The sequence below is a fragment of the Anastrepha ludens genome, chromosome 6, assembly GCF_028408465.1.
Source record: "Anastrepha ludens isolate Willacy chromosome 6, idAnaLude1.1, whole genome shotgun sequence".
Classification (NCBI taxonomy): domain Eukaryota; kingdom Metazoa; phylum Arthropoda; class Insecta; order Diptera; family Tephritidae; genus Anastrepha; species Anastrepha ludens.
The window spans coordinates 33,351,164-33,493,715 of NC_071502.1; the positions used below are offsets into that span (position 1 = coordinate 33,351,164).

The 142,552-nt window shown below is 37.4% G+C and overlaps 3 protein-coding genes across 13 annotated transcripts; 2 read left to right on the plus strand and 1 right to left on the minus strand.

The window, feature by feature from the left end:
* Positions 1–24,255: 24,255 nt before the first annotated feature.
* On the plus strand, positions 24,256–25,452 carry LOC128868702 (uncharacterized). The gene is made up of 2 exons (XM_054111112.1): positions 24,256–24,563; positions 24,624–25,452. The coding sequence occupies exons 1-2, from the start codon at positions 24,445–24,447 to the stop codon at positions 24,904–24,906; spliced, it is 402 nt and encodes a 133-aa protein (XP_053967087.1). The 5' UTR covers positions 24,256–24,444; the 3' UTR covers positions 24,907–25,452.
* Positions 25,453–36,226: 10,774 nt separating this feature from the next.
* Positions 36,227–87,006, minus strand: LOC128868700 (ikaros family zinc finger protein). Of its 7 annotated transcripts, XM_054111111.1 has the most exons (7): positions 86,853–87,006; positions 41,201–41,872; positions 40,915–41,133; positions 40,535–40,835; positions 40,193–40,456; positions 39,914–40,060; positions 36,227–36,894 (listed from the first exon to the last, which is right to left on the minus strand). In XM_054111111.1, the coding sequence occupies exons 2-7, from the start codon at positions 41,866–41,868 to the stop codon at positions 36,493–36,495; spliced, it is 2,001 nt and encodes a 666-aa protein (XP_053967086.1). In that variant the 5' UTR covers positions 41,869–41,872; positions 86,853–87,006; the 3' UTR covers positions 36,227–36,492. The 7 variants fall into 7 exon arrangements, with proteins under 7 accessions (XP_053967086.1, XP_053967085.1, XP_053967080.1 ...); XM_054111110.1 differs by having other exon boundaries at positions 40,199–40,835; XM_054111105.1 differs by having other exon boundaries at positions 40,193–40,835.
* A 3,294-nt stretch (positions 87,007–90,300) lies between these two features.
* LOC128868937 (zinc finger protein 835) lies at positions 90,301–115,084 on the plus strand. Of its 5 annotated transcripts, none has more exons than XM_054111569.1 (13): positions 90,301–91,142; positions 96,034–96,167; positions 96,285–96,367; positions 96,450–96,677; positions 100,651–100,811; positions 100,885–100,987; positions 101,053–101,377; positions 101,455–101,619; positions 101,676–101,802; positions 103,973–104,139; positions 104,232–104,374; positions 104,453–105,144; positions 114,203–115,084. In XM_054111569.1, the coding sequence occupies exons 1-12, from the start codon at positions 91,017–91,019 to the stop codon at positions 104,893–104,895; spliced, it is 2,205 nt and encodes a 734-aa protein (XP_053967544.1). In that variant the 5' UTR covers positions 90,301–91,016; the 3' UTR covers positions 104,896–105,144; positions 114,203–115,084. The 5 variants fall into 5 exon arrangements, with proteins under 5 accessions (XP_053967544.1, XP_053967543.1, XP_053967542.1 ...); XM_054111568.1 differs by having other exon boundaries at positions 90,302–90,520; positions 90,796–91,142; positions 104,232–105,144; XM_054111567.1 differs by having other exon boundaries at positions 90,302–91,142; positions 104,232–105,144; positions 114,183–115,084.
* The last annotated feature ends 27,468 nt before the right edge of the window (positions 115,085–142,552 follow it).

Consider the following 142,552-nt stretch of genomic DNA (forward strand, 5'->3'; position numbering starts at 1 on the left):
GTAGTTAACGACATTTCAACAAAAGTCCAATTCGCAATTGCCCGGTAATTGCTGTGTGTCACTTAGAGTCCTGTTTATGTTTGTAGCTACACCCTTGGCATTGATTACTTTCGGCTTCTGCTTAAAAATGTATTGATGGATTTATACAAACACATTTGCACGTTTGTGTATTTTTATATACAATTTTCACCAAATCCATATGGTTCGCAGTTGCCTACCTGTGGCCAGTTGGGTGTGCGACATATGCGACAGTTGATCCTCAGCCGCTTCGAATGGGCACAGACGCTGTTTACGTGTATTTAGGCTATTTTGGTGTATTGGTGTGGATTCCATTTCATTGTTGCATTCACCGTTTTATTTGTTTGTGGTGTGATTGCGATTTAAGGTATAATGCGCCATAAAGCCAATACGATTGACTGAACAAAGTTGTGTTAAGTCGAATAATAGGAACTATCAACATAGTGGTTAGATAAAATACTATACATACATACATACATACAAACACGGGCGTATGGAGTATACATATTTAGATATGCACACATTTCATACAGTGAAGGACTTAAGTCTACATACAGCGGCATATTTTCTAAATTCCCAGAAGGTGCACAATAATTGAAAAACTGTTGATGTAGTTTTTTCGAAACTCATATTTATTCACAAATTTACAGAAATTTAATTTTTCACTTGCGTTATAACAAAAAAATTAACCAAACAACAAAAAAGCGGTGTGACAAAAGTCTGCATACATCCAACTGCTTATTGGTTCACTGGAGGAAAGCTAACATTGAGAAAGTAGCTGTAAAGCTACTGCTATTACATACATACATATACATACATATGATAATTCGTATGAAAATGAAAAGCGAAGCGGCCACCCAAAGAAGCTGTACAGAAGAGATGTAAGCTCAATTTTAAAGGAAATCGACCAAAACCCGAGAACTAGTGCCTCGAAATCGGACCAACATATCGTCGAGGCATCCGGAAAAAGTGTTCATCCAAGCACTATTAAGAGACATCTTAATAATAGCGCATATTTCAGCAGGACACCACGTAAACCGCCTCTGGTTTCAGAAAAAACCGCCGCCTTCGGGTTGAGTTTGCACAAACAAAATTGGCAAGGGTATGGATTTCTGGTCTACAGATTTATTTCCTGACGAATCAAAGTGCAATATATTATATTATATGAATTTGGAAGGGATGGCCAGGCTAAAATATGGGGGATAATGATAAATGGGAATGAGACATTTTTTATCTACTGTCAGGCACGGCGATGGTAGCGTAGAGGTTTGGGCAGCTATAGCTGCATTTAGCGTTGGAAGATAACCTTAATTGAAGGTACTATGGACCGATATAAATATAAAAACATGTTGGAATAATATGTGAAGCCATCAGTAGAATACTCGGGTCTTGAACAAGGTAGGGTTTTCCAACAATCCAATGCCCCTAAACATACTGCACAAATTGTCAAAGAAGGCTCTTATATTACGCACCCAGACAACTAAATACACCGCCGCAGATTCCGGATTTAAGGGGTCTAGACCTCGATAATTTAGAGTATTTTCCGGAATTGTTTTTTACAATAAAAGAAATGAAAAACGATATTAAAACTTTTTAGGCTTTTTATTTAACTTCTTTTACATACAAAAATGAAAAAACATTTTTTTTTCAATTTTAATAATTTTAAAAACGGCGCCAAAGTTGACCCTCCCGAAAAATTGGACTTGGATGGTGTTGTCCATTTTATCCCTTCTCTTTATTTGAAACACAAAAACCAAAAAAATGATTAATCAGTATGACTGTAGCTCTGTCCTGCACTAGAATAAAAACAAACAAATTTGACAAAATGGCGCGGTTTTGAATTTGACACTCTACAAAACGGGGTTTTTTTTACAGTTTTTTTAATCAAAAATTACGAAATAATTCAAATAAGAATATAACTGAAATACTTTGAACAACAAAAACAACTGATTTGTGTAAGTTAAAATTTATTAATTATAATTTTTTTGAATACAATATCAATCAAGTGGCCCACAAAAAGAAATCAGGCGAGTTAACACGTTCCCTGTCCCAATACAAAAATGCAAAATTGACCGACAAGTCCAATATTTCACAACGTAAACATGTCATATAATCGGTACTCGTCAATATTACGATGCTGGCACTTCGTTGATAATGAAGCTCCGAGAGATCAAAACGAACGTCTATACAAAATAAAACCACTTTTGGGCCTTGTTATCAATAACTGGAAGAGCTTACTAACACCTGGTGAATGTATCGTCATTGACGAGTCGATGATGCCGTTTCGAGGTAGGATATCTTTCCGTCAAAACAACCCATCAAAAGCTGATATATATGGCTTGAAAATCTATAAACTGTGCACAGAAGAGGGGTTTGTCTGGAATTATGATATTTACATAGGACGTAACCCCGAGATTGCTGATTTGGATAAGCCTGGGAGTGTCGTAATAAGAAATAATTAAAAATAATTTGTGATTTCTGCGTAAAATAAAAATATTTTTTCGTATGACCCGGCGTTTTTCTTTACTTTATTACCGTACCAGCACGTCCAGTGCAGAAACTGAACAGCTCCGTTACGTCCAGTCGAATAATTTGCTTTAGAAGTTTCATATACCCCCTGACGAACATATGGCTCAGGAACGTATCAGTGGTTATCAGGCGCACGTTTCCTGAACCATATGTGGCTCAGCGGACAGGGAACGTGTTAAGTCAGGTGATCTGGGGGCCAGTCGATGTCGCCTCTTTTTGACACTAGACGTCACGGGAATTTTCGTTGCAGTCTAAACCTTTCGCATTGGAACGTCTTGGTCGTTGATAAACGGCATGTTGACGATCTCCTACTGTCCCGTGCTCAAAAAAATTCCACACCTGACGACGAATCGTATTGTGAGACGGTGCCTGTTTGCCGCAATACTTTTTGCGATATGCGCGTTGAGTTAGAACAATAGAACGACTATTTTCGATGTATAGTGGCACTATTTCAGCGGATTGTATCGGTGCAAAGCGATCCATGGTTGAAATTATACTGAATTGTCGTATCGAAAACATGAAATTTCAGCCGATTCGGTTGAATAGGTAAATGTTTAAACTCATTTCATTTCATTTGTTGAGGCACAGGAGCGCGCGGACCGCTCTCTACCTAGTTAATGGGCTGCAGAACCTATAATGTTGGGCAATTCCGCATGAAAATTTCACAGTATATTCTTAAAATACTATACTTTCGAAATATCGAAAAAATAAATAATCAATTTTTTGAAGTTTCTAGACCACCGAGTCCCTTTAAGTCCGATAGAGTATGCATTTTGAGAAAAAGATTCGACGAAGTATAGTAACTCACGCAAAATTGATAAAGAATCAACTCTTCAGGTATATGGAACCCAATATTGGAGGAAGAGCTTACCCAACTAGTTGGGTCAATGCCACGACGCCTTCAAGCTGTGATTCACGGTGGTGGACCTATTGAGTGCTGAAAGTATTCAAAAAGGTCGTTTTAAAATGAATAAATTTGTTTTTTTAAGCTAATTGAACTGTATGTAGACTTTATAGAGCAAGTAAATAAATGAATTTCTATAAATTTGTGAATAAATATGAATTCCGAAAAAAACTATCATACATCTACGGTTTTTTCAATTATTGTATACCTTCTGGGAAATCAGAAAATATGCTGCTGTATGTAGACTTAAGTCCTTCACTGTACACATATAATTACATTACATACATACACATATTACACATATACACGCATACATATATACCGTTTGGATGAGACCAGATTATGTTTGAATCCTCTATCTATAGTCGTCAATCGGCTTAGCACGCTTTAGGGCATTAAATTCTTCCAAATATTTACAAAATTTTACTAATGCATAGAAACAATAATGAAAATGTTACTCGTTACCACTACTCAAAAGGAATTATACCTTTTTGGTGAAGTCATTAACACCTTTCAGATACAGGGCATGGCTTGTATGTATGTATGTGTGTGTGGGACGTGTGTACGAGAGTATAATGTGCATGCATGCTGGATATGGGCATCGAAGAAAATAGTCTTTCTTCCATCCTGGTGGAGTGAGTGTCATCAATCTTGCGATCCGTTAGCCATCTCCTAAGCATTTCTATTTCTTACTGTACACCTTGGATTGATATTGCTTCGCTACTTCCTAATCTTCATTTTTGCTCTCGCTACTACTCTGAATTTAACTACTCAGATGACTAGTGGAACAGGTAGCGCAAAACTCCGCTCCAAGCTACGTTTCGTTACTGCTCGTAGCTCAGAGTACCAGTCAAAAAAATGTTCAGTGCTCTCTGTAGTTGGAGTACAGGGTTTGATTGAAAAGTAATGAGCCTTATTTTTTTAAGCAGTTTTATTAAACCTTTTGGCTTATACAACTAATATTCTTCGAAATAGGACCCTTGAGCGTCAATACACCGCTGGTAGCGGTCCTTCCACTGAAGGAAACATTTTTTAAACTCATCCGCCGGAGTCGCGTTCAATGCGGCTGTCAAAGTTTTTTTGGATGGCCTCGATGGAGTCGGCAACGCCTCCCCTTTAGCTTTCTTTTCAGGCGCGGGAACAAGAAGAAGTCTGAAGGGGACAGGTCTGGGCTGTAGGGAGGGTGGGGAAGCACCGGAACCCCCATCTTGGCCAATGCAGAGGTGCAGAGGAAGGCGGTGTGCGCCGGCGCATTGTCGTGATGAAGGGTTCAATTGCTGACGAGGTCGGGCCGAACCCGGGCGACGCGGTTTTTCAGCCGAAGGAGCACTTCTTTGTAAAATGTCGCGTTTACAGTGCTTTCTGGAGGTACAAACTCCTTGTGGACGATGCCTCGAGAGTCGAAAAAGATGATCAGCTGCATTTTCGCCACTGCAAAATCCTAACACACTTTTAAAACAGCTTTTACGCGCGGAGCGATGTTGACTGCACCGCTGTTGCCAGCGAACTGGAACCGGTTTTTAGTGGAAGGGGAAGGTCCAACGATAATTTTCCCCCACCAGCCGAATCGGTTGATCGCTTGGCAGACGCTTCGCGCGGGAAGGCTCATTACTTTTCAATCAAACCCTGTAGTAGCAGAAAACTTGTAAACGGTCGGAGCGCTACTTGCGAAACTATTCTTGTGTACTCCAGCTACTGCTACAACTCTCACTTCTGTTGCTTTGCTACTACTCCCATAGCTGCTAGTTGAGCAGTGTTCGGTTTTGTTTTGTTAGATGCATTTTTATACCTTTTTTGAGGGGAATATTGAAAATATAACCGACAAATTAGGTATGCCCTTATACTGCGGCTTGTACAACGTGAAATCCAAAATAAACAAGACTGAGCCACAATAGAAACGACAAGAGCTTTGTTCGTTCGTTTCTCGTTCAAATTTGTTTTATTTTATGCAACAAACGATTCAAAACGCCAAGATAGAAAATTGCATTGGCGGTTTGGCTCGTTGGCACGAACTCCTTGTGGACAATCGTAAAAAGAAATGAGCACCGACTTGATTTTTGACTTCCAAACGCGATTTTTTGGGTGGTGGCTCGTTTGGGGCCTTCCATTCGGCACTTTGACGTTTAGTTTCAGGTTCATGTTGAAGACACCACGTTTCGTCACCAGTTACAATGTTTTAAAGGAAGTTCTCGTCTTTTCTCGCCTCTTTAATGAAGTCTTTCGAATGTTAAATTCTGAGCCATTTTTAGGTCTCAGTTAACTTGTGCGGAATGAAACGTGCACAGACCTTTCGTAAGCCCAAATGATCAGTTAAAATGCGATAAATCGATGATTTGGAAATATTCAACTCCGATTCCGTGAATTTCAATTATGATTTCGATTCATTTCTGATACATTTACGAACAATTTCGATGGAGTTTTCGGTGATTACTGATTTTGGGCGGCCCGTAATTTCATTATCATTTATGTCCTCACAACCTTCTCTGGAACGTGTAAATCACTCATGAACTCTGGCACGAGATAGACAATCATCGCCATAAACTTTTTTCATCAAATCAAATGTTTCGTTAAACGGTTAAGCGATTTTAAAACAAAATTTAATATTAGTTCTTTGTTCGAAACTCATTTTTGTACCGATGACACAAACATACTGACACTTTAGATGCAATAACTTCGCTTCCACTAAACCGAATGTCTCCAAGCTTTCACTCGAAGTCAGCTAGGGATGTAACTTCGTTCATTAAAAAGATGGCGCCACAAAAACATTTTTATGACGCCAGTCTTGTTTATTTGGGACTTCACCTTCTACTCAGATAACCAACCGACCCTAATATTACCTCGAAGACAGAACTAACAAAATACTTTACAATAATTCTGCTCTGGGTACCGAATCACAGCGACATAGAGGGTAACTGCAAAGCAGATGAACTAACGAGATTGGGTATCAACCGGATACCTATACCTCTAGCAACTTGTAAGCTACTAATATTTAAATAGAAACACCATCAAATCTGCCCACGAGTAGGATGACGTGGCCAGAATGGAAAATAGGTCGCACAAACCGACTGTTGAAACTTAGAGAAATCTTTTTGGGGTTCTAGCAGGACATTGTCTTATAGACAGGCATGTCAGCAAGCTAAGAGCACCCTATAACGACTACTGCAGAAGCTGTGGAAGTGTGAAAACCCATGTTGGGTCTTATTCAGTCTTGAAAATAATGTTTTGCGATATCAACGCGACCCATTTTTTGCATGAATTTCAATTTCCTTTGAGACCAAATTTGTAGCAACACGGCGCAAACCCAAATCATTAACTACAATGTTCTGAACGGATCAACTTCAGACCGCTCGCGCAGCTGATGCACGTGCTGGAAAATCACAACCAGCGATATTTCGTGAACTCGAGCATCCTGAGGTTAGGTTAGGTTGGTATGGTTGCCCAGGGAATGGGCACACTTGGACGAAGAAAGATTCATCTTTTATGATACCATTATGAAGGGGGTGAGGTGAGAGAGAAAGACCGATGGGATGCAGGGAGAGAGCGGGGAGAAGTGGTGCTGGGATGGTTAGGAGCGTGCGGATTACGAACGATGACTATGTTTGCGTCAACCGCTTTATGCTGCTGATGAAATTCATCAGATTTTTAATGTCAGGGCCAGCTATATCAGCAGGCGTGGCAAAGAAGTAGTAGCCAAGATGCCTGGATCTTAGCCCCACCAGAGCAGGGCAGCTAAGGAGAAGGTGCTGAGATAATTCCACCTCATCCTCCATACATCCAGTGCAAAAAAGGCTCAAGGTGATTTCAAGTCTCACAGCATGCATTCATCGCGCATTGTGTCCTGTGAGAAAACCCACGAGATTAGAGAGCGCCTCCGGTCCACACGTGGCCAGAAGGATTTCGCGAAATTACAGGTTTGTGTACTTGCCCAGCGCTCGCTGAGTTGGTGCGATGCCCATCTTTCCAGGAGCAGACCGCAGGTAGTCAGGGGAATCCCAATCCTTTCCCTTCATGGGGAAGGGAAATGTCCCTTATCTGGCCTGCTCATCCGCCTCACAGTTTCCCGCAATGTCGCTGTGACCAGGAACCTAGATAAGGCTTATGTCAATGAATTCGGACGCAGTCAAAAGTGAGGTCAAGCATTCCTTGACCAATTCCGAATGCACCGTAATAGATCCGAGGGCCCTTATTGCCGCTTGGCTGTCGGAGTAAATATTTACTTTCTTGACTGTTAGTACACATTTGAGCAACCAATCAGCTGCCTCCTTGATTGCGGCTACCTCTGCCTGGAACACACTGCAGTGGTCCGGTAACCTGAATTTGAGTCTGATGGGGAGCTCCTCCGCCAACCTTTCCTTCCAACTTCGATCCATCCGTGAAGAAGTTCACCAGGCCCTGCCCCAAGTGTAGCCCTCCGTCCACTCTTCCCTTGACGGAATATAAGTGGAGAAGGTTCCGCTTGGACTAAACGAGGGTATACACTGATTCGTTGACAGAGGGATGAACTCGAAGTTTCTAAGGATGCTTGAGTGACCATAAGTGAGGTTGAGCTTATAGCTCCAGCCCCTCAGTATAATTGCGGTACGTGTAGCGGCAATTCTGCCTGTGATGTCGACGGGTACCACATTTAACATTGCGTTGAGCGCCAGAGTAGGAGTCGTTCGAAGCGCCCCACTGATTCCAATGAGTGCCGACCTCTGAACTCTCCCCAGCTTCTTCACCAATGTCGTCTTCTCTAGTGAGTTCCACCTGACTCTGACTCCATATAACAAGATAGGCTTTACAATAGTGTTATATAGCCAGAAAACAACTCTAGGCGAGAGGCCCCATCTTTTACCAATTGCGCCCGTGCACCCAAACAAGGCGATTGTTACCTTCCTCACTCTTTCCTTAGTATTGGGCTTCCATGTAAGCTTGCGGTCAAGGATAATACCTAGGTAATTCTCCTTGTCAGAAAGCATCAGAGGAGCGTCCCCTAGTGGGGATAGTTGAGCTCTGGGTATTATATGTTTCCTCGTAAATAGGACGAGCACCGTCTTAAGAAAATTCACCGACAGGCCGCAATCCGCTGCCCATCTAACAACTACGTTCAGATATCCCTGCGTCAAGTTGTACAAAGTATCCACAAAATTTCCTCTAACGATTAATGCGACGTCATCCGCGTAGGCAACCACTCTGCAGCACCCTGAAGTAAATAAAGTTTTTGTTTATCGCACCATTACTCGTTACAACGATACTGGTAGCATCGCGAAACATCATGGAGGTGGTCATCAAAAAACTGTAACGTCACGTGAAATGGTGCAAAAAGTGAAGAAGCGACTTGAGCGAAATCCCCGACGAAGTGCCAATCAAATGGCGAAAAAACTGAAAATATTTGATCCGCCGCATACTTGGAAATGATCTCAAAGTCAAGCCTTACCAAATCCATGATCCGCATGATCTCATACCAAAGCAGCAACAAGTCAGACTTGAGAGAGAGAATGAGTTCGCTTGGCCGAAAGCGGTCAATTTCCGAACATTGCGTGTCCTGACGAGAAAAATTTTTCAAATTGAGCAATTCGTGAACTCCCAAAACGATAGGGTTTATTTGACCGGCCGTTCATACGAGAATTTGAGTCATCGATTGACCACCAGGAGGCAGCACCCGCCACTGGTAATCATTTGCGCCGCTGTAACCGCAAATGGGCCCTCTCCAATCGTTTTCATCGAGCCAGGCGCCAAGGTAAATGCGAAATATTATCGGGAAAGTATTCTGGAGGTTGCTTTGAAGCCGTGGGCAGACAAACATTTCGGTGGCAGACCATGGACGTTTAAACCGAACTCGGCACCGTCTCACAAAGCTCGAATGAACCAAGAAGGGCTAAAATGCAACTTCATAACGTCCAAACAATGGCTCTCAAATTCACCAGACGCGAACCCGATGAATTGATTATTCTCTTTGGGCCATTTTATTTGTAAACAAGAGAATATAAAATAAATATCTAAAATGGCGTCAGCTCACTAACTGATTCTGTCAATTTCACTAAAACTTAGTAGAAACATCTTATGCACTCTGAGAAATAGTACCTATAAAAAAATTTATAGAAAAAGTGTTCACTAGCGGCTGTGACGCCGGAACAATGTACCAATAGATTTCATACTTATGGTAGTTACTTCGAACCGTTAATATAGACAGCTAAGTACGCCAGCTTTTTCAGAACAAAAGCCCAAACTAACTTATCAAGATGCTCCTTCTCAGTTCTTTTTAAATTTAATTTGTTATTTTGATATTATTTTAACTCTTCAGATAGCAGCCCGGCTATAATTCTAAAGTAGAAGGCAACATTTATCTGGAGGCCTTGCCATCAATTTGCAATTGAGAGAATTGAACGTGTACAGAAGGTAACAAAATGAACAAAATATGCTCCCAGATCGATAAAATTATATTCCTTCCTATAATTCCCGCTTGATTTTAATTAACTTCAAGTCTCTAGAGAGTAGAAGGTCTATACTCTCAGTGCCTTTTGTTTTTAGTGTAACTAAAGGAGAAATTAATTGTTCATCCCCATGATGGAAAGAATAATGAGATGGCGCCTATTGTGGTCCTGTTACTTTGCTCTCAGCGAATTTGACAACGAGATTTTAGCTCCAGTATGGTCAGATTACCATTTTCGTAACGTGATTTAGCATTTTTTTTTTGTTATTTAGTCCCGGAGTTTTAGTTCTTTCTTCATGACATTTTTCTAGCCTGTTCTAATTAAAATGTAATGTTTATAATTTTGTAAAATATACATTTTTTTAATAATTAGTTAAATAATTTACTCAGTTTTATTTAGCTTTACTTTTTTTTAACACCTAGTGGCATTGCCCGCGATTGCAGGTGTTGTTGGTGTTCTTCTGCTTTCGACAGTCAAATCTCTCTCTCGCTACTGCAGTGTTGCCTAGCTTTGGATATAAAAACGCACTAAAATGCCCATTTAAAGGAAATAAAACACCAAATTTTTATTGAATCACTTAAAGAACTTTGTATGCGTGACAAATTGTCTTTAGAATGTGCGTTTTTTTTTAAATAAATGTGTTATGGATATGTACAATTTAATTTATGAGTTTTTTTGTTAAAAGAAACTCTGTTGTTAAAGGAATGACTTTTTTTCTATATTTGACGTTATGTATGTATCTAGATAAGGTACTCTTTTTGAAAAAATGCCGTTGCGGTTTCTTCAGTATTTGCTGGTATTTTGTTGCTTATTTTGCCCTATGTCCCACTAAGGAGTGATGGCCGGAAGAAACGATTACACCTCTATGGTTTTAATCCGCATTCAGTGAATTCAAAAGCCTTTTAAAATGTGTAAAAATGTTTCCAATCTTAAGAAGAGTTAAGAGAGGGGCATTTAACCATCGCGAAAGGGTCATAGGCCATATGGCAACAGTAAACTTTAAAAGGCCGTCAACACTCTCTTGTAAAAAATATTAACTTTTTTGTTACCTATTTTCAAAAATTGAAGTTTAATGGTTAAACAGAAATAAAATAAATAATAATCGCCCATTATATATCGGTAAAACAACATTTTTAAAGAAAGCCTTCTGGCATATAGCACTTCACTCTGAAATTTGTATTTTGCATTTTTCGATTTTTGAGGCATTTTGGGCAAATGTTTTCAACAATTTTTGAATAAAGTATATAGAAAAATGTTCAATCTGTCATTTGGCATATACATATTTTTTCGCTTGCAGCCTTAAAAGCTGTGCTAATTTTTAAAACTAAGCTTGTTGCCATATGGCAACACATTTCTCGTAAGGTGTTAACTTGCATTAGATTGAAGAAGGAGTTTATTTGCGATTGAAACCAATACAAAACATTTGTTGCCATATGGCAACATTAAAAAAAAAACACTTAACAAAAAAAATAAAAATAAAAATTGATTTGTATTGTTATTGGTCCTAAAATAAATGCTCAGACAAAAATTTGGATTTTTTGGATGGCGGAATAAAAAGATGTAGCGAAAGGGTTAATATTCTTGCATAACGTTAAAAGAAGCAAAAAATTAAGTTCACACTTTCAAAATATCACATTTTATAAGAACCAACCAGTTTTCATTAGCACTAAAATCTTCTCAGAGTGGCCTTGTATAATAATACAGTTTTTTTTTTACTTAAAGTTTCGGTAGCTTTAAATTATAAAAAAAGAAATAAACACGAAACTTCAAAATTTTCGCATTTCCGGTATAAAAAAACACTAAATTTATTGCGAAGAGCAATTGGTTGGCAATACTGCACAACTCGGAAAAACGTGACGTCACACACTCTCTGATGGGCGCAATCTTCTTTCTATCATTCTTGGTTCATCCCTATTCTCTCTCTACGCAATACTTAACCATTTCATCTTAAATTTCTTAGTACGAAGTATGCGCATACTGCTCCTATAGCCCGTGCTCTAAGAGAATGCAATGAGATCTCAAGTTCTATTCCGCTTGTCTTTTCGGTTCGAAAGAATGAATTTTATAAAAATTTAATTTTTTTAAATTTATTTATTTAACTATCTGCAGGAACTTAAGCTCATATTTTAGAAATAAGCGAAAAAAAGGGATGTTTTAAAATAAAAAAAAAAAATTGCTCTCTCAGATATTTACACATAAAAGTCGACTGTTATCTTTATGCGGGTGTTATCTGTGCACTTAGATCAACGAGTGTGAATTTCTCACTAATCTATCGAATAGAGATCTCGCGATTAAAGCTTGAAAAAGTTAAAAAACTTACGAGTAGATATCACTAATAAAAAATAACGCTATTTCTCCATTTCGCATACAAATACGACAAACACAAATTATTGTCTTCTCTGCTGCGAGTGTAATACCTACATACACTCGTACGAGTATATGAGAGCTATAGCAGTGCTTTCGACTAGCGCAGTGAAAAGAAGCGAAACTAAATTCTGCACCAACAGTGAATAAAAAACACACCAACAAAAACAAAACACTGTAGGAAAGGCGTGTCAAATACACAAAAGCTTGAATATGGCAACGATGCCACCAGTTATTAACTCTGCCTAAGTATAGGTGTATGTAAGTTATAAATGCGAGTACGTGTGTTTATATGTTTGTGTAAATTTGCTTTATCCAAAAAATATGGTGCTGGTTATAGAACGTGCCATAAAAGCTATCGAAACTCAGAGAATGGAGGCATAAGAGGGCAGGTGGCAAACGTGAAGCTCTTATGCTCTGTTACATTACGAAATCTTTTATCTATACACTTGCGCATACACACGTACGTATGTATGTGTGCATCATTTCATTCATATTCACAGTTTTTTGGAAGTTATTGGAATATTTGTGTATATACCTTAGTATGTAAATAAACTGTATATTGATATGTGTGTATGTGTGTAATGAGATATACATATATTACAACGGATGGGCATTTTAGGACCTAATTATTATTTTTTATTAATTGAAATCTATCCAACACTCTAGAAGTCAGTGATTTTTCATAAGTAGTATATCGGTATATGCATATGTATGCATGTAGCAATATGCGTACATATATATGTACATAAATGCCTGCCAGTATGAGCGTCATTTATATCTCAGAGTATTTACTCTTTTTCTACATGCAGGCATATGTATATACACTGGTGAGCCACGTACACAGTGCGAGTGAAAGAGACAACTCTGTTGTGTGGTAGGTTGCATAACGCAAATGTTGCTTTGTGTCGCTGCCATTGATTTGTCTGCCTAGATATATGGGTGGGTGGATGAATAACTAAATGGTTGTCTGGAATATTGTCGGGTCTTTGTTCGTTGGTTGGTTGATTTCGGGCGAAACGCAGCTTAGCTATCAGCTCATCATTTCGCATTTACCGATTTATTTAACACTTTTTCGTTTGGGAACATTTAAATTTATACGCTGCGATTTATAAATTCAAGGAATAGCATTAACTGATGTTGGTGCTTTAGTACACACACTTACATACGTATGTACGTATATATGTATATGGAAAAATACATTTCAAGTCGGGTAAGCCGATTTCGTCGAAAATTGGGTTTTGCAAAAATACCTATAGTAATTGCTTTTTGGACTGTTTTTTTGAAAGAAACGTATCCTTGAAATTGGTGTTTTCAAAGTTCTAACGGATTTTTATTTTCCCTATGCAACTTTTTATTCGAACGGTAATAACTTCAGCAAAAAATTAAGGGGTTAGGGTTAGTCAGAGGCCCGGAAAAGAAGTGATTTTCAATAATTTTGTTTTGCTAGTCAACTGCTTTATTTTTCAAAAATAAAATCTTAGCATTAATACATAATACTTCGACTTAACTTTAGCAAAATTTCAAAAAAAAAAAATAATAATTGTAAAAGTTATCGCTGTTTGTGTGAAGTCCGTTTCTCCTGAAGTCCCTTGTGGTGATCATCACAAGTCCTGGCAGATTCATTTAAAATCAATCGGACAAGAGAAATTAGTTGTATTAATAGATAATCTTGTGCCTGATAGAACCTTTTTTTTTCAAAATTAAAAATATGGTGGCCCAAGGAAATATTTTTTAGATTGTCGAGGAAAAAACCACAATTAATTGTTTACAAAAATCGAAATTTTTGAAGAAAAAAATCCTTCGATCAGGCACGAGTTTTTTATGTTTTCCAAAAACAGTATACATTTTATAGAAAGCTACCGAGCGGTCAAAAACATAGTTTTGAGAAAAACACTTTTAAAGTTTTGCTATCTGCTCCGGAGCGCCCGAGCGCCCTTTGTTAATTCTTGAATAATTGGAAAAGTATTTGTCGGATTCACTTCAATATTCACACAATATTTTTAAGATATTATACTTTAAGAAAATGCAAAAACAAAATCCAGTTTTTTGAAAATTCTGCCTACCCCCTTAAAGAAATCGGATTTTTTATTGATGACAACCAGTGGCGGATTTACACTAAGTGCCAACGGTGCCAGCGCACAGGGCGGCAGATTCTACAAGGGCGGCAAAATTTGGAGAAGAAAATTAAAAAAACAAAAAAAAAAAATTATACTCGAGGAGCGGCGGGTATTAGGGCCCACCTCAGGGAAAACGTTTATGGAGAAAATAAGAAGCTGATCTCGGATTAGTTTCTAACTGTTCATATCACAACATATGATAAAATTATCTCCGCTGAACGAGATGTTGTAAAATGTGAACGAGGTTTAATATTGAACCGCAGCTAACTTATGTTATCTAAAATAAACTGATTCATTTTTAAACATAGTTACGCTCAGTTTTAAATTAGGCCCGGCGCTAAAGTTTCAATTCAATTCAAATGCAGTTTGCAACCCCCTCTCATTCTATAGCAAGCTATTGTCAGCTGTGACCAGCTGTGCTGTTTATTCGCTATTAAGTCAACATACCATCTTGATATATTTAACGTTTTTCCAATTAATCTGGATTGTTTTTGATTCTTCCGGAGATAATAATTCTATATGTACGGAAAATATGAGTGACGGGCGCCAAAGGCTGAGTGGGCACGCATATAAAAAGCGTGCTCTCGAGAAAAATAATAAGGAGAAGGAAGTTTTGAACAAGACTCCAAAATTACATAATTATTTCACGAAAAAACATGGTACAGAAGAGAAAGCTGGTCCGGAAAAAGATTGTTTAGTCTTAGAGAACAAAGGTACGTCTCATAAGGATTAATATTATGTCCATGTCCAGAATAAAATACATATGTATGCATTTTCACAACTCGCGTACAGCGAGTACAGCTGTTGAATGATTGCTTTAATTCTTCGTTTGCAGATGACAACGATGTGACTGTTAAATTTTTAAGTAACATTTAACAACATAATGATTGCTTTTATGAGATCAAGTTTTACACATCACCTTTCTGAATCAACGTTGCCTAGTATGATATTGAAGGTATTTACTCGAAAATTGTCGCTTCCTGTCAACTGAACTTTCCCATCTCTTGATTCGACAGCTTGTAACTTTCTTCTTCTTTTTCTCGAAACAGTCGCCTGGTATTCTTGACTCTCTGATATGTTCAACGCTTCTTTTTCAGAAACTTCAAATTGCATTCGTGTATCTGCTACTACTTTTATCAACCCACGATAGTCATTAATTACATCAGTAATGTTGATTTGAACTTTCTGTAATCTTTTACTAACAGTGTGGAATCGTGAAAGTAAAAAATGCCAAAGAATGTGCATGAATGTTATCTCAAATCTATCTAGTTTTGCTCATCTAATAAAGATTGATAATATGTTTAAGTAAGTATGCTGTTCTATAGGTTCAATTGGATTCTATTTTTTAAGATGTGCTACTATATTTTATGCTATTTATTACATTTTCTTAGCACTTAATTTATAATTAAACAATACAAATTTTGCTCAACAATAAATTTGTTTGTTACACCTGTTTATTGTGTAGTCGACGATTTTCTGTACTACAATACAAACACGCACACACAAATTGAAAAAATTAGGGCGGCATTTTGCATGGTGCACAGGGCGGCATTTTGTGTAAATCCGGCACTGATGACAACAGTAAAGTTCAGATTACAAAACTCTTTGCAAGCATTTTTTATAAAATATTTCGGGTAATTAATTTTGCGCCACCTTGTACGGAACCAGTGAATATTTTTCAACATTTTAGTTAGTTAGTAGTAATAAGTAGAAATGATAAATTCCACTCAGACCTGAACTTTTTATACTCGCGCACATTTTAGTAAAAACTTAATTTGAGCTTTTTTTTTGGAATCAAACAAACTCAGAGACAAAGAGAGTTAAAGCTAGTAATGTCAGCTGTACTGACGGAAATTAAGTCCTAACATACAAAAAGTGGGCATGGTTTTTGTTCAAACTCAATAATATTTATGTCGGATATATGCCAAGCTTGGGCAAATATTATTAATTTGTTATCGCGGTTACGCATTCACCCAAAAATTGGTGCCGGATTTCCCAAAGTGTATCTTTCATTGTATTCTTTTTTCTGGGCTTATCACTCATCATGCCCGTCCTAACATTTGGCGCAGATGCTTGGACGTTGACAATATCCAATGAGACATCCCTTAGAAGTGTTTGAGAGAAAGATTCTGCGGAAGATTGTTGGACCTTTGCACGCTGGTGGTAGAAGAGGAAAAGAAAGGCCTCCTCTGCTATGGAAAGGCCAGGTGAAGAAGGACTTGGCTTCACTTGGTGGCCGGTTAGCAGTAGAAAGAAACGACTGGTGCGCTTTGTTAAACTCGGCCAAAATCGCGTAATCACGCCAATTAAGAAGAAGAAGTTAATCACAGTGATCGAATTTCAATAATTTTGCTTAATTTACAATAGAGGTATTAATTTTTTTGCTTTTTTGAAAATAACCGCCCGTTTTCCAAAATTTTCAAAATTTCCAATCTTTTTTAATTGTTTTCTTTTTTTTTTTAAGTTAATCATTTGTCCCGAATTTGCATTATTTTACCTACATCATTTATAACAGAGTTTTTGCTTTTTTTGAAAATTGCCGTTTTAAACGAGGTGGACGTGGTTATTGACCCATTTCGGCCAATTGCAATACCAACCTACCTTAAATGTAGGGAAATGTTTTATCAAGTTTCATTGGAATATACAATAAAAGACGGACAGACATAAATGGCTAATTCTCAGAATTTCAAACATTTTGATATACATACATACATGCAAACATGTGTATAGTGTATATATATATAGAAATGTGTGTATATCTATTTCCATATATTTATTTCGATTCCTTTATTTATTTTTTCCGAGAAAATTTGTACCGCGTAGACCAATGACCATGGAGATTTTCAAATAATTGCAATTCTGAATAAAATTGAAATGATTTTCCTAAAATATTTCCCTGCTAGCTTCTGTTTTAAATTAAGGACGATTTTTTTTATTAGTATCTACGTTTATCAAGTCTAGGTGAAGTAATCAAAAAATGCAAAAACTAACCTAAAAAAAAAAAATTTTTTTTCTACAAGATAGAAGATTCGTTTATTTGTCCCAAAAAATCTTACACAACTACGGTATATACTTATGAAATGAAACTTTCAGCTATTAGTCCATAGATATCGCTACGAGTATTTTTAAGCCTTCCCAAATGTCTTGTTTTTTTCGTCTGTCATCTGTCAACAATATTCAGTTCATTGTTTGTTTCGTTTCATACAACAATGCATTTTTGTCGCTCTTAAAAATGTCGCATTTCGTGCCTTCAAACTACGATTTGCGGTCGTCGTTGATTTTCTGTTTTCAATTGAAGAGAAACGCTTCTCAAGCTCATCAAATGCTTATAGAAGCTTATGGTGGGCATGCTCTAAGTAGAGCACAGTGCTTCAGGTGGTTTGAAAAATTCCGAAGTGGTGATTTTAGCGTGGAGAACGAGGACCGTGGCCGGCCACCGAAAAAGTAACCATTTTTTGAATTGAATTAGAAATTAAAAAAAAAGTCTCATTTCATTTTCTTACTTCCTTTAATTGAACATACGGCAATGACGTTAAAGATCGTCTGCCAGAAAAATTAGACAGATACGAGTATTTATTTACAAATCTATTCATCTATAATACATTGTCTGCTCTTTAAAGCACCAGTAACAAAATTGATTAATTTTTTCCATTGAAAATCATTCACACCATTTAGAACTTGAACTATTTCGGTGTTGCTAAGGAGAGTCGGCGCAAAAAAAGTACAGCGGCATTGCTTTCATATTGAGCATCGTCCAAGAAAATGTTGGATTGTTTCCTTCTCATTTAAGTTACATAAAGAGCAGTTTTTATTGCAAAGGCCATTAAAGGCTTCAAAATTCATGAAATTTCAAATTTTTTCGATGCCATCTTTAAAATAACTTTGGCCTACACTATGGTTCAGTTCTTCATATATTTTGTCCGTATTGTTTAGTGCTCTATTCCAACTTCTTTGCCTCTTATTAGTGTTAAAAAAAAAGTTAGTGTTAAATAGAAATATTTCGTTTTCTTCTGCTCATTTGCTTTTGTCTAACTCCGTTTCGTCCCATTGCGAATTGTAAGCCAATCCAAAACCCTGGAACAGAAAACATTTCTTTTTTACAATTATTTTTGCTAAGAGGCGTGGAAGCTTCAAGGCTATAATGGGAATGTAATGCGCCTGTAAATGTGACGACACTCGATACCTGTTTCAAATAAGTAGCATAAGTGGGCGAACAGCTTGGGAGCTTAAACATTTTCTTTATGAATTGCGGTTGTAATTTGTCCACATTCTCAAACTTTTGTTACCCATATGCCACATAACTTTGGACAGCTCGACAGACTGATTGAAACATTTTCCATTTCACACCTAATTTCGACTTCCTTATTTCCTAAAAAGTTTTCCTTGTGAAGTTTAAACTGACATTGCGACGCTATCTCTTTTTTTAGATGTTTTCGGAAAACCATTTCGGGTGTAAGAACCACCCCCAGTTAGCAGTACGCGTTTGTTATAATGTTGTTGTTGTTGTTGTTGTAGCAGCATAAACATTCCCGGTGCATATACTAGGAATGCTGCTGAAGTGACAGTCCTTGGCCGGATATAAATCCGGGTCGTTCCGGTTCCGTAGAACCGACTGTCGTGGGAACGTGTTATAATTGTTATAATAATAATACTCCTTGGTTTATATTGCCATTTTTCTGTTTTCGATAGTTTGCCCGCACAACGAAATCCCATTATAGCCGCTTTGGCTAAGTTAACCTCCATGTTCTATTTTCCACAGTAAGCCTCTAGATTATTTATCATTTTTGAATTGTATTTTTTTCATCCGTCAAAATGTCTATATCATCGGCATAGAGAAGCAGCCTTATATTTAGATCGTCAACCTCCAAACCACCACCCAAATCTTCACGCAAGTATATAGCGCAAAAAGTAAAGGACAGGCACCCTTGCTTTTCCTCGGAGAGCTTTTCAAAATCATGTGAATATTCTTCACCTGTCCATATCATACATCTTCACATACATCCATATCTACATCACAAACATATGTTTGTACATAAATTATATAAATAAATCAATATATAAATAAATAAAAATATTTAAATAAAAAAAACATGACAATGGAAAAAATGCTGATCTTTAAATTATTCAACAAAAAAAATTACGAGCATACGAGCTTAGTTAACTGAACTATAGTCTAGAAAAAGAAAAAAAAATCAACCAAATCTATAAAAATTTAAATATGAATTGAAAATAATTAATAATAATAAAAATGATGAATAATAAATAATAAAATAAATAAAAAAGAATAACAAAAAAAAATTAATTACAGAAGAATAATTAAAATATCATTTCGCCAAGCTCTTTTTCTTTAAAATAAAAAAAAATAATATTAATCAATAATAAAATATCCGCATACACGTTTTTGTTTTCATGCTTAATTTTCTTTTCTTTTTTGTTTTAAATTTAGGAAGTGTTTGGCGGTTTTGCATCCACTAAACGTTGAGTATTAAAATCTTGTCTTAAAGAGTTGTTTATCGAATTTTTTTGGTTTGGCTATTTTATTTCACCCCTACCATCCATTACTGAAAAACATTTCCTATCCGCCACCTAGGGACGCACCCTCTAGAGGTTACAAGCTCCCCCGACGGCTTCCTTTTCTTAATGTTGCGCCAAATCATGTTTGCTTCGATTTCCACATTCCTTGCCAATTGGCTTACCATTTCGCTCACTGTTCCACATTTAATTGATTTATGCTTACAGAACCCCTTCTTCTCCGACCAATCGAGAAACTTGGATCGAATCGATGTGTAGTCATAATAATCAAAAATTTTGTTGATTTCCTCTAGCAATGGACTCCAGATATTCAGCTGATATTTGTTTACCAGTTTCTTTCCATTCCATTTTCTACTATCTTCCTCGCTTACATTAGCTTAGCCTAACTTTTCATGCCGTTTTACTGACGCTGACTATTTCGTCACTCTCTTCTCAGTTCACTCACACACCTCACCTCATCTACATTTACGTCGCGGTAAAGTTACGCTCATTTTATCACCACAATCGGCGCCATCTTTTATTTTATCAATTTTGCATTAGGTGATTGTGTGATTGCTTGAAACGGTTAACTGCTATGTATCTACGACCTTAGGACCACTAAATAGCCCACTCATTTCTTAGTTACCTGAAATTTAGGCGATAATATTAGTAGAGAACAGCCTTAAAACAAATTTAATCGTGTTTTCTATCTCTTTAGAATCAGTTTTGCACATAATTAAAAAAATGTATAAAAGAGTACTGTTTTTTTTCTTTTTGTAGTCATTGCAAATATTGTAACACCTGACCTTCATAAAAACTGGTTCATAAATACTGTTTGTATAACTTGCGTATTTTAGGTTGCGCAAACCTACTTGTAAAGCGCAGACAGTACTAAGTTTGTGCAAACTTCTAAGCTAAAAACCAAACCTTTTCATGTTCCCAACCATTTTATCCGGGCGCCATCTGTTGGTTGCTAGTAAACCAAATTTTTTTAACCGCTTAAATTGAAACAAATTTTCCCTAATTAAACATTTGCAATTCAAAATCATAAAAGAGTTTTTTTAGTGAACCTTTAACATTCAATAGCATTTAATATATCAAAATTTTAAAGTGTATATTTTTATTTTGTATTTAATAAACCCGCATTGCCTCTCTTGCGCCTTTAAAGGCGATTGAGAATGGTAACTCCTAACTCTAGCCCATTGTATTCAAAGTTCTAGAAAGTAAAACGATTGATAAGTAAGGAGAAAAGTGACAGAGAGGAAGAGATAGAATGAAATAGAGACAGGGATAGCTAGTCTTGTAGGAATTTTACAGATTCCAGTTTGAGAGAACGAATAAGGCACATTCTCATGACATCGAAAGCCAAAATTCGTAGCTTTGCTCTAGCAAAAACAGGACAACCACAGAGAAAATACTCAGTGCTATCCGCCTCCTCTAAGCAAGACAGGCCAATCGGGTCCTCAAGAATTCCAATGATGGTCATTATGAATTGCTCCACGGTCACATTATGAACGGTCCCATGAATTGTGTCCTGTAATATTACCGACCATCAACCGAACGTCTTTTCTACCAAGTATTAGAAGAAAGTTCAACAGTTTTCTCTTCGGCTTTATCACAAAACACAGCGTTCCAGACGGGACCATCGCACTTTATGTAAATTGCATACATAATCGCTGATCCACTTCATGATTCCTGCTGAACTGATTCGAATTATTGGCTCTAGTCCCCGTGTGGCAACCGCTGATTCACAGCTGGCCAATTCATCGGCAATTTCATTCCCTTGAACACCGCAGCGTTCTGAAACTCATATAAGTAAAACCTTATTCTGGCTTGCAACAGAATTAAACTTCGTCTTACATTCTTGAACAATCTTTGAGGTTTGCTGTGCGTTCTCCAGTGCCTTCAGTGTTGCCTGACTGTCAATAAAGACTCAAATCTGTTTCCCGATCCATATCCTCTCAATTATCCATTTTGCTACTTTCACATTGACAAAAGTTTCCGTTAACAAAACAGTTGCCATTCTTCCCACAGCGTAATGATACTTATTATTATTGTTTAAGTGCCATCCGTCTCCAAAACCTATTTCAATCTTGGACCCATCGGTAAAAAAAATATCCGTCAAACCTCTTTGAATGCACTCTGAAGTACTTTGGATTTGACATCAAATTTTTTTACGTCATTTAAATTTTATTTCATCAAAATCGGTTCTATATCTATGTCCCATATCCATGTGAAGACCATTTAACTTCTTCTTTTATATAGCAAAGTGTGCAAATTTTCTGAGCATTTCCTACATTTCATTCATGCGGTATAGCTGGGCAATGTGGAGCTCCTTGTTGACCGGGGATTTTTTTCGAGCATTTCCCAGTGCACCATGCCCTCCCGGTCCCACCAAACACATATGATCTTCTTTGGATGAAGATCCGACTTGACTCTCGGCTTTGGCATATCTCCTGGATTCACCCACTCCTGTCTTTAATGTATAGGCACCATTTCTCATCTCCCGTGACGATTTGGTACAAAAAGCGCTGTTTATGACCTCGTGTTGCCCAATGGCCGGTGAGATGCTGAGAAGCAATTTGAAGGCGACTTTGTTTTTTTCGTTGAGCTCGTGAGCAAATCGCGGTAAATCTCATTGAATCATCGTTTTATGATCGCAGTTCATTTTTTTCGCCAATTCACGACTGGTTTGGCGACAGTTCACCTTCAAAAGTAATTTGAGAAGTTCTTCTTCGAATTCAGAAGGCCTGACGCTGCGGGACGTGTTATCGACGTCATAGTCGCCATTTCTGAATTTTACAAACTGTTTCCATGCTGTAGACTCGCCTATGACACCTTCTCCATACACGTTGCAAATGCCCCGGGCTTCTTCGACAGCTTTTTGACCTCGATGAAAAGCAAAGAAGAGCAACAATAAAGGATAAAGTAGATTTTGTGCGTCGATTTATCACTATGGATGAGACTTGGTTCTGTCACCATTTTTCTAAATCAAAACAAGAAGCTAAAGAGTGGTGCGAACCTAATTCTTCGGCTCCGAAACGAGTTCGTGTACCCAAATCGGCCAAGAAGGTGTTAACATCAGTTTTTTGGGATGCGAAGGGAATTGTGTTTGTGGATTAGTTTAATATTATTAAAACCTTTTAGACCAACTGAAGGAAAAAAATCGTGCAAAAGGACCCAGGACAACCGGAGAAAAAGGAAACAATCTTCCATTTCCTCTGTGAATGCCCTGCCCTATGGAAGGACAGAATGTTAACCCTGGGCAAACCGTTGTTCGAGGAGCTCGAACAACTGTCTGGCTTAGATGTCAACAACCTAATAAGGTTCCTGAACCGCACAGACTGGGTATAGTCATGCCGTAAATAACAAGTTGGTAAAGAGGATGTGGCAACAAAATGGTGCGGAAGCGCTAGTTGGATTCAGGATGAATCACCACTCTAACCAACCAACCAACCCAGTGTGCAAAAGAAAAAAATTATTTTCCATCAGGTCAATTAACCGTATCACAAGCTCATCTTGACAATGACTAAAATCAACGAATTAAAGTTCGAATTGCTTTTTTCTTATCGAACCGCAAAACTTATTGAACAACCTAGTATCTTTTTCAGTTTTTTGTTTTTTTTTTTTAAGTGAATCTTCTTAGGCGTCGATGGACGAGCGAGAATGGAGAGTAAAATTTCAAGGCCATGCAACGTTTTGGGCATTTTCGTTCCGCGAGAGAGAAAAAAGATATAACGTAGAGGAAAAGGAGAGAGAGAGCTATTTTTCCTGAGTTTTTCCTTGTAGTTGCTAATTTCTAGTGGGAAATAACACTGCCTACTTTTTGGCGTTTATTTCCGTTTCCTGGCTAGTGCTTGTGCGTATTATAAAGTACTATCCATTCCGGCGTCGAATTTGTTGGTATTGCCTTGCGGTAATTTGTGCCGTTGCTGCGATCCTGAAATCGCTGCGTTTGTGCAAGTGGTAAACGCTCGGAGTAGTGCGCGTTGTTGCCACGGTTTGTGTCCGGCGTTTACCTACACCGGTCGACCCTTCTTCGTTTCTTGTAAATTTTGTCTATTTGTATTCTCTGCAAATGTTGTGAATTTATTTAGTTATATATTCTCTCTCTTTCTCTCTCTCTCTCTCTTTCATTCTCTCTCGGGTCTCTCCCTTTTCTTTGTCTGCCTTGAAAGTTTTACCTCTGTTATGTGTACTATGCTACACGCACTTTTTTTTTTGTTTTTAAAATTGACTTTTGAACAATTTTGTGAGAAACTTCTTAGGATTAAGATCGATTCTCGGCGCATTGTATTATTTCGATGGACTTCACCGGTTTCGCATTGAAATCCATGGCCCCTATTATGAGCAACATTCGATCTTCGACTGTAGTCGAAAGTGCTGACCGAACGAATTTTCATTTGGTATTATGGTGCTCATTCGTTGAAGAATAGGACTATTGTGAATTTCGATCGCTCGACGCATTTACAATAGATAATTTTTCTCAGCTGATACAGCAAATCAAAATAAAAGAAAAACCGATTGTGTTGAAATTCTTTGCTAACATTATTTTTAAAAGGTAAAAAAAGTATTTTTTGTGAAAATGAGTACAACGGAGTTGTGGTTCGACGATTCATCGGACGATGAAAGATTAGTGGAACTAGCTAGAAGTAGGAAACAGTTGAGGGACGCATCCTACCACCTAGAAATGGCTTCCACTGAGTAAATTTAGAGCTTTCAAAATGTGTTGACGTACTTAATATTACAGAAATTTCCTTACAGATTTTTAAAGAACTTTAGATTATCTAAAGAGCCGTTTGTGAACCTACTGTCCAGTACAGAAAACCAGTTGCAGCAGTGCACCCGAGCCAAATTGATTCCAAATATTTTAAGGCTAGCCACAGTTCTGCGAGTTTGTGCTCAGGGATCGTACCAATTGAGTGTTGGTAATGAAGGTATGCTAGGACTTGCTCAACCCAATGTGTACGATGATGCCGAAGATATTGAAGTGGAGTCAAATAACGGAGAATTAGAAAACATAAGAAATGAAATTTTGAGATTATAGAAAAATCTAAAAAGTATTAAATAGAAACCTTTACACCACACTTTCTGTTTTATTTTTGTTATAAATTTTCTTTATTCAATTATTCGTCATTCGAAAAAAATATGAAAATGTATTTCTATAAACATCACAAAAAAAAACCATTATTAAGCTTAATCCATTTTGCTGCCGTTCTCACTGGTGGTCCCAAGCAATTCAGCTCCGTTGTAAATTCCTCCCATTTTTTTGCTGCTTGAAGTTTGGTGCAAATCCCTTTTGCGAATTGTGGATTCGCCTTTCTAATTGTTGTTTGGTACTCACGACTTTCGCCCTGCATAATATTAACAAAATTAGTATATATTTATTATTTGGTTACTATAAAACCATAAATAATCGCAAACAACTTACACTTTAACAAGTTTTCCCACTATACGCTACACGATCGAAAGCAAAATTGCATTCGACTCTAAATTCGGTAAACAACGAAAATTTCGATAGGGTTGCACCGCTCATAATACCAAATTGGCATTCGATTTTCGATCTTCGACAACCAGCGAATATCGAAGATCGAATACAACTCATAATAGGGGCCCATATTCTTTAATGCTACTTGGGTGCAACTTCCCTTCTCATTAATCTGCTTACCTATAAGCAAATAAATTTCGACAGCTGGTAATGCAAAACGTTCTTGGTTTTTCTTTTTCTAATTTTATTGCTAAAAAAACTAACAAGTCCCATTACTTTTTATAATTATGTCATTATTATTGTATTTAAAATTCAACAACTGTATTAATTTTTCAAACAATGTAACGAAATGTGCAACAATGACTTACACTTTCTTACAAAATATTCTTACTATTGCTATTAATTTTTTCATGTATCTATGTGTGTATGTATGTATGCATGTCGAACATTTCATTATTACGCGCTTACACTCGTTTTTTATTTGCTCTTTTTTCGTACTTTGTTATTGCTATACGCTCGCCGTTACGCCACCGTATGTATGTATATATGCATGTACATATGTATGTTTATGGTAAGTATTTATTGAATATAATATAAAGTAATTAAAGAATAATTGAACACAACAATTTATTTTACAATTCGCTAAATAATGCTTGTAAAAAATATGAAAAATATTAATTTCTGAGTTACATGGTTTGACTATGTACTTACATATGTATGTATGCGTGTATGCATGTGCATGCATAGTTTGCTTATGTGCAGGTTAATTTAACTCTATGTAAATGTGTGTGTGTGTGTGTATTGTGTAGCGAAAAAATGTAAACAAAAAGGTTCTTAATATGCAATTCTTTGTTCGTCGTATATTAATTCCACAGACAGAATATTTATTACTATAACATTTATGCTAGGCGCCTCAACAAACACAACAATACAATTTAATTAACAACAAAGAAATATAATATTAACTAAATAAAACGCACATAAGGTACATATGAATGTATGTATGTATGTACATATGTATGCATATAAGTGTGCACATGTGTGTGTGTGGGTGTGTAAGCAATTTAATGAGAAAAGCAAGCTCGCATTTTTGGGGTTCGACGGGTAGTTGGTCCCGCTTAACGGTTCCGGTTCTACCGGTTGCGTCGACGTCGTGGACTATGGGTCCATAGCGCAAAGCAAAGAACCCTTGGACGGATGTAATGCCGAACTTGACTCGTGTTAATTACATTATCACGATCTCATATTGCTCAATGTTTTCTATGCTCGTATTTATTTCTTTCTTCTATTTCTCTTTCATTTTAATCATTTTAACCACTTGCTGAGCATCCGCTTTCTACATTTTCTCTTTTATATCATTGATTTTCTTTTATTTTATTTTGCTTTTATCTTGGTTTTTTTTCTGTTAAGTTTTGCATTGGTTTTAGTTTTGATTTGCTTTAATATTTTTAAGCTAAATATTTTTTTGCTTTAACGTTGCGCTGTAACACGTTCAAATAGTACATAATATTTTGGATCGTTTGCAGTTATTTAGCATTTTATAATTAAATGTACATTTTTGTTTTTTGTTTTTGTTTTTTTTTTTTGTTCTACTACATTTCACCTATTTTTATTGTAAGTATACTATGCATATTTTTAATAATAATATATAATCTGTTATAATATATAATCTACTTCATACATTTTTCTTTGTTTTGTTAAACTCTGAAAACATAACAATTTAAAGCCTTTCTCTAAGGCCATTCAATGGTGCAATGTTGCTAATAAAATACCTAAGATTACCCGCTCACAATTTACGAATTTGCCTATACGATTTAATAATATTGTAATAATTAGTGTAAGTTTCTTTTCCTTTTTACTTTCTTACTTTTTTTAGTTCACATTTTCCATGTAATTTTTAAGTGTTTTCTGGGGTAAATATACGGGCTTTCTTGCACACTACTACATAGAGTAACACTACACTCTCATATAACTGCATATACGTATGTATGCATGTACGTGCATACATCTTTCTATATTTTTTTAAGTAGAGAATTTACTTTAAAACGCATTTTCTTTCACTCATTTTACTCATATCGGTAATTGGTGTTGTTACTATTATGCCTGAGCGGCAAGTTGAGACAATTTTTTCGCATGCATAGATAGAATATAAAAAAACAAAAAAAGTGCAGTTTTTGGTGCCGTTCCGCTAAAAAAACGCGGCTTGGACATTGCCCACGTTGTCATTTTCATTAAGTTCCAATTGGTTTTTGGGTGATGAAAAGAATTCAGAAGAATACTTTGTTGCCGTGTAAACAACGACTGATTGGAAGAGCGCATGGCGTGCAGCATACATTCATTATTGGGAAGAGCGTAAGAATACGTGAGAAATGAGCGGGCAGAATTCTGCTGCCGCAGCCCCTATGACGTGGCCATTATACAGAAATACAAGTAAAAACAACTATTTTTGGACAGACATCCAAGTGTGGAATGGTGTGAGCGCTTGGTGTTTTTGCTTAAGCGTATTGGCGGGGTTGCTATAGTAAAATTGAATTTTTAGAATATCGACAAAAAACTATTATATTATATTACAATAGCAAATATTTTTAATATATTTTTTAGCTACAATAATGAGTTTATCGAGAACTATCTGAATTTCTACGTAATTTTTAAGACTTTTTGGTACGATTCTGTATGAAATTTAATACTTTGTTATTCAAACATTGTTTTATGTAAAAAAGAGCCTTTTGGAATCAGGTGATCTCAGCTTTGCGCATATTTTGGCAACCAGCTGAGAGTGCTTTTAATTATGAATCTGTACAATGAATGCTGCAGCCGAGTTACTCTCACAATTTTGCTTCGGATGGCCAAACTTTCTAAACAAGCAACCTTGAGTGGATTTTAGTTAGGGAATTTTTAGCCGAATTTTGTTAGCGGAACGGGCTGGCAGCTGCATCTTCCTCTCTTATGTCGTTTTATTTCATGTTGTTAAGAAACCGTATACAAGGGAAAACTATCGAAAACATTTAATTCAATCAAGTTTATAGGTTATATTGCAATGGATCCGCTTCTAATTACATAAAAAAGCGCTGGCAAAAAAAATAAAAGCAATTAATTTTAAAAATAATAAGATGAGTCAAGTATTGCACGGAGTTAATTTAGTAGTAATAATTGTAACTTTCAGCTTCCAGTATAAAATTGAGGGGAGAACATTGAATTTTTTTAACAACGAAATTTTACATTAAAAAAAATTATTTTATTGGCAAAATACATACTTATTTTTATTTTTCACTCAACCCTTTCATTTTATGAAATTTTTTCCTGCCAAACCAAGGCGAATTCATTAAAAGTGGTGGCACTAGGCCAATAACAACATTTTTTACATTATAATACCACGTCAAAGTAGCAAACGAAGATGTAATTTATTTGTGTAGGCAGAATAGAGAAAAGACTCAATGTATGTGCCGCGTTGAAATTATTTTCAAATGTTCATAATTACTTTTGAATTTAAATTCAATAAAAAATCTCATTTTTCAAATTATAAATTTAAATGTCAGTAATACGTATGGGGAAAAGATTGTTAGAGGTGTGCTGGATAACAGACCGTTATTCGGCTCTGAGCGAATTCGACATCATCATCTAACGAATTGACGTCATTTGGGATATGTTTAACAAAAATTTGCTTGCGTTAGTGATCTACGAGAAATATCAACACAGCCAAGCAACGATTTGTTTACGAATATGGTGAATAGAAATACTCAAAAGTGCGTAATTTTATTGTGCGTTATTTAAAATGAGTTTTTGTTTAATGAAAATTGATATTTTTATCTGAATGAAGTGCGCGGTTTTAAATCGTGATAGCGTAAAACCGTAGGCAACCGATTTTTAAGTTAAGGCAATCTTGATTCTGGCAATCTAAGGGCCTGTGGTAACACACTCACATTTAGCTTTTGCGTCTAACTCAAATATAGCTACAAAATAGAGCGCGAGCGCTGCTGAAAACTTTGCGCGAATTATGCTGTTACTTTTTTTCGAATTCCTAAATTTAATTTAATTCAAATTTAAAATAATTTAATTTAATTCAAAACACAAAACTTTTCACAATTTCACAATTTGCTAACCACGTTTTTTTTTGTATTCAGCTAACGACACCTTACACTTTTTGCTACGCATTTTGTTGTCATTTCATTCGCCTCTCTCAAGTGCCGTGGCAGCCAAAGTTCTCCTCACATTTTTTTGTTTTTTTCACCATGGCTATCAAGCGAAAGAGAAAAAAAAACAAATCAGCCGGCCTACTGCTACTACTTTTAGTAGATTCGCCTTGTTGCGAGCTTTACGTTTCAAATTTGATAGCAAATTAAACTTCAAAAAATATTGTTGGTTGCTTCCAAAGCGAATCTATTAGAGGTGGTGTTGTTAAAATCAGCTGATTTCTTTTTTTCTTTCGCTGTGTCCATGTAGCTGTCAGCACACAATAAAACAAGGCGAATTCATTTTTTGTTTTCTACTTCGCCAATACTTTGCCGTGACAATCAAACGTACAAAACATTGTTATTGGTCTAGTGCCACCAGCTTCAATAAATGCGCTTTGGTTGCTTCAAATAATTTTTTCTTTCGCTATCGGAGCATAATTTCGTGTTGCACTGAGTTTTTGATTTTTACTCACATTTCTTTATATACTTGAACTTCTTTTTAAAATTTCAACTGCCGAGAAAAATGGAACAAAAATTACAAATATTAATTAAAGTTGTGTTGCAAAAATACATTAAATAAGAAACGCACGCTAACAAAGTCAAAAAATTGTACTTGGATTTCTGCTACTTTGCCAAAACTTTTCAGTTTAGTGTTGTTATTATTATTATTATTATTTTTTTTTTGTTTTTATCTCGTGAGCTTAAGAGTGTTTAGCTGCTTTTTTAATAAGTTTAGACACATTTGCTCGTATGTGCTTACGTGTGTACTTAATCAAAGAGGAAGGTAGGTATCTACGTAGCTTCGAATATAAAAATATTGCTTACATATTTTTTGGATTTACACTTTGAAATCGAATTCACTAATTATAGATAACAGTTGCAATTTCTTGCATAGTCAAAATGTTTAATATGTATGTATGTATCTATGCACATTAGGGCGGAGTGATTTGTTCTTTTTACAATTTTTATTTTATTTTTAGTATTTTAGTGCAGTAAAAAACATTAAATTTAAAATGTTTGGTACTTAACGTTTATTAAGGGGTTACATACGTCCAGAATTAAAAAAAAATCGATTTTCTTTACAGATTATTGTTATTTAGAGTTTCAGGCGTGTTTCTGTGGAAGTCGTTTGTAAAAATTCCCCATAGATACAAAGTTATGGTAGAAAATGTAGCTGCCCGACGAGAGTTTGATACGCTTCGTTCGAGCGAAATGCACTTGAAAGTATAAACTCGTTTTTCTCGAAGCTATCATACTTTTTCTGGCACGGTCTGCATGATAACTCACACAATTTTTAATATTTCTGAATGCGGTTCTTTTTTTTAATATTCGAAAGTTTTTTCTTGATAGTCTGTCGAGCTGGATTTTTGATATTTTTAGAAACATAATTAAAGTGTGACATTTATGACGTAAAACGCATAATTTTTTTTTTAAATGCCGTAAATTGGAAAATTTTCGAAAATTCGAAAATCCGGCTCGGCAGACTATAACTACAAATTTATTTTACAAGATTTTTTTTACTTTTAACAGAGCCATCAACATTTGAAGGAGAAATGTGGCAGACCGTGGAGCAACTTTTTTTCATTGTACTTTGGGTCACGTGATTTTTCATATACTAATTTTTGTAAAGAAAAATTAAAATAAATTTTTTTATGAAGTTTAAGTACTAATAAAAAATTGGTCAAGAGAAATGATGCAGACCGTGGAGCAACTTTTTTTCATTGTACTTTGGGTCACGTGATTTTTTATATTGATACTATTTTTTGTAAAGAAAAATTAAAATAAATTTTTTTATATTGTATTCATTTCTCCTGTTATCCCTTCTAAAAACAGTATTTCTTTCAGCCTATTTTTGGCGCTGTTGGACGTATGTAACCTCTTAAGAGCTGTGTAAAGTTTTCATTATACTGGGGGCACCTCAAATGTAATTCTAGGAAGGTAAAATTTTATGATTTTCGTAAACTCTTATAAAAGCAATTTTTGATTGTTATGCCAATTAAAAAAAACAAAATTCCATACACTTTCGCTCCACCTTAATGTACATATACGTGTTTGTATGTATGTATGCATATGTAATTGCGTTTCCACATTGATGGTGTCGTAGAAAAAAAATTTCCGCGCAAAGCATTAACCAATTCTATGCTTACGAAAAATGTAAGGAATCCACCAAAAGCATTGATATTTAAAAAGTAAAAGTAGTTTTTTTTGTATTAGTTTTTAAGTTTAAGTTTTTAAGGAAGCAAATAAAAAAAACAAACATTTATTTTTAAGTGATAAATCTAATGTCTTTGACATGGCGCTGCTTTCAGAACTAAAGTTGGAATACGTAAGTTAAGGCATTTCAAGGTCCTGCGTAATTTGCTTATAGCAGCTAAACAAAGCACAGCCGGTCGACTCCACCCATAGGGCAATTGGTTAATTCTATCCGTGCTATGACAGCAAAAATAGGCCGCTGTTTGTGGATTGACTTGAATGTGGCCTGTTTATGAAGCAAATAACTTGAAACAAACCTTCAAGTTCAAGGTGTTCATGTATATAAAACAATTGCAAAGTAGGGGAAAGTGAGAGAGCAAAATGGCATTTCATTTTGAGGGGAACTTGCAGGTTTTTTACTGGATGAATTTTTACTTGTAAGCATTCGCAAGTGGGAAAAACAGCTGATCGCAAAGTAAAATTAAACAAGAATTCAAATTTGCGAATTGATTCAAAGTTCTAAATTTAAATAAAAGTGGTGAATAATGCGGAGAATGTAAGTAAATATATTTTAGATAAAATTTATAAAGTTTATGTGAAGTCAAATATTAAATAGAAATCGGCCAATGATATAAAGGTAAGCACTTCGGAACCACAGCCCCCAGTCACCGTTGCTGCAGTTTGCGAAATACAAATCGAATGCATTGAGGTATCTTTTGTGTTTCATGCTTATACTTCTTGGTTATTAATTGATCTGCAGAGGCGGAAGCGAGGAAAATATGAAGAAAGCTGTGATATTGCCACAAAAATACCAACAAAAATGCTAATGGAATCTATCTTCATCTGACTGCGGTGATAAAATGGAACAAATTATTGTGCACAAAATTAAAATTATGCATTATTATTGTTATTTTTTCAATTTAGCATAAGGTAGCTCAACTGAATAAGTATTTAAATTTTGTGATTTTTCCCGCCAACAATTTAATCAGCTGTTCGTAAAATTTGCAAATTGTTACTGGGTTTGCGTTCTAGTAGTTATTTTTTTTTTTTTTAATTTTCCGCTTTCAGTGAGAAGTCTCAGAAATTAAGTTAATGACAAGTTACTGTATAATTTTTGGCATGAACAGAAATATTATGTGATGGATATTATGCAATGCACAGCAGTAAATGAATCAATTTAGGAATTTAGTTAGGTTAGGTTGAAGCGGTTGTCCACTGTGGAGCACACTCAGGCTCATAGCCCATTGTGATGCCGCATGAGGAACTTGTCCTTATCGCTCCTAAAGCCAGTGCGTATTTTTCAAAAATTTCAGAAGATCCCTGATGTCCACAGAACTCAGATATTCCAATTCATGCAAGAATTGTATCGTAAATCTACATCTGCATAGTGAAGCACAATGGCACAAAATATGCGCAATCATTGTTTTTGTTGTGGTATCAGTAACTTTGCCCTGTCAGTGTAGTGTAAATCAGCAGTCGTCTTCGCCTAGCTCATTTAACGGTAGGCCCAGGTAACTTGCTGTTTCGACAGGTTGGGTCCAGAGGGAGAGGGGTGTTAGATGAGTGGGTTTGATGGGACATGTGAAAAGGTAGTGAGTGTCGTGCGGGGTGCGCAATCGTCTCTTGCTTTGCCTCATCTAGGCAGCATCTGCAGAAGTCAAATGTGCGCATGGGCGTGCACATCCTGTGGGCGTGTCTGTCGTGTATTTGATAATGCACCATTATAACTGAGATCAGTGCGCTAAGATTGTGCTGCTTATTTCAGCTTAGCAGAGATTCGGTGCGTTTAGTATTGAGAGTCGGCCACAATCGTCGGGCGATTCTGCAGGTGGTTTCATTACGCCATGTTTCATTCGCTACGCTTCCTCAAAGGTAAGCGACTTACATGTTTTAAGGGTATGCCTATGTCATTGTCTTTGTGCTCATCGGTCATTTTGGTGCCGAGACTCGCTAGTTCATCGGCTCTGCAGTTCACCTCAATGTCGCAGTGGCCAGGGACTTAGGGACTTAGTTAGAGGAGTTTAATATTGCAAAGCGTGCCAATATGCAGCTTTCTTAGGCTGCTTTCGCATTATAGTCCTTATAGTCCCTAATATAGAACTTGGGGCACTCTTGAGCGCTCTAATTTAATTTCATTTGCAGTTCGTGGCCTGCAACTGCGATGCGCCGAAGATATCAATTGAAGCACATTTAAAAACTTTAGAGCAAAACAGAACTAAATGTTTACATGGTGGAAATTTTCGCCTTATACGATTTACTAAAATTTAAAATACAAACAGTATTTTTTAACAATAAATGCGGCAACTTGCGGCACAAAATTTGTGCTGCTTAAATAACAGTTAAGTATGTGTAGGAAAAACTATAAATGCAATTACAATTCTACATAAAGTGGCAATGCTAATGCAAGAAAAATCAAAGTCTACCACCTTCAATGTGCGCACTTTTTTTCTCTGCTGCATTTCTGGTACTTCGCAGTGAGCAGCCCTACATGCACACATTTTTACTTACATACCTGCACATTAAACATTTTGTTTCCACATTCAACATATTTCATTTTTTTCTCTTTAAATATACAAGGAAAATAATTTCGGTCATTTGCCTTAATGAATTCTCTTAAAGTGGTTTGCAATTTTTGGTCGAAAATATATTTTCTAATTATATATATTTTTAAATCAACTTTAGCTGATTTTTATATTTAATTATACGAGTATATAATATCTATTCATAGTATGTGTATAATTTTCGATTCCTTATGATATACGTTTTATAACAGTTTTTGTTTAAAATTACATAAATAGGTTGAAGGTACATTGCAAAATTTGACCAGCACTAATAGTTAAATTATTCAGTGACTCCACACAAGCAGACAAAAATCAATTGTAGCACATGGCGCGTACATGCAAGGTGGCGCAAAATTAATCATCCAATTTGGCGGCACAAAATTAATCATCCAATTCAATTTTTGCATAATTTTTCAATAAATAAAAGAAAATGATGTTGGGTGATGAAAATCATTATTTTCACTATTTTTATCTTGTCCCTTTGTATGCTGCAGTTGACAAGTGTCAAAGATGTTTGACGAATGACGCCATTTGCAAAAATGTTAAATCTTCTGATAGGGTGATTCATATTGCGCCACCTTGTACAGATATTGCACATAATTATATGATTGGGGAAAAAGAAATCCATTATTTGCTCGGTAGATGGATGTAGTGAGCGATGTTTCTTAAAGTAACGATCAAACAGTTTAAAGTTTAGGCTCGTTGTGAAGGTGACATTTCACACTAAAAAATTCGTTTGCTGTTTTTTATTTTTATTCCATTTAATTGTGAATTACAGGCTGTTAAGTATAGAAGTCAACAAAGAGGAAATTCGGCACATTTTACATTTTTTCTTTGATAAAGACGAAAATGTAGCCAGGCCGCTGAAATTGTGAATTGAGTTTATGGCGTCGATTCTATATATATATATATATATATATATGTATATATATATAATTGTACGCGCCCTTTTTTTGGGTGTTTGGCCGAGCCCCTCCTCCTATTTGTGGTGTGCGTCTTGATGTTGTTCCACAAATGGAGGGACCTACAGTTTCAAGCCGACTCCGAATGGCAGATATTTTTTATGAGGAACTTTTTCATGGCAGAAATACACTCGGAGGTTTTGCCATTGCCTGTCGAGGGGCGACCGCTATTAGAAAAATGTTTTTCTTAATTTTAGTGTTTCACAGAGATTCGAACCTACGTTCTCTCTGTGAATTTCGAATTCCAGCCAGCTAATTGCGTGCAATTTTGGTTTCCTCGCTTCCGTTGAGGCATTTCTAATGCTAAAGAAAATGCCGTTAAAGACGATTATGTGGATTAATGGATTTCTTTTTCCCCGAAACTAATTTTGTATTCTGCTGCAACTTTTGCAATTTTGTTGCAATTTGAGCAACTTGCTTGTGGCCAAGTGCTACAAAAAATTGCTGTCTGTTTATCAAATGCTACCATTGGCTCTACTCAATGCTTTCCTTTAATATTTTGTTGGTTTCCCGTTTTCTATAGCTTAATATTGTATTATTTTCTTGATTTGGGGCGGATAAAGCTCTAAATGCATTTCTAAAAAAGTGTCTTATTTATTGATAATTTTCTGTTGCCTTTTGGTCTTTTTCAAATTTCGCTTTCGCATTTCGCATTTCCTATTACCGATTTGCTTATTTTTCTGCATTTCACAGCATTTTATTGTATTCGCTCCTTCTACGCGTGCGCAAGGGATTAACGGCTTGCTTTAACGAGTACTCGTCGTATCTAAGTTACTTATTTTTATGAATTAAGAAAGTTGTACGTTATATACGATAATTTGCGTAAGTATTTTACTAAATATACTATTTTTTGCTTGATTTGTTCTTGCTTTCGGTTACAATCAACTATCACACACTTTTACTTTTCGATCTTTCACCTTCCATTTCTCTTTCCGTTTCCGACTTCGTTTCTTGGTTGTTACAACCACTGTTACACAGCGGCTTCACTTGATTTTCATTTAAAAAATAAAACAAAACGATCTCACTTCACACATACATATGCATGTGCGCATGTGTGTGTATATACATTTGTACATATGCCCGAAGTTCTGCTCCTTCCAATAATTGCTTTAAAATGTAGGTTATTTGTATCGCTTTAAAATGCATGTCGCACATGCTTTAGCCTGCCCTTCGTGCGTACACAAACATCCCTGAAACGTTTGCCGTTATCTATTTTTGATTGTTGATATTGCTCGTGGTTCTAAGGCTCATTGGTTGCTATTGATGGCTTTTGCTCAATAGATGCGAATTAAATTCATAGACGTTGTTGCACTGTTCGCCACAAATATTGCACTTCCACGGATTGCTTTCGCAGTGACAGCCCTTGTGCAGGAAGTATAGCGTTTCGTCCGGGAACTCGATGCCGCAGAATAAACAAGTGAGTATTTGCTTTCGATTAAGCAGATTCGATTCGGTTTCTTGGCCGGTAGAGGTGATCGTGCCGTTGCAAATGGGAGTGGAATTGCAGGATGAGTTGCTGTTTGCTGTGGCGCCAACGCCACTAACTTGCACAACATTGTTGTTGTCCAACACAGCCGCATTGCGGGTGATGCGATTGTTGGCCTTGGCGCAAATTCGTCGTTTGAGGTCCTCCCTTAGCAAGGATTTCAGTGGCGAGACCTGCAATTGGATATAGGTTTAGATTTATTGCAGGTTTGCACTTAGACCTGATGGTTTTTTGTGGTCATGTATTTATATGCACTTGTGTTCAAAATAATAGCAGCGCAACATGTTGTATATTACTCTTTTATAAAAATGTAGTTGATATTATAAAAGCAAAAAAAAAAACATCTAACTCAAACTTTCTATCTTTGTACGAAATTTAAACAACACAACAAAATTGTATCAAAATTTCGAATTTTTAAACTGAATTTTTTGCAGAGTTCTGGGTATGCAGTGTTGTAGCCCAATCAATTTTGTGCCAGTTTAAAGTTACTTAAGGGGTTACATGTGTTTCGTGGGTTCAAAAAATCGATTTTTTTTTGCTTATTACTTTCTACAACATCTCAAGAATATTATCCTAAATTTTCAAGTCGGTCCGAATAATAGTTTCGGAGATACAGCCTTTGGAATGTGTGCGCTCCAAGCCACTTTAATTGTTGAAATTGAAATTTGAAAAGGTCGAGCCAAGGAGCACCAGGAGATTTGGTGGCTCCTAAAACACTCAGGCTAAAAAGTCCATTGCATGTAAAGCTCTGGAAAGGGGGTAGATAGTCAAGGAGGGAAGGAGAAAAGTATCAGAGAAAGAGATAGGAAAGAATAGAGACAGAGATAGAGATAGTTAGTCGCTTAGCGCTCCAAGCCACTTTTATTGTTACTCAAAACTTTAAACGCGTTTTTCTCGGAACCATGTTTTCAAAGTCGGTTGTCAAATGTTCTCGAAAACTACTCACCCGATCTTGTTGAAATTTTACACAGGTGTTCGAGATACAATTTACTCGTGCTTGAAAGAAAAATTTTGTTTTTTTTCAATTACAACTATTAAAAAAAAACAAAGTGTCAAGCAAATTTGACCAAAACTTTCATTTTTTTGGAAAAATGTCTCAATTTTTACTTTTGTTTTCTTTCCTTCTTTCAAGCACGAGTTTATGGTCTTAACTAAAAAACTAATTTTTGTTTTTTTTTTTTAATTTTTGATGATCCTGTCAGGAGTTATGCTGACAACGCGGACGCACCTTTTTTTCGAGGGGCCACCGGAAATTACGTCACAATGGAGGAGTTTTAATTTTTTATTTTTTTTTGAAAATTTCAGAAATTATTCTTTAAATATGTATCTATAAGACAGAAAAAAGCTTGAATGAAATAAATAATTTTTTACATAGAAAAAAAAAATGTTGAAAATAGACCTTTTTTTACCGGACGAAACCCATGTAACCCCTAAAATCTATACATTGGTTTTAGGAGGGATAAGGGCAAGTTCCCCACGCGGCATCACAATGGGCCAAGAGCCTGAGTGAGTCTCACAGTGGACAACCTAACCTAACCTAAAGTAACTTAAGTGGCGCTATAACCGCTTACGCGATTTTGGCCGAGTTTAGCAAAGCGCGCCAGTCGTTTCTTTCTCGTGCTAACCGGCGCCAGTTGGACACACCAAGTGAAGCCAAGTCCTTCTCCACCTGATCTTTCCAACGCAGAGGAGGCCGCCCTCTTCCTCTGCTACCACCAGCTGGTACCACAACGAATACCTTCAGAGCCGGAGCGTTTGTATCCATTCGGACGACATGACCCAGCCAACGTAGCCGCTGGATCTTTATTCGCTGCGCTATGTCTATGTCGTCGTAAAGCTCATAGAGCTCATCGTTCCATCGTCTGCGATATTCGCCATTGCCAACGTGCAAAGGTCCAAAAATCTTACGCACAATCTTTCCCTCTGGCCTGCGCTTTTCTGAAAAATACGTTGTGCAATTTTCCTTCTCCAACAGTCAAGGGGATACCGATGCCTGGTTAGGAAATCTCTGAGCTCCCCTTCCTGGCAAGTTCATCAGCAATTTAATTTCCTTCTATGTTCCTATGTCCTGGAACCCACATCAAAGAAATCTTTTACCTTCACACCTAAGAGATGTGATCTCCTCCTTACAAGAGTTGACTAGTTTGGATCTGCACCATGGCGTTGTCAGTGCCTTGATCTCATCCGAGAAAATTTTAATATCTACATTGCTCCCACGTTCCCATGCCTGCAGGCTCACAAATCTTCTACCTGAAAGACGCCAGCGGTACTCGGCAATTTTGAGGTAATAGATAAATTGATTGATTTAGAGAAAACCCCTGCTCCGACTCCCGATTTCATCTTGGAATCAGTCAGTGAAGACAGAGGTACCAGCTTCAAGACAGATTTGCCCCTCGTTCCAATCCTGCCTACTTAGAAATATTATCTTGGCTCGACCCTCAAACTCCAGTTTACGCATAGAGAGATCTGTCCCAAGTTTAGAGAAAGCAAAACCGTGAATGAAAAAAAATTGTCAAAAATCAAAGTGATTTCTGAGCTACTTCAAACCTGCATTTTATTGCGCCAAAATTCTATGTGCTATAAAATCCATGTATGTATGTATGTATAATTGGCGCGTACACCATTTTTGGGTGTTTGGCCGAGCTCCTCCTCCTATTTGTGGTGTGCGTCTTGATATTGTTCCATAAATGGAGGGACCTACAATTTTAAGCCGATTCCGAACGGCAGATATTTTTTAAGAGGAGCTTTTTCATGGCAGAAATACACTCGGAGATTTGCCATTACCTGCCGAGGGGGACCGCTATTAGTTAGAAAAATGTTTTTCTTAATTCTGGTGTTTCACCAAAGTCAATGTAGCGGCAGACTGATCACCTACCCTACCAGAAATCAAATAGATTAACGAAACCAACGCAAGACAAGTCTTGCCGAGGCCGTATGCTCCCGAGAAGAGTGAACAAGGGGGGAAAAAATTAAAGTCCATACTTGAAATTTTCCTAAAAATTCCGACTAAAAAATTTTAAATTTCGATGAAATTTTTTTTAATTCTATTCAAATTCTCTTTCATCTCCTCATCTCATAGACTTTTTTTTGTAATTAGTTGAACAAATATTTTCCCTTTTGGCATCACATGAGACACATTTTATATAAAACTTTTTTTTTTAACCCAGATTGCAATTATGTCATAAAACAAACCTTAATTAGTGAAGTTAATCTGCTATTCGGCGATGAGAATTCCGATTCACTGTTGTCGCCGCCATTCATTTGCTCGGTATGTGTTGATGGACCGATTTTGTGGCCACTCTTATTTGCATCGGTTGACAAATCCTCACCTAGTGGTTCCTATTGTGGAGCAACATTAACCAAAAAGCGAAAAAAACGAACAAACACAAAAATGGGAAGAAATGTACAAATGTTTGTTTATGTGAATACAATGGGAGTCGTATGAATGTCATTATTGAGTTTTTGCATTACACTCGCCTGCTTGATTGGTATCAAACTGATGGATGGCGTGATGTGATTCTCGTGATGATGGGTTTTTGGTGAAGCGCAAGCATTCAACTGCACACCGACATGACTGGTGCTCGAAGGCAACGATTTGGTATTACAATCGATCGGATGTTCCTGAGGTGGTTGTAGCGCTGGTGACTTGCTTCCGGTGATTGTGTCCCGCTCTCCCCCTCGACCGCTACTCTTCGTCTCCATCGGTTCCACTCCGGTTGACGCATTGGCATTCCCCTGCAAATCAAATGCACACAAAAACGCCGCATCAGTTGATTTCCCAAATTTGCAATTTAGCAACGCATTCCATGTTACATTGAACAAATCGGTGCCGTTTTCTGAAAGGGTTGAAATTTCCACATGCGGCGTCAAAAAATGCATTGGCGGTGTGGTATTCTCCAGCGAACGCATCGATTCACCGCTATCACTTTGATGGGTCGTCATGCTCGAGTTGGCATTCTGGCTGGCCGCAGCAGCAGCAGCAGCTACCGCATTCAAGCCCGGCACGAAACTGGCAGCGGCTGCTGCAGCTGCTACTTGTGATGCCTGCGATTCCAAAGCAAGCAGCAATGATGAGGAGCCACCCGGTCCGGGGTTGTCAAGATCTATGCCATGTCTACAAATACAGCGCAAAAAGTGTAATCGACAATTTTATACAAAAAAAAAACCAATATGCAGAAGAGCGTCAAGCGCACCTGTTAAAGAAATGAATTCTCAAAGATTTCATCGATCCTGCTCTATAGCTGCACAATGGACAGGTTTTAACGAGGTCGTGTTGGCCCACATGTTCGTTCTGGAAATGAGCGCGCATAGCGATTTGTCGCTGGAAGCCACGATTACATATGGGACAGTGGTATGGAAGTGTTTTCGTGTGCGTCGTAAAGTGCTCCGCCAAATGGTCTTTGCGGAAAAATCTATAAGTACAAAATAAAATACGTCACCTTACAATTCCAACCCAACCCGCAATTAGCAGATACAAACCTCTTTTGGCAAACACGGCATTCGTATGGTTTGACGCCAGTGTGACGCATCTTGTGTCGTCGCATATTGGCGCCATTTGAAAATTTCATATTGCAAACGTCACATTCGAAGACTTTGCGAGATGACGACGACGAGGACGACGACGCCGTTGGACTGCTAGCATTGCCGTTGGTAGCGATCACCGACATATTTGTAGGCACATTGTTTGGTGTTGCCGTATCTGGAACCAATTTGGATGCGTCGCTGCTGTTGCCCGAATTGTGGTCTGCGTGGGACACCGCACCGCCGACGCACAGATTCTCCAATTCCGGCTCTTCGGTTTTGAGGCGCGTATGATTGGACAAACATTGAACGACATGCAGTAGCAGTGATGCCCTTGAAGTTGTTTCAAAATTATCACAACGATCGCAGCGAAACGTCGCCATGGCGGGCGGAGTCGGAGTAGGTGTGGATGTGGAGTAATTAGTTGGCGGAGTACTATTTGCGCGCGCTGTAGAATCTAATGCGACTGGCTGCTCATCGGGGCTGCATTCTTTTAAGCTACGCAGTGCATGCGAGTGCTTGACCAACGCATTGTGCTGCAACAAACTAGCGGGAGTCATATCGATGATCCCGCTATCCTTTAATGTCATCTCCATAGCGCCGGCGGCACTTATAGTTTCAGCCATTTACCTGCAAGTAAACAAAAGTTTTATAATGTTAAAAATTTCCATAATGCGCATTAGGGTGACATTTCACTAGAGAACAAATTTGACGAAACAACCAACCAAACAACCTGTGCAAAATTAATCAAACAATTCGGTTTTTGAATAACTTTTTGACTAAATAAGAAAATGATTTTGAGTGATGGAAAACCTTATTTTGATCTCTATTACTTGTTGTTGTTATTGTAGCAGCATAAACATTCCCCATACACATACGGGGAATGCTGCTGAAGAGACAGTCCTCGGCCGGATATAAATCCGGTTGGTTCCGGTTATGTAGAACCGACTGTCGTGGGAACGCTCCATTGCTTGTTTGTTTGCATGCTGCAGTTGACAAGCGTCAAATATGATTGATGTACACCGCCATTTGGAAAATTATTAAAATCTTCCTAAAGGGTGATTAATTTTGCGCCATATATGTATACATATTTTTCAAGTAGCGAAGCTTCATTTCGGCTTGAACTTAATGAAAATTAAAAAGAAAACAAAAATCAGCTTGTAAAGAAGGAAGAAGCTTAAAAAGAGAGAACGATAGGGTGGGGTTATTGTAGGTTAGGTAAGATGAGGTTGCTCGTCTAAGACAAGACACTCGGTGGCTCTAAGGCCCATTGTGATACCTGCATTTGATTTATGTCCCCCAACTAAGTTGCTTCAAAACTTAGACCCTTTTAAGAAGGCCCCTCCATAGTCCCTCCACTGAGGCATTTTGCAAATTTCCCAGGTCTTCAAAGAAATAATCACCAAGATGTTTGGCACGGCCATTCACCGAGGAGGTGTTGTACCGACTCAATTTCTTTTTCATCTCCACAACTCCTGCAGAAGTCATTTTGAGGTGCATCCATTCTACTGGCTAGGGTACCAATAGTACAGTAACCGGTCATAACACCTGTGAGGACGCCGGTAATGGATCTGTTGAATCCAAGCAGACATTTTGTCCATTTGTGATTCAATTTTGGCCCAAACGCCTTGGAGATCCTGCAGTTAGTAGTCAGAGACCAGCTTCTGTTGGTCTCCGCGATTACGCTGAAGTCAATCGCAGTCTAGAGTTCATTTAGAGCAATGCTTATGTCCTCCGCCACTCGCTGAAGGTCAAGCTCAGAGCCTTTCCTGCACACTCATCCGCTCTTTTATTTCGCTTCACTCCAGAGTGGCCGGGGACCCAACAAATTGTAGTGTTGTGTTGTTGGATAAGCGCGAGCGACTTTCTGCATTCTTTAAACATCCTAAATTGATGCGCGCTGAGGCAAGTGCCTTGATGGTAAAATTTGCCGGTAAAGTTTACGGTAAATGGTAAAGTTTGCCGGAGGTAAACCCGTTAGTCTTATCGTTTTTGTTTCGTGTATAGCATAGATCTCAGCTTGGAAGACACTACACCGGTTTGGGAGTCTAAAGGAGCAATTTAAGGATGATTGTTCCGAGTACATTCCCGATCCAGTGCCATTGTCGATCTTTTAGCCGTCAGCATAAATATGGTGACCACTACATCTGACTTGACTCTGATCTGCCAATCCTTCCTGTCCTTCCTTCGTATTTTATACTTTCTGTTCATATCTATCCTGGAAACCAGATAGTCTGTTTTCGATGCGTCTTGCAAGTGTTCCGCAGATAGCAGAACTGATGCATGAGAGCTGAAACTATTAGCATGCCTGCTGCTTTAGTCCTGGAAGCAGATTTCGTCGCTATCCCTTTAACATATTCATCAAAGAGTGGATCATGTAGGATCCCTTCAAGCGTCGCCTTAGGCGTCGATCGGAGCGCACCTCTTATTTCCACACAAACTATTCGTTGGACTTTTATGGAATTCTTTTGGTAGGATTGTACCTACACCGCCTCCAATTACACGAAAGCTCCATAAGTCAAAATGGGTCTGATGATCGTTTGTACTCCCAGTGGTTTATTAACGGTTTCAGACCCCATTTTTGGCCAAATGTCCTCTTACAGATAAAGAAGGCATTACAAGCTTTCCTCCTACTTTCCTCGGCGTTATACTTCCAAGGAAGGGGGTTATTGTAAGTTTAATTTCTAGGGCACTTCCGAATGGTACTCACGTACAAACCCATTCGGCTACGGCGACCCGAAAAAGAACTATTACACAAACAAAAATAGTTAAGCCCGTTATTACATAAATGAAAGGACGATCCTAAGAAAATAGCAAAAAAAAATCAAATATTTTATATCGTTCATCATCATCATTGTTGGCTGGACAACCCGGGTCGGGTCTTCGCCTGCTGTAGCATATGGCTCCAACTGTCTCGATTTCGGGCCTGTGTCCTCCATGCCCGAAATCCCAAAAAGCCTGCGTCTTCTTCTACACCGTCAATCCATCTAAGCGGCCGGCGGCCCTTCTTCTCTGTCTTTGGCATTTACCGAAAATTATTTGTTGAGGTTGTTAGCCCGCAATATTTGACCTACCCATCTCAATCTATTGATCATGATTGTGGTTATCACAGATGGATGCGCATATAATTTTTCGAGGTCATGATTGTAGCGTTTCCGCCACTCGCCTTTATCACATAACGCGCCAAATATTTTTCGCAGAACTCTCCTCTCGAAAATCAGCAGTTTCAGGTTATCTGCATCTCTGAGTGTCCACGTTTCACTACCGTATAGCAAGATAGAAATAATAATTGAGCGATAGAGTGAAATTTTATATCTTGTTCAACACCAATATTGGTTTTGGTGCATAAACATGATTTTACGCCAGCGAAAAACATTGTACGAAAATAATAAAAAAATCGTTTAGTGCCATGAGGGGCGTGTGCGGGAGCAGGATCCATTAACTCAATACTTTAGCGGTTGCTCGATTCGATGTGTGGAAAAAGACTTAGCCCTTGTTGGCGCTAGCCGTTCTAAGCTGTCAGAAACAGACAAACCTTTGCCTCACACTGGTTCTTGCGCGAGAAACTTTTGCGATGTTTCTTGGTTCGAATTAAACAAATCATACGCAATTTTTCAGTTTTGTGTCAGGCACAAACCTATGCAGATATTATTCACTGCCTTGATTTTAGTTTTCTGCAATCTGCTTGAACGCGATCCATCTCTTTAGCATTAGACAAGCAGCAAGGAATCAAATTGGAGCAACTCTGCCAGCTAATTTTGTGTGTAGTATTTTTTGTATACTCTTCATGGTAATACCCAAGGATGTTCCAATCATTAACTATAATTGGACACACCAAATTAAGTCAAGTCTTTCTCCACCTGATCTTTCCAAAGCAGAAGAGACCCTTCTACTTCTTCTGGTACCACCAGCTAGTACCACTTCGAGTACTTTCAGAGCCGGGGCGTTTGTATCCATTCGGGCGACATGACCCAGCCAGCGAAGCTGCTGGATCTTTATACACTAGTCTATGTCATCGTAAAGCTCATAAAACTCATTGTTCCATCGTGTAAGATACTCGTCATCTCTAACATGCAAAGGACCAAAAATCGGAAGAATCGAAGAAGGACAATGTTCCGTGTGTAGAAGTCCACACAAGCGGCGAAAGACCCTGATTGTCATTCACTTGGAAATGAACAAAACGATTTTTCTGCATACGGTCCAAGCAGCTCACAACTTCCGAGCTTCACCTATCCTCTGGCTACCTCACGAACATCCGTTTAAGAGCCAGCTAATGTGAGAAGTTGAAGCAACCCAGGATATCTGGTTGTGCGCTGGTTTTGGAACCCACCACATAAAAAACCTCCCCCAATGAAAATCAAAAATAAAAACTACTTAATGAAATACTGAAAATTAGCCTTTCGTTTCAGCAATCACCTCCTCGTTCGAATAAAGTCGTTTTCCACCAACCATTTTGGAGAACAAATAGTACTACGAGGGATCCGAGGGAGTCAAATCTGGAGAATAGGGGGGACGTAAAACGAGTTGAAACACTATTTCCAATAATTTTACCGCTACACTGCTGAGGTGTCAACTGGTGTGTTGTCGTGATGAAAAAGGAAAATCACTCGACTTCCTTGATTCAAGTGAATGCCAAACACAAAGAAATGGACCTATCTGGCTGAAACTTGGCGTGTGTTCTTCCAAGTAATGCTACTAACTAAACACTTTTCAATAGGGTTTTATATTATTGGATGATACTCGACCGATTAGACACCGTACAGCCCGAAGTGAAAAGAATTTTGCAGTTGTAAATGAGAGTTTGGCCTAAGGCTCGGAAGAATTAGTTCGACGCCGATCTCAACAACTTGGCCTATCTTATGGCACAACTTGAGCGATTCCAGGCAAAGATCTTGGTTCAAAAGCGTATAAAATACAGCTAGTCCAAGATTTGAAGCCGGCTGATCTTCCAAAGCGTCATAATTTCAGTCGTTGGACTCTTAAAAAACTCGCGAAGATCCGCATTTTCTTCAATGATATGCCCATTTTTGTCTTATTATTATTATTATTATTAAATTTGTATAATAACAAGTTATACAAATATAAGAAGGCAGCAGCACTAGCAGCATGGGCCATCGGCTGTCAGATAACAAAAAATGTAAATGTACTTTAAATAAGGTCTAACGTTAAGTAATTATCATATTTACATGCTTATAACTAAATAAAATCAACAAAGGTACATGTTAGATCCGTCTTAACAAGTCGTTGGCTTTTAGAAATTTGTAGACAGTCAGTATATTGCTTGCAGATGGCTCTTTAAGAAAATCCAGTGCAGGAGAGGATCCAAAGAATTGTTGTCTGGAGGTGTGTAGATTTCGACAAGATTGTAGAATATGATCTAAGGTTGCGGTTTCGTCACAAAAGGGGCAATCGGCTGGCAGCGTACGTTGGAGGAGGTGTGCATGTGTGAGAATAGTGTGGCCCAGGCGTAGGCGCGAGTACGGTTTGAGAACTTTTAATGGCAGATCGGAAGGAAGTGATATCTTTGATCTAGATGGATTTAAGAAAGCGTAGTGGTGTTGGTAGTTTTTCCAGTTATCTAACAGATAAATGCGCCGTTGTTTTGTAATCTCTAGGAGGATGTCACTTTTAGAGTAGTATTTATGAAGCATTGACGGTAGATTAGAAACGCTTCTAGCTGCGGCATCAGCGTTTTCATTGCCGGTAATCCCCGAATGTCCTGGAACCCACATTAGCTTAATTTTGTTTGGATAGCTTATGAGAATATTTCTAATTGTATTTATATGAGTTTGATCGTGTGTTGGACAACCGATGGCATTGATGCATGATTGGCTGTCTGTGCATATAATTATTTTGCCTTTAATTTGTTTGGCATAAATGGAGGCTTCTAACAATGCCGCTGTTTCTGCTGTAAAAGCAGAGCATATTGGGTGCAAAAAACCATGTTTGATCGTGTCCCCGTTTTCCTTTGTGACGGCAAAAGATGTTGAGGTTTGAGTTTTTGATCCATCTGTGAATATAAAATTCCATCCCTGTTTGGAGTACTTTTCTTTTTCGGATGTAAACAGTGCTTTGTAAATTTCCTTCGCTGTATGTTCTTTTGGTCGCTGCAGCGTGTTAATAGCAAATGGAATATTGCGTATCGTCCATGGAGGTTGCGTTTCAGCTGTGCGGTAGCGAAGGGTACCCGGCAGTTCAAGTCTTCTTTGCAAGCTCAAACATTTGGCTACAACCGACGTAATTTTAGGACTCCTCTTTCTTAAAGATGCGTTTCTGAAATCTTTAATAAGATTGACATTGTAGGTGAAAAGTAGTTTTGGTAAAAGTTTATGAGTACTGTCTTCGATCCGATCTGGAATCCTTGGCAAACCTGTTTCCGCAAACAAGTTTCGAAGTGGTGTAGTTGGGAACGCTCTAATGCTCCTGCGTATCGCAGAGTGATAAGGCGATGATATTTGGCTAATTGAACGTTTATCTGCGTTTCCGTATATAGGAAGGCCGTAATCGATTTTTGATAGGATGAGTGCTCTGCATGCATGAACAAGTGAAGACGGATGTACAAAAGATTTCTTAGAAGATAGGTATTTAATTATATTTAACGATTAGACCCATTTTTGACTTAATGGCTACGTCAATAAGCAAAATTGCAGTATTTAGACTGAAGAACAAACCGAAGCCAAACCGTTTGGTGCAGCTGGAGGAAGAGATGGGCCGGAGGAATCATCGGTCATTATTTCTTCAAAGACGAGGCTGGTGGGAATGTAACAGTGAATAGCGAACTCTATCGACTTTTTGATTGCGGACATGGAAGCCCATGATCTCCACAACATCTGATTCCATTCGTTCCAACAAGATGGCGCTACTTGCCACAATACTTCGCGCAAAACAATGGATTTGATACGTCGTCATTTTAGCAATTTATCTCTCGTCTCGGACCCGTGGATTGGCCACCAAGATAGTGTAATATCACACCTTTGGATTTTTATTTGTGGGGATATGTAAAGACTAAATGCTTTGTGGATAAACGAACTTCGATTGAGGGTTTGAAAGCCAATGTTACTAAAGTTATTCACGACATACCGACCGAAGCCCTCCCGCGAGTTGCCAGTCATTCAAAATGGGTGTTTACGTATGGTCGAATTACGGCGCAGTGGATGCCAACATTTGAAAGGGATTATCTGTAAAAAATAAATGTAATTAATGGACCTACACAAAAATTACAAAGATTGCCCAATCAATTTGAATTTTCGTTGTTTTATTTCAATTTAAAATCCGATACCTCTAAATTGATCACCCTTTATATCTACTACTGCTACTTTGTTAAAATAATTAAAAGATTTTTATAACAGATTTGACATAGTTGGACGACTAAGGGCTCGTAGAATGTAGTTGCAGACAAGCGGTGCTAAAATTAAAAATTTTCCGATTGTAATCAAAATAAAACTTCCAGAGAAGTGACCTTCCCGCATACTAATGTGGCTTCATTTTTCAGCTGGCTTAATTTTTCATTTTGATTTAAAAATTTAAATTTATGCATGTGTGCATATTTACACATACATACATGCATAGATATAAAATATGAATGAATTAGTTTGGCTGGAAACCCACCTTAAGCATTTTTAGATGCTCAACAGCCCCATCATTCAATAAGAGTTAATATATCTGTATGTGTGTATGTATAGGTGTGCAAGCCTACTTATGCATACAGGTTTGTGTATATAGAACAAGCGATCTTCAGCTTTGAATTCAAGGTTGAAAACAGCTCATCTTCAAATACATAATTACGCTTATGCGTTCGCCTGCACATACTATACACACATACACTCGTACGTTCACTCTGTGGCTAGTTAAAGGTTTAATGTTTGAAAAGTCTGCATTTAGCAAAAACTGGTTTGTTAAAAAACAATGAAAAGATGTAAATATGTAGGTGTGTATGTAAGCAAAGACTAGCAAAAGACTAATAAATGTAATATTTTCCTTCCCTTTGGTAAGTTGAAGGCCATTCAGTTAATCCAAAACTAATCTATGCACATATTTTATGTAGGCCGCATAAATAAATGTCATCTGGCGGGGCTAAATGCGTTTGTAATAACTTATTTTAGTATCCACAATCATTTGCAAATCTCTGGGAAAATGTAGTCCACCATTAAGGGTATTTCAGTAACTACAACACAGCAGGTGCCTTTTTTTAATTGAAAACCCTATTAAAACGCTCGTTTTATATCAAATGAATGTTTAAAGAGAGTTCGTAATACTTCTTTAAAAAAAATGTAAAAATGAAAAACAGTTCAATTCGCTTGCTTTTTAAACACTATTTATTCGTGAAAAACCTTCTCGCAAATCAAACAAAAACTTGAAAAGTGTTGTGAAGATTCTTCGCCGCCAATTGGAACCTTGCCCGGTATATAGTTGGGCTGAGGTGTATATACCCAACATCTGAGGATCTCCTTCAGTTTTTGGCTCATCGACTACTGTAGTGTATTTCAGGCTGAACTGATGGCAGCAATGAAAGCTGCGACCTTGGTACAGTGATGCGATTCTGGAGATGTTAGCTACATTTTCCCTGATAGCCACGAAGCGATAAAATCCCTCACAAAGCAGTCGACAACCTCCAAGGTAGCAATGAAATGTCCCACATATCTTTTGACGAGATGGCTGAGTCATTTCACCTAAAGGTAACGCGGGTTCCTAGCCATTGCGACATTGAGAGTAACTGCAGAGCCTATTACCTAGCGAAATTCAGCACTAAATTGACCGATGAGTACATAGAAAATGACAGAGGCACACCCTTGCAGCCATATAAATCGCTTATCTTTGAGGAAATCGAATGAAAGATAGCGTAATGAAACCACCTGTAGAATCGCCCGACAATTGTGTCCGACTCTCATTGCTAAACGCACAGAGTCTCTGCTAAGCCGAAATAAGCACAGTTTGATTTCCGTTATAACGGGGTATTGACTAAACGGCAGGCGGGCTCAGAGGATGGGTATACAAACACTTGACTTCTGCAGAAGTTGTCTAATTGAGGAAGAGACGATCCCGCACCTTTTGTGCCATCGTCCTGCGCTATCCAGACCATTTTAGGTAGACAATTCTTTAATGAATTGGAAGGTCTCAGTTCTGCAGAAATCAGGGATATTCTAAGATTTGGGAAAAGATTTCCCGTCAGGACAACCGCTTCAACCTAACCTAGTTTAATCAATTTCGATGCGGTCTTACTAGCAAAAAGGGGGGTAAACATCCTGAAACCCGTAGCAGCAATAAAAAAACAAACAGAAATAAATAAGTAAGATGGGAGGACTTGAAGAGACTAAGACTTCTCACATGGATAAGTAATTTCAGCTTTTCTTAAATTAATATGAAAAGGTTGGAAACTTTTAAGCGAGTTTCTGCTTTGTCTCGTAACCGCGACAACTAAACGTGGGTTCATGACAATACAAATCAGAGACCAATATACAGTCACCTGAAGAATCGAAACCCAAGAAGTCCAAGATGGATCTATCGGTCAAGAAGGTCGTGGCGAAAGTTTTTTGTGATGTGCGCGGAGTTGGGTAGGTGAAATGGTTGAAGTACCAGACTGGAACTAGCCAAGTAGCACTAAAGTGCTGTTTTGATACCATTATGAGACCTACAAGAGGCAGCTATTTACAGCCAGCTAGAGCTGTTGATGTAATGGAGAAGATTGGTGGGTTTTAGGTTGGTGCACTCCCTCAGGTTTGCGAAGAAAGGAGCACCCAGTGACCTTAATCCTCTAGCTGCCAAACCGGGACATTTACAGAGAAAGTGTTCAACAGTCTCCTTCTCTGGCAAGCCCCCACAGCTTCTGCAATGCGGACTGAATGGTAAACCTAGTTTTTCCGCTTGTGTGCCGATCGTCCGATGACCGGCAAATAAGGCAACGAGTTTGGAAATTGAATGACGTGGAGTCCCCGGGACTTTCTGAGTCCCCCGTTTATTGTATTGGGGCTAAAAGTTTATCAAAAGAGCACATAACAAAATTGTCTATCGGTCCTGCGCTTTTCGGAAAAATAAGTTGTGCAATTCCCTTTTAACAACAGTCGGGAGGGGTGCTAATAATCGGGTAGGACATTTCTGAGACCAATTCAGTTGGTCCCTTTTTGACAAGCTCATTCGCAATTTACTTTCCCTCTATGTTCCTGTGTTCTGGAACAGAGATCAGAGAATTATTAGCCGCACACCCAAGAGATTTGATCTCATCCTTACAAGAGTTTACTGGTTTGGTTCTGCACCATGGCGTCGTCAGAGCCTTGATCGCGGCTTGACTATCGGAAAAATAGTAATATCTCCCACGCTCCTACGTTCCCTAACCATTCTGCGCGCCTACAAGATCTCAAAGACTTCTGCTTTATTCGGTTCCGACTCCCGATCCCGATTCCATCTCGAAGCCGTCAGTGAAGACAGAGGTATGCGCGGAGTTCTTCTTATCGATTACCTGCGAGTATTGTGCAGGACTGAGGGATTGGTTCAACGCCGATTTGAAGCAAAAACGAAAAAAAAACTCATTCACCAGTGGGTAGGTTCTCGCGACCAGAACAATGCACCTTCATATGTATACGCACAAGTCCGCCATAGCAATGTAAAAATTGCAATAATACAAGTAAGGTTACGAATTACTCTCTCATAGAAACCAGTCTGCAAATTTAGCCATTCCCAGTAATTCCTCTTTTCAACTATGAAGAAATTTTATTATTTTCTCAACTTCAAGAAATCGTATGAGTGGCAACAAAATGTTGTGGCGACCTAAAAAGAGATTTTGAAAATTAAAAATGATTTTCGTGGAAAAGAGTATTTCTTATTGCAGCTTTCAGGAATTTATCGAGCCACCCAATTCTATAAGGAAGGATCTCGGAAGTAGCAGAAAGAATAAATTGATATTTTCATTGGTAATTCAGCTTTAATTCAGGGTAAGCGACAGATAGCTGCCTTAATCGGGATTGCCAGCGCAGTTAAATATGATAAAAATTGTTTTGTGACAGATGTTTGTTACGCGGATAGGTGAACAACTGACTTGTTTATTGGATTTTTGTCAGTAAAAGTTGGATCACAGGCAACAAATATGGGTTAGATTAGATTTGTAGAGGGTTGGACAAGTCCAAGCACTCAGTCAGTAGACCATTATACTACACCCGGATAGATATCAGTAGAAAGAATAGAGATAGGAAAGATAAAAAGTGAATGGTAAAACGGATAAATTAGTTTGAGGTCACTCTTTCACAAATCTCTTGGATTCATTGATAAATTTTAAGAGATCCGGAAGAGGAAGAGCATGAACTTCATCCATGCTCAGTATATCGCAACCCAATATCCTAAGTCTGATTCTGGAAAATGCAAGACAGCTACAGAGAAACTGATCTGCAGTGTCGTCATCCTCTAGACAGGATAGGCATATGGGGCTGTCTACGACTCCCATGGTAGCCATATGCTGACCACAGGTGTTGTGCCCACCAGTACTCTCTGGTCCTTTCTGCTGAATTTTAGGAGAAAGGTCGCTGTTTTCCGGTTTTGTTCTTTCACAAAGCACTTGGCTACTCTGCACGAGTTCAACTCAGACCAACGACCTCTGTGGGTAGACCCCATGAAGTCGTCAATCCATAGTTGAATCGTTGCGGAATTGACACCTAGAAAGGGTTCAGGACCTCGAGGCATACTTGCAGAGCCTTTGTTTGCCAATTTATCAGCTAACTCATTCCCTGTAATACCACAATGTCCAAGCACCCAAATAAGACTAACTTCGTTGTGTTTTGCAACACTATTCAGTTTTGTCTTACATTCACCGACTAACTTCGAAGAGCAGCGTGGGTTAGCAAGGGCTTTCAGCGCAGCTTGACTGTCACTACAAATTTCAATACTGCTACCCAGGCACTTTTTCTCAATTAGCCAGTACGCCACATTCAAGATGGCATAGACTTCCGTAAGGAATACCGTGGCCATCTGTCCTGTGGCATAGGAGTACTTTGTGTCTTCGTCTAAGTACAAATATGGGTATTAACTGCCCTGATACTAAGAAATAATTATTTATTTCCAAATTTTCCATTTTTTTTTTTTTTTTTTTTTTTGCTTTAAAAATTCATTTACAATCTAAAGAATATCTTTTCAAGTTTTATGTTTAATAGAAAGTCTTTTAGTCAGTTCCTATAAAGTCAGTGAAGTGATGAGCGTCGAACGAACGATGAGTCGGAACGAAAACTTTAATCGTCCTTTGGATTTTGTATGATGCCCATGTGTTTTTTGTTGTAATACATGTAGTTATTTGCTTCCATCTTCTTTCGACTAAAGCATGATAGTGTGAAGCAATGGATGCTTTTAATGTGTTCAGTGTGGTGGAGACTGCCACCGCCTCTGCTAAGTCTAGTGTCGATCCTTTTCTTGCTAGCTCATACGTTATCTCATTACCTCGTATGTTCCTATGACCGGGAACCCATATCAGAGTAATTTCAAGCCAATGGCTGAGCAATTCCAGCTCTTCTCTACACTGTAAGACCAGTTTGGATGAAATGGAGTTGGAGTCTAAGGCCATTATAGCTGCTTGACTGTCTGAGAACGTAGCTACTCTTGCACCAACTTCCTTATAGAACTTTAGTGACTTGCATGCTTCTCTGATCGCTAAAAGCTCTGCCTGGAACACGCTGGCATAGTCAGGAAGACGAATTGACTGAGATAGGTTGAGTGGATCCGAATGGAAGCCAGCCCCCAGACCATAGTTCATCTTAGAACCATCGGTATAGATTTCGATATCGCATCTTCCAATCACCTTCCTTTTGCTTCATTCGGCTCTCGGTGGAGAACGTACCGCAAAGCCTTTCTTGAAGTTAAGGTCGGGGACTGTGTAGTTTGATCGCAAACCAGCATTACATTCAGTCTTCTTGTTCTTCTCTTTAAAAGTTTCATCATTTTTCATTCCCTTCCATTCATTAATTGTTATTTTTCGGCAATGTTGCCATAGAAAATTCCCCTAATCCGCTTAAACTATGAGAATTCAGTCTCCGCATTAGTTGCACTTAATTCCCGAGATAATTCCGAATTAAGTCATTAATCCCGATTAAAGCCAAAGTCTGTATAATGATTTTAAATGTAAAGACACCTCTTTTAGATAGCCAAATTAGAGCAACAACAAATATCACGCGCGTGTGAAACAGCCAATGGCCCCTAACTTGAAAATTATTATTTTCATTTCAAAATAAATAAAGAAGTTATTAAATATTCGCAGTACTATAAAAATGATTAAAATATAAATTCAAGCAACTTATCATACAATTTTAAGCGGCATTCACACGTACATACTTACACTAAAAATACACTTTTTTTTTAAACCCTTAATCGTTTTTCTATTTGGCCTATATTCATTTTGGCTTACTGCAAACAGTCGCACGCATATGCATGGATAAACATAAGTGTGTGTGTGTGTGTGACTACCTACACATACATTTGTGTACTCCTTAGCTGCATTACAACCAAGCCATTAGGTCAAGTTTTGAAACCGAACTAGCTCACATCCCAAATTCATAAATATCTCGTTGAAAAGGTATAAGCGCACACATAATACATACATACATACATACATATGTATGCAGTTACTTCCAACAGTCTAACTGATAGCCCACATTCACGGCGTGTTAGTATACGAATAGGCATGAGCGAGCGCATTTTGTTTTCTTTTTTCTTCTCTGCTTTACCTCTTTGAAGTTATTCATGTCAGTATGTCAGTGACATATCTGCTTTACATTTTTCATGTTGGCTTATGTCGCAGCACAAAAGTCGGGCGACTAAAAAGTTAACCTACCAGGAAAACATTTGTTCATATGCAGATGATGTACCGAAAGCAGATGACCTACACATAGCCACACATAACTACTACGTATAATATTTTGCTTGGTATATAATTTACTTTAAACTAATAGTATATGAAAATATGAAATATGAAGGCGTCTCATAAAATCAAGTAAAATTATCCATTAACCCTTTAACTGTTTACTTTTGTTTCGCAAAACTTTTTCTGCCTGCTTTATTAGTTTCCAGCGAGGACGAGTATACTCGACATAAGCGGAGTAAAATGTTTCTGCCTGCAAAAGTGGGCAGGTTAGATTAGGTTAATCTGGCTGGGCGACGCCACGCAGAGACCATTTAGGTCCATAGCGATACCAAATCAGAGTTTTATTTAGCGCAAATATGTATCACTCATGATGTGCGTACGGTTCGCGAATTTTAGGAGTCGCTAGAGCTCCAGTTCATGGATAGATTCTAGCCTTTCAAAGCTGTAAGCACCCAGGTAGCACAGTCTAGTTTTCAAGAGAGCCGGAGAGTAGCATAGAAGAGGCAATTATGACTGAAAATCAAACGTTGCGTGCAGGTTCTTTAGAAAATATTACGTGTTCAACTAAGTTCTCGCTGTTTTTTTGATGAAAATACAACTTTATTCTCAAAAAATTGTTACAAGTGAATCTTTAAAAGTATTGCCCATCGCTGGCTACCAATTTTTCCCATCTTTCTGGGAGACTATTCACGTATCAAGCCATTTTTTGGTGTCTTCATATGAATGGAACTGCTGGTCAGCTAGACGACCATGTGCCATCGATCGGAACAGGTGATAATCGGACGCCGCAATACTCGTATCTGGAGAATATGGCGGGTGGGGTAGGATTTCCCATTTCAGTGTTCCCACGTAGGTTTTAACGGGTTTGGCAACATGAGGCCGAGCGTTGTCGTGCTGTAAAATCACTTTTTCATGCCTCTCCGCGTATTGCGGCCGCTTCTCGGCTCAATCGCATCAATTGAAGTCGATACCGATCCCAAGTGATGGTTCCGCTTGGTTTTAACAGTTCATAATAAATAACACCAACCTTTACAGCGGTAATATTCGGTCGAGGCGACGACGTAGTAGCATGACCGGGCAGTCCCCATGACTTTATTTTCTTTGGATTGCTGTAATGAATCCATTTTTCATCACCCGTCACGATGCGATGAAGAAAACCCTTCCTTTTTTGCCGCTGGAGCAGATGTTCACAGGCGAAAAAACGACGTTCAATATCCCTTGGTTTTAACTCATAGGGAACCCAAGTCCCCTGTTTCTGAATCATTCCCAAAGCATGCAATCGCTTGGAAATGGATTGGCTAATACTGAAGCAAGCTCTTCTTGCGTTTGAAACAATGCCTCCAATTCAGCGTCTTCGAACGTTTTTGGCCTTCCTTCACGCGGACGTTGACGATCGGCAAGTTGTTTCACTTAAAGCAGCATCTCCATAAACTTTTTGTAGCTCTCGATGCGCTTCAGCCGCTGTTTTTTTTTCGAATGAAAGAGGAAAATCAATCTAATTTACTGAACTAAAAATTTAAGTTGAGGGCTCCCTGCTGCTTCACCATAGCTCTCATCAGCAAACGACAAAATTATCACTAAGATATTTTGTGTTTCTTTTTGTTTAAACATATAACACATGGACTGAGAAGTACCTGGCCTAACACTGGTACTAGTTTTATTGTATTCACCCCTTACCTTAAAAGGTCAGCTGTTAAAAATTTTGATATTCTATTCATTGGTTCGTGAGTTATTGTGCTAAGAGCGACGCTGTTTTTTTATTTTCAATATAATGAATAAAAAAGAGTTTCGTGTTTTAATTTTACACTGCTTCTTGATGGGGAAAAATGCCGTTCGAGCAAAGAAATGGGCGGAAAAGTAACATGTGAACTCCGCTCCATCAGAAACAAGAATAAAACGATGGTTTGCTGAGTTCAAACTGACTGACGTGGTCGTAGAGACACCGAAGATGCAGTGGACGTCTAAATGAGGCGGTAACACCAGCAAACTTCAAAAATATCCACAAAATCGTTTTGATGATCGAAAAGTGAAGTTTCGTGAGTTAGCTGCCATCGTAAAGATATCAAAAGAACGTGTTGGCTTTATACTGCATGAGCGCTTGACTATGGGAAAGCTCTGTTCAAAGTTGGATCCGCGTTTGCTCACTGTTGACCAAAAACAAAATAACGCACCGTGTCACAAGTCGATCAAAACAAAATCCTTTGTCAGGCCCGAGCCTTTGCAGCCCATGTGTTATTTCACAATTTTATTCCTCAAAGGAATAAAAGTACCTACTATTACTTGTCCTATCAATAAAATCCAAGAGACTCTTATAACTTCCGTTCTCTCAACTATGGCATCGCGCAATCAACTGAAAAATGCACACGAAATGTTTTTTTTATTTGAAGGAATCGTTTTGTAACGGTACGAAATAATTATTTCCGTCTGGCCAGACTATCTTAAATGATCCTCGAACAGGACGAAAAACAGTTCAAACCCAGCTGACCAAACAAAGTTTTTAAAAAAAAGTATCCAACTTAGGGTTAAAATAAATAAGGTTGCCAGACTAATGAATATTCTAAAATGTACATATTTAATATACAAGTCCTTTATATACCCTTTTTCAGAGGAAAAATATTTACAGTTGATTCGTTGAATAATAATACGTATGCAATTTTTATTATCTTCACGACGAGTATACTCAACATAAACAGTTAAAGCGTTAAAATGTGTCAGTATACGCAGCATTCAACTTTTTAGTAAAATAACATAAACAAGAAGAATAACGAGAATAAAATCCCAAAGCAAAACATTACTTTATTGATTGTTTGATTAAAATTGAATATTAAAGAAATAATGAAATGAAATAATGGGGAAAAAGATTTATTAAATAAACGAAATTCTGAACCTTTTCTGGACTATCCAAAAACTCTACTTGATTGGAAAAAAGTAACTTTATTAATTCTACGGATACATTTAGATATTTCTTTTATTGCGCCTAATTTTGCTAGCAATTGTTAGGTTGTGTTACAGCTTAGACAGACGGTGGCGTTCATCGGTATAAACGACTTAATTCAAAATTATCTTAGGAGTTCAGTGCAACTAATGCGGATTGACAGCTAAACTGCATTCTCATAATTTAAGTGGATTAGGGGAATTTTCGATGGCAGAATTGCCGAAAAATCATTGCAATCAGTATCTATTGTGAATGAAGAATAATGAAACTTTTGAAGAGAAGAACAAGAAAGTCTGAAAACTGGTTTTGCATTATTAGATCGGGGTTCTGATCACCTGCCTTGTCAGAAATCATAATAGATTAACAAAACCAGCGCAAGACAGAGTCTTATCGAGGCCCTATACTCCCGAGAGGAGTGAACAAGGAAAACAAAAAAATATATATTCTGAAACAATATAATGAGCACAACAGATTAAGTATTTTGTAGCATTTTCGTTTTATTTTTAGTTTTATTTATTATTATAATAAATTGGCTGTTTGTGCACTGCGACCCGAATAGATCTATTGTGATGCCACTACTCGAACAGTTATGGGCTATTAATAAATCCTAAATGTTCTGCTGTTTCTTGTGCCTCTTTGCAGTGTGTACAAGAATCGTTTTCTATCTCACCTATCTTTTTCATGTGATAATTAAGTTTACAGTATTCTGTTAGTAGTTCAGTGTAAGGTATTATATCCTTTCTGCTTAGGTTAAGGATTACTTCCGCCTTTATCCGTTCCGGATCTATGAGTCTTTTCGATTGCCGCATGCCCGATTAGGATCTCCAGTAATCGATTAGACCTCGTATTAGGCCATACATATATACCAAAATGCCCAGAATAATGAGAGGAGTTGATTTAACCATATCGGAGGGGGACCTCGGTCTAGCGCCAATTATATATAAATATGTATATACATTTGATTCCAAAAAATAACAGCGGGGTATATGAGGTTCTGTCCGGCAACCGGTTTGGTTTAAAGCAAACTTTAGAAATATACTCAAATCCATGTTCCTTTATTCGCAACACCTTTCTCGATTAGGTGCACATTTTGCTCATGCAGTAGATCGCGAATACCCCAATAACGAATGGATTTCTATCGAACATTGTCCAGTTAAGTCAGGTGTTACACAGCCAAACAGAAACAGACAGCAAAAGGCCGTGAACAAAAAAAAAATATGTAATTGATCAAAGTTCATTCTTTGTATGTTTTTGTATGTTTACAACAACAAATTAAGTTTTATTTCACATTGCAAACTCGAAGCTACTTTCTTGCCAATCCAACGCGCATATGCCGACATACATACATACACATTTACATATGTGTGTATGTATGTATATGTGTTCTTACTTTACAAAGCTATTTATCATATGCGAGATTTTTCCAAATAATTCATTGATATTTAAGGCGTGAGACAAACAAAAAAATCACAGTTACTCTGTATTACAGTTCGAATCTAGAGACAATCGTTTTGGTGGGCAACGCTATGAACTATGAAAAACGTAAATTGAGTATATTTTGTAACCTTGTAAAATAAGTACCATTATTTTTTCTTTCCAATTCTTATTTGGCCCTGAGCTAAGAATAACTAAAAAAATGTGAAAATTTATTTGGAATAATTCTTCTCCCGAGACAGAGAACTTTTATTTTTTTTTATTAATTATGATATAATAATTATAAATAAATAATAATCACAAAATAAAAATAATAATTATTATTATAATAATAATAACAAGCATTGGGGTTATACTTGTATATCTAGGGCTTTAAAATGTGATTACATACGCGAAAGCAGGTGGGTCGTATACTAGACTGCTCAATAAGTTTTGCGGTTCGTTAAAAAAACACAATTTTATGGTTTGAAATACCCTTCATTATTCAGTATAGTCTCCCTGAATATCACAACAACACTTACACCAACGAGATTCCAATTTATGAATTCCATCCCTGAAGTGAGAATCTGGCTGCAAAGGGCTGCAAAATACGCTTCCACAGCTGTTATGACCCCCTCATTTGAAGAAAAACGCTTTCCAGACATGCCTTTCTTTAGGTATGGAAACAGATGGAAATCGCTAGTGGCCAAATCTGCTGAATACGGTGGATGCTCCAACAATTCAAATTTTCATTCATTCATTGATTTTAGCCAGTGTCAAAATGAACTTGTGACTCGATGCATTGTCCAGATGAAAAATAATTTGTTTTCTTTTGCACGAAATTTTTCCTTCAGCTGGTCTAAAATAATATTTAGAATTTATTGTTTTACCAGTTTGCAAGTAATCCACAAACAAAATTCCTTTCGCATCCCAAAAAACTGATGTTAACACTTTCTTGGCCGATTTGTGCATGCGAACCGAAGAATCAGGTTCACACCATTCTTTGGCCTCTTCTTTTGATTTAGGATCATGGTGTTAGACCCAAGTCTCATCGATAGTGATGAATCGATGCACAAAGTCGATTTCATCCTCTCGAAAACGCTCTAAATGTTGCTGAGAAAGTCGCATTGGAATGTTTTTTTGTTCCATTGTTAGCGAATGCGGCACCTATTGTGCACACAGCTTTCCGAAACCCACCCTTCGGTCAAAATATTGCTTATACTGCCCAATGAGATGCCCAGGGCTTCTACTATCTCTTTCTTCTAAATCTCTTTTAGTCACTTGACGATTTTCCAATACGATTTTCTGTATTTCTTCTACGATGTCTGGTGTTTTTACGGTTTTTGGGACGTCCTTGACGTGGTTCGTCAGTAACCCATTTTTCTGCTGTACTAATTGATGGTGAAAAGCGAAAAGTCCTTATACACTTTCAACATTCGTTCATAAATTTCCTTTGCTGTTAAACCTTCCAAAAATAAAAATTCTGCCGTTACTACATTTTTTTCCATTGTAGAAAATACTCTGACACGTCGATACCAAATGGCTTGTAAACAAAGAGTGAACTGACAGATTGCAATGTGACTTCACGTACGTTCACATGTGAACCAACATAACAAAAAAAATGTTGGCTAGTAGCGACGCCCTCTCTTATCGAACCGCAAAACTTATTGAACAACCTAATAAATTCAAGGAAATTAATAAATATAAAATTCCAAAGTTGAAGTGGGTGGGTTGAGTTGGTTGGGTGGGTAGTTGAGTTATTTGATTAAACAAAATGATAGAAAATAAAAATTAAGTAGAAATAGCTGATGGATATAAATACGTATGTGCATAATTTGTTTCATTAATTTTCCACAATACTCGTAATGTGATAGTTCCCTTCTGACATGTAAGGCAGAAGTTCCGACTAGAAATAATTTTACTCACTATTGGAACTTGGAATGAAATGCCAGACTAATAGCTTAAGATTTTATGGAAGCTATAAATTGAACAACAAACATCTCCACATTAAAAACTAAACACTGTTGAAGAATTACCAGCACCAACGCATTATAACGTATGTATGTATGTACCCTATGATCAAAAAGTACCGGGAATGTTCAATTGACTGTTTTCATCGATTGTCAAGGCGTAGTGCACCATGAGTACCTTCCATCGGGCCAGACAGTCAATAAAGAAGTGTTTGAGAAATGTTGTACGTCGCAAACGGCCGGAAATGTGGGCAAACAATTCTTGGATTTCGTATGATGATAACGCGCCATCGCACCGGGCACAAATTGTGCTGGATTATTTGACCAAGTAAATACCATCGTGCAAGACCATATTTACCTGATATGGCCCCGTGCTACTTCTTTTTGTTTCCCAAGTTGAAGTTACCGCTTCGTGGAAGGAGATTTCAGTCGATAGAGGAGATTAAAGAGAATGCGACGAAGGAGCTGAAGGCCATCCCTTCCTCGGCCTGCCAGGGATGCATGGAGGACTGGGTGTTGCTTCAGACGGGTCATATTTTGAAGGAGATAAAATTAATTTGCCTGAAATTTAACTCTGTTTTGTTTTATTTAAACATTCCCGGTACTTTGTGATCATAGGGTATGTATGTATGTTTGTATAATACTCTGACGAGGAGACGATTTAAGAAAATATTTCTTTCAATGAACCAATATTTTTAGATTTTATTACCGATTTTTTATTACCATCTTGATGACGGGCCTCTATAAGTTGATGCTCTTTTTCAAGAATTTGGTAAAGACTTTACGGGCGCATAAAGGCTGAATATGTAAGCATAGTTCTCGATTTAAATTTCAGAGATGGTTGTTTTTGAATAAAAACAAAAACTGGGATCGAAATTCCGAATTCCCCAAATAAAATTTTCCAATTATTACTTCCCTTTCAATAGCAACCTCTCAATTAATAAATGAGTACAAATATTTCGGTTACATCATGAATATCATTTCTATATTTTTCGTCTCTAACGATTATTTTATGTTGTATGGTGTAGTGTTAAATCTAGCAATAGGTAGTCCGGTAGAGTTTTATTAACCAATCGTTCTTTAGAAGATCTTTAGACCGTTCCCCGATATCGGTTCTGCGTTATCGGAACGACCCGGACCGTCACTGGTTTATCCGGCCAAGGACTGTCACTTCAGCAGCATTCCCCTTACATGTAAGGAGAATGTTTATGCTGCTACAACAACAACAACCGGGCTTCTCTTGTGATTTGTGAAGCACAACTCGCAACAAACGATAGCACATCAAGGAAAACAGTTATACAAAGGCAACGGAGTTTTTTAGCAACTTTAAACTTAAATTTTATTGAACTAAAATTTACTAAACTAAGTTTTAATAAGCTTTAAAACTGCATATCTGCAAAGTTTTTCTAAAAATTCGAATTAAAAACCGTAGAGTTGGGTTGTAAGGTTTGTGTAGTTTTTAAAACTTTCATTTAAAATTTCAAATTGGATTTACATGGTTTTTCTTATACAATTATCTTTATACAAAAATAATGAATATTCAAAAAAAAAGGTCAAAACTGGTCTAAATGTTGATATGCTTGCGTTTTGTCGCGGGGTATACTCGTACATTTTCAACGCCACTCCCGAACGGCAGATAGTTCTTCTGAGAAGTTTGTTTTATCACAAAAATTCGGTGGGTCTTTTTCGGTTTTTGCGGCGAAACAATTTCATGAATCCACATAGATTTTTAGCCATGGGCACAACGTTCAAAAAGTCAATCGGGAAAGTTCTGTAAAGCACTTGTGAGTGAACTTGAATAGAATTTCCTGACAATTGCATTGAAATTCACTCAGAAGTGAATTACAGCATCTGTCCGAATGCTTAAGAAACTGTAGGGTATCAACGAGTACATAATGTAGATTGAGTGAGATACAACTCATTTTGAATTCTATTGTAATATAAAAATGTATCAATTAAAGAATCGAAGACTGGAAATTGTTTATTTGTGCTTCATTCTCTGAGACCAAGAATACGGTCTTAGTAAGCTGGATACCAGATGATGAGGGTCTTGCGAACTCTAAATAATTTTACCAATAATAACTCAAACTGTGCTCTTTTAAAATACTTAGCGCAATAGTTTTAATTTGGCTGCATTTGCAAACAGAGAAAACTAGAATTTTAAATGCTCTTATTTATGTACTTAAACAGCTTTACAAGAGAAAACAAATTAATTACATCGGGCACGTGCAAGAGCTACAAGCGATTGTGCATACAAAATTACTGTATATATTGTATATATGTATATGCATACATACATTTGTATGTATGAACATGTGACGTTATCGGAACTTGACATAAATTTTGTCGCCTCAGATTTTTGAAAGTGGGTGACATTGTTCCTGTTACTCATCGTCAGCAAGCAATGTAATCCCATTCGTATGTAACAAACACAACTCGACAATGAGAATTAGTTGCTCAGCGAGTAAGAACAACAACAACAATGTGCATAAATACAAATGAAAGGTGAATGAGAATCAGTTTTAACTGTAATACACTATAGTTTCGCGCTTTTCGCGCCATACTCCCAAGTTAGAAAGTGGAACAGGAATTTGCCTCATTAAGGTAAGGCAGCGTAAAACGGAGCAGCGCAGAGAGAAATTAATGCTATTGTCAGCACGGTAGTTCGTTCGGCAGTTTCGCGCTCCACTCTGCTATATGTATGTATGTATAGCGTGGCGTTGCTCCGAATGCGACGCAATGATTTCATTTATGTAGGCACTGCAGCAGCGCATTGCGAAACACTTGCCATGGCCAACAGCAAGAGCAAGTGGAGCAAAAATAGTTCACCATAGCACACATGTGGGACACTAGCACAACAATAACAACAACGGCATTGACAACAACAACAACATCAATGACGACAGTCAGCAGCCGCAATAGCAGCACAAACATCAATCGGCAGTCGTAAGTCGGGGGTCCACAAAAGCCAAACAACCAGTCAGTGCGCCAATGAGCCAACCAGCCAGCCAGCCAGTTAGACTTTTAGTCAGACTATCAACCAACGAAATGTCCAACTAGCCAAAAAGCGTTTGTGTTTGTGTGAGCGTTTGTGAGTAAATATGCGCGGCTTCACTGTGTCACTAAATTCGTTATTGTCGTTGTTGTAACTTCTATCATTACAACTTCCACTATCATTCGCAACTCTTCGCTTCGGAACATTTTATTGCCGCTCTCCTCATTCCGCGGTTCGAAGCACCCGTAAAAGCCTATTCACAGTGTGTTGTAGTTGTATGCTTCACTTTTTATAGTTGGACGTTGCTCAAGCTGCACGGTCGTTTCAACCTAATGAGGGTAAACATTGTAGTTATTGTTGTCGTTTTTTTAATGTTTGGTCGTTTTGTTTCTCAGCTAGTTTTACTATGAGTTTATTCACAGTGTTGTTATTTATTTTTGTACAATATAACTTTTGGCCGAGAGCGCGAAGGAAGGAGAGAAAGCAACTGAGCACAACCTCATTTCGAGTTCCCATTGGAAAAGTAGGAGAACCGAGGCAGTGGTTTAACAAATATTATATTAAACCAGATTTCTCTGAAAACATCCTCTCCACATATTTCATGGTTAAAAAAATGGTGATTTTTATATTACAAATATTATTTCCACACATTAAACACATTTATTTTTTTAGAGGCTACAATGCTTGCAGAATTTAAAATGAATTTCCACTGGCTCATTTGTGCGGTGGTTCTCTTCAGCGCCATGCAAACGTTTGCTAGTGGCACAACGTGCTTTGTTAGCTATCATACATATTCGGTCTCTCTGACGACTCTCGTTATGAGCGCTAACGTGGTGGCACTGGTTGGTGCTTGAGCTCGAAAGCAGAGCATGTTGTTTTGTTGACCTAATTTTCCTCTCGCTTGTTACAGTCGTGTGCCCACTTTGACTTATTATTATCTTTTTATTTTGCATTTTCCTCATTTTTACTCATTTCGTTACGTTTTCTTTGCAATGTTCTTCTCACGCAATGGCAGCTAGTGTGCGACTGTCTAGCTGACCAAACGATTGTTTGGCGATCTGGCCATCTGGCCAACAGTCCAACAGCGTAGTCGCTGGCCGTTGTGCTCATATTTCGTCAGCATTCAACTGTGGCGAAGTAGTGGAGCGACTATTCAGTCTTGGTTTGCGGCCGTGATGCTTTGTAGATATGAACTAGAAAACCAGCTGCAGCAGCACCAAAAACAACGACAACACGATACACGGTACAGTACGAATGTGTGTAGGTACATATGTACGTATGTACATAATTACATATGTGCATAGGCATTCATAAGTACATTGAAGCCCACAAATAAGTAGGTGAATACCTTAGCAAAACATATTTTCAAGCGAGAAGACCAGCAAGAACTCAAATCGAAATTCAACCAGGAGTTATTCTATTATTGACTTACTTGCAGTTCACACAAACACATAATAGTGTCAAGTATAAATATAATAATAATTTCTTCAACTAAGTATATTTACGTTGACGCACTGCAACAATATATTGGCATAGAGCATATGGCTGCCATCGTTGCATCGTCATCGTTTCCGTGGCGGCGACCGGATTCTTGCGATTTCACCTAATGGTGAGAATAGACTTTCCGCCCCCGCACCCCCAAATGTTGTTAGCTATTGTATGCCACAAAAATGTGCATATATATGTCCCACGTACAAATTTATGTGAGTGTATCTCTATATGTATATGTGTATAATAGGCACACATCAATAAGTCTATGTTGTTCGTGCTCCCAACCTACTTTCCATTTTTATTTCATTAGATTTTGTTCTTCTTTGCAATGCAACTTGACGCCAATCACCTTACGAAATACTGATGTCAGGCCTGCAGAAGCTTGTAATTTTGCATTGCTCGGTAGTTACTGGTGTCTTCAGCAATTCTTTTCATAACTTTATTGCACAATCCACAAAATAATCCATGCACTCATCTACTTGTAATTATATACATAGATATGTATGTGGTAGTGTATATGCGTTTGTTTCTTCACGACCGTTCTTCACAGATGCGCTTGATGCGTGCGACACACAACCGAATCAACGATGGGACGAATGCGTTCGATGAGTGACTACATGTGACGAGGATTTTGGTGAGCGTTGGCACGCGCGTTCCGCGTCTTTAATTCTAATGTTTTGCTTTTCGGCACAACACAACAACATAGACTGAATCCAAAATATCGCACAATGCAATCACAGGCGGTAGTGTGTCAGGGAATACCACTTTGGTAGAAACTGAAACAAACGACGGCAGCGTAAACGTCAGTGTCAGCCGCGCTATAGCTAAAGCCGCTGGCAGTATGCCGCTGTGGAAGCAAAAGAGCCCCCATACATACATATGCGTGCTCAGCTCGAATTTCACCACTGCTCACCACGACACTTGCTCAGTCGAATCGTTCGAATGGTGTTATAGCGATAGAGAGCGATGGCGACGATGTGCTAATCGTAAACTCATTGGAAGCGGCGACGCGCAAATGTTTGACGCGAGACGACGCACGATTGAAAATTAGGTCAACAGGTTTGGAGTGGGCCTTCTCGTGTGTTGGTTGATTGTACCACAATGCGCCGCCACACCGCAGCGCTACACAATGCAGTGCAAAGCTCGGCACTTGATATTCGTTCTGTGATTGTATATCGCTCATCGCGAACAACGAGCAACGAGCGCACCTTCATACTCGACTTCTGCTCCCATTGCTTCATCGCTCACCGCTCACCGTTGGCCGCTTCCGTTTCTTCCCTTCCTTCCTATTCGTTCCGCACTCATTAGCTTGCGCGGGCAGCAACAGTAAGTCGGCCACACCACCGACGCAATGCGTTTCTTGCACCACTACCACTGCTACAGCTAGTTCAGTTGACTAGCAGACTGGTTGTTGTTATTATTTTAATGTACACTTACGTTGACTATTGCATGCAGTCGGCTAGAGCAGCGGAGCACCTTTAATAACACTTTCAATGTTGGTGGTGTTTTTAATTTTTTTTTTGCTTGTCAGAACAGCAGCACAACGGCAAATTCTGAAAATTTTTAAATCCAAGTATACTCTGTCTTTTGGCAGCTTGTTGGCGCGTATTGGTCAGAAGTTTGCCGTAACAGGTTAGCGAGAATGATGGAGCTAATCTGGTCGGAGCGCCTGCCACTGCCATCATTGCAACAGCCTCAGTCGCCGCAGTCGCTGCTCCAGCACAGCTCCCTACAATGCAAAACATTTTAACTTGTCGCATTCGATACTCTTGCTTGGCAGCGCTGCCTTAAAACCAGTATAGTCATGAGCCTATGAGTAGCAAACTGCCAAATGTACTATAGTTGGTACTTAGAAGGCGTTAGTATGCTAGTTATTTGCTGGCTGTATGCGTGTGTGTGTGTCCCAAATGTGCAGACAAGCGTTTGTGGTGCTGGATGGAATGGCATGTGCAATGTTGGATTGCAAACCATAAAATGTGCTTGTACAATTGTTTGTACTTCTGTATTTACATACATACATATTCGTTAGTGGGTTGAAAATCTCGCTGGTAGGTTAATGACTACAGGTTCTATAATCAACTTCAAAAATTAATCTTCCTTTGCGGCTTGTTTTTATGCATACTTAGGCAGTAGTTCCTGTGCTCGATCTCCTCTTTGGATATTACTTTTTCTTGCAGGGCTTAACTTTCAGCGGCCATAGCAAACTTCCGTGTGTTTTTCTGTCATGAAAAGCTTCTCGTAAAAACCCATCAGCCGTTCGGAGGCTGCATAAAACTGTAGGGCTCTTCATATGGGTTAAACTTGGAATCTGTGGAGTCTTGATCTAAATACCTTTCACACACATTTTCGTCACATTCGCGCGTACAATCCGCTAGCAATATTCTACATAAATATTATATACACCTACACATGCACGTAGATGAACGCATTTGTATGAAGTAAGTCTATACAAATGTAACGGGTGGCTGATGAAAGCCGCTACCAAAAAAAAATTGAATAACTTTTTTTCTTTTTAAGTTATCTGTTCCATTTTTGTTTTAATTTGCAGATTGATCTTTAAAATTTATTAAAATGGATAACTGGGACACGCAAACAAGAATTTGGATAGTCCGCCGCTATCACGCACAGGAGTCCGTAGTTTTGGTACAGAGAGAGTACAGGCGGATGTTTGGCGGCGATCCCCGGAGCAGATGGATCATAATGAGACTGGTGAATAATTTTGCTGAGCAAGGAACAGTCGCCAGAAGGCCTTATCATCGAAACCCACCAGTTCGGACGGAGGAAACGATCGATGCTGTAGCTGCAGCTATACAAAGCAATCCAAGGGTTTCAACAAGAAGCTTATCTGCTCAACTTGGTGTCAGCCGACAGTCTTTGCAAACAATAATGCACAAAGATTTAGACTTATTTCCCTACAAAATTCAAATGGTTAACAAACTGAATGCAGCAGACTTGTCGATTCGCTTGGAATTTTGCCAGAAGATCCTGCAAATGGTGGAAGAAGACCAAAACATGTTAAACTGCCTTTTCATGTCTGATGAGGCCCATTTCGATTTAAACGGCAATGTGAACAAACAAAATTGTCGAATATGGAGTACTTCTAACCCACAGATACTCCACGAGACGGAATTGCATTCTCTTCGCGTGACAGTGTGGTATGCGGTTTTTTCACGCTGTATTGTCGGGACTTATTTTTTTGAAGAAAATGGTCACACCGTTACGGTTACTGGAGACCGTTATTTGAAAATGCTGAAAGAATTTTTCTATCCAGAACTACGCCGAAAGAGAATTCCTTTCAACTCTGTGTGGTTTCAACAAGATGGGGCAACGTCTCACATAGCCCAGACTGTTATGACAGAGTTGCGACGAAAATTTCCCAATAAACTGATTTCAAGAAACTCCGAATTTCGTTGGCCCCCCAGGTCGCCTGACCTTACTGCACCTGACTTTTTCTTGTGGGGTTTATGTAAACAAGAAGTTTATAAAACAAAGCCAACAAATTTGGATGAACTAAAACAATCCATTCGGGCAACAATTGCGGCTATTCCTGTCGCAACTCTCAAGGCAGCAATGAACAACTTTTTACTAAGATGCCGCACTTGTGTCAACGAGCATGGGGGGCATTTAAATTCAATTATTTTTAAAACTAGTTAAGCTACATTTAATAAAATTTAATGACCTTCAACTTGAAAAAAAAATAAATGAATTCCATACACTAAAAAAAAAGTTATTTGAGTTTCTTAATGTAGCAAAATTCATCAGCCACCCTGTACTATGCGTAACAAATTCATGGCATACGTAACCCCTGGGGGGCAACTTTTACGCATACGAAACTTATGTACACCAAGGAAAAATACGCACAGATTACCGCGTGAATTTCAATGCAGTTGCCATAAAATTTCAGTGAAATTCACTTGCGAATGAATTATAAAACCTTGCCCATAATCTGAGTTAGCAAATAAAAAGGAGATACTCAGCCAAATACTAAATTATCCTAATCCATTTTCAACACATATTTAAATACTATCGACAAAATAACTAACGGTAATTGGTCACAGTGAAATCACTACATAATGCACATCTACTACAAGGGAGGCAACCAAGCTTGTGCCCATTTGGTAATACTCCAGTCAGTTTACTGCACTTAGTAGCCTTTTGCCGTGGACTAGATTGGTAAGGACATTGGCATTTTAACGGTAACTAAGCCTTCCGATTCTAACATTTCCAAAATCTATAGATTTCTGAAGTATTCCGATCTTCTACGACGTAAATAAACCAGCAATTCTTCACCAGCCAGCTGAAAGCCCTCGTTGCTAGAGTTGCGTTTCTTTTTGTTTATTTGACAATTTTATTGATATTTAAGTTTTTAAAAAATAAAAATAAAATAAAACTATCTATAACATTTATTACGTTTCCGGTGCTTACCAGTTTTAAGAGTTAATTTAGAAAAAACTTAATTCAGAGGAATTTCAAAATCCATTAAAAAATAAAGACGTAAAAATTGTTACCTTATAGCCTAGACAGATGGCGGCGGTAATCGAGATTGCCGGCCTGATTAAAATTGTAGTGTGACAGACGGTTGTTAAGCGGATTAGTGAACAGGTGATTTGCTTATTGGCTAGTTTTCCAAGTTAAAAATGGACCGCAGGCAATAAATACAGATATAAGTTGCCCTGATACTAAGAAATTATAATTTATTTAAGAACATCTTAAATTGCAGTTGCGAAATTCAAAACAATTAATATAATTTCGAACGGCTTGGTGAAAACTAGCATTGCTTACAGTCTTTCTTGTTTTTCTCTTTAAAAGTTTCATTATTTTTCATTCACAAGAAATATTAACTGCCGTGTAGCCATCGAAAATTCTCCTAATGCGCTTAAATTATGAGATAAGTCTAATTGTCAACCCGCATTAGTTGCACTGAATTCCGAAGATAATTCCGAATTAAGCCGTTAATCCCTATAAACGCGTCAATCTGTCTAAGCTATAAATATTGAAAACCCCTAAATAACATTTTTGTTGCTTTACAACAAAAGGAAAAAATCTGAATGCAAAATCAGCCAGCAGACAGTTAAGTATAATTAAGGCCCAAAAATTGTTAGTTTCTAAAGTCATGCAATAATTTTTTTAGTGAAGATGTTTTTAGAGGTTATATGAGTACAAGAAGGTCCGCAAAAGACATTTGTTAAAAATATGAATTAGAACATTTCCTTTCAGTAAGGATAAAAATCTATTTTATATTGACTCTTGTGAAACAATTGCTTATATTTACTTATTGAAAAAATGCAAACAAATTCAAGTGCATTGCCTAAGTATTTTGTTTTGCTAAACTTAAAGCTTTGCTTATTGATTAACTTAGAATATTTGCAGAACAGGAGAATAATTTTAACTTTGCCTTTCATTATTGATTTAATCCGTAGTGCTGTTGACTGCCCGGTGATCCCTGGAAGAATTTTCTTTAATATTCCGACCAGAGCTGCTCGTAGTCCGGCGTTTTTCTATGTTGGCCTCTCAAAATCTTTTTATGCTCTAAATGCTCCCATTATCAGAGCCTTCATTCAGTTTAATAAAGTCTCTAAATTTGTTGAATTAGAGTTTTCATTTTCATAAGATCACCTATTGAAATTTGTAAATATTTGTTATAAATAGTTGAATTGTACTTTCTTTTTTCATGCCTATTAACCTTAAAACTGTAGATGACATTGCCAAGAGCGCAGTTTGCATGCCATTTGAACAAGAAAACGACATATTAACCCTTTGGGGACGGAGCCGCTCCACGGACGAGCGTCGCTGAGGACGAGAGGTATTGGAGTGCGCAGTAAAGAAAATAAATACGTTGAACTTAATAAAAAATAAGATTTTATTTACAACAAGAAAAAATGTTCATAAAATCAAAAAATAATTATAAACAAACTGCTATCACTGCTAGTGTTGAAATGCCTGAGTGGATTCCTTAATGCACGGATTTCACTTCCACTTGACGAAGTAATGCCGTCATCTTCCGTCTTATCAGATTCAAAGTAATATTCGTCAGAACTGTCACTATCTAACGGATCAACTCTAGATCGCTTAGCCTTCGTGCGTAGGATAAAATATATAAAAAGCCTGCTGGTTCCTCTGGCAATGACACTGAGAGACTGAATCGAAGAACTGAAATTCGTTCTGACTCTACCGTCACCTCACATCGTAAGTTTACATTATAAGGAAGATAAGACTTCATCGCTAATGGTCCCTAATGTCTTTGAATGAAAACGTGACTCTTTCACTATACCTGAGTGTATCTTATCGCTCTTAACGGCAGAAGTCGCGAGCCTTGCAGCAATGAACTAATTTGGGCGACTATATGCCGACACCCATCCGGAACGGTAAAACGGCTTGGGTGGATATATGCCGACACTCGTCCCCAAACAGTTAAGACCCTTAAAAACGATCTATGTACAATAATATAGTTGCGAGAATAAAAGGACGATAGACAGGAGGTGGAAAAATCTAGTCTCTAGTAGATGGATTTCAGCCAGCCAGGTCAACCTAACCTAACCTAACCTTAAAATATGTCTGCTTAGCCTACCGAAACTTGTTGCCAGAATCGCTCTAATCCGATGCCGGTATACCTTTTTCTTTGAGAAAAGTTGCCATACTTGCAAATTCTATTTCGTCTTGAAAATATGTTCCAGCTAAGGTAATAATTCTTTTGCTCCTCAATTTTAGTAAAACATATTTTTTAAATTGCAATTTGTAATAAATAAATCAACTTTCTAACATACCACCCGAAATTCTTTAGTCGAATGCCTGTCTCAAAATATTTGCTTGACAGTACTTGATTTTTTAGCGTTAGAATCGCCTAAAATTAACGAATAAATAATTCGATAACTTCTCAGAAAATCAGTCTTATTTTTAAAGAGTAAATTCGACCGGCGTAGCCGAATGTGGTTGAGGTGTAACTACCATTGGGGAGTGCATAGGTTCGCATCTCAGTGCATGAAACAGCAAAAATATAGAAAAACCTTTTTCCAATAGCGGTTGCCCCTCGGCAGGCTATGGCAAACCTCTGAGTGTATTTCTGCCGTGAAAAAGCTAATCATAAAAAAACATTTGCCGTTCGGGGTCAGCTTGAAACTGTAGTTCCCTGTGTACATCAAGGCGCTCGCCACAAATAGGAGGAGGAGCTCGGCCAAACACCTAACATTTCACGCCAAATATTTATTTTATTTATAAAATATATTTTCATCCTCCTGCCAAACAATTAGCAAAAATTAATAAATTTAATTAAATAGATTTTGTATATCACTGTTTCAGAAAACTTAAGCACATAACACGTTGTTGTTCTACATAGCATACATAGACATAGCATCGAAATGTTTTTAATTATTGAGTTTGTGAAGTAAAACCCATATTTTTCGAAATTTTCCCAAATATTGCTTCGCCACCACCGCAATGAGCTCCGTTAATGTTGGTGTTTGTTTGATTGTTTGGCGCAGCTAATTCCACTTGGTCTTGGTCTTTTCGCGTATCTGTTTTGTTTTTTTTTCTGTTTTTTTGTGGTCCCAATCTCATGCAACATGACATGAAAACACCGAAAACTATTCGTATCGAAAGCACACGTTCTGTTATTATTACCATCTGATTACGATGTGTCCACGAGTGTGTAACGAAACATACACAAATGAAGTTAAGTTTGTGTAGGTAAGTGCCTTATAGGAAAATTCACTGGTGACGAACTGATATCCCTGTAGTGAAGTCTGTGTTATTTATTTTGTACATAGCGTAAGAGGTGAGGTTTAGTGGGGAAGCGTCAGTTGTTCCTACACGCATTTCTTGGTTTTATACTAGTTTCAGATTTTGATTTTGTACACGGCTTGTTGCGGAAATCATAAAATCTTCATGCGAATTAACAGAAAACGAAAACATTCAGCAGGTTATATTTTATATAGGTTAAAACTACAGAAAGTAGTACCTGGCAAAAAATATAGATTTACCACAACATCAAAAGTTTCAAATTTAAGCAATAAAAAACGGAAAAGCAAGAGATGCTCGCATTGCATAGTTACATAGGTAAAAACACTCTCAGCTGGTCGTCAATAAATGCCCACAGCTGAGATCATCTGATTCCAAAACGCGCTTTTATATAACGTAACATGATTGCATAAAAAATTATTAAACTTCATGGAAAATTATATCAAAAAGTCTAAAAATTTATGTTTAAATTTAGATGTTTTTCAATAAAAAAATATTATTATAACTAAGAAATGTATTAAAAATATTTGTTATTGTAAATTTTCCAATTAAAAAAAATTATTTTCAAATTTTTCTTTGACAATATTCTAATGTTTTTAATGTTGCCAATGTTAATGAGTTTTTAATTCTAATTTGCCATAGCAACCCCGCCAATATGCTCAAGCAGAAATACCACTCCTAGCACTCCTAGGTGCCTATCAAACTCACGCCTAGGGTGCCTGTCAAAAAAAATTTAAAGAAGAAAAGTGTTTTTATTTGTATTTCTGTACAATGGATGCCTGTATATCTATGGAGAACAAATCAAAATGCATGGAAAAATAAATACAGAATAAAAAGATATATTCTACTGTTGTTGTCAAATTGACACAGGGGACTGATACGTGTTAAACGTAATTACATAAAGGTATTGCGAGAAACATAATCAACGTTTGCTGCTTAGTAAAATTTGGGGTGTTTGGCCGAGCTCCTCCTCCTATTTGTGGTGTGCGTCTTGATATTGTTCCACAAATGGAGGGACCTACAGTTTCAAGCCGACTCTGAAGGGCAGGTATTGTTTTTTTTTATGAGGAGCTTTTTCATGGTAGAAATACACTCGGAGGTTTGCCATTGCCTGCCGAGGGGCGACCGCTATTAGAAGAAAACTTTTTCTTAATTTTAAAGTATTATTTGGAGGAAAAAATAAATCCATTGTTTTTGCCTGTTGTTTTGCGAAAATAGTTTAAAATTGTTTAATGGTCGATCTTTAGCTACGACTGTTAGCATGACGGTCAACTTCGATTATTTCTGTGATATTATCGACATTTTGGACTTTATCGACATTTTCTTTAACATCAAAAATGCCTGAACGGAATCGACAAACCAAAATTGTACGCAATTACCTTCTAGAGGATCGGCACCATAAACAGCACTAACAATTTCCGCGTCTGGCTTACATTTTCGCCTTTACCAAAGAAAAAATGTAAAAGGTACCCAATTTTCTCTTTGTTGGCTTCTATTGATAACACCCTGTAACTCTCAATTGAATGGCTTAAAAATAAAAAACAGCAAAAGAATTTTTTAGTGTACAATGTCACCTTCACCACGAGCATAAACTTGAAATTGCTAGATCGATACTTTACGAGATAACGATCACTACAGCCATCTATCGAGAAAATAATGGATTTATTTCAGCCCCATACTAACGCTGGAATTTAAGTGTATAGTTAGTTATTCCCGTGCAATAGCAATCATTCAGGAATGAAGGAAGTCACTTATTTTTATATCATCTATAATTATTTGTTTCTACGTTTCTACTCAGCAAGAAAACTTAATTTATGATCCTATTCAAGTTCTTGGTTATTGGTTAAGATATTTGATTGGTTAAGATCTTTTAAATTGGTTTAATTAATTAAAAATGCGGGTGAGATAGTAATTTTTGCTAAGTGCAGCATTAGACTAGGCGAAATTCCACACACAAATGCTTTCGAAATATCAACAGAAAAACAGCAAAATGACAAAGTGTTTGCAAAGATAACTCCCTTGACTTAAATAGGATTTGGGATACTTTGAGTAACAAAAACTTAAATTATGTAAGAGTTGGTTACTATTTGTTATTACAAATTAGGAAAAGTGGCGTAGGGTTTGCACACCGCTTTCATGGCTATACACCAAATTCTCTTTTTACACGATAGATGCGTTCCCAAAAAATTCGTACAAAAAGAAAATTAGGTGAAAACAATATTAAAAAATTATTTTTAGAGTTCACTTAAGAATTTATTTCGTGTTTATAATTCATTAAATATATTACGAGCAAGGCGAATCTATTAAGGGGGTATTCTGGTCTAGAAATTTGAAAATATCGATTTTTTTCATATTTTCAAAGTTTAGACCTTCAAAAATATGCCCTTCAACGGATTTTTCAAAATTCGAATTATTTTCGGAGATACAGCGGATTTTGTGACGTGGGGTCTAAGCCGGCCGAATGAAGCGAATCGCACGATGAACATCAGATGTTACCGGACGACTTGAGGACTCGTTCTTTCCAGAAAATCTTTTGTATCCCACAAAACCTTTATTTATTTTATGCATACACATATATTTATATACTTTATACTTCTATAATATATAACTGGAAATATATCACCGATTAAACCAGAGTGAGTAGTAAATATTATGATCTAAGTTATTCTATTGGAATTGTTGCTCAAACTTCAAACGCGATTTTCTGAAAACTACTTTTTTTGAGATGGTCGTCATGATATCTCAAGTTATACTTGAACGTTTGCTTTGAAGTTTGATAAGAATTTATTATTATACATCTGTCTATCGCGCCTGCCTTGGATTTTGAAAAATTTAAGTTTGTAGTATTTTTAAAAAATTTTAAAAGGTAAAAAAAGAAGGTAAACATTTTTTCTTTTTTTTCTTTGATTTGGCGTAATCCGATAGCGACATTCTAACTAATAAAGAATTTTTTTATTTGTTTGTTTTAGATCATTACAAGGGTTGGAATCATATCAACCATGGAGCACCGTTTTTTATGTAGCCCCCACTCCGCCGGCCTGTAATTCCACGATTTTTTTATTTTTTTTTTTTATTTTTTTTTTTATACTTTTCCAATATTAATAAAAATCATAAAAAATGGATAGTAAAAATGTTTTTCATTTTTTTATCCAAGTTCTAAAAATACCTAAAATTAAGGCGTCTAGACCAGAATACCCCCTTAAAGGTGGTATCGGTAAATCAGCTGATTTTTTTTTCTTTCGCCGGGTTCATGTGGATTTCAGCCCAGAATGAAACAAGGCGAACCTATTCTTTGTTTCCTACTTTGACAATGGTTTGACAATCAAACGTACAAAATACTGTTGTTCGTCACATTTAATGAATGCGCTTTGGTTATAAGAAATAAATTATTAAATGGCGAGAGCAAAATTTATCGAGTCTCAGAGACTTTTCCTAAGACTAATTTAAACGCTTCGTCCATGCGTAGAAAAATTTCACTCTATTTGCTCCATGAGATTTAAGAAAAATTCACTCAATAGAATATGGGAAAACGTGTTAAAACAAAACAATTCGTGTAAAAAAAAATTTTTTTTCTTTTCAGTTCGTGTAAAAAGATTATTAGGCGTATTTGTTTTTAATTTAAGTATTGAATTCTTACAATCTTTTATTTCATTCATTAAAATTTACAATTACCAACTGAAATTGTAAACAAAAAATAGCCCAAGTGTACAAATATATAAGGATTCCAATTTTCAGCTACCGAAAAAAATCTGCTTAAAAAAAAATAAAAAATTGGCGCGTACACTTCTGTTAGGTGTTTGGCCGAGCTCCTCCTCCTATTTGTGGTGTGCGTCTTGATGTTGTTCCACAAATGGAGGGACCTACAGTTTCAAGCCGACTCCGAACGGCAGATATTTTTATGAGGAGCTTTTTCATGGTAGAAATACACTCGGAGGTTTGCCATTGCCTGCCGAGGGGCGACCGCTATTAGAAAAATGTTTTTATTAATTTTGCTTTCACCGAGATTCGAACCAACGACCTCTCAGTGAATTCCGAATGGTGATCACGCACCAACCCATTCGGCTACGGCGGCCGCCAATCTGCTTAGCTAAGCATAAAACTGAATATGTGTAGGTTAACAAACTTAATTTGTTTAGGCAATTTTGAAGACGTAAGCAAATAATGCTTGCTGTGCATCGGCTCATTTGTACGTACATATGTGTGTGCATATTGGAATATTTTTATTTTTATAATATATATATTTATACTATTTAACCTTTTGATAAAAAAATTGGTATTATTGTTGAAAAATACTGATTATAAATTTATTTAGTCAACTTTTATTTCATTTTATTAGTTAAAAACACAGTCACTACCAGACTGGTTCGCTTGTGCTATCTTTGTGCCAACATTTTCCTACAGGGCGTATATATACATACAAACATGGGCTGAGCGAACGCGCGTTGCGCAAACACAATACAGATGCAAGTGTATAGGTGGATATATATGTATGTATGAATTACCATTTGTAGATTTAAGAATTTTGAAACGACCTATGACAATAAATGGGCGCCTACACATTAAATACTCGCACGATTAAAATACGCTATCTCACTCCCCTTTCTATAAATAAAACTGCTTATTTTAAAAACGATACTAAATTTTCTTTACTTTGAACTGGGTTAAATTAAAAATAAATTGGAAAAACGAAATTAATGAATTTTGAGATGAATGGATTTTTAATGAAGTTCGACTAATAGTTTGAACAGAAAATTCCTGACTAAGTCCTGCGCGAAAATTGTAGAGTACTAGAATACGAGAACGATTACTCGTTTGGATATTTCAGAACTTCATTTGCATAAATTCAATTTTCTATTGTACAAACTATAATATGAAAAATATTAATTTTATTAACTCCGCAAAATACCTGCTGTTTGTTAGAAAACGTTCGAAAAATTTACATTTCATAATTCCGGGACCCAAATCCCGAACGTCATTTGCACCATGCACTCTCCCTTGCCACATAAAATGTAAGTAGGTCAGGCTGATATTCTAATTGAACAAGTAAATCCCGCATTTCAAGCGCACAAACCCAACCAGCGAGCAGCACAAAATGGTTAGACAAGTTTTTGGAGAAGTGCAAGAGCTGTAAACCTTTGTATTGCAAAGTAAATGCAACAAAAAGTATTGTCAATTAATTTTACACCTTAATTACACGTGTATGTGCACACACACACACACACACATATGTATGTACTTATGCACAATGTACAGATACGCATCTCTTCGGACTTACTCAATTGGTTGCGATACCTTCAATTCTATTCCATAAAATGTTCATAGGTAAACATGAATGCTAAACACACACACACACACATGCATACACAAACGTACATATATAGTAAGTTCGTATGCTATTGGGATAGTCCAAAGTGATTCGATGTTTAGTTTCGTTATTTCATGAAAAACTTCTTCTGTTTTGTTTTTGCTTATTTTGTGTTTGTTTCGCAATTCCAAGTAGATTTTGTAATATGGCAAGGTGCACTCTGGCACCGCCGCACACTCTGCGTAGTACACTATGATAAGCGCTTTCCGCTTTCAGCTCCCCGCCCACACCCAGCACACACTGCAGCAACGCTGTGCTCCATTGCACCGAACTGCACTAGCAGTGCATTAAATGAGTTTCGGTTAAATTGGTCGGTCGGCAGATTGGTCTTTGCTTCTCTTGCTATACTCTATGATTGTTCTACTGGTTGCTAGTTTTTATTTTATTTTTTTCTCTTGTTTTTTTTTTGTGACAGTAGGTCGTAGCAATTACCGATCAAAACGTATAGTGCAGCAGCAGCAGCTCCTGCCAGTGAAGGCGATGTGACGACGGAATCAATTGCTTATTCGACAGAACCCGTAACGCGCTTCCCACGTACCCCGCGACGAGTTCCGTCGCAGTCCGTTTGCCGAAATGAATGAACAATGCAAATGCAAGTATACAAATCGGAAGCAATAATAACAAAAACAAAGTACGCAAAAGTAAATGCAATTGGTAACTAACTAACAACAACAGCAACAGCAACTATACGTAAAAAAAACAACAAATAAGAAACTATAGGAATCTTTTGCTAACGAAGAAGAACTACGAACGATATGAACACAAAAAATTAATACAAAAACGAAACGAATAACCGGACAGACAAACAAGTGACCGAGCGAGCGAGCGAGCGAACGTGCAAAAACGTCCGCATCCGAAAACACACTGGTAGCGGCAAGCGGCTCCATAGCTGGTGTAGTGACAAGCGTTGCTGGGTTGCTGGGTTGCTTGCTGCAGCGACGACGCCAAACCATGCTGCCCACTTCACCATGCCGCACACCATCCATCGGCCCACCAGCAACGCCGACCGACCGCACTGCTACCTTACGAGCATCTCACAAAGTCGGGAAATCGTAATGGTGCACCGCTTGCGTGCCACTGCACACCGTACACCGTACACCGCACACCGCATAGCTTACTTTACGCTCGTTACCTTTCCGTTCAGTTGCGCGCGCGCTTCATTTCGAGCGATGAACTAAACTGCGAACACTACGACTCCTCAAGGCCTACATGGATTTAGGCCATAAAAATGCCGAAGTGATTCAAGCCAATTCCAAGATACTCGTAAGGCATACAGCTTACAAGCGTATAGCAACGCAGCCAAACAAAACTATAAGCATACGCGGACAGACATGTTGGTACGAATGCATGTGTGTGTACACATACATATGTATGTATGTATGTACGTCGGTAAGCAAAGTTTCTCAACACTCTGCTGGAGTTGGTATTGAGAAACTGAATTGTAACGCTGACATCAACAGCAACAGCAACAGCAACGTCAACGGCAAAAACTACAGCGGCAATAACATTGGCTTAAGAAATCAACTTGCAGAAGACGTTGGCTGTGCAGCCGACGCTTTCAGTCGACCCACAATATTATGAAGTCAATAAAGGGGAGCAATACTCGACTCGTAGCAATGAAAGGCTACAAACATTCACTTGCGCTCTTTGTTTAGATTTGTATGTTATGTCGTGTGTGTGCCTTGAAGCATACATGTGCATATGTATGTATGCCTGTATGTATTTTGAACAAACAAGCGGGAGCTAGGAACCATATGTACATATGTGGGAGCTACAAACATACTTACATACACAATCGCCTACTGCTTCTAGTGGCATAGTTAATAAATACATAATTACGATTCATAAATACAATTCTAACTTGTAATCAAATGTGCTGACACTAATACAAATGCACGTAAAAACTAACAATAACCACTGCTACGTACATACATATGTATGTATGTGGCATATAATATTTACTTCATTGCGGTTGAGCGGAATCTCGGATGCACTCATCAACGCACCTCATCTGAGATTATAACACTTTGCAAGACTTTTGCAATATTCCTAAGCAATTCTCTAATGGTGCAATAGGGCATCATAGCATCATAATTGTGCTCACATAATGGTGATTTGCGTCAATCTAATATAACCTGGGTACCATATATGGAAATATAGTAATAATAGTAGTAGTAATTTGTTTATTTATCCAAAACATTAATAAAAAAATATAATTAATAATATTGAAAATTCATATAAAAATAGAGTAAATAAATAAAATCATAGACATTTTACATTTGATGTTGTATGTCTGCTAAGCACTTCAATTTAGACTTAGAAAATTCATTTAGAATTAGCTATCGATACTTTAAGAGGTCATATACAGTTAGAATTTTCAAAAAAACACTTTTTTTATTTTTTTTTTTCTTAATGTGCATTTATGTAAGAATACTCACAGAAAATTTAATATCGTTCTGGGGAATATTTTCGAAGTTACACGCAAATTTGAAAAGGCGTTTCAGAGTGCTTGAAAATGGTTTTCAAACTTTAAACGCGTTTTCTCAAATTTTTAGCAAGAGCTTCTTAAATATATTTTTTAGTAATTAATCGGAGCTTTTTTCTCACCGATAAATATTTTTTTATAAACAGTTTAAGGCCGAAATTTTGGTCAAAAATCGATTTTTTTTTTTTGAGAAACCGCCATTTTGTCAAAAAAATGATGATTCCTTCGATTAATTACTAGATTTTCATTTTTAATTTCAGAGGATCCAGTTCAGAGATATAGTGGAGACCGCCAAACGTCTTTTTTGAGAGGAGCTCCCGGAGATCAGCTGTAGCTCCTTTCCAAATGAATATTTTTACTAATATTAAGTCTTAAAATACAGTTAAAAGATAACCTAATTTGTGTACAAATGTTTAGATCAATAAATTTAAAGTTTTCTCATAAAAAAAAATTTGGAAAATTCGCTTTTATTCGGCCTTCTAACTATATATGTATAACCCCTTAAATAATCGCTAATCTATACTATAAAGGTGAATGTCTGTACGTTGTCCGCGCATCACTACGAAACGACAACACCAAATGACGTAAAAATTTGTATACATTCATATTTTCACCCAATGAAGGTTATAGGCATGTTTTTATGATGGAACTCCCTTCCCACAGCCCCCAGGCCGCGCCACCACTCTCATTCGTCACTAATAACCGAATATTTGCTTAAATTTAATCTAAAAAATCTTAGTTTTTCCTATTTCCCACTATTTATAGCACTCTCTAGACTTCATAATCCGCATAAACTGTTCAACTATGACCCAAATGCAAAGTTCAAAAACGGTTTGAGATAGAAAATTTATAAAAATAATTTCGCTTGATATTTTTCTGATTGGTTGTTTTGATTTTATTCAACAAGGCATAGCAACGGATGCCGGGTATTGTAATATTATGGTTATTAATTAAAAAATTATTTTTTATGAAATTATTGTTTGTAATTTTTTATATACATATCCCAAATCCCTCAAAACTAATCCTACGCGAGCGGGGCCGCGGGTTAAAGCTGGTGTATTTGTAAAGAACAAAATAATTATTTACTCTAAAGATATTTAACACCTGCGGTAGATCCAAAACTCTCTCACCAAAACATTTTACACGATTATTTCAATAAATAGGACACATATCGATAAAATGGAGTCTATCTGGCGATTTTGCTTAGTAAAGTCTCTCTAGTAAGCCGTCTTTAGCTCTAAAAATCAAGCTATTTATAAAAATATATAAGTTTCGGTTTACTCATTTAAATTTAGTCTACGAAAGTTCAAGTTTCTTACAGACTACGGGTAAATAAAAAGTTTATTACTAAAAGCACTAAAAATTAATTACAAAAACTTACTCTTACTTTCAGAGATTAAAGAGAATGTTGGGTAAAAAATGGGGTCTCCAACCAAAACTTTCCAATTGGTCCTACACAGCCATTGTAAAGTCAATACTAACATATGCGGCACTAGTCTGGTGGCCCATATAAAAACAATCATCGCCTACAGCGCGGTGAGACTCAGAGACATAGGAAGCTGGGCAATAAGGTCGTACGGTCACAGCAACATCCTCCTACAGGGACCCCCGCTGCTCAAAAACAGATCAGACTACACAGTCCCCGACCATAACTTCAAGAAAGACTTTATGGTACGTTTTCCACCGAGATCCGAATGGAGGTGGTGCTGGGGCTGGCCTCTGTTCGGAGCCGCTCAAATTATCCAAATCAATCCGACTTTCTAACTATACCAGTGTGCATGCGATTCATTAAAATACTACAAAGAAATTGGTGTAAGAGTAGATATCTTTTCAGACAGTCAAGCAGCTATTAAGGCCTTAGATTTCAATTCCATGTCATCCAAGTTAGTTTTACAGTGAAGAAAGGAACTAGCGCGGCTTGGTCACTGGCTTCAAATTACTCTGATATGGGTTTGCGGTCATAGGAATATAGAGGGTAATGAGATAGCATATGAGCTAGCAAGAAAAGGTTCGGCACTAGACATAACAGAGGCGATGGTAGTTGCTACCCCTTTTATAAAATAAAAATATCCATTGTTTCGCTCTACTATGCTTTAGCCGAAAGAAGGTGAGAGCAAATAAATACGTGTAGTACTGCAAGAAAAACATGGCCGTCGTACAACATCCAGAGGACGACTTATCTGTTAGTATGCTTTCGGCCAAACATTTCACGTATAACTGCAACCCTTACAGGTCACTGGAAAGTAGGGGATCACGCAGCCAGACTGAACCTCCCTTTCAATCCCAACTGCAGAAGCTGTGAAGCGGAAAGGGTGAAAGAAAGTCTCTTCCACTATATATGCTAAGCTCTTTCGGCAAGCCCTTCTTACAGCAAATTAATGAAATCGCAGACGTAGGGATTAAAAGTTTGCTGTTAGGAACTGCTGTCCAAAGGAACGTAGCATATGCCAGATTGGAACGTACAAAAGGCGTGTGAGTGGATCAGAGAACTGAACAGTTCCATGTAACAAAACCTAGTACTAAATAAGATTTCCTAAAAATATGGTCAGTATGACCATTAAATGTGAAATTCTATGAAAAAATTATGCCAAGATCTTTTGTTTCATCGACAGATTCTAACAAATTATTAGATATACTGTACCAAGTCAACAAAACATAAATTTTTGCAAAAGAGATTTTGAAGCGTTTCCTAATATTTAAAGAAAGGTCTTAGTATACCAGAGATGCAAATTATTTATATCAGTTTGAAGTTTGTGCATGCCATTCAGATATTTTATGAAAGAAAAAAATTTTAAATCATCTGCATAAGAAAAAAATTAGCGTTAAAAAACAACTACCTAGTAGGTTGGGGAATAAGTTCATAGCGTTTTTATATTTTCTTTTATTTTACAACGATTTGTTTGCGGTTTGTATTCATTGAAAATAACTCTTTCTGCTCTATAAAACTATGTTAATTGCATTTTTGAGTTATTTATTTATTCATTAGTTTTGAGACTTAGAAAAGGAATAACCAGGAATAACCAAAAATCAACCTTTTCAACACCTGCGCTTCTCTGCTTTTCATCAAGGTCAAAAAGTTGCTGAAGCAGCCCAAGAAATTTGCGAAGAAGATTTGTATGGAGAAGGTGTCATGGACGAGTCTACAGTACGGAAATGGATTGCAAAGTTCAGAAATGGCAACTTTGACGTCGATGACACGTCCCATAGCGGAAGGCCTTCTGAATTCATTGAAGAACGTCTAAAATCCCTTTTGAAGGAAAACGGTTGGCAAACCAGTCGTGAATTGGCGGAAAAAATGAACTGCTATCATGTAACGATTTTCAATCACCTTCATTCAATGGGATTTGCCGAAAAATTGGGAGCTTGGGTGCCTCACGAACTCAACAAAAACAAAAAAAAACAAAGAAGTCGCCTTCGAATTGCTTCTCAGCATCTCGCCCCAATCGAGCAACACACGGTCATAAAAAGCGCTTTTTGTATTGAATCGTCATGGGAGATGAGAAATGGTTAATATGAAGCAAAGAAAGGAGCGGGTGGTTCCAAAGCTGAGAGTCAAGCCGAATCTTCATCCAAAGAAAATCATGATATGTGTTTGGTGGGCCTGGAAGGGCATGGCGCACTGGAAAATGCTCGAAAAGAATGCCAGCAAGCATTTAACTAAGTTTTTATAATTCATACTATTTATGAAAATGCTGTATTATCGTAAAATTTATAAGTGACCCTGGCGAAAAATTTGTTATATTTATAAACATTTTTATTTACAAAAATTCTTTTATTTTTTTTTTTCAAACAAATAAGCGCTGCAGGCGAAAATTTGTGGAACATCAAGACGCACACTACAAATAGGAGGAGAAGCTCGGCCAAACACCCAAAAAGGGTGTATGCGCCAATTATATACATATATATATAATTGGATGGTATAGATCTGGACAACGTTTATTTTCAACAAGACGGCGCTACGTGCCACACAAGCAACGAAACTATTGAAGTTTTACGGGAAAAGTTTCCGGGCCGTGTTATCTCTCGAAGAGGTGATCACAATTGGCCACCGAGATCTTGTGATTTAACACCTTGTGACTTTTTTCTTTGGGGCCACGTGAAAGAGAAGGTCTACGCCAACAGCCCAGGGTCGATTCAAGACCCCAACGATTGAATTCGTGAGGCTATCGAGGACATAGGGCAGCCACTTTGCAATTCGGTTATGGAAAATTTCATGAAAAGGATATTGTCCAGTAGGCGTGGTCGTGGTGGTCATTTGTCTGATGTTATTTTCCACTATTAACGACATACCTTCCTCTTTATAATGAAATAAGCATCCGATCGTTTATAATTAAAAATAGCATTTTTCTTTGAATATCAAAATAACATGTCTTATAAAAAAATCCTATATCTATGTATGTTTCCAAAGCGCGCCATTGTTTATTCCATATTTTCATTATTATTTACTCGCGTTTTTTAGTCCAAATTTTCACTAATTTTGAAAATTATGATTTATCGGAGGCCAAAGGTTAATTTAACTCTTTTAAAAACTACAAAAAGTCTATCAAACCACATTGCTGGTTGACTGGGATTTTTCCGTTTTCTTTTCTCATTATCGTTCCTTTGCCACTTCGTCCCGCACATTTAGTCTGCACGGTATTACAAACGTTTTGAAGAACATTTGTAATAATAGAATTTTAATAAAATTCGTAGTATTATTGAGTAAAAATAGTTTTAAATCAAATCTTGCATTAATAAGGAGTGTTTATAAGTGAATATAGTTACTTTTCTGTGTTTGTATTTAAGTAAAATAAGGGTCTGTAATAGGGCATTTTTTCAAGCTTATGCAAAAATTAAGCATTTTTAACGTTAAATATTGCTATTAATTCTTAATCGTAATTTATAAAAAGTACCATAAATCGAAAAGCTGATATACTGACTACATTTGTGTGTTTTAGTTTTTAAATTCGATCCACACACTTAGACATTATAAGCAAATTGATCGTGGGAGCAATGGAAAGCCAACCCAATAGTTTTATATAAAACTGATTTTTTCTCAGAAAGTTTTAAGTTATCTTTCCGTTTTCATACCGGATTTTTTGGCACTGAAAATTTGAACTTTTTTCTCTTCACTTCGGCCAAATATCAGCGCGAAATGCGCAATTGAGTCTAATTTTTATTTTTACTTTATATGTCCATGCCATAAGTTTAGTCCAGAATATGTAAGCAAATGTATTTTCAATTTTTGACTTCATTTAGGAAATAAACATCTGTAAAAACAATTTTGTTTGTTTAACAAACAAACATTTGTCATACAGAATCTGGTAACTCTAAAGGATAAATTCCGTCACTTCTGTAGTCTGCTTATTTCTGCACGACAGATGCACATTTTAGCCCAAACAAATTATTTACCAGTAACATTTGTATTCGCTTTATGCCTTCTTTGCTCTTCTGATATATATTTACACCTTTTTAATAACCTAAAATGCTATTTCCATTTGTCTGGTGTTTAACGGCACTGCCACAAATACTGTGTGCAATATTTATTATCCTTTCCTCGTCACTGAAAAAAAAACACTGAAAATACTTCAATGTGGTAAAAAGGATTGCCACACAGTGCTACCATATTTTTAAGGATTTTAATTGTTGGTGCTTTTTATTTTATTACAAACATTTCAAACGGAAACTACGAGAAACATCAAATATAAAAATTTCAGAAATTTCGGCATCCTCATTGACACACTAGAATTCTAAAATGAGATAAAACAGGCAATGCGAATTTTTAATTTGAAAACTAGAACGCGTGCGTAATTTCGTTGTCAACCACAAGTTAAAAAGGGAGACATTTTCAGTTATTAAATTTAAAAAATAAAAAAAAAATCAAATTAAATTAAATTAAAAAAAAATAAAAATAATATTAAATTTTAATAACTGAAAAATTTTGCCGAAATCAGGCCTTTTGACAATTCGCGGGATTTTTTTTTTTTTCGTTTGTTAAATTTTGTTCATCAATTTGGAAATTGAAATAAGAGGAGATATGAACATACATATATACGTATATTAGGGCGGGTAGATTTAAAAATCGCTCATTGCTCTGTGAAAATCGTATTCTAGGGATCAAAATAAGAAACTTTGCCGAAGGAACCATACCTCTAAAACGAATTCTGATGTCCCCCGATTTGGGTCGAACGAAAAATCCCACTATGACCCATTTAGAGTGCTCCAATCGAGTCCAAATGTATGACCGACCCCCACTAACTTTGGACGGCCGATCCACCCATGCCAGTGGCACACCCCCTGGAACTCCCCTGGGGGGTTCCCCATACAATAATTTCAAAATATCACCATCTTTGGCCTTCTCTTACATGAGAAAAGAAACTAAAAAGTTCGACCCAAATTGGGCGACATCAGAATTCGTTTTAGAGGTATGGTTTCTTCGGCAAAGTTTCTTATTTTGATCCCTAGAATATGATTTTCACAGAGCAATGGGCGATTTTTTTGCCTCCCCACAAATCGACCCGGCCTAATATATACGTATACGTACTCATTTTACTCCAGCTCAAAAGTACTCATCCCCACTTCGTAGCATCGTGAATATAAGGGGCTCTAACGATCACGATGCTTATGACTTTCATCTGTTAGTTGTGCATTTCACAACATCCATCTTCTTCAGCAATCATCACCTACGTGGACGGGGTAATAGGTCTTCTCTCTTCTCTTTAAGTTCTCTCTGACGCTCTTCTGCTTTTTCAATCATTGGAAACGTTGGCTACGTAATTTATTGTGAGCGTGCAGAGGAAAAATTATTTGATACCAAGGCGAATCTATACTGGAAACCAATCACTGTTCTGTGACTCGGTTCTCTTACATACGTTATCTCTATTAAGGGGTTATATACAGTTAGAAGGCCGAAAAAAAAACGATTTTCCAGAATTTTTTCTGAGAAACCCTTAAATTTATTAATCTAAACATTTTTACACAAATTATGTTATCTTTTAACTGTATTTTAAGACTTAGTATTAGTAAAAATATTTATTCGGAAAGGAGCTGCAGGTGATTTCCGGGAGGTTTTGCTGTGACCACTATATCTCTGAACTGGATCCTCTGAAATTAAGCACCCAAACAGAAAAAAAGAGCTGACAAATGAAAACTTGTTTTGGGGTTTGTAATGTGTTTGGTTCGAGTCGTAATTTTTTAAGCTCTATCAATGTGAGTTATTCTGTTACTTTTGAAATAGCCTGTCTGAAGAATCAATCCTATGACTTAATATGGTACGCAAATGCTGTACTCTATCGGTGATTGTCAACTTAAGAGACTTTACAACTTAAGCGATACAAAGCCTAAGTGTGAGATTTTATCACCAAGTCGAAGCTTGTACGGTACGGGAAGTTGAAAATGTTTAGTAAGATTTTGTAGATTTTCGAAAAACAAAAATGTTTGATTTTTTCTAATATTCCAACTTTTTCTTGAGAAAGCAGGTAAAATCACTTGTCACTCACTTATCTAATATCGCACCATTAACCTGTTAAGCGATTAGCTGAACGATTATGATAACGATTATTAGGAAATTCAGTGTTCATGCTTACTTTATAATGTCAAAATAACAGGGAAATTTTGGTTTTTTTCTTAACCTTAAATTTCATAGCAAATGCAATTTTCCTTTATTTTAAGTTTTTATTAGAAAACCAATTTTAATTTGCTCATCACTATCTTTTTTAATATTTTCAATCATTTTTTAATAATTATACGAATAATTATATTTAGGACATGCGTATATGTGACGATTTCAGAGCGAAAGAAACCCTGTCTAATGGAATTGAACAAATATTTCTCTAAGTGTGTTCATGTAACAGTGTGTATAAACATTTAAATTTCAGCGCTAAGTAAGTCTAGACATTTAGATGAATACCGCTATAATAATGAGAATTGATTAAATTTGATCTGAAAAGATTTCAATTGGTTCCATTTTTGGTAGTGAATTTCTTAGCCGAGTGTTGTTACCGAAATCGGCCGGGAACTGCACTTTTCTGCTTAAATAATGATTGACAGTTTAGAGAAAGAGAAAAAGAGGTGGTGTTGTTGTTGTTGTTGTAGCGTACATACGACTATACGTGGAATGAAGCTGAAGCGACAGTCATTAGCCGGATATAAGTCCGGGTCGTTCCGGTTACGTAGAACTGACTGTCGTGGAAACGTATATATAATTTGAAACTAAGAAAAATAGTAAAATCAACTGCTGTACTACTGCTACTTTATTTTCTTGACATCTCGACTCTAAATTTTTGATGAATGGTCAATTTCAATAGGATTGCCAATCGAGACAGGAAATTGAATGAAAGCAAAATGACGCTCACATTAACAATATCTTTAATAATTTTAGTTTCCTAAACTGCGCACTTTCCTTCTTTACACAAATCGAGTCACCTAGAATCTCGGCGTGCTTCTTTCTTCGACATCCCATAAATCAAACTATGCTTTTAAACAATCAGGAGTGCGATCCCAACGTACTGGCTCACTTGACGACATTTTTGAAATTACGTTGACTTACATGGCAACGCCCTCACATAAAATATTGTTAACGTATTTCATCAAATTTGCCAGTTGTTTTACAATTAATAATTGCGTGTTGAGATTTTGAATTACGTGCTTGACTTCAGGCCTTTTATTACACCACGCAAGGTGTTGTAAGCAATTTACCATAGCACATGCAACCCTACATGGTGCTGAATGTCTGCGTGAAAGCCCGCCACCTGTCTGTGAAATTTAAACCGTCACATTCGATGTGTCTGCCAAATTGTTTTTTGGCTTTTACGCTCTTGATTTGTAATTAAAAAATTTGATTTGTGTTAGTAAAAATATTAAATAAATTGTAAACTCAATACTATATTTTAGTAACCTTTAAATTATTTTCATAAAAGACTACAGGCTGCTGAATTAGTCGCGTTTGTGCTGAATGAAAATCGCCAACACGAAGCAAGACGAAAAACGAGTACGAGGAGCTCTTATTCCAAATAGCAATTTCAAAATGGCGTCAGTGATTTTTGGTGGAATTTTGATGTCTGTTTAGTGAGATTTACGCGGTAATTGCCTTGGCAAAAAATTAAAAATTGTGAAGAAGAAAAATTCGAAAGTGACAAACACAATTGATAAAAGGAAATAGATTACGGCAAGCAGATGTGCCTTTGAATTTTCCAGTAGTGATAATTCGCGTAAAAATGGCGCATGTATCAAAGCAAGCGATATAACTTTCTTTTTTCACAAGTGTTCAATTTATGTTGGAGTTTAGTTTATGCTCATCTAGTGAAAAGACTTCCGACGCGTTATTGAATGTTTAAACTTGCACTCCTTATTGCAGTGTGTGACAAGTGGCAAGTGGTACAGTCCGAACGAGGTGGAACGCGGCATATATCGCCTTTTATTGCCAGCGTGGGAACATACGGAAAATTTATAAATTGTGTGTTAATTACTGAAGAATTATAACAACGTCGCAAAAGACGAGTGTTGAAATTGCTTATGATAAAGTTGATAAAGTGAAAAAGGCGGCTAAATCAAAATCAAATAATTATTATCGCCAAAATGTGTGCAGCGCACAGTAACCCACAGCAGGGCTTCGGCTACACTTGGGGCTTCGCAGACAATACCCGTACGGAGTCCGTGTTGGAAATTCCGGCAAATATAAATTACACAGTCAGCAGCGAGTCCGTAAGTGAGCAGAAAGAATTAAATTTTTAAGATATGATTTGTTTATTTCCTTTACTGATTCGTGCAACGCCAAATAGCATCGAGACGCGTTTTTGCCTCGCTACCACCAATGTAATGTTTTCAAAACCCCACTGTCTCAATTGGTGTCTGTATAGGAGCCCACCTTAACTCTCGCCCCCCAATTTCTCATATTCATGCATACTCGTACACCGTAGTGCGTGTACCTTTTGACAGAAGTGCATATATGTACATATAACTATACATCCAATATGTATGTACGTATATAAGTTGCACATGTGTGTACCTTGTGTGCCTATACGTAAAGATGATTGTGTGCGACTATACGTATACGATGTTTTATGTAACGCCACCATTGTCGTTATCGGCTACGGTCACACTTTGTCACATGCATGAGTAGTGGCGACCGATTGGACATTGGCATTTGTATTGTATTCAAAATGAGTTTGTTTCATTTGATAATGAATGAGACAGTGAATTGAAGAATAAATTATGAATCTATAAATATACATATTCTCTCATATATTATTTTATGGTTTGAATCGTATACTTATTTTAAAATGGCGACTACATAAATTCGCCTCGTTTTAGGCAAATAGTATGGGACATTGGCGAAGGCGAAAATTTGAACGCAGAGTTGCATTATTCCGTCGTAACTTTACTGCAAACGGAAGCGAATAGCAGAAGTCTCTACTGTTCGTGAATTTACTTGTACTGGATTCCATTCAATGTTGTTGTGTAGTAGCTAAATTTATGCGGTGGCAAAAAAGGCAACACTGAATATAGATATCAATGACGAGTACACACACCGCCGCATGTTTCGTGCTGAATACACACAATGAAACGCATGGTTGGATGTGTTGTGTATTTTGTATTGTCGAGTTTTTGGCGCAAAAATATACTGTCAAAAGTCCAACTGTGGCAAAGATACACGTTCTCTAGTGTGGCTTTGTGTGTGTAAAAGGAGATTTGTATTTGTTTGTTTACATTTTTCTGTTGTAAGTTGGTTTGATTATCATGTTTGATTTGTAAGCTTTTGCTATTGTTGTAAAGTTCATAACACTGTTATGCCTTGTAGCACCAGAGTTCATTTCTATTTACAATGTGCAGGTGTAATAATATATTTTTAATAATAGCAGTCTAGGACTTTAGGAGTAAATTAACGTAATAGGTAAATAACCGCCAAAAATTATCATTTCAATGAATTAAAAAACATGTAATTCAACTTTTAATGGTAATGTGTAAATACTTTTTTTTTTTATTTTACCAATGGGAAGATGTTCTTAAGCAATTTGTATAATCTTCTTATAGCCTTGCACTATAGATCGTGAGGTTAAAGTGCAAACCTCAGATAAATCTAATCTAGCCTTGCACTAGACAGTCGTTGTTACGACAGTTGTCTCTGTGTTAGCAGAACGACCGGATTATGTTTTTTTCATACAATGAAGTTTATTTTAATATTAAGAACGGATTCTTGCGAAATATTTGAGTGATTATTTTAGTTATAGCAGCGACACGCACAGCGAGTTAACCCTACGTTGGATACTCGGGTCTTGCCAGAATGGGTTTTTCGACTTTGGACGTTAATTTAACTTATTCTAGCTAACCACTTAAGGTTCCAGGTAGCTTCCTAAAACTTAATTTTCTATCGATTTATAGATATAACCTTTTAAAAAGGATCATCGAACAGGACGAAAAAAAGCCAGACCCGGGTGCCTAACCGAAGGTTGTAGAAAAGGTGTCCAACGCGGGGTTAACAAGAGATAGGAATAATTTTAAGAGTCCGTTTTGACAAACGGGTTTTGCTATGAAGGTTTAAAACTGTAAACTCCGGTTGATATAAGAAAATGTAGCAGCTTAAATAATTCTAAAAATCGTTGTGTCACTACTGTAAGCGTAACTACTAAATATGTTTTTGTTTAAAATGTCTTTAATAAATAAATAAATATCCGGACATGGGTTGTCACTCTATTAGCATTCCCCAAGCTTTAAGAAGAATATTTTGTGCTGTTGCAGCAACATTTGTTTACAACCGTTTTTTCGCAATTTCGCTACTTATTCAGAATATACTGGGACACACCAAACGTATGCCCAATATGTGAAGAAGTCCGTTCCGCACAATACTAACCACCTCTACACAAGTCAACTCACCCCAACGAATCCAAATCAGTTCTCTTCGACCTGACCCCGTCGAAACGGTACGATTCTCGGCCTCGTCGTAACATTGACAGACGACGGCGTTAATCCGGGTTACCGGTGCAGTTAGTTGATTGAAATTTTAGTGTGACTGACAGTTCTTACAAGGATTAGTGAACAGCTGATTTTTTATTGGATAGTTTTGTGATAAAAGATGGATCGCAGGCAACAAATATGGGTATTAGCTGTCCTGATGCTTAAAAAAAAATTAAAAAAAAAAAAATAAATTTCATTTTTCAAACTGCTCCGATTTAATGCTGCTCCGAAAATTAAAGTTCTTTAGAACTTGTTAGTGCAAACTAGGATTACATTCAATCTTTCTTGTTCTTATTAAAAGTTTGATTATTTTTCATTCACAATAGATATTAACTAATATTTTTCGGCAGCGTTGCCATCAAAACTTCATCTAATCTGCTTAAATTATGAGAATTAAGTCTAGTAATTTCCGGAGATAATTACAAAGTGAGTTGTTAGTCCAGATTAACTCTACCGTCTGTCTAGGTAATAAGATAAACTTGGCGACAATACTTAATGATTCACCATCCTAAGTAGGATTCAGGATACTACGATACGAACGTTCTACGAGTAAAAATACCCAATTCATGTTCCCTCTACATTGTTCGGAAATAGTAGGGAGCGTTATTGGTGTTGTAACTGCATAAACTTTCCATAAATGTTTGGGGAATACTGTTGGAGTGACAGTCCTTGGGCGGATATAAATCCGGTTAGTTTCGGTAATGTAGTGCCGACTGTCGTGGGAACGTAGGGAAGGGCATTTTTATTCTTGGTTAACAGTATTATGCCCTTTAGTAATCTAGGGCACTGTGAACCTAAACTAGGTCCGTGTGAAGCCTAAGTACTAAAGGAATAAAGCTTCTGTTGCTTCGTCATTTTATTTATTTATTTTATTTTTATTTGTTTATTTTATATATTTTTTTTATTCTGGGCCAAGCTTGCTTTATACTCTCCTAACTGTATCGAGATTTAGATTAGATTTATTGGAGGTTTGCACTTCGACCTCATGGTCTTTTGTGCCCTATACTCATCACAGTACCTCATCCGGACCCAGTTGCCTTATTCATCTGGCTTTACTTTTTGTTCAGTTTGTCTTGGGTACTGAGTTTTTCTTTATTTATTACGTGTAACATACCAAATTAATACTTCTGCAGATGCTAAATGCTTAAATTTTTTCTAAAAAATTCTAATCTGTTTTAAAAATATTTTTTGTGTATAAAAGTATCGTATTACTGATGCTCCCGGAATGAGCGAGATTACGATCAGCACAGTATCTGTATCGATTGGCGGCCTGAGAAGGCGAGAACCGCAAGAACGGATGGAAAGGTTTAGTTTCCTTGGCAAATCATAATCAAATAAAGTCTTTATTTCCCCCCCTCTGGATTTGACTGATTATCATAGGTTTGAAATTTCCTTCACTGTATTGTCCCCGCAGTCTTATTTATATATTGGCGATTTGAACACCATCAAATAGAAATGAACTTAAAAAGCTTTCTAGGAGCTGTCATAATAGATTTGTAGTTCGTTTTTGTTATATTTTTGGTTTTCAGTTTTGCTCAAGACATTTTTTCCGTTTAAAGTTGCAATTAGTGGCGTCGTAGCCATTACGTCATAGCCGTAACCGTAACCATAGCCGCAACATAAGAGCATATAGCGATTAGCCATGCCGTAACCATAACAACTGATATTGAAGTAGAATTAATGACAACATTTGCATTTTGTCATAAAAACACTGATAATTTTCCACTAAGTCAATTCATTTCGCGTCGTTCATTTCTAACATTCAAATTTTTATCGCAAATATCAAAACAAATGTAAAGGATTTCACAGCTGCTTACGGTTATCGGGGAAAATCAAAATTCAATAGATATATAGGGCTACGGTTATGGTGCGGCACCTATATTCGTTCACAGTGATGCCCATATGTTTGATCAGAACAGCTGATTGCTATGGTAACGGTTATGGATATGGTACGGCATCACTAATTGCAGCTCAAATTCTATTAGATCAAACTCGCATCTAAGCACTCAGGCAGATTGTAGATCGCCTGTTCCGGTATGTATTACTACGAAAAAGTTACGGAAAGTACACCCACCAAGGCTCCAAAATCATGAATTGCTTTCAACTTGTTGAATTACTTCCTGATGTTGTAGAATCTATCCTTTTTAAAACAAGGGCAGAAATAACTAATGAAATTATAATTGAATTAGACTGGATTCCAAATATATATGCACCATGTTGTTGTTGCAACAGCAAACACTTTTCTCATATTACTACGGGGAGTGCTGCTGGAGTGACAAACCTTGGAACGATATATGCACCACCATTTCCGTTTCTAAAGCGTAGGTACGACTGTCGTGAAAAATATGATTTCATAGGTGTTTGTTGAAAGTTTTGCATTTAATGTTTCCGTAAACAAAAATCTCATGGCAAAGAACTGGCAGCGTAGAGCTCGGTATTGAGTTCCACATCCGATTTTGAAACGGGGCCAAGCTCGTGCTTTTATTTGAAGAATCACCAAGGAAAATAACAACTAGATTGTAGGATTATTTTTCTAATTGTAACACCACTAAACAAATGCAAATTTCTAAATCTTCGAATACAATTTTTAATATGAACTTCTACTGAGTATCTATTAATAAAAATCAAATTTACTTTGCAGATGCCATATTTATTATCTACAGATGGGTCATTAACTGTGCAGAAGGATGTAAAAGGTGGACTGGCGGCCCAGAAAGGGGGTGTTGTTCGTCGAATGTTTGTCGTGAATGAACCATTTGCACCAGGAGCACAACGGTAAGATAACTGTTCCGATACGCTCAATTTATTGCTAGCATACGTATTTGATTTATAAATTAAAAAATGGAATATTGCTATAAATAACATTGAGATTGTTTTTTTCTTCTATTTCAGAGTCATAACTGCAGGTACTACTACACCATCGGTGGTGAAGAAACAAGACCAACAAGTGCTCAGTATTAACTGCGACAAAAATTGTAAGCATCCAAGTCCATGCACACCAATCGAGTATATTTAATAGTGTTTCAAAACAAAACAAACTATTTGCTTTTGATTTAGACCTACTTGTAGATCAATCAGATCAGTCACACTCTCTGACTAATGGTATCGTCGACACGAAGTCACAAACCATACTAACGACAACAGCTGGCGCTAAAACGCATTTCAGTCCCATCGGGCCGATCCATCTCACTGCAGAGGAATGCAACGAGATATTAATGAAACGAGCGCTTGCCGCATCTCAACAGACTCACACGATCACTACTCCAGACGGACATGGGACGACAAGTAAGACTGCAAAAAATTCAAAGAAATTCTAAACTCCCTCGTCCGTACCTTTAAACATCGTGTGACGATCTACTACTATTTCTACTAATGTTGTTTAGGCATTTAAAGATACATTAAGAGTGAAGACATTACAAATGCTAACATATGTACGGATCGTCAAGGTCGTTAGTTCAGAAGATTGTTTTTGAATTCCTAGTTAGGAAGCATTTAATACTCACATTTCATTTTATTTTTATACAAAAATGTATTGACATTCGTTGTCATCGTAAACTGCATTACAATTTTTGCGCTAAAATGTGATTGGTTTTACAATTTTCGAAAAAAACGCACCACTTTAAAGAAAAATATTCGTTTTATAGTTGTTTGCTTTCCAGTAAAGCTTGCAATATCGCCATTAAAACTCAAATTTAAAAATTAAAGAAAAAAAAATTATTCCAAAAGTTTGTGTTCAATTTTTAAATTTACTTTTTTATTCCCTTAATTTCTCATCGCTTAGGAAAATTAAATTATACATATGTTGGTGTTAATGTGGCTTGGTGTTGGTGCATAAGGTTTTTGTGTGTTTACGTATAAATTATTCTAGTATTTTATTTCAAAAACCCATTCGTAAATTTTTGTCTTTTCACTTTAGTTCAATGCGTTAATTTATTTCATTTTGATTTCATTATTATTACTATTATTATTTTTATTGTTATTGTATTATTATTGTTATTAGTATGTATTTATGCACAGGTATGCCCTTGAACTAGTTTTTGGAAAGCATAAACCAAACATGCCTTTTAGAGCATCTCTGATTAGATGACGAAAACATTCCTTCCTGAGGAGTTGTGAATGAAATTTTGAGAAATAAGAACTTGTGATCTATCCCCTATGTGCGGATGTTTTCCAAATTACTATATTCAAGATAAAAATAGGCAACCATTGTCTTTATGATAGGTGAATAGATATAATTTCATTTATAAATTTCGGGACTAAAGATTGAACACGAAATAACTAGTTGATTTTGTTTACTCGTCACTTGCGTAAAACTAACTAACTAACTGTAAATAAAAAATTAGTACAACACATATTCATAGTGTTTGTTGTCATTATTAATTGACGTATTCACTTTTCGTAACTTCTGCGTATTCTTCAAAATGTGTACGGTTAAGTGTGAGCTTTTGGAGAAAATTGTACGCAAAAAGCAAGGAAATGGTGATTTATCGCACAATGGCATAGCAAAAACTTAAATAGTGCGGAAGGTAGGGTAACTTATGTGTTAAAAAAGTTCAATAAAACCTTGTCGGTGGAAAGAAGACATGAAAGTGGAAAAAAGGGATTTGTGTCACAGTCAATAATGGTGTCATTATTTCGAAAAAACTTAACCTTTCACTTCGAGATGCTGCAAAACAGGTACATATGTATGTATGTCGAAAAGTTACGTCCAAGAAGTGCGCAGAAGTAAAGGTTTACGATCATATAAAAAGATTGTAGCACCCAATCGAAATGATGAACGAAATAAGAGTGATAAAACACGTGCGCGCAAATTATACAGTCAAGATAATCATAAATATGGCTGTGTTGTTATGGACGATGAAATACACGTCAAAATAGACCTTAAGCAGATTCGGGGCGCTGAGTTTTATACTGCAATGAAGAGAAAAGTCCCAGGGGGCATTAAGCTAAAAATTTTGGACAAGTTCCCTAAAAACTATTTGATTTGGCAAACCATCTGGAAGTGTGGTATGAAAATCATTTATAAAACAAAATACAGACTCAGTTCTGTTCTGTTCCGATTTAGCATCGTGCCATTATAGTCGTCATGCTATGAACTGGTATGAAAATCACGAGGTAAATAGTGTTCAAAAGAACCACAATCCACCAAACTGTCCACAATTGCGACCCATTGGCAAATATTGGTGAATTGGTAAATAAAAAATGCTAAAAACGAAAAAAAGAAATTAAAAATGAGCATCAGTTTAAACTGAATTGGCAGAGAGCAGAAGATACCTTAACAAAAACTGATGTCCATCGCCTAATGAAGAAATCAAATATAAATTGGGCCATTTTGTGTACAGGAAAGTGAATTGGTACAAAACTTTAATTTGAAAATATACTCAAGGAGTGTACCCTGCAGTGGTACACATATAGCTCGAAGGCATAGGCGCTGGGATCTACGGCGTATGCCATTTGCCGTATGTGCAGAGATAAACTTAAACATGAATTTCCGAAATGAGCGAATTGTCCTTCTCAGCGACTGTCAGGCGGCACTCATGGCCTTATCGTTCTGTGAGATCAAGTTCTCACTGGTACCTGAGCGTATCATGAAACTGAACCTACTAGGAATGCATAATCGCCTCCGGCTAATTTGTGTCCCAGGACACAGGGGTATAACTGGGAAAGAAATGGCGGAAGCAAAAGAGGCTGCTGCCTCGTCTTTAACTATCAAAGCTTAGGAGTGAAGAGCTAGGGTTTAGGGAGGTTTGCTGGCAAAAAACTATGGGCATACGTGAGGCGAAATCCTTACTAGGAGGGTACAACCAAAAGAGGTTTAATAAATTCACAACCCTCCCCGAGAATAAACTGGGAATACTCACGGGCATTTTCACAGGCCACTGCAGACTGCGTAATCATCTGCACATGATCGGGACTTGGCCTTCGGACTCGTGTCGTTTCTGCGACCAAACTCAGGAGACTCCAATGCACCTTCTTCTTGAATGTAGCGCTATAGCGCGTAGTAGGTTGAAACATCTCGGCCAACTGCAGACAGAAGAAGGGCACATACGCTCAATCCAACTCAGCCCTATCCTGAGATTAATAAGGGAATTGGGTCTAATTGAGGTACTGTCTTGAGTAGAGGGCACAAAAGGCAATTAGGTCGAAGTGCAAACCTCAAATTATCTATCTATGTATTTATGAGTTTTTGTTAAACATAGTACGCTTAATAAAGAAGAAAATAAAATTTGATGTTATAACGATTTTCGCCCGACCAATATTTTTCGTGTCCATTCTTTACGTAAAATGCTTATTGTAAAGAGAACTCGCTAACAATTTTAAATATAATAATTGATAATAAAACAGTTAAGAATTCAAACCAATGGGGGCCTAAATTTTCGCGCAAGGTTATCTGTATTACCACAAATGCATCTATTTTCATGTGTTTCCAAATAGGAAGTTTTTTATGAGTGGGGGGTTGATAGGCGCTATGTTGTTTTTTTTTCAATTAAGGTTAGTTATTTTTTGCCAGTGTTCATTTTCACCATAAAAATTAGTGCGGCATACAAAATTACCTGAATTATGTTTAATGTATCCCCTTTAAGATGAAAATTTTAGCGAGCATTCATAACCATTCGGGTATTTGTTACAATTTACTATAAAGTAATAAATTTTAGGCTGGGTTCGTCTACTCATTAAATCATAATAATTCCTACCAATTTCAATTTATGTATCAACGATTAGCTTTTGCGATTGCTTTAAACTTCAGGAAAACTTAAATAATATCCAATAAACCCTAGAGGTCTAAGTGAGATCTTTTTACAGATCAGCCAGCACTACATAACCTAAATAGTATTCCATATCAAATATTTTACGATCATCGCTCACATCAAAGTTATTAATAAGAATTATGTTTTATTCTAATTTTTTAATAACAAATTTATGTTCAGATTATTTATAAATATCAGTTCGTCTATGGCAAATGTTTACTATTTTGTGTAAAAACAAATTTGTGGTATGCAAACATCTCAGCAACACATTAAAATGTATTCGATCAGTTAAAAGCTGGACTTTTAATAACAAAAATGCGGACGTCCGAATCGGTTTTTGCAATTGGGTTACTACTGAGCCATCAAACACGATACTAAGACTAACACAAATAAAATCATGACATTAACTTTTATGTTTGAAAAACTAACTGTTAAAATGTATAAGGTATTAATTTCTACTCGTGCTTATTTTTTCTGATCTTTTTCTCTCGATTTGAATGCACTCTCAGGTGACATTTTGCCGGGCATTTCAGTACAAGTTCAAAAAGTTATACAAGGCTTAGAAGAAACAGAAGATTCGCAAGGAGATGCGCCCAATTTAAAGTTAGAGCCTGGCACATTAGAACTTTCTCCCAAAACAGAGCTGCAGGATAATATGAACTATAACGAGGTAAATATGAACTGATTCTGATGAGTTCATTCGGAACGCGGAATACAAAATCTGATTTTTTTTAATTTGTCAGAGTGATGCCACAGTAAAGAAGGAGCGCCCATACAGTTGCGATGAATGCGGCAAATCGTTTCTGCTGAAACATCATTTAACGACACATGCGAGGGTACATACAGGTAAACCAACTTTTAAGAACTAAATTTATGTACAATGTTGTTATTGCAAAAACGTTTTGTTGCAGGTGAACGGCCGCATGTGTGTGTGCATTGCAGCAAGAGCTTTGCTCATAAGCACTGCCTCAACACGCATCTGCTTTTGCATTCAACTGATCGACCCTTTCAATGCACCGAATGCAAGAAAAGTTTTACTTTGAAACACCACCTCTTGACACATTCACGTGTTCATAGTCGTGATCGGCCATTTGTATGCCCTGAATGTGGGCGCACGTTCCCTTTGAAGCGGCATTTAGTAACACATAGCAAATTTCATGCCGGCGAACGACCATACGTTTGTGAAGAATGCGGCGAAAGTTTTGCTCAGGAGAATCACTTAATAATGCATTCACGGTAAGTGCGCAGAGAATCCAAATCCACAAATCACTGAAAAGTATGGGGTTTATATTGACCGAAATTGCGATTTTCAGTTTTCATGGATCCTTGAATCCGTTTGTATGTCCGGATTGTGGTGCTACGTTTCCACGCAAATTCCAGTTGGTGAATCATGGTCGTATACACGGTAAGGTACCACACTCTTGTGCTTTGTGTGGCAAAGAGTTCTTGCAAAAGCGTACCCTGGTATCGCACATGAGGTAATTTGAAAATAAGTTTTTCCTAAATGAATAATCTAATGGTTGTAACATTACAGGATTCATACTGGCGACCAGCCATATCCTTGCATTAGTTGTGGGGAAGGATTTATGTCAAAAGCCGAGCTCAATCAGCATGTACGCAATACGCACGGAGGCGTTAATCCAAACTCTTCGAACACTGCGGTAAGACTAGAAACTATTCATAAACTTATAGTTATGCATTTCTGAATGTTAGATAATAGTGTAATAATAATATTATGAAAGAAAGTGGACACATTTATTTCAGCATTGATTGGATTTTATGATGAATTAATTGTCAATTATCTGTATTTCACTTGAAACGTGAGGCCCTGTGTCCCACCAGAGTGACAGAAATTAAGAAGAAGAAAATAATGATTGCTGATTTAGTATTGGAAAATAAACATATGTATTGATTCAGGCAAAACCGTCTTAATTTCATGTGCCCAAGGCAGAAACAATACTAAAGCCAAAGGAGTGGTGTCATTATTTTGAAAGAAACCTTGTCTTTCACTTCGAGATGCTGCAAGAGAGGTCCATATGTTGAAAGGTTATGTCCAAAAAGTGCACAAAAGTGAAGGTTTACGATCATGTAAAAATATTGTAGCACCCAATCGAAATGATGAACGAAATAAGAGTGATAAAACATGTGCACGAAAATTATACAGTCAAGATTCTCATAAATATGAGTGGTTGGTTATGGAAGCATTTGACAAGAAATTGCACAAAGGACTATTAAATACAATTAGCCAATGACTACCTTCAAACTCAAGAATGATAGATTACCAAGTTTGGCCTTCTGCTACGGTCGAAAACTAAGTTGTGAGGGTAACTTCGACGGGTCTGATATTCGCAAAAGTACTTAACGAGCATATTGAAGGGAACGAATAAAAATACAAACTTTTTACATTTACGCTGAAGCAAAACACATGCTCAGCTGTTGTTTTAAATAGCGTAACCGTTTCGCATGATAATATCGTCATGCACCTTGTATACAGACAGACGTCTTACCTGGTAAAGATAAATTCTCCCCACAGAAGTACAAATAAATTGGAAAACCTCTGACTTAACACTTGGGCTGAAAAGTCCCGGACCTAACAAAAAGAACATGTTTTGGCATTTTTTGGTCAAAATTAGCTTTGCTCATCAACGTAACTTCCATCAAGCACAACGCAATCATACCAGTGCCGCTCTAACTTTTCAACACTACTTCTGTGGAACGATTTTTCATTTGCCAAAAGATAGACCTCAGGTTTAGCGATAACCTCTTCATTCGAGCGAAATTTCTTATCGGCGACCATTTTTTTTAATTCTGCGAACAGTCAGTAGTCGCTGGTAGCCATCTATGTGTTATCAAGTGTAGAACGAAGAGATGTCCCCGCGTAAGGTGCAGATATGTAGATAAAAGCCTATTCAATGGGCTAACAACCATTTAACACGTTCCCTGTCCGCTGAGCCACATATGGTTCAGTAAACGTGCGCCTGATAAGCACTGTACGTTCCTGAGCCATATGTGCGTCACGGGGTATATGAACCACATGTGTTTCATGAACGTGCAGAAGCAAAAATGTCCCTCTACGCTCATGGACCATATGTGTTTCAGATAGAAATACCCTACATCCGTTTTTTTGTTTTTTAATTGTTATTATTACTAAAGCTATCCTATGACTACAAAAAAACAAATTATTCAAAAAACCCTGTTGGACTTGTCGGTCAATTTTGCATTTTTGTATTGGGACAGGGAACGTGTTAAATTAGATTTTTAAAACTTTACAGTTGAGCTGAAAGTTTACTCAAACGATGCAGTAAATAATTTATTGCATTTATAAAAACAAAACAAAATCATTTGAACTGGCTGGCTTAAAACACTTTTTTCCCGTAATTTAGGGCATAAATGGTACAAATCAGAGCAAAATTTCGCAAATTCAATCTCTTTCAAACACTGATAATATAGAATGACACATCAAGGCAAACGCCACATCTCATGTCAGCCGGTTCTATGTTGCCGGAATGGCTCGGGTTTTGCCCTACCAAGGGCTGCCGCCCCAGTAAACTAGCTCTGTTTAGTGTACCGAGCTCGGCTAAACACCCAAAAAGGGTGTAAGCGCCATTATGTTATTTTAAAACTTTTCACTTGTTTTCAAAATTGGAAAGGATGCGTTATAAAATTAGATGATAAATATCAGGAAACGGAATTGGTATTTACTTCTGATCCCTCATAGTTAAAATTGTATTTTACATTTTAGTTTGCTTGAATGAAGTCTGTCGTATACATACGTTTCGGAAATTGTTTTTGCGTTTGTTTTAAAATGACTTGTTTCGTTTTGCTTTTCAGATACATTCTTCGCAGCAGCAGCATCATACGCAACAACAGCAGCAGCCACAGCAACAGACACAAGCGCCACATTCACAAACCATTACTGTTGTCGGTAATTCAGCGAACCCGGCATTATTAACCGTAGCAGGCAATGATAATGTTGCTCGTCCCCAATATGGATGTCGGTATGTATGATTTGCCAATGTTGTGAATGATGAAAATGTACTCAATTTTAATATTGCAATGTACCAATTAGAATGTTTCCCGTTTTTTGTAGTGAATGTGGAAGTGCCTTTAATAGCAGAGAAGCGTTAGCGCTTCACTTGCGATTGCACACGGGTGACAAGAGCCTTATGACTGATTTGTGCGCTTTAACCGCGGCATTGCCTGGTCACTTCCTCAACACTGGCCTTAATCCAGGTACAGCCACTGTGGTGGCCACCAATCCAAATATAGTGGCTCAAAACACTGTACCAGTGCAGATAATTTCATCAACAGGTCAAGTTATGACCCAAACAACACTAGTGCAGGCCGCTGCCGCAACACATCCCCAGGGTGTTGTTACCAGTGTACCTGGCGTGATGCACCACCAGCAGCCGCAACAACAGTTGACAAACACAGCGCCACAGCAACATCATCCACAACAGCAGCAGCCAACGCCGCCCAAACCAAAGTCACACTTTTGCGCCAGTTGCGGCAAAGGTTTCGCGGCTAAGCATGGACTCATGCAGCATAATCGCCGACATCCCAATGGTGGTTGCACCGTGCGCACACATGTCTGCGAGTGTGGCAAGGCATTCTTCCAGAAGAATCATTTGATGTTACATCAGCGCCAACATTTGGAAACGAAGCCTCCATCTGCTGTAGCGCAACAACAGCAGCAGCAGCAGCAACAACAACAGCAACAACAACAACAGCAGCAACAACAACAGGTGCGTTGATTGCATTGCTAAAAACAAAAAACAAAACAAAAAAAATGCTGCTCAGCGCTGTGTAGCACGCAAATACCCGCAAAACAGCAAACCTGCAAAATACGCAAGTCGGCTTTGCAACGCTTCCATTATAATTTTTTACAAGAGCTCGCGCGTGACGTTACGCTGAGTCACATAACCAACGCTTAACATCAAGCCAGAATCCTCATATCAAACAACCGCAAAATAAAACTGCAAATGCAAAATACTAACATAATGGTAAGAAAGTCAAGAAATAGCAATAGTAATAGATTTAGTTATAGATGGTATACATACCTACTTACGTACACAATTATAAAGAGCACATTTCAAAAGATAACAAAATATTACAACAAAAAAAACAAAATCAATTTAATACGTAAAACACTCGGAAATTGGCGAAAATCTAGGCTGGAATGAATGGAATTCGGTATCGAAAACTGGGTTTCCAGCCATATTGCGAGTTTTTGGGCTGCAAAATTGAACCTAAGGCGTTTCTATGCACAATTTCCTAATACTTGTGCGGTGGATAATGAAAAAGTTGAAAAAAAATATTTTGTACATTTTACTAGTGATAATGCAATACAAGTTCATTTTTAAATATTTTTGCACACTTTCTTTCATGCAGGTAAAATACAGACTTACTGTGCTTACCCAAACATTAAATTGTAATATCTTATGGCGCCATCGAAAACTTTATTTAAGCTTTATTACCTACAATAATTTGAATTAATATTTGAAAGGGGCCAACAAACTATTTGTAAATTTTTGTTACATGGCTGTATATCTGAAATCACCACAACATCACAACGCCATTTTTGCCATTTTTCAGTTTTTAAACGCTTATTTTTGTGTTGAGGAAATTTAGTTTTGTATTTTTTTTTTTTTTTTAATTTTTTAATTTTTTTATGTAAGTGAAATCTAGGGTTGATTAATTTATTTTATTCTGCCAAGTTTATATCGAAGTCGAATTAGGGTGTTAAAAATTAAAAAAATTTTCGCTTTTTATACAAAAATAAAAAATTAAGTTTTTTTTTTAAATACAAAAGTTCAGTTGAACGGCAGTATTTCACTAACTCAATATTTAAAAATATATACACATATGGTCATTAAAATAGGTACACCCCAAGGGTTCTTCAGAAAATGCAAATTTTTATAAATTTTTGTAATTGTGTGTGGTTTTTATTTCATAGATTAATACAGGGTGGCTGATGAATTTTGCTACATTAAGAAACTCAAATAACTTTTTTTTAGTGTATGGAATTCATTTATTTTTTTTTTCAAGTTGAAGGTCATTAAATTTTATTAAATGTAGCTTAACTAGTTTTAAAAATAATTGAATTTAAATGCCCCCATGCTCGTTGACACAAGTGCCTCATCATAGTAAAAAGTTGTTCATTGCTGCCTTGAGAGTTGCGACAGGAATAGCCGCAATTGTTGCCCGAATGGATTGTTTTAGTTCATCCAAATTTGTTGGCTTTGTTTTATAAACTTCTTGTTTACATAAAACCCACAAGAAAAAGTCAGGTGCAGTAAGGTCAGGCGACCTGGGGGGCCAACGAAATTCGGAGTTTCTTGAAATCAGTTTATTGGGAAATTTTCGTCGCAACTCTGTCATAACAGTCTGGGCTATGTGAGACGTTGCCCCATCTTGTTGAAACCACACAGAGTTGAAAGGAATTCTCTTTCGGCGTAGTTCTGGATAGAAAAATTCTTTCAGCATTTTCAAATAACGGTCTCCAGTAACCGTAACTGTGTGACCATTTTCTTCAAAAAAATAAGGCCCGACAATACAGCGTGAAGAAACCGCACACCACACTGTCACGCGAAGAGGATGCAATTCCGTCTCGTGGAGTATCTGTGGGTTAGAAGTACTCCATATTCGACAATTTTGTTTGTTCACGTTGCCGTTTAAATCGAAATGGGCCTCATCAGACATGAAAAGGCAGTTTAACATGTTTTGGTCTTCTTCCACCATTTGCAGGATCTTCTGGCAAAATTCCAAGCGAATCGGCAAGTCTGCTGCATTCAGTTTGTTAACCATTTGAATTTTGTAGGGAAATGAGTCTAAATCTTTGTGCATTATTGTTTGCAAAGACTGTCGGCTGACACCAAGTTGAGCAGATAAGCTTCTTGTTGAAACCCTTGGATTGCTTTGTATAGCTGCAGCTACAGCAGCGATCGTTTCCTCCGTCCGAACTGGTGGGTTTCGATGATAAGGCCTTCTTGCGACTGTTCCTTGCTCAGCAAAATTATTCACCAGTCTCATTATGGTCCATCTGCTCGGGGGATCGCCGCCAAACATCCGCCTGTACTCTCTCTGTACCAAAACTACGGACTCCAGTGCGTGATAGCGGCGGACTATCCAAATTCTTGTTTGCATGTCCCAGTTATCCATTTTAATAAATTTTAAAGATCAATCTGCAAATTAAAACAAAAATGGAACAGATAACTTAAAAAGAAAAAAAGTTATTCAATTTTTTTTTGGTAGCGGCTTTCATCAGCCACCCTGTATAACAATTCAAGGGTATTTTAAAATTGGAACTACTGACAATAGGAACAAAAAGGTGATGTTTATGTGGCTATTAAAATAGGTAGGAAATAGATGCAGTGTGAGCTCTGTGATTTTATTAAGAATGCTGTTTAAGTGATCGAAGTTTAATCAATAATCTCTGTGTCGACCATTAATGTTATTTTTGTATTCGATTTGGCATAGAATTGATAATCCTACGGCAGGTTTCTGTGGGAATACTATAGTTCTTTAATTGTATGCCATAAATCATTCTTATTTTTGAATGTTCTCTTCCCGATTCGCTTCTTTAAATCTCCCCAAAGGTTTTCAACGGGGTTTATATCGGGTGACTGGCTTGGCCAATCCATAACTTTAACATTATTTCGTAAAAACTATTCCCGCATTAACACTGAGTAGTGTTTTGGGTAATTATCTTGTATAAGAAGCCAGCGAAGTGGCATATTTTCTTCAGCAAATAGTAGCATCACTTCTTGAATTATGTCATCGCAAACAAATTTACCCATTTTATTGATTATGAAATGAATAGGTCCTCCATATCAATAAGAGCATCCCCAAACCATTATGTTGCCGCCATCGTGCTTGATTGTTTGTTTGTTTCGTGAAATGCGGTGAGAACTCTTGTCCTTTAGAACATCTGGCATTTAGTCCAGCATAATTTCCAAATAATTTTTTTTGTTTAATCGCACCACATACCATTTTTTCATACCCTCTGCTCCACAACATGACTTGAGTTCTTGAGCCAAACTTTTCTTCTTCCTTAAATTTGCTAGTTTCCACAGCGGAACTTTGCGATCTTTTCTGCGTAGTAGGTTCATGTTGTACAATCGACGCCGTACAGTTCTTGTTGATACTACGTTCTTGATTTCAGCTGCAATGGCCTTCGATGCCTTAAAAGGTTCCCTGTTGGCAAGCGTCACAATTAAATTATCTGTAGTGTAAATCATTTTTTGTTTTGTCCCCTCGCCGTTCTGTGAATTTTCTGGGCTTTATAACAAAATTTGTGGACCGTCCAAGTGACTCAGCGATAATTTTCTGTATTTTCGAAATTTGATTTTTGTTTTCGATTTTTTTAATTGTTTTTCGAATTTTTGTTTTGTTTTCGAATGTGTTTTGTTTTTGTTTCCAAATTTTTTGTTTGTTGTTCGAGTTTTTTTTCTAATTATTATTTTTGTTTGTTTTTCGAATTCGTTTTGTTTTGTTTTTCGAATTGTTTTGTTTTTTTGTTTTTCGATTTGTTTTGTTTTTTTTTGTTTTTCGAATCGTTTGTTTTTTGTTTTTCGAATTGTTTTTTTTTGTTCTTCGAAATTTTTTTTTTTTGCTTTTTCGAGTTATTTTTTTTCTAATTATTATTGTTTTTGTCCCCGAAGAGATGCCCCTCGTAAGATACAGATATGTGGATAAAAGCCTATTAAATGGGCTAACAACCATTTAAATTAGATTTTAAAAACTTTACAGTTGGGTTAAAAGTTTACTCAAACGATTCAGTAAATAATTTATTGTATTTATAAAAACAAAACAAAATCATTTGAACTGGCTGCCTTAAAACACCTTTTTCCCGTAATTTAGGGCATAAATGGTACAAATCAGAGCAAAATTCCGCAAATTCAATATCTTTCAAACACTTCAAGACAGACGCCACATCTCATGTCAGCCGGTTCTACGCTACCGGAATGACTCGGGTTTTGCCCTACCAAGGGCTGTCGCCCCAGTAAACTAGTCCTGTTTAGTGTTATTATTTTTATTATAATTATATATATATATATGTTAAGTTATTTTTTTTTTTTTAATTGTGTTTTTTTTTTTGTTTTTCGAATTGTTTTTTTTGTTTTTAGAATTTGTTTTTGGTTTCTCGAATTATTATTTTTTTTCTTCTAATTGTTTTTTTTTTTTTTTGTTTTTCGAATTTTTTTTCGAAGATTGACAAAAAATCTCCGCTCCTCAACTGTGCAATGCTGCGCACGACCCATCTCTGAAGGAAATTCATATTAATTACTAGTTATTACATGAAATATCTAATTCGCTACTTTTTTGTATTTTTAATTTCGCTACATTCACTAATTTTCACTTAATTACTTACAACGCAAAAGCTATCCACAAATTATCTATTTCTGGCCACGCGAAATTACACTTTATGAAAATAACGGCATCTATGTAACCAAATGCAACTTAATCTAACGGGTCTTATAAATTCACAACGAAGCAGTGATGCCTTTTGTAAAGGAAGCGAAATTTCAATAATAGCTTTTAATTTTTCCGAGCGGCACAAGGAAATCGATAGATAAGGGCAGCGTACTGATTTTAATGGGCATGTGTGTATATCGCAATTGATGTTAGATAAGTATTGGACACTATTCGATACACGACATTTTTATGGCACCGTAACACAATAAATTAAGTGAAAAGTTCAAGTTTCCAAATGTTTTCATTGAATAATGAATTGGAGATATAAGCGGTGCACATTCTAAAATAATCAAAAAAATTCTAAAATAATCAATAATAAAAAAGTATTTAATTAAATTTTAAATTTAATTGACCAACAAACATTTGGGTGCCAACACTTCTTCCCATCTTTTGACTTCAAGGGTAAAGGTGGCAAACTACTTTTTCACAAGCGAAATTCATTAATAATCCACTAAAATATTTAATATTTGTTTTCGTTTCTAAAGTTCTGAATGGTAGGCATATTAGTTATTATAAAAAATCTTGTTTGCACCGCACGACAATAGAAGTGGAATAATTTGAACACAAATTTAACAGGTCAAAGTAAAACTTGCCAAATTCAAATACTTATGTACGGACCCATAAAATACATATTTGAACGAGGATGTCGTACAAATAAGAGCAGCATACTTTTGTACACAAGAGAAGATGGAAAAGTAGGGATCGTCAAATTTCAAAGTGCACACATAGATATTACATACATACAATTGTATATCAAAAACCAAAAAATAAGTTTATTTGATATACGCATACATTTCTATAAATAATAATTCAGTTGATATTTACAATTAGAAATTTTGAAATGTTTGTACTCGTCTTTCTGAGGTAGAAGAGTTTTAGAAAAAGCTGTGCGTGGCATATCTGTGCAACATTCCAACGCCGGCAGAATAAATAAATGCGTTTGTTGTATGCAAAATACTTTTTCATTGCTCACTTAGCCGCTTCGTGCTCTCCCACACAATTCAGATATAATAAAGGAAGCTAAGACCTCCATTTGATTCTTTCGGCACGGAAGAAGTTTGTATTGAGGAACTTAAGTATTAACTGCGGGTTTTGTTTTTCTAGAGAAGACTACTGTTTAATTGCCCACTCAGTCTGAAGTAGCATTTGTTACACAAGTCTGACGTTGCAACATTTATTGCTGATTCGTAAGTAAATAAACTCGTTCACTTTTTCAAAATTTAAATTGTTAAAAGGAGGAATTACCTGCCGTGTCTTGGAGAATTACCTGCCATGGGGCGACCGCTAATGGAAGGAACTTTTTCTATCATGCCCGAAGATTCGAACCTCGGCACTTCCGAATGGTAGTCACGCACCAATCCATTCGGTTGCGGCGGCCGCCTTCGTTTTCGCCTTAGACTGAAGCTTTTACTTTATTGTACCAAAATTTAATGGGGTATAAAACTGCATGCCCGAAATTATTCTAGAAATTCTGATTAAAAAGTGAAATTTTACTGAAATTTTTTCGAATTGCACAAAGTTTTAAACTTGGATTTATATGGGTTTTGTAGGAGAATGAACTATATTTTTATAAAAAAAAACTTAAAATTAAGTAAGAAAAAAAAAAATATTGTCAATAAGGCCTAGTGATATAGTTATTTAACGCGTGTATATGTAAATAATATTGAGATTTTGGCTTTCGGAAGTAGAACAAATAATGCATCAGAGATGATAATAAGAAATAATAATCAAAATTTTATTATTATTTTTTAGATATTTTTTTAGTTAATTTTATTTGATTTTCTTGGTATACGTTCAAAAATTGTTCTTTATTCCTAAGCAAAAATGTAAACCAAAAATTATTAGTTACTCGTACGGTACGCACATACAGTGACTCGCACGTCCAAGCGGATATATGCAACATCGACTTTGAGGCCATTCAAACATAATACAAACTTTTAAAAAGGAATGCACATAAAACTTCAAATTAAAGGAAATACTTTCTACTTTATTCTTGTCAAAGCGAATCTAGTGCTACCACCTTTAATGAATACGCCTTGATTCTTGTAAACAAACAAGTAACAATAAATCAATTCACAGAGAAAAATTAAAAAAAAAAAAAATCAAAACATACAAAATTCGTTCCCCAAAAGTAACGGTACTTCCGATTGTTGTGATATTACGTTTTTCTATTCTCTTTTGAACATCAATAGCTATAGATCAGTCTTTGAGACAGTATCAGCATAAATTTGGCGCCCTAACCAACTCATATTTCTGTTGAAATTCGAAAGCTAATTATTCAGTTGCGAGAAGACATAAAAACAATAAAAAAATGTTCAGATATTGTTAAAAGGAGTACTTTCAAAGGTTCACGATATCAAAAAGTTTGAGAAGGAGAAGAGGTTAAATAATATTAGTGGGCATCGTCAAGGAAAGAGACGTACACAAGCCGAGGAGTGGTTTATGCGACGAATTGTCCCTTTACTGGAAAGCATACAAAATATATTAGGCAAGAAAAAGGAGGGAAGAAGGTTTCCCCAGAAAGTATTCGTCGAACCCTCAGAAGTTTCGATTTATGTAGATGGTAGAGCACCCGTAAGGGAAACATACACATCCGAAAAGAATAGAAAAAAGGCTAGAATATGCAAAATCCCATTTTAATAAGCTTAATGAGTTTTGGGAAAGAGTGAGTGCGAAAAATTTTTATCTAGCAGTCATTCTAATGCATATTTTGCACACATTCCATGTTTTTTTCCACTGACGAAAGCGAATGCAACTTGCAAGGATCTGATGGGCGCCGTTTTGTATGGCGACGTCCTAACCGAGCTCATTTGCCAAAACGTACCAGAGGAACACTTAAGCATGGTGGTGGATGCTTGCTACCCACGCTGCTTTTCGAAGTTAGTCGGTGAATGTAAGACAAAACTGAATAGTGTTGCAAAACACAACAAAGTTAGTCTTATTTGGGTGCCTGGACATTGTTGTATCAGGTCAGTCCATAAGTTCGTGCGTCCATAAGTTCGTGGTTTTAAAATGAATAAAGAAGATGTTTAAAGTATTTATTAATCAATAATATATTTTCATTCATTATTTACAATGTCTTCCCAACGTTTAGGCAAATTTTTAATTCCCTGCTCAAAAAATCGTTTGTCTTTGGAGCCAAAATACGCTTCGATATCCCTTTTAATAGCTTCTTTTGAGGAGTAGTTCTTGTTACTCATATGAGATTGAAGTCCACGGAAAAGGTGATAATCACAAGGTGCAATTGGTGGATACGGCATTAGCTCCCATCCGGACTCGTTCAGCTTGCCTAATGTTTGCCTTGCGGTATGAGGTCTTGCATTGTCGTGGTGAAACAAAACTTTGCGTATATTCAATACTGGTCATATCCATCCAAATAGACAGGAGAATCTTCTTGGGTTGAAGCCCATCTCTAGGGGCCGGTTCTTCTGGTGTTTCATCTTTATCTAACCATTGGCGTTTGTGAATAGGATTATTGTAAAGGACCCATTTTTCATCACCAGTAACGATACGGTTCAAAAAACTTTCATTTTCCAGTCGTTGCAGCAGCTGAGAACACACATTCACTCTCTGCTGAAGGTTGGCGACGGAAAGTCTATGCGGAACCCATTTTCCCCAGCTTTGAAACCTTTCCCAACTGAACCAGGTGCCTGTGAACTGTTCCATGTGATGAATTTAACCTCTGAGCTATCATATCGACTGTCAAATTTGGCTCAGCTTCCATGACGTCGAGCAAGGCGTCGGAGTTAAAGACTTCAGGACGACCAGCGCGCGGGGCATCCTCCACGTCACAGTTACCATTTCGGAATTTTGAAAACCACTTTTGCGCAGTTTTTACACTTACGGTATCCTCTCCGTGATGAAGGCTCTGCGAGTATGCCACTAGGCCCTGAACCCTTTCTAGGTGTCAATTCCGCATCGATTCAACTATGGATTGACGACTTCATGAGGTCTACCCATAGAAGACGACGTTTTGATTATTGTTACTTTTTTGTTTACAAGAATAAAGTAGAAAGTCTTTTCTTTAATTTGATGGTCTACGTGTATTAATTCAAAATTTTGTATTATGATCAAGGCGGTATCGGTAAGTCAGCTGATTTGTTTTTTTTTCTCTTGTTTTTTTTTTTTTTGTTTTTTTTTTTTTGCTTTGTGTTTTGCCTTGCCCATATGGCTGTCAGCCCAGAATGAAACAAGGCGTATTCATTCTCTGTTTTCTACTTTGCCAATACTTTGCTTTGACAATTAAACGTAGAAAACATTGTTGTTGTTGGTCTAATGCCACCACCTGTAGTGAATGCACCTTCTTTACTATGATTCAATGGTTTGAAAGTCGACGTTGCATACATCCGCTTAGGCGGGTGAGTCACTGTACATATCTGGAACAAGTTGATTATTGTGAACAAGTAGAAGCAGCTAATTGATTAAACCGAAACGCATACTTGGCGCCCACTTGAGCCATAGACCGCAAATGAACTACTACTTTTAAACTCTTTATTTATTTATTTATATCGATTTATATCCATTATGCAGTTATGTGTTTAATTTGAATTCAAAATAGAAACAGTTTTTCTTTTTTCCACTTAGGATTTAACACAACTACAGCACAGCCGTGCTCGCAAACAGCAACAACCACAATCGGCTATGTTGATTGGCAACCATCAGGCGGTGCATCTGCAAGTGCTGCAAGGTACCAATGCGGCTCAAGTAATCAAATACGAAATTAATATACCGCAGGATAATCACAGTTGTTGAGCAATTAATTGATGGGGTAGAATCGTTCAATATTTCACACTAACACAACTAAAAAGGACAAACGCGCATACACGTGAATGGCGCCTGGGATAAATAAAGCGGGGGCTCATTTGTACGGTCCTTGGTACTGTGCTTGTTTTCATTTGTTTAAGTTTATTACCTTTTTGTAGTCTTTAAGCTTTATTGTTTGGCTCTTTTTTGTGTGCACACATTTTGCACTTGCAGTAAGAATTACTTATTGTTTCTATTTGTGTAAATAATTTGTTCACTACAACATAACTATAAAAATTGTAGTTTTTAAGTCCTCAAGACAACATTTAATTAACAACAAATTTGTTTTATTAAGTGAATCATAGCGCAGAGATGTAATTAGTATATTTTTTTTGAATTGCGTGGCAATTGGTTTTGGTAAATTCATTCGTAGCTGGTCCTGAGTTGTACACATTAAGTCATGCACGTGCAGGGGTCTTCAGTTTGCGTTAATCATGTTCCGAGTTCCCTTACTCGTCACCTTTGCCCTTCACATATATACATCCATACACAAAATATATATGTATACCGATAAGAGTGCTTAGATTGTAAATCAGAAAAGAATTTCACCTTCATGCCGACATTTTATTATAAATTGAAATGTCTGATTAATACTTAGTATATACAGTGCATATGTATGTAAATATCTATACGATTACATGCAAGAAAAAAAAAACAAAAACATACATAAAAATGTGCTGGCATGACAAAACATAATTGTATAATATTAGACTTACGAGCATAAGAAATGAATGAATAGTAATAACTAAATATATATTTTAATATATATAATAAGTATAAAAATAAATGAAAAAATAAGAATACAATAAAAAACACAAAACGATTTAAATCTAGATTTTTCTTTGAAGATTCATAAAATTGTGGATTTTTTGGAGGACAATAAATGTACATACAGCTATGGATACGTAAATGGCACATTTTTTAAAGCCAACTTTGATATGCTTTACTAACGTCAATTTAAAAAAAAAACGAACAGGTATTTGCTTCTTTATAAAGACTTATTTCTTATATTCAACGATAACATAAAACAAATATTGAATTCAATTTGAACACCAAAAAAATTTAAAAATTCTGAAAAGGTAACAGAATTTGTTGGACACATAAATGGCACAACCTTAAAAAACAAACCTGCAAGTTATTAATATTTTGTGCTGTAGCCTTTGTTTTTAATTACTGCTTCACACCTGCGACTCATACTTTCTACGAGTTCTTGGCACTTGTTGTTAGGTATGGAGTGCAGTACCATGATTTCTGAACGGCAGACCAAAGATCATCCAAAGTTTTATAGTTTTTCCTTGCCACTTCCATCTTAATTTCATTCCACAGATTTTCGATTGGATTTTAGTCAGGGCTTTGAGCAGGCCAGTCCAAAACATCGATTTTTTCCGTACTAAACCAACTCTTTACTAGTTTGGAGGAGTGTTTGGGGTCATTGTCTTGCATAAAACACCATTTAATGGGCATATTTTCAAAGGCATAAGGTTCCATGTGGTTTTTTAAAATATTTAAGTACTGAGACTTGTCCCTTTTATCATCAATTCGAACGAGTGGGCCTATTCCGTGCCAAGAAAATACACCCCACACCATGATATTTCCGCCACCGTGTTTGGCCGTCTTCTGGGTGAACCTAGGATTGTATTCTTGGCATATCGGTCGGTGTACAAATACTCTCCCATCTGGTCCTATCCTGTTGATTTTGGTTTCGTCACTCCACAGCACGTTTTTCCAAAAATTTAGACTTTTCCCTTCATTGGTTCTGGCGAAAGATAGCCGTTTCGAAATATTTTTCTTAGACAGAAGTGGGTTTTTCCTGGAAATGTGTCGAAATAAGTTTGCCTCGTTTAACCGCCTTCTAACCAGCCGAGAGGATATTTCTGTGTCCAATGACTGACTAATATCGGATGCTATCTGCCGCGTTGACATAAAAGGATCAACTTTCACCCTCCTTATAATGGCAGCATCCGTTCGCGCATCGGTCTTTCGTGGTCTTGGCTTCGAGTTTTGCCTTTTGTCAGTATTTCGGGGTTACCAGCAACTGAATTAATTGCATTGTATACTTTTTTTCGTGAACAGCTCAAAATTTTAGCCATTTCTGCCACTTTTTCCCCTGCTTTATGCATTTGCCATATGACCCTTCTTTCTTCAATTGTTGTGTGATTACCTGACCCCATTTTGTGTTAATTTTTTTCCAAACACTTTAAATAATACAAATTGTCTAACTAAACAAAATATTGTACACATCTAATGCAGGTTGCGTCTTTACTGCATATAAAAGCAAACTGTGCCATTTATGTGTCCACTTATAATCAGCGATGTTTACAAAAAAACTGATAACGGTAAACAACAAACCAGACAAAACGGTGCATTTAGGCGCCATAAGTTGGAGTATTACTGCGGCGCCGATAATACCACAACAATTTTGCATTACCTAAAATTTATGTTTGAAAATTTTTCACATTGCGTTCATATGAAATTTTGTGCCATTTACGGGTCCATAGGTGTATATACAGTAACTCACAGCTTATTTGATGCAGCCAAAAAACAAATTTTTAAAATATACAATATTTTATGGTATTTCTATAACAGAAAAAAAATCGCGTATTTTTTTATTGTTAAATAACATGTTTTATTTAATAAAAAAAATAACAAAAAATGTTTCTTCATAAGAAAGATATGGAAAATTAAAACAATTCAGTTACAGTTTTGAGGGCACTGCTTAAATGATGTACTAAATTAAAAGTGTTCAAAAAACATAAACATATTAATATTTCGATTTCATGATTACTTATGTAGTGGGGATCCATTTTGATTCAGAACAGCTTTTAATCGGGAATTCATAGATTCTACAAGTTTTGCTGTATAATCGAAACTAATTCTACCCCCTTCGTCCTGTTGTGCCCGTTTCAGATCAGAAGCATTAGAAATATTATGGTTTCTTATTTTATTTATACTTTTGTCTTCCCGGCATCGGGAACATCAAATGGTTGGGAGGAAGTTCTTGATATCTCTCTTTCTACGAACTCATCTGCTGTTAGGGTTGAAAATTGGACGGTCTCCCAGAGGAACTCGTTTTCGGACCACAGGGTGATCCTCTACGAAATCGATTTCATTCGGGAGACCTTGCTACCCCGCAGAAACCCTAAACGAACAGACTGGTCTCTTTTCCACAGGGTTTTCTGCAAGCAGCTGAATAGGAGTAAGTTCTTGACTACCACTAAGGAACAACTGGACACGCAAGTTAGACACTTAGAAGGGTCTTATCAGACTGCCTTCAAAGTGGCCTGCCCAGTATCCTTTAGCAAGAAAGACTTTCCTCCCTGGTGGAGCAAAACGCTGACCGACTTGAAAGAGAAGGTTAGGAGAGTCTTCAACAAATGTTATCAAATAAGGAACTTTCAAGATTACCGGGATATTTTGAAAGTTTATAAGAAAGCCATTAGAGATGCGAAGCGCAACTCTTGGAAAGAGTACTGCGAATCCATCGAATCCGTAAAAGACTCGGCCAGACTCAGCAGGATCCTATCCAAGGACCACTCCTGTAAAACTCTTGTCAAAAGAGAGAACGGGGAGTGGGCTGAATCTGCAGGCGAATCCTTAAAAATCCTTATTGATGCCCATTTCCCGGAAAACTCTATTGATCCGGTCTGTAACGAAGACCCGAACCGGCAGGAGGGGTTACCTGTGATGCCCCTGACACCGGTCTTGTCCGTCAACAGAATAAACTGGGCAATCGAGAGGTTTAAAGGTGGTAGCATATGCCGATGACTTGGTCCTGATGGTCTCAGGTCCCTTCCCATCAGTAATGGCTGAAATTTTGGAAGGTGCACTGGCTACACTCAGCAGGTGGGCCGCCAGTAGCGGTCTCAGAGTCAACTCTGACAAAACGGAGTTGATGCTATTCACCAGAAAATACAAGCCTCCGCTGTTTAAGCTTCCTAGACTTAATAACCAGTGTCTTACAATTTCATCGGAAGTCAAGTATCTTGGTGTAATAACTGACCCCAAGCTCCACTGGAAGCTGCACATAGAAAATCGAGTTAAGAAGGCTTATATAGCCTTCTATGCCTGTAAATCTATGTTCGGCAAGAAATGGGGCCTCAAGCCACGTGTCGTACTCTGGATGTACAACTTAGTGGTTCTGCCAATTTTGACATACGGTTGCCTAGTTTGGTGGTTAGCTCTTCAGAAGGGCTACAACTTCACTAAATTAGAGAGAGTGCAGAGAACTGCATGTGTGGGCATCACTGGTGCCTGCAGAACATGTCCCACCGCTGCGCTCAACGTTATACTCCACTTAATTCCTGTGGATCTGCAAGTTAAATCCATTGCTGCTCAGAGTGCTATCAGACTGAGGGAGTTTGGCCTCTGGAGACAACTCCCTGTTGGGCATAGCAGCATCTTGAAGCAGATCTCCCCTTCCTTCTCTGATATTCGCACCGACCTCTCCATCCGCAAACTGTGCTTTGAGGGTTGTGCTAGGGCTATCTTTCCGAGCAGGCAAGATTGGAAAGAGGAGAGAGTTGTTGCGGATATAGATGCCTCTGTTTTCACTGACGGATCCAAAATGGAGTCTGGAGTGGGAGCGGGGGTCTACTCCAAATCAGCCAACATCTCGGTCTCCTATAAACTGCCGGAGACAAGCAGCGTCATTCAAGCAGAGGTCTTCGCGATCCTGCAGGCATGCAAAATGCTTCGGGATCGCTGTTGGGAGGGAGACATAAAAATTTTTTCCGATAGCCAAGCTGCAATCAAGGCACTGTCGTCGCCGCATTACAGCTCTCTTCTCGTAAACTCCTGTAAGGAGGAACTTAAACGCCTCGAACGGGCAGGAAACATCTCCCTCATCTGGGTTCCTGGGCACAGGAATATAGAGGGAAATGAAATTGCCGATGAGCTTGCCAGGAAGGGGGCGGCAGAACCGAGTCCAGCTGCCCTCTTCTCAGACATCGGTATCCCCTTGGCCGTCGTTAAAGGGAAACTACACAACTTCTTTCTAAGAAAAGCGCAAGACAGATGGATGTCTGTCTCATCGTGCGCCATTTCAAAAGCACTATGGCCTCAATACGACATAAACAGAACGCTTAAGGTGATGGGAACCCCCCGCCATTCAATTTCCAAACTCAGCGCGGTGATCACTGGCCACTGGGTGATCGGCACTCACGCGGAGAAGCTTGGAATTCCGTACAACCCCATTGCAGAAGTTGTGGGGATCCTACAGAGAAAGAGACTGTGGTACACTTTCTCTGCAGATGTCCGGCTTTGGCGGCTAGGCGCTTGAGATTCCTCAGCGTTCCCTTTGGGGATGACTTGACGAAATTCTCCAGCCTAGATCCCTTTTCTCTCCTCCTCTACATCAACAGCACTGGATGGCTGTAGACGGTCTTATCTCCTCCCTTAATCCTTTCACAGGTAGTGGTCCACTCTATGGTATCAAAACGGCACGTAAGTGCTACTTGTAGCGTACCTGGGGTACTCTTGCCATCTTACCTACCTACCTATTTTATTTTGCAGCACTGACCACAAATTCTCAATAACGTTGAGATCTGAACTCTCTGCAGGTGTTTGTACTACATGTGGGCAGTTCCAGATAAGCCAAGTTTTTACAATACCAGACGTATGCTTGAGATCGTTGTCTTGGTTGAACCTAAACGAATCCCTAATGCCCATATTATCCGCACTTTGTACTCAATCATATTTTAGCAGATCCAGACACATCTCTTTATTCATGTTCCCTTCGATAAATATTAAATTTCCGACGCCTGAATAGGACATGCAACCCCATACCATCACACTGCCCCCGCCATGTTTAACAGTAGAGCGCAAATTACATGGTTGAAGCGCGGTGCTTGGTTTTCTCCAAACGCGGGACTTCCCATCAGACCTGAAAAGGTTAAATTTGCTTTCATCCGCAAAAGCAACGGACTTCCAGAACGAAATGTCTTTGTTCAAATGTTGACTGCAAAACTCTATTCTTTGTTTCCTATTACGAGCATTAATCAACGGTCTATTTCGGGCAGTCCTTCCATGAAATTTTTCTTCGCGCAGAACTCTACGAACAGTTTCAGGGTTACTGATCTTGCCTAAGAATTTTTCGACTTGATTAATTTTGGAGCACATAAATCGGGTTTTTCTTATCTGCATCATTAAATATTTTATTTGACGCAGATCTGCGCTTATCTTCAATCCTGTGGCGAAACCTTTCTGTAATGTGCTGGACAGTTGACGAACTAATAGCAACAATTTCTGCAAATTTTCGTTGGCGTTTGCCCTCTTTATGACGAATGGCGGACCTTTTCAAGCGAGGTCCGTTTTCCCATTTTAAGAAATTTACATTTTTTCAACTTTTCTTTATAAAAAATTTTTGAGAATGACTTAAGACGCTAAGCTAAAGAGAAAAAAATATATTTCACCGTTATTGCATTCTCAGAGAAAATATAAAATACACTGCATCATTTAAGCTGTGTGAGCATATTTTGATGAGAAAACTATTTGTTTCTATATTTTTTCAGCAAGCTTTGTTTTTGTTATTGTTCTTTCTGCAGTGGTAAACAGTACATACATATCTCATTAGAAGTCGTATACTTTTTTGTTATTTAATTTAATAAACACCGAGTCATTTTCTTTTTTTCGAAAAAAGTATTACCTGCATCAAATAAGTTGTGAGTCACTGTATATATAACTTCCTTTAACTCCGGTTGGAGCGTAGGGCCAGAGGGTTATCATCTTGTCGTTATGAGAGGCTCAGTAAGTGCAATGATCTCGAGAGCGATGCCGGCGGTAACGTAGCTATCGATAATGCCTCCCAAGTCGGTAAGGTGGAGTGTGAACACCGAAGTAAAGAACAATCCACATAACACAATTCAGCCACAAGGCAGAATACAGCGTTTGTCCACAGGATAGTGCGATTACAGCGGGCGTCTTTCTTGCATCAAGCGGCTCGTGATATAAACGTGCATCAATGGTGTGTCTATACGCTAAGTAAAGGGTTTTCCAATAAGAGGTGTTACTCCCGTAAAATATCAATGGTTTCGTTGCTGTTGAAAATAAACGTTGTCCAGATTAATACCATCTAAAATCGTTAATAATCTCACAATAGCGCAATCCATTCGTCGTAACTGTTGATCCAGCTTCATTTTCGAAAAGTAAGACCCAATGACTCCGCACCAAACAGTCACACGTTTTGGATAGAGAGGCTTTTCAACAATAACTCTTGGGTTTTCTGAGTCCCAGATCCGACAATTTTGCTTGTTGACGAAGCCACCGAGGTGGAAATGGGCCTCATCACTCACGATCATTTTTCGATGGAATTCCGTATCATTTTCATGCATTTTTTCAACGACCCAATCAGTAAAGACACGACGTTGTTGAAGATCGGCCGGCTTGAGATCTTGTGTTAACTGGACTTTATAAGTCTTAAGACCCAAATCCTTATGCAAAATACGGTGTAATGACGTTTGTGGAATGCCTAATTCCAAAGAACGACGAAAAATGGACAAACCTAGGTTTTCTTCAACACTTTCGGCTACAACAGCAATATTTTCGGGCTGTTCTTGAGCGACGTGCACGGGTCTTATTCTTCACATCACTAACTTATCCTAACAGCTCGAATTTTTTCACCAAGTTCTGTATTGCGGTCCGACAAGGTGCTTCACGATGACCCAAAAATGTTCGAGTTTTACGAACCGTCTCTGCCAAATTTTCACCATTTTTATAGTGAATTTTAATAATTTCAATGCGTTGTTTAAGCGTGTATCGTTCCATTTTTATTAATGGCGTAGTTTCTACTTGCCAAATATCAAAAAATGACAGCTTCAAAAATGACATCTGCCGAAATAGCGGACTTTTCAAAATAACACCTGTTATTGGAAAACCCTTTACTACCTTGCTACTACAGCCTTACCATTGGACTAAAAAACCTCGGCTGATACCCCATCTCCGAAATATATCGATTACTCAAAGCAGAAGGAGGGACAATAGAAGTAAGTTAAAGAAAAGGATTGTCAAGAAAGTTTAGGAGTTCACATGAAACTCGAAATTTTACCTAAAAATATTCATTTATTAACCCTTGGAGTGCGGACTTGTTTGAGAAAATATTGTATTTGTATGTGGAACAGATTTGATTTTTGGTTGCTTGGAGTAAAAGTAGTACATTTTACGTAAGAAAATGCTCTGCTTTTCAACTTCTACACATCCCCCCCAGCTACCAGAGGGTGTTGTTGTTGTTGTTGTTGTTGTTGGAGCAAAATAAACATTTTCCATACATATACGGGGAATGCTGCTGGAGTGACAGTCTTTGATAAAATATACTATAAATCCGGGTCGTTCCGATTACGTAGAACCGACTGCCCGGAGGGAGTCTCCCTGGTCTTCTATGCTAACAAATGTTCGATAGGCAATGACATCGATGGCCTGTGCTCCAAAGTAAACGATTACCTTACCAGTCTTTCACGTTTTTTCACTGCGAGGAATCTCCAACTCCCAATTCTCCCACTAAATCCATGGCAACCCTCTTTACCACCTGGACAAAGTAGGTCAAACTATAGCTTAAGGTCAAAGCCGATGACACATCAAAACCGACAGTAAACCACCCCAAAATTTTGGCAGTTACCTTCGGTAGTTTGCTCTCCTTTTCTGCGCACACAACCGCAATTCCTACTCAAGTCCAAAAACCGCAACAAGGTTCTTAAATCGCTAGCCGGCAGTACTTGGTGGGGCAAGGACAAAGAAATTTTGCTATCGACATATAAAGCAATTGGCCGGCCGTCTTGAACTATTCTGTCGAGGTCCAGGACAAAACAACTACTGGACCGGGATATATTTTAACAGACGCTAAAGGATCGGGAGACACTTACCGTATTCCTAAACTCCCTACTTCTGAATGCCATCACCGGAGTCCAACCACCACCTTTGCAGATGAAGAGCTTCAGCTAACGCGAAAGACCCGCGTAACTTTGGCATAATTACATTCTGGACACTCTAGTAGACTAATCTCGTACCTACCCAGAATTGCCCAGCATGTGAAGGCACTCCGCACGATACTAACCACCTTTTCACATGCCTCATCAAATCTGACATATGCAGTTTTAGGCTATTAATAAATCCTTACTAAAACGGCTCTAGGCTCTCTACAGAGTCTACAAGTATCATTCTCATTTTTTCCATGTGGCAATTAAGTTTAAATTGCATTCCCTTCGGCGTAAAAAAGTTTCCTGATGCTACAGTTTCTGGAATTTATAAGAAATCTTTACTTTGGCGGAAGATGAGTTCCAACGAGAGATTGCAAAGGCTAGTGGTACTCATCCAACAAAGGTAAATTTATTAAAAAAGGAAAACGGACACATCGTTAGAGGTTCTCAGTACAAAGACGACTAAAAGCAGGACGACTCCTCAGACTAAAAGAATAAATTCATGTTATGTGTTATTGTTGTTGTAAAATCGTAAACTTTTCGCATACATATACGGGAAATGTTGCTAGATATAAATCCGGGTCGTTCCGGCAACGTAGAACCGATTGTCGTGGGAGCACCAACGCACGTGTCTCAAGAGTCGGTTCGAAAATGAAGAGGATATTAGGAGATATCTTGAGGGGCAGCAAGAAGGTGAGATGGTGCGTAGAAGGTTCTAGGAAGACGCCTACCTGTCTACACAAAAAAAGAGCGAAAATCGGACTGCTACAACAATTCAGAAATATTATATATTACCTTATGGTCAGATCAAAGCAGATTCAATGAACGTGAGCGGTCATGCTGCCTCAAATCCACTGCTGTACTTGCTTCTTTAATTTCTGTGGCTGAAATAAGGAACTCATCTTTGCCTGTCGGAGGATATTCAGAAGTGACATTTTAAGACCACTTTGCACTATGTCATCGTGCAAAATCAGTGTGAAGAGATAAATGAAAAATGTTTATATTTTTAATATTTGAAATTAAAAATAAAAATAGGGCTACTATCTTTTTCTTTACTGGTTGAAAATCTCCCACCGGATTTTGGAATTTCTCACATGGAGACTTCTGGAGATTCTGCTCTTAAAGCTAAGTAAAGAGGTGCTAACGAATCATTAATTGACTCTGTGAGTAAATTTTTCCAAATGTTATCTAAGCGACGATTTAAGTGACTCGTTAAGCCACTCGGAGTGCGGCATTAAAAAAAGTAATTTGCGAGCCTGGTCAGAAATTCTGGTTATTGTAACTTTAAAGATGGGGCGCGCAAATAGTCGCTGCCAGCAGGCAACGGCCAAACTCCAGATGCATATCAAATTTTGTATGAGTAAAATCAAGACGCACAATTAAAATTAAAGCAGAAGCTTGGCTTAATCCATTAGCTTGTTTGACACAAATGTATAAACATAAATCTATTTTAAGATTTTGAAAACTGCTTCTCGTCTAATCAAATATAATTGAGTAAATTGCTTGATACATATTTGTGCATGTATTTGTGTCTAAACAGATATGCACATATACGAGTATTTGCGCCCGTACTGAGTTCTACATAAATGAAATTCGGTATGCGGCTTACGACGTCACCTTTATTGCATGGCGCTGAGGCGGTTTCGCACACAAAAGCTTGTTTATATAAAAATGTAGAAAATTAAACTTAAGTGGCTGAGGCCAGTTGCTGGCTTCTTAATTATATCAGTGAGAATTTGGGTATTGTATTACACATACAAAAGTGGCAAAGTAAACGAAGACACACACGCACACATACGCGCATATATGATTTCAAGGTAACATTTGTTTATTTCGACAACACTTGAATGTCGTCGTCGTCGTATGTGTCAACGTGCGTATGCTGTAGGTGTGCATGCCAGCCATATGCGGTTATTTTTCTAAGTAATGAAATGAAAATATAATATTTACTTATATAAGGCAAAAAGTAAGCAAAGTCCACAATTCCAGATAATTTGATTACACTACACCCAGGTCTGTACGGAGATGATTCGAGGAGGCGCTGACTAATTTTTATAGATTTTTCATAGCACTGGTTTTGCATGTTTTTACTGAAAATATAAAGTAGGTATGCACATAAATATTAAATTGATGCAAGTGGTAATTATAACAAATTTAATCAAAATACGTTGAAAATATCGAAAAATTTAATTGATATACCTACATACATAGTATGTACTTACATCATTCTCCCCAGAAGAGGAGGAGGAATGGTTTTAGTGACCACACCACACAACGTAGTAGAAGATAGTCGCTATAAGTGCGAAGGCATTTTGAACCATCCTCACCTACAAAAAAAAAAAATATGTACGAGTATATGGTATATAGGCACATACAGCTGTGAGAATGAAAATAGCAGTACCCTTAAAAAATTATTTAGAAGATATTTATTTTTCCCCCTATAAATCATAAAAAAGAAAATTTACCAAATATCTGCGTAAACACTAATAAATAAATGTGGCAACTACGTAAATAACTGTTCTTTATTGGCGTTGTTACGTTTTTAAGCGCAACATTGAAATAGTAGTGCCTTCAGTCTTGTAAGGCTCTTGTTCTTCATTGGCGCGATAATCGTTTAAGAGAACAGATACCGGTAAACGGCCATATTTTCCCTCATTTTCATTAAAATTATTTAAAATTGGCATACAGTTTATTTATACATAAAAATAATATAATTTTTTTTTTTTTTATCATTTAAAATGGCGGATGTACACTCAATTCTTCCAGGAAGGTCGCAGCGGGGCTTCTCAATCGGCGGGCATTGTAGCATCGGCGTCAGTGACCTGAATACAAAACACCAAACATTTTTTTGTTTATTAATGTCATAATTTCTATATGAATTAAAAAAATGGAAAAAAATTCGCGGAATAAAATGCTTAAAAAAAGAATTTTGGGGCGAATTTTCCTACTATTTTTGCTTCGAAAAGATTATTTTTTCGGAAGTTTTTCGAAAACTTGTAAACTCACACAGAAAGTAATATCATAAGAAAGATGTGTGCAAAATTTCAGGGAGATCGGTCAATAACTTTTCGAGTTATCGTGTACGCCAATTCGAAAAATATAGTTTTGAGAAAAACACGTCTAAAGTTTGAATACAACGTAACTACTCGTATACCTCTCCCAGCGCTCGAACACAAAGAATAGAGTCGTCACCGGCTGACGATCTATAATATAAAAAATACTTAAATTTACGTTCTAAAAATTTATTGACATATTCTCAAAGGATTATATTAACATTTTATGAAAAACAAAATTTTTTTTTCGAAATTTGACAGGTATCTGTCGCCTTAAGTGCTTTTGGCCGAGTCTAACAAAGCGCGCTAGTTGTTTCTTTTTCTTGCTAACCGGCGCCAGTTGGACACACCAAGTGAAGCCAAGTCCTTCTCCACCTGATCTTTCCAACGCAGAGGAGGCCTTCTTGCTCTGCTATCTGGTACCGCATCGAATTCTTTCAGAGCCGGAGCGTTTGTATCCATTCGGACGACGTGACTCAGCAAACGTAGCCGCTGGATCTTTATTCACTGCATAACGTCTATGGCATCGTAAAGCTCATACAGCTCATTGTTCCATCGTCTGCGATAATCGCCGTTGCCAATGTTTAAAGGTCCAAAAACCTTCCGCGGTATTTTGCTCTGAAACACTACCAAGGGACGCCGCATCGGATACTGTCATCGACAAAGCTTTTTGCGCCGTACGATAGGACGGGCATGATGGGAGCCTTATAAAGTGTGAGTTTTGTCCATCGAGAGAGGACTTTACTACTCAATTGCCTACTTAGTCCAAAGTAGCATCTGTTGGCAAGAGAAATTCTTGGCTGACATTGTTATCGGTTTCGGCAGGTTCCAGATAAACAAAGTTTCTTACAACCTCGAAATCATAACTGTCAACAGTGACGTGGGTGCCGATACGCTAGTGCGACAACTTTTTGTTTGATGACAGGAGGTACTTCGTTTTTAAGGTTATAGAAGGAATGTTAATACATTTTACATACGCTTTTATAATACATTTTTGTTTAATTTGGTGAGTGTCATGCATTTAATTCTTACTGTAGTGGGTCGAGTGAAGCACTGCATCACAGAACAGAGGCAGCTGATTCTGAAATTGAGAGCTGATGGAAGATCTTACACAGAAATACAAAATATTCTTTAATGTTCAGCAAAAAATGATTTCAAATGCAATTAGATTTGTGGAAAAGCCGGAAAGAAGAGGAGGAAAACGAACAACTTTTCTCCAAGATGATCGTAGAATTGCAAAGTGATCCAAAGAGAATTCCATGAAGTCAACCTTACAAATTAAAAAATGGGTGAACTTTAATGTTTCTCACATGACTGTGCATAGAAGTCTATGGAAAGCTGGATAAGCAACTCGCCGCTCACGAAAAAATGAACTCCTGACAGCAAAACATAAAGCAAAACGTTTGAAATTTACAAGAAAACATGTGAACTGGACAGCTGACATGGGGCGTAATATTTTAAGGACTAACGTGTCCTAAATAGTTTTGTATGATATTCCCGACAATATGTTAGATGTCCATCAGGCACCGAAAATCAGCCACAAAACACTCTTAAAACCATTAAATATGGGGCTCAAAAATAATGGTATGGGAATGTTTCTCATATTATGGCGCAGGCCCATATAAAAAATTGATGGCATAATGGATACCAATATTATTGTGGAAATAATGCATGTTGTCGTGTTGCAGAGAGGAAATGCCAATAAAATTAGCATATAACAGCAGGATACTGATCCTAAACACACGAATCGGAAGGCCAAGGATTGGTTTTGCGCAAATAAAATTGAGGTTATGGGATTGTCAGCTCAGTCCCTCGACCTCAGTCTTGTAGAAAATCTGTGGGCGGACTTAAAAAGAGCTGTACACGATACTGAACCAAGTAACAGTCAGCAACTTCGGTAAATTGTTAAAGATGCGTGGCTGAGGATTCCGAAACAGCGATGTATGCAAGGGAAGGCTCAATGCCCCACCGTTGCGCTGCCGTAATAAAAAATTCAACTAAAAATTCGGAAAATTCAACTATTGTATCTGCAAATTTTGTCAACGCGGTTTTTCTGTAATTTTTTTTATAAACCTGTTCAGAATGCTTTACTTATATGACCACTGCTATTTTAATGTTAACCCTGAATTTCTATTTTTTGTTATAAACAGTTTTATTTTTCGTTTAAAATTAATTTAAATATTTGTTCAGTTAAAGCATAAAGTAATATTTCAAAATAAAAATATAAAAATAATAGTAAAACCTTCTAATCACATCAACTTTTAGACTAAAATTTTTTTAGAAAAATCTAATATATTTTGGATAGTGCTATTTTCTTGCTCGCAACTGTACATCTATAACTCACTATGCTGTATATAAGGATGTATTGTACGAGTATATGCCATGAAAAAATTGTATAACTCATTTTTCTGCATTGCGAGTTTACTTAAGCGTGAACGATATTTCACAAATTTTCGAATGATATGCCTTTAAAGCACCTTAGCCCTGCTTTTCACGCTGATCGGACCGTAAACATGAAGCGTATGCAAATGATTCATAATTACAGTGAAATTCCTTATAACCGGACACTCACCGTCGCAGTGTTTTTGTCCGGCTATGGGAGATGTCCGCTTATAAGGAATGAAGTCACAAAATATATACCACACATATAAATTGTATTGTACATAGTTTATTTAAGAAATTTTTGGAAGTAAAGAATATTTGTATACTTTAGTATTGCATATAAATACATATATGTACATATACATGTCGATTAAGTACATTGTACAAGTCTTTACATTTCAATACTAGTGTTTTAAAACTAAGCTTCTATACAAAGTTTTAAAATTTTGGATTACACCTTGATCAAGGGGTTGGCTAACTGCCGTTGTATTTGGCGGCAAGAAAATAATTTTTATGTTGGTTAAGTTTAATTCCTTTTGGTGAGAAGCCGCGTTATCTAAAAACAAGATAATTTTTCGATTCTGGGCTTTCATTCTTCGATTGAACTGCTGCAGCCATTTTCTCAATACTTCTCGAGTCATCCATGCTTTTTTATTAGACTTCCAATCCACTAGCAGTTTTGCGATTGGAACATGTTTAAAAAATCGAGGACGGGCTGCTTTACTTATAACCAAAAGCAGCTCCTTATCTCCAGCCATGTTAGCACATAACAAAATTGTGAGCCTTTCCTTTGATAGTGTACCGCCCACGCATTTTTCGGATTTAAGAGCGAAGGTTTTGTCAGATAAGGCACGAAAAAAAAGCCCACTTTCGTCTGCGTTCTAAATGTCTTGTCTAAAGGCTTGTAACCGGTCAACAGAGATGGCGGTTTTGTCCTAAACTGTTCGACACCATCCTGGTTTACATCTGCAGCTTCACCAGATACGCATTTGAAAGCAACATTATTCCTTATTCTCCATTTGTTTAACCATCCATCTGAAGCATTAAAATTAGGTACACCCAGTTAGCCTGCAATTTCCATTGCCTTTGCTTTCAAAATGGGACCAGAAATCGGAATGTTTTGACTTCTAGCTTTAGCGAACCAATTAATCTTGTCTATTTCAGAGCCGCCTTCTTTAAGAAAGCTTCGCTTTTGATGGACATTAACTCCAGACTCCCATTTAGAACGAATTTTTTCTTTATTTTTATTGATTTCAGCAGCTAGTGTTTTGCCAATTTTGAACCTTTCAAAGCAAAAGAAACGTGTACCTACCATTAAATTTTTGGGCTCACTGTACTTTACCTTTTTGCAATTCCACTTACTGATAATTTATCTTTTTCGAAAACATTAATAATTTCCATTTTTTTTTTAATAGAAAGTACCTTCTTTTTCGGCGCCATATTATTACGAACTTAGGGCGCAACCATTCGCATGCAACTGACTTAACAAACTGAATGGAACACTACTCTTAATTTAAAACACAGGACTTGAATGTGTGCATACATGTTAAAAGGGGAATCACCTATTTCATTTTTATAATGGACAACAAAGCTTGCTTGTGATACTTTTGAATTTTGTCCGTTTATGAGAAATTTTTTTATGAAAATGGTTTGAAATACTTTGTCCGCGTCCGGTTATTAGAGTGTCCGTTTATTAGGATGATATTTGTATGAAAAAATGAATGAAAAACCTGTGTACCCAAAATTTGTCCGGTTATTGGAACTGTCCGGTTATAAGGACTGTCCGTAATGGGGAATTTCACTGTACTTGCTTGTTGGTAGCTATTATATATTTCTATGTATAGAACATTAAACAATTTAATAAAAAAATAAGTCACTTATTATTTTAAACACCCCCGAAATCATTATATATCATAAATACATTACACTAAAATAGTTCAACTCGTTCGCTCAATTTCAATTAAATATGTATACCCCGGTTTCTTTAAAGCAGAAATTTTAACCCCAATGGCATTTGACATATATGTAGATTACCAGATTTGACCATCGGCTATGATGAAAAACAAAATGGTAAGAGTAATTTCAGCTGCCACATCATTGGGGTCTCTTCTTCATTTCATCACGTATTCACACACTCGAGCAATCAGTCGTTGTTCCGACGGCAACGAAGCAACTCAAGCGAGGACAGCATTGATTATTTTCGTCGTATTATCACCAACACAATCTTATTTGTTTTTGTTTCTGTAAACAAACCGTTGTCGTGACCTTTGTGGCGTCCGCCCAACAGCAGATTCTTTTCAATTCGCTGAGAGCCGGTTAAAGGTCTGACCATGGTGAATAGTGACGGTTATTGGGGAAGGCGGAGTGGCTCCTCCCATATAAACTGAAGCCTTCGTATGGTTACATTGTACTTATGTATGTATATAGTTCAATTGGAATCGGATAAAGTCTACTACTTAAAGTGAGAATAGTTGTTGGCCGAATTTTCGATCATCTTAGACAGGAATTTCCGAAATGAGCGAATTGCCATTCTGAGCAACCGTCTGGTGGCACTCAAGGCTCTGTTATCCTGTGAGATTAAGTCCTCATTAGTCCTTAAGTGTATCGAGAAACTGAATCTGTTATGAACGCACAATCACATCCAGCTAATTTGGGTCCCTGGATACAGGAGTATAACTAGGAACGAAGTAGCGGATGCATTAACAAACCAATGGATGCTATTGATACGCAATTAAGAGAGGAATCTGGACCCAGGTACCTGGTGTGTCTAAAAGGCATAAGCACGGCTCCACCTTGATGAAATTGCTTTTAGCAGTCCCAGGTTGGAATCAACCCAGAGGGGAGGAATGGTAGTGGGAGCATGCCCCACGTTCCACTGGTGTGACGGCACCTTTGATGATGTTTCTGACATATTCGATTTTAACCTCCTCTAAAAAAAACTCTCGACCAACTGCAACCAGAAGAAAGATTCATACGCTCAGTCCAACCCAGCTACATCGTAAGTTTAATAAGGGAACTGGGATATCTCGACCAACTGCAGCGAGAAGAAAGCCTCATACGCTTAGTCCAAACCAGCTTCATCTTAAGTTTAATAAGGCAACTGGGATATCTCGACTAACTGCAGCCAGAAGAAAGGTTCATACGCCTCAGTACAACCCAGCTTCATCTTAAGTTTAATAAGGGAACTGGGTCTGGATGAGGTACTGCGATGAGTAGAGGGCTCAAAAGACCATGGGGCCAAAGCGCAAACCTCAAATTAAATCTGATTGAATTTTCGGCCACGGCTAGTAATTTTTATTAGTTTTGTGAAAATTTGCATATTATATATTTTTAGCAATTTTCGGAAATTTAAAATTTTGTATATTTCTAAATAATTGCATTGGTCCGGGCAATGGTCAATATTTCATATAATATTTCAGTATAATAAGACTTTTACCACTTGAAGCTACAACGTCTCGTAGCCGCATAAAACGTTCTTGGTGCCTTGCGCTATTTGTTTGTTCAGGTCCTCCTACATTCCATAGCCGCGTTCAAAGAGGTGTTGTTTAATTGTAGAGATTTAATGAAAGATTAGCTATCAGACTTTTACCCCTACCACACACCGTAAAAATCGTCAATTTATTGTTTATGCTACAATTCTCTCAAAATTTTGTTTTTAAAATTTTATTCGTGCATTTGCACGATTCGTCTTCTAGCCTACTTGAAATTTGGTATTTATGCCATAAATTTATCAGCACGTTTTGCGCAGGGGAGCTTTGCGAATTTTTCTTTGCTAAGCTGGGTCAGATTATACGAAATTAACAATATTTTATACCATTTTCTGTTCTCTGCAGTTCTCTGCCTTTTACCTTTTTGTATATAATTCTATTTTTAATGTGCTTAAATTATAAGAAGTATAAGAAAGTTTTCTCCACAATTTTCAATTTTCAATTGAATTGAAAATTAAATTTCACACACCAATTTCGCTACTAATTACTAGTGCTGGACGAATCCGGTCTAACATTATTTATTGCGATAGTGCAGGTAATAAAGCTGATATGAAGCTCGCTCACAATTTTTTCAGAATAATTTAAAAAAAATTAATATCGATTAATAGATATTTCCTTATATAATATATGTATATACAGATTGTGAGGCTGGTACATACTAAAAATTGATTAACCCTGCATTAGTCTACACGTTCCTTTAACACTAGAACTACCGACCGCTCAAAATCACCGGTTGTATCAATTGTTCGCAAGATTTTCTCTTTAAATTTCATTTAATATTTTATGATAATATAATATTATGACTTTTTCTAATTTCATGTATTTAATAATATAATAGATTACTATATTTTGACTCCCCACTTCCATTTAATTAAGTGCGTTCGTGCGTGACGAATATTCGGAATTTGGAGAACGCAGGTTCGAATCTCCGTGAAAGATCAAAAAGAAGAAACAGTTTTTTCTAACAGCGGTCGCCCCACGGTAGGCAATGGAAAACCGCCGAGTGTACGAGGTGTGTTGAAAAAGTATCGCGAATTTAGAATTTTCGCAGGTTACGTATATTAGAATTTCGATTTTTTTGTGGCGATATGTTGGTACTCATGTCTCTCACTCATGCAGACGAGCCCGGCCATTTTGAATGTTCACTTAATTGTTGACAGCTGCTTTGCTTGCACGTGTTTCGGCTCGTCTTCGATTTTTACCTATTCAAAAAGATGGATCAAAGAACCTGTATCGAATTTTGTGTGAAAAACGAAATTAAGTGCGCGGATGCATTCCTAATGTTGATTGTGTCATACGGAGAAGCTACGCTACTTTGGACCAAAGCAACGTTTATCGGTGGTACAAAATGTTCTCAGAAGGCCGAGAAGATGTGAACGACGAAAAGCGTGCCGGACTCCCGAGCACTTCAACAACAGACGAAAAAATTGATGAAGTGAAGAAAATGGTATTGACCAATCGTCGAATCACCGTTAGAGAGGTTGCTGAGGACCTAAACATACCGATTGGCTTGTGCCATTTGATTTTTTTTCAATGATTTCGGCATGAGACGGGTCGCCGCAAAATTCGTACGAAAACTGCTCAATTTCGACCAAAAGCAGCATCGCATGAGCATTGCTAATGAGATGTTGGACTCTGTCCGCGACTACCCAAATTTGCTCCAGAGGGTTATAACTGGTGACAAATCGTGTTTTTATGGTTATGACGTGGAAACCAAAGCTCAATCATCTCAATGGAAGTTGCCGCACGAATCAAGACCGAAAAAAGCGCGCCAAGTTCGGTCGTATGTAAAAGTGTTGCTTACCGTTTTCTTCGATTGCAGGGGCGTCGTGCATCATGAGTTCTTGCCACAGGGTAAAACGATCAATAAGGAATATTACCTGCAAGTTATGCGCAAATTGCGCGAAGCAATTCGCCAGAAACGCCCGGGTTTGTGGAAGAACAAAAATTGGCTCTTGCATCACGATAACGCCCCTCCTCACACATCGTTGCTTGTGCGCCATCGTTGACTTTTTGGCCAAAAACAACACACTAATGATGCTACAGCTTGTGCTTGTGCGCCATCGTTGACTTTTTGGCCAAAAACAACTCACTAATGATGCTACAGCCACCGTATTCACCAGATCTGGCCCCCTGTGACTTTTTCTTGCTCCCGAAACTGAAGTGGCCCATGAAAGGACGATTGACGATATAAAGACGGCATTCAAGGAGGAGCTGAACAAGATAAAAAAATGATTTTTTGAAGTGCCTCGAAGTTTGGAAAAAACGTTGGCACAAGTGCATAAAATCTCATGGAGATTACTTTGAAGAGGACAAAATAGATATTAATGAATAAATAAATAATTTTTGAAAAAAAAAACACAAAATTCGCGATACTTCTTGAACACACCTCGTATTTCTGCTATGAAAAATCTCCTCATAAAAAAAATATCTGCCGTTCGGGGTGGGCTTGAAACTGTAGGTCCCTCCATTTGTGAAACAATAGCAAGACGCACGCCACAAATAGGAAGAGGAGCTGGGCCAAACACCCAAAAGCGCCAACAAACATGACACCGGTTAAAATGACCGGTTTGGTAGAAATATGTATAATAAACAACTATTGGTAGTTCTAGTGTTAATTGATAAATCGTTTCCGTTGTGAAAGGATTCATTATCATTTATTATTTAAAGTCGTTATGTTCCAAAGCCTGAGATAAGAGGATACGAGTTCGTGTGTATCTAACATTTATACATTCACATATGTGCATATGCATATACATATGCGCTTACATACATACACACACTTATTACGGCAAGCTAAATATGTTTGCCTACTATCGAAAGTTGTTTCTCGTAGATAAGAAATCGCATTTTTTTATTGAATCGAAGTTTGTTGATCGCGAAACAGACCTAACAAAATGGTTATAAATTAATAAAAAAATGCCAATAAACTGCATACAAGTATACAACAAAAATTAGTATATTTGTACTTACCTATTAACATACAAAAATGAGCAACAGTAATTCCTTAAAAATATTTCATTACTCATGCAATATAATAAACTGCTGAAATGCCCTGTAGGGAAATTTATCAGCGGTGAACTGGTATGCTTCTGGTGAATTTATCACAATGTCTCTTTCGAGTGCAAATGACCCCAACATTGAATAGTTATGCGAAAATGAGGGAAATTTTTCATTTTGTGGTAATTTTTAATAAAAGCTAAAAGTAAAAAGTGGGAATATTGAAAATGTATACTTTTTTTAGCGCAGTTGAACACCAGTTTCCAGGAGCTCGAATACTAATTGCAAAAAAAAAAAAAAACGAAAGTATGTAATCTTACTGTTGAAGAAATATCTTTAGAGTATAAAAACATATCAGTTTTATTTATTGTTGAAAAGAGCTAATTTGAAAAATCCTTCCATTGATAAATTGTGTTTTAATGAAATTTTACAATATTAAAACTTTAAATGATGAGTATGAATTTCGAAGTGCATACAAAATCATTGACACTAACACATGGGCTGAAAAGTCCGGGCCTGATAAAGAAAACACGTTTTTTTTATCTTCAAAATTAGCTATATTCATCAACGTTATTGCCATCAAGAACAACGCAATCATTCCAGCGCCGCTATTACATTTCAGTACTGCTTTTGTAGAACGATTTTTATTTTGCCTTAAAATAGGCCTTAGTTCCAGCGATAACCGGTGAGCATTTTCTGCGAACAGTAGTAGTAGTTGTCTGGTCTGGGTTGAACTTCTGCACAGTAGCCAGGTGCAAATAGCGACCTTTCTCCCAAAACTCAGCAGAAAGGACCTGAGAGTACTGGTGGGTGTAATCACAGGGCACAACGCCTGTGGTCAGCATATGGCTGCCATGGGGGTCGTCGACAGCCCGATATCCTGTCCTATCCTGTCTTGAGGATGAAGACACTGCAGAGCATTTTCTCTGTAGCTGTCCGGCGTTTTCCAGAATCAGACTTAGGATACAGGGATGACATATACTGAGTATGGATAAAGTTCATACTCTTCCTCTTCCGGATCTCTTAAGATTCATCAATGAATCCGAGAAATTTGTGGAAGAGTGACCTCCACTAATTTTTCCGTCTTACCACCCACATTTTATCTTTCCTATCTCTATTCTTTCTACTGATATCTATCCGGGTGTAGTACTATGGTCTCCTCAATTAAATTAAATTATTAAAATTCGAAATAACCGCACAAAATCTGTGACTTTACTAAGTGCCGAAATCAGCTGTTTTTTTCATATATTTTCAATAATGTGAATCATTCAAGTTTACAGATTTGCAGCATATGAAAATGAGGCATTCGATTCTAGAGCAGTTCTTGCAATAAATGTGCGGTGAAATGAATCAAATGGTTGCGCGCTTTTTATTAGCAATTTTGCTATGATGCTTCGGTTACTTTTGGTTTACATTTCATAGCAGATGCGGTGAGTTAAAAACATATGTAGATGTCGCTTCTTAAAAGAAAAACCAGCTGAAAAACTATTTTTGTTTTCATTGAAGGTTAACTCATCACTGTAAAATTCAAATTTATTGAGCCGCAGGTTAATTCATTGATAATTGAATTCAATTCGAATTGATAATTTACTGCTCTCGAAGCCGTATTATCACACGACGCCAAATAAGGAGAAAGGGCAATTGACTTGTGTCTACTTTTCGGCATTGACATTGTCACACTCGGAAAGCAAATGTCGCTACTCGTCGTGCCAAGAGTAGCGAAATGGAATGAAACCGCAATAGTTCTCAACCAGAAATTTATATCCCCTGTTCAGCTGTTCACTGCAGGGTATGTATGTATATATGTACATACATACATGTAGATGTATGTATATATGTCCACTTGTTTGGTGTTTTTTGAATACAAAAACACATGTACTGGCTATATTTGCATATGCGTACATACAAACATGCGACCAATACATGTCTCAACAGTGTCTGCTCACAAGCTTTCAATACTCGTATTCGAGCTCGAAAGCAAATCTTGTTTAGAGTATCGGTTTGCTGAGCTTTATATGGCAATGCGAATGCATCATGGCATCGGCAGACGTGGCATGAATCATAACGAGTCTTTTTCAGCCAGGTTGAGGTTTCAGCTCAACTTGGTTTGAACACTTCGCAGCAATTGATTTGCAAATGAAACTCGTTCCGTTAGGTAAAAAGTTTATATTTACGCTTTATACCGCGTATTTTGTTATTTATAGGTGATTAAATAAAATTGTATATTTATAAATGGCTTTATGTTTTATTTATTCAATTACGCGGCTTCCGAATAAGTTGCCTGTAGAGAATGGGAGTGTAGCAGCAAAGTTTTTTAATGCGTAGAGTATCTACTTCTTCTTCTTGATTGACGCATTAACCGCTTAAGTTTAAGAAAGCGTGCCAGCAGTTTCTCGTGCTAACCGGCGCCAGTTGGACGCGCTAAGTGAACCCAAGTCCTTCTCCACCAAATCTTACCAACACAGAGGAGGGCTTCTTCTTCCTCTGCTACCTCCAGCTGATACCGCATCGATTACTTTCAGAGCCGGATCGTTTGTATCCATCCGGACGATATGTTCCAGCCAACGATGTAGCTGCGTCTTTATTCGCTGCACTATGTCTGTATCGTCGTAAAGCTCATACAGCTCATTGTTCCATCGAATTGTACTCGCCGTCACCAACCGGCAAAGATCCAACAATCTTTCGCAGAATCTTTTTTTTCAAATACTCCAAAGAAGAATATCGTCATCGTACAAGCTTCTACGTCATACGTTAGAGCGAGCATGATGAGAGCCTTGTGGAGTGTTAGTTTTTGTTCCTCGAGAGAGGATTTTACTACTCAGTTGCCTACTTAGTCCAAAGTAGCACTTGTTTTCAAGAGAGATTCTTCGTTGGATTTCCAAGCTGACATTGTTATCGATGTTGATGTAGGTTCCTAGATAAATAAAGTTTCTTACAACCTCGAATCATAACTGTCCACAGTGACGTGGGTGCCGATACGCGAGTGGGCTGACTGTTTGTTTGATGACAGTACCTCCCTTCGTTTTGTCTCCTCGTTCACCACTAGACCCATTCGCTTTGCCTCTTTATCCAGTTTGGAAAAGTCAGAACTAACAGAACAGCTGATAAGGTGGATGATGTCAATATCATCGGCACACGTCAACAATTTTACACTCTTAAAAAAAATTTTGTGGGAGCGATTAAGTTCTGCGGCTCGCACAAACTTTTCCAGCATCGGGTTAAAGAAGTTTTACGACAGCGGGTCACCTTTTCTGATACCTCGTTTGGTATCAAACTGCGCGGAGAGGTCCTTCCCAATTCTGACGGCGCTGCTGGTATTGAGCAACGTCATCTTGCAAAGCCGTATTAGTTTTGCGGGTATACCAAATTCAGACATCCCGGCATATAGGTAACTCCTTTTCGTACTGTCGAATGTAGCTATATAATCGACAAAAATATGGTGTGTGTCGTTTCTCCTTTCATGGGTCTTTTCCAAAACTTGGCGATTGTAGGTTTTCCATGTCTAAGTAGCTTGATTATATAGACACTGAAATTTATGAGCATCCAGCCATTGCACTTATGGTATGCCTTAAATGAATGGAGGGGACATAGAAGTCCATGGTTTTATTGTTCAATTGATGATACACAAAATTGGAGCAAAGACAAGGCACGCACGGGAATGACGTAAATAACGATTTGGCAGAAAGCAAAGATGAAATCCTATTGTTGGTTACAGTAATGTGACCGCCTCAGAAGTTTTGGCTGCTCTTAGTATAATAAAATAACTTGATTCTTCTGAGCGTCAACGACGTAGAAACTGATATTAGGAGCGTAGCGTACGAGATAAGGCTAGGAAAATTGGTACTAAACTGGACCAGCCGAATAGACTTATAAGACAATTTCCTGGTAACCATCTGCCCATAATTATTTGCAAACAACAAGGTTAGGTTAGGTATATCTGGCTGATCTGAATAGATCTCCAAAAAGACCTCAAAGGTCCGAGGTGTTACCAGTGGTGTTGGAGTCGTGCTAAACATAGTTTGTGTTACATGTCTCGTCGAGTTTTAATAAACAATTTAAACTTTTGTCAGCAATATCCTTCAGATGTGAAAACGAGTTGTAATAAGTTCTGCTGAGCAGTGACAAAGGTGGATGCACCCCTTTCTTCTTCGCACAAGTTGCACGCGTCGTTCTGGACCAATCCCATTTTAGCGGCATGACACAGACTAAGACAATGTCCCGTCAGTACTCCAACCAATATTTTACATTCCTTCCTTGGTAGTTGCAGAATAAAGTAGGTTATTTTCGTGTTACAAGTTCGTGGCATTATTTTGGCAATCCTGTGTGAGGTCGAGGCTTCCCATATAGACTATGCTTCCAGAGTTAATTGCTGTTCCATCCTGATTCCGTCTTCAAAACTGAGAGTGAGAGATACATACATGTTCGACGTACTCATCCTTAGCAAGCTCGCCCACTCTCTCATTTCCTTCAGTTCCCTTGTGCCCTAGTACACAGTAATTTGTAATCCGTCTATTCTCGCAAAGTTCGCTCATTTTGGATCTAAAGTGTTGGACGGGCTAGTCATTACAGCCATTATTGTTTTAATAGCAGTTTGAATATCGATGAAGATGTTTGTGTGAGTGTCGGGAGAGTAAATTCTAGTACTATTAAGCTGCTTTGGTTACCTCATAGATCTCAGCTTCAAATAAGTTACAACGATTAGGAAGCCTGAAAAACTTTTGGAGATCAAACTGCAGGCAGAAGGCAGCCACTCCTACTCCTTCCGTCATTTTGGATCCATCTGTAAATAAATTGTATGCGTTGTAATTGGATTCTAAGCTCTTCTGCCAGCCACTCTGTTCTGTTACAAGACCAGGACTCTTGCCAAAGTTTACTTGTGGATTAACGTAGTTTGACACTCCGTTTATGCCCTGTGACCAAAAGGCCTTTGTGAGAATTGTCGAGTCTTTCCTCAGTCTTAGTGCAGATCTTTTGGCTGAGTTATAAGGTAGTCTATGTTAAGTTATATATCAAGGAGCTCCACCTTAAGAGAGACACTTCGCCAGGCAGCAATGGACAAGCGTCTAAGTGCTCGCGTCCAGTATAAAAATTAAAATTATTAAAAAAATGTTTGCGCATTTAAGTGCAACGAATTATTTAAGCGAAAAAGCGGTTTAGGGCACAGTTCGTAAATATAAAAATATCATACATCCACAAAAATACGAGTATGTGTATGTGTTTGTATGTAACATCTATACATATTTTTTGTCAAAAAGTATTGAAACTTCATGGACAATAAAAAAGCAGATATGCCTTATTGAAGGAATAAAATCAAGGATATAAAAATTAAATTACAACAAAAATACGTATGCAATTTCAAAGTTGTTGCACAAAAGCTTGTAAAACAGAAAAATGTCGTCATGGACACCCACGTAGGTTCAATGAAAGTAAAGCAAAACGCAGTGCATACCAATACATACACACATATGTATGTATGTATGTAGGTACGTATGACTGACTCGAATGTTTGTTTAACTTCAATACGATTGGTGCTTACATATGAAAGTACATACATGCATACATACATACATACACACATTCCTATTTGCAAAAACGAATAAAAATACGTGTTTTAGCCGGTTTTGAAACTTCTGTAGGTTGGTGCGCGACACATCGCAGACATACGAGTATACTCCATTTCCGTGCCATATGCATAAAACAATTTATTATATCGACTACTCTGGCTAATGTTTTTTGCCTGTCTGGCTTAGCGAATGTGTGATTGCTTTTTAATATGAATCTGAAGCGTTTATATACTAAATTTCCACATTTGTATGAAATACAGTTCTGAGGGTAGAAAGACAATCGTCAAGTCGTTATTTTGCAAGTCTCACTTGACGTTTCTAAATCGCTTTAGCCTTAATTTTGAAGATCAGTAAGGCTGATCTTTTCTTTCGTTCAAAGTTCGTTCAGCAGCTGGCCAACCAAATCATAAGCGATATGCTGTAGCGTACAAACCATCTTCCATCTAATCTCAAAGTTCGCTGGTGGATTGCATTTTATATCTAGAAAGTTTGAACTGAACATATCTCTTACACAATATTTATGAAAATAAAGGGTGATCAATTTAGAGGCAACGGATTTTAAATTGAAATAAAGTAACGAAAATTCAAATTGATTGGGCAATCTTTATTATTTTTGTGTAGAACCATTCAAGACATTTATTTTTTTAAAGATAATCCCTTTCAAATGTTGGCCGCACATGCGTCGTAATTCGGCCCTCCGTAAACACCAATTTAGAATGGCTCGCTGGAGGACTTCAGCCGGTATCTCGTGAATAACTTTTGTAACATTGGCTTCCAATGCCTCAATCGAAGCTGATTTAAGCATTTAAGCAAAGCATTTAGACTTTACATACCCACACAAATAAAAGTCTTAAGTTGAGACATCACACGATCTTGGTGGCCAAGCGGCCAATCCACTGGTCTGAGACGAGAGATAAATCGCTCACCGAAACGACGACACAGTAAATCCATTGTTTCACGGGTTGTATGGCAAGTAGCGCGGTCTTGTTGGAACCAAATGTGGAGATCACACCATCAAAAAAACATTTATCATGTCGCGATAGCGTTCGCCATTCACAGTTACTTTTGCGCCAGCCTCGTCTTTAAGAAAATATGTGCCAATGATTCCTCCAGCTCATAAGCCGCACCACACGGTTGTTTGCAATCGATGTAATGGCTGTCCTTGAATGGCTTCGGGTTGTTCTTCAGTCCAAATACGGCAATTTTGCTTATAGACGTAACCATTAAGTCAAAAATGGGTCTAATCGCTGAAAATTGCTAAGTTGTCCTGAGCGCGCGATGAAAATTCTTCGCAGAGCCTCAATTTTCGTAATCCAATTGTACGATTTGTTAACGTTGTGGAGACGTAAGTCTTTCCATGATGAAATTTCAATGAATACTGAAAAAAAGTATGTATTTAGTTTGACAGATTATATATATATATAATTGGCGCGTACACCCTTCTTGGGTGTTTGGCCGAGCTCCTCCTCCTATTTGTGGTGTGCGTCTTGATGTTGTTCCACAAATGGAGGGACCTACAGTTTTAAGCCGACTCCGAACGGCAGATATTTTTATGAGGAGCTTTTTCATGGCAGAAATACACTCGGAGGTTTGCCATTGCCTGCCGAGGGGCGACCGCTATTAGAAAAATGTTTTTCTTAATTTTGGTGTTTCACCGAGACTCGAACCAACGTTCTCTCTGTGAATTGCGAATGGTAGTCACGCACCAACCCATTCGGCTACGGCGGCCGCTTGACGG

Excerpts from the sequence above, each read along its gene's own strand:
- LOC128868702 (XM_054111112.1), top strand. The coding sequence starts at position 24,445 with ATGAGTACAACGGAGTTGTGGTTCGACGATTCATCGGACGATGAAAGA. Across the intron at positions 24,564-24,623 it reads CTAGAAATGGCTTCCACTGA|ATTTTTAAAGAACTTTAGAT; the intron begins GTAAATTTAGAG and ends ATTTCCTTACAG.
- LOC128868700 (XM_054111105.1), bottom strand. The coding sequence starts at position 41,868 with ATGGCTGAAACTATAAGTGCCGCCGGCGCTATGGAGATGACATTAAAG. Across the intron at positions 41,134-41,200 it reads TGCCGTGTTTGCCAAAAGAG|ATTTTTCCGCAAAGACCATT; the intron begins GTTTGTATCTGC and ends TTGTACTTATAG. Across the intron at positions 40,061-40,192 it reads TACCAATCAAGCAGGCGAGT|GAACCACTAGGTGAGGATTT; the intron begins GTAATGCAAAAA and ends GCTCCACAATAG.
- LOC128868937 (XM_054111567.1), top strand. The coding sequence starts at position 91,017 with ATGTGTGCAGCGCACAGTAACCCACAGCAGGGCTTCGGCTACACTTGG. Across the intron at positions 96,168-96,284 it reads TTTGCACCAGGAGCACAACG|AGTCATAACTGCAGGTACTA; the intron begins GTAAGATAACTG and ends CTTCTATTTCAG. Across the intron at positions 96,368-96,449 it reads TATTAACTGCGACAAAAATT|ACCTACTTGTAGATCAATCA; the intron begins GTAAGCATCCAA and ends CTTTTGATTTAG.